The sequence below is a fragment of the Papilio machaon genome, chromosome 24 (assembly GCF_912999745.1).
Source record: "Papilio machaon chromosome 24, ilPapMach1.1, whole genome shotgun sequence".
NCBI lineage: Eukaryota > Metazoa > Arthropoda > Insecta > Lepidoptera > Papilionidae > Papilio > Papilio machaon.
In genome coordinates, this window is record NC_060009.1 from 4,913,917 (window position 1) to 5,048,034 (window position 134,118).

The following is a 134,118-nucleotide window of genomic DNA, read 5'->3' on the forward strand; positions in this document are numbered from 1 at the left end:
AATTAGTTGAGAATCAGTCGCAATAGTTCCCATTGTGTCCGTCATGGGAACTTTAGTCAGGTGAATCACTCCCACATTTAGTATTTTTTATACTGGCTACCTGGCTAGGCTACTTGCGTTTATTAAAGTGACCATATTTTGCTAGAATACCAGAAGTTTTAAAACTAAGTCGAGGAAAATATATAAAAAAATTGTTTTGATATTTAAATTGTGCCTATAATTGATGAATATTGATTGTTTGTGGTTGCTTATTGAAATTGGTTATACAATTGGGAAAGTATGTCTATCGTAAACTGTATTTATACTTTAATAATATTTTTAATATGGCAATTATTCTGGAATTTTAACAAATTAAAAATATCTCAATAAAATATACCATCGATTTTAATTTTACACAAAGACTATCCACCCTAATTCAAAGTTACAGAGTTACGTTAACAATACAAATAGAGTTATTTACCGTGGTCATTACGTTATAATGCTCATTCATGATTTCAAATCGGTAGAAAAAAAATTACAAATGCATTCTCACGAAATGCACCTACTTCAAGTGACTTTTGTGCAATTCGTTTCATGCAGGTCCAAACTACACGCGCTTTTTGACGTTTGACATTGACAGTTTAACTTTTTTATTGTCGTTGTTACGTTGCATGATCGATACGGTTCGATTTTTGTGTTTGTTTAGTCGACCTTTTTGCCATTTGACATGAAGTATGCACCTTGTGCGAACTCCCACGCAGGATGGACAATGACAACAATTAACAAAATAGAATCTAACCAAATTACTGTCACATTTGGATTCTTTAATTCCTTATTATTGATATTATAATCGCTTTAAATAGAGGTCTGTGAGTTATCAAACGTCACAGGTTTGATACTACCTAATAAATATGTTATTTATTTATTGTGAAAGATTACATTTTATTTAAATCAAAAAAGATAAATATAACCTAAATTTGTGCAACCCTTCAAGCACATCCCTAAGGAAAGCCTTGTGGTTGTGGCAGAATGCCCGCTAAACTTCACAAAATGGCGGCCACCCACTGTGCGCGATTTGTCACCAATCTATGCGCTAATGATCCCGCTTTACGATGACGTACAAAATAAATACGCGGATGTGAGAATTGTGGTTTAGGAAATTGCTTTTTCTGTAGTATAAGGAAAAAATATAATTGTTAATGAATTACTTCTTCCGTCCTCAGCTAAATGGCATATCTTATTTATAAATGCGAAAGTTTAGATGGATGGATGTTTTTAGAAGGTATCTCCGGAACATCTCAATGGATCTTAATGATATTTGGCACAGAAGTAGAACCATAGTCTAGAAGAACACCAAGCTACATTTTACTTTTTTTTTAATTCCGGGCGGAGGGAGTCGCGGACGACAGCTATATTAATATTAATATAAAAAGCACCAAAAACGTTATGGTCTAGGGTGCGGACTACTCAAAAATAGTAAAGGATTTAAATCTGATATCTTTCTCAAGGTCTATTAAGGTTCGTGTTTGTTGCTAAAGCAAAAAAAATGCATTAAACTAGCTAAAGTATCAATTATTACACATATAAAAAAAAATATGTTTGTCCCATAATATGTGGATTATGCGGTCCTATAGTTCTGTACAGATTTTGATATGGTAGGATGATGTCAAAAATTACTTTGATTATTTATTTAGTGCCACCTAAAGGAGACCCTAAGTGGACATTTAGTATATGTAAATGATAGTTGATGATCTTTGGGGGAGGCCTATGCCCAGCAGTGGGCGTAACGAGGCTGAATGGATGGATGAAATGATAGTTTAAGTAAATCATTATATTATTGTCTGAGTATGGCAATTAGACCTTCATAGTGTAGTCAAAGTACTATCATTACAAAGAGCCGAGGTTACTACTCCTATAAAAACCTTAATTGCTTCTCGACACTTCACATTCATTGTATAAAAGTTCACCACAGTATAAATTCAATAATGGCAACCCCAGACGTATCATAACAATAAATCAAATAGACAATCGTATCAAATACATATGCGAACAAAACCTTATTGTGTAAAATTCCCTCAACATAACCGCGTATTGCACAATACTTTCACATCCTTGTTAGAGACCACACAAACTAACAACCGTAGATAAATAACATCTATACGTGTAAATTAAGATGTCCTAATTTAATTTGAGATTTAATAAAGTATATATTCTGAGATAATTTTAATTACACAATTGAGTTCCGTTACGAGGTTTGTATAAAATTATTCCTTTTTGTGAAAAAAAAACTATGTTTTAATACAAGTTAGAAGGCAGAGGAAATTCGCTACGAAAATAATATAAATTTGAATCCTATAATTATTTCTTAATTCCAATTATATTTTAAGTAAATAAAAAAAATATTTAATAAAAATCTTTAATATAAAGTTGTGCTACAGCTCGTCTTTAACAACATGTTTCAATTCTTGTACATACTTTTCTAAAACTGCGTAAACATCAGTTTTATTCATTCCGTACTTCTCAAATGTTTTATCATTCGATTTATCGTTAACAAATTGGTACAGTTCATTGAAAACTTCAATCGGTTTAGACTTCCCTTTATAAGTGTTAAGGCAAAAAGGTTTTATCTTTTTAACCAGTTCGAACATTGAAGATATTATCTGTCCAGTTCTTGGTATAAAAGGTAAAGAACTTTCGAATATATTAAGCAATCCATCGCACACGTGTGAAGTCGACATTCTTTCAATTAAACCAATTCTTTGGTACATTACTAAATCCTCAGCGTTTTCTCTAGTCCTAGGTGTTTCTCTAGCTTTTATATGTTCATCTAATATTTTATTAAATAAATCTAATAATGTATGAATAACTGTTATATCTAAATTACTTATTTGATGATAAAATGGATCGAGACCTTTAAGTTTCATGACACGTGCTTGCATTTTAGGATTACCAGGCAACCATGAATGTATGATGTCTAACGCATAAGCTTTTATAGATAAAATGTGATCATTTTCAAATATATCTAAAAGATTATCTAGAATACTAACTGGAATTATTGCCTTTGCTGTTGTAGGAGCTATATCTATCAGTTGTTTTGTTAATATAAGTAATTGTCGACGTAATGGTGTATGTAATATTTTCAAATTAGGTGCAATTACACGATCTAATCCTTTTGCGCGTAAGAATTTGTAAACATTATTAGAATTTATATTTAAATCAATAAAAACTTGTACAATCTCTGACATTTCCTCATAGATATCGATAGTGTTTTCCAAAGCAGTAACATCTTCGTCTGCAGGTTTATTTAATTGACGAGCTGTTTCTTCGAACATTTCAATGTACTTTTCGATGTCATCTTGTGGGAATTCCTCGGTTGGCTTTTCATTAAGAGCGTCATTATTATCTTCACCTGGAAAATAAGTAAAGTAGATGTTATTATACTCAGCTATAGAGCGGACATTCGAAATATTTCTCTTTAAAGATCATTATCGTAACATTTCATTTGCGGGCGTGTCTACTTAGATATAGTACTACTTAGATATAGTATAATAATAACTCCTGTATTCTGCTATGGATTGTAGTTTTTTGTAATGTATTGTCTATTGTCTATTGTCCTAGTTTGAATATTGGTTTCGCAACTTATATTAGATGATCAAATCATACTAAAGGTAAAAATAAAGGTTACGGGAGTAAACTGAACAAGGTCGCCCTCTACCAAGGAACTCCCGCAACCGGAGATACTTGTGAAGCGACTGTATTGAAAATAAAATAAAATTAGAAAATATAGATTACCTTCAGCACTATCATTTGCAGAATAGCCCTTTAAAAATAAAGCAAACACACAAGTGATTATAAAATAGTTATTCATCTTGTATTAAATTTATCTTAGCTTTTCTTCTAATCAACTTCTGACGGATGAAAAAATTATAAACCAGTTAAGATTCATTCAGTTTTCAGCCAGTATAAAATTAAGATAGAAATTGATTATTTTTCATTATGTTAGATTTGGAAGTTTTTTTTCATATTTAGAAAAAGAATTAAGAATTATTAAAATAGGTATCGTAAGTACCAATGTCTTCATAAATGCTATTTTTTACTTAAGTAGGCTTAATTTTTGGTAATATTTTTGATAGTCAATAGCGGAAATAAATTAACATCTTAAATGAAAACGGAATTCGTAAATTTTTGACAAATTAAAAAAAAATGGCAAAGAAAAAAACTCATACTCTTTGAGATAATATACCAGTTGAAATTATTGACAAAAAGACAAGCATGTCACGTAAAAATAAATGATAAATTGTTGTATAATGAATTTAAAGTGTCTTATGGAAACTCTTAGAGATTATTTACACGACCATTTGAATAGGACTCTATCGCCGCGAGCGACGGTCGCTATCATATCTGTTATAAGCTTGGTTTGTACATGTCTAATTACTAAGCTTTCTTAAATTTAATACTTCGGTAAAGAACAAATTAGTTTAGCCCACCATAGTATAAAGGTTGGTCAAAGTACATGTTTTCCAAACTAATAGAAGGGAAAATAGTTGTGTAAATTCTCGAAACAGATAAATGAAATATTTGTAAGACATTGTTGATTTTTGGGAAACTTTATATAATTATAACTTAATATTCAAATGTTTGCGCAACTTACAAAGGAATCTATTTTGTGGCACAATTAAGACCGAACTATTATTAATTGATCTTGTTAACAACATCATATTATCATAATTATATCAAAGGTATTAATCATAAAAGTAGCAGTTCTACGTGGCCTTGAAAAGCTCTGCGTTCTAATGGAAAAAGGGTTGAATAATGCAAGCGAGATTTATATTTTATCTGTATCGCTAGGTGGCAAGTTTCGCGGACTTTGTGACGTGTCAAATGATCCCAAAGGATGCGTGTCCGTCGTGCAGGAGTAACTACGTACTGCGGCTGCGCGCTAACATCTACTGTCTCAGGAGTCTGTTACTCAAGCTGTTCCAAGTTGCCAATTTAATACTGTTGCTTGGTTGTATTATTGTAAGATTTTAACTACTTTACTACCACTACTTTTCTTTTATATTAGTAGGAGGCAAACGAGCATGTGGCCACCTGAATTCGCCGAAATAGAGAAACGACCGCTGCAGATGCGTTACCTACCTTTAACCAACGGAGGAGAGGATAAAACGTACAGAAATAGGATATCCCCTACCTATGCGTCGTTCTTCTCCGCCAAATCCACTTTTCCTTTCCATCGTTTCCTTATAAGAAAAGGGTGGGAAGGGAAAGAGGACTAAAATTAGGCCTCCAGCACGCACACTCATCAAACTGTACCCGGAATTGCTTCCACTTCACGTCTGTCTTTTGTGTGGTCGTGGTATTTCACCGGTCGACCTAACCTAACCTAACAAATATTGTTGTTACGAGATCTACCACTGTTAAATCTGTTTCTTTTTATTATATGTAAGTTTGGAGAACTATAATTTGATAGTTCGTAAATGCAGTACGTTTAACTTTTATGAATATTATAAGGGTTCAATTCGCTACGTTTCCTCTTTGTTCTATAAAAATACGTATAAAGAGTTTAGTTACAATTAAAAATAAATATAATACGCATAGAATATAAGCAGTACTTCTTTAAATAGATGAAATATAACAAGACTACTAGCGCCATCTATCATTCACATTGTAAATACATTCAATTAAACAGGTCGAAGAAATTACCGATAGATAAGTTTATCTTTAATGAACCTTGAAATAAATTTCTATATACAATTATTTATTAACCAACTTATGAGTAAAATATCTGAAATTGAAACGAAAGGTTATTTTATAATAGTCAGTGGCGACCCCACTCCATCACGGATAAATGTGGTCAATCAAAGGAAGTAGCCATTTCAAAAAACTTTGTGTTTGTATAGGAGAATTCAATAATGATGCAGCTGTACATCTGGTATACGCTGTCATTCGTTGTTTTCGGCTTCGTTGTGACGCTCGTGGAATTCCTGAGCCGTATCAAACGCGAACAAATCTGGACTTTCATGGCCCTATTTGCAGACGTCTTGTATTTATTTGGTAAGTAAACAAATAACCTGAAAAGGTTACTACGTACTTTCATTTAGGTCCTATATTTTACAATTCCAATTCAAAGCCTTTGTGTTCGCCATTTTCAAAAACTCATAAATTTCAAAGTAATTCCGGAAAAATACTTTTTTCTTTTTTTATAGCAAAAGGTAGCAATCAAGCAAGCGGCCACTTGGATACGCAAAAATAGCGTGTCTGTTACCCATAGACATTTGTAGATGCGTTGTCTACCTTTAATCGACAGAGAAAGGACGCACAGTAAGAGGTTATTTCCCTTTACTATGCGTCCCCTCCAACTCCCATTCTTTTTTTATAAGAAAATGGTAGGAAGGGAAAGAGAACTAATATTAGACCTCCGGCATGCAGACTCGTCAGAAAAAACGCGGAATTACTTCCACTTGATACGTACTCTATGTGGTCGTGGTATTGCATAGGTCAATCCAACCCATTCATACAAAAGATGTTATTGCTCTACATTTTAGTTTTAATTTTTAAGTATCTTTGATTTATTAAATAACTAGCTGTCGCCCACTTGGAATTAAAAGAAAACTTAATAAGTAGTCTATGTGTTCTTAAAGACTATGTTCTACATCTATGTCAAATTTCATCAAGATCCGTCGAGTCGTTCCTGAGATAAATTCAAAAAAACATCCATACATCTAAACACTCTCATTTATAATATTAGTATGATTTTATTTTGTTTCCAGTTATTTTCTGGTGTCTACCGATAATAGATACTTACAGGAAATCGTTGAAAGGCGATCATCCACTGGTGAGAAATTCCGCTGAAGCTGTTATTTAAAATTGTTTATTTTCATTAAAATGTAGTAATTTGTTATTGTTTTAATATTATTTATTCCAGAAATAGGTAGGTATAATTTACGAGCAAAGGAAGATCGAAGCTAGAAAGAAATAGAATTTTTTTTTTAATTTCCATTTAAACCTTAATTCAATTTTGCACAAATAAAAAGGAACTCAATAAAACAACAAAAATCATTTTACAATTATATTTATTATTTTATTATTATTAAGTGCAGCACATTTACTCCATCGGGGACAAGATTGTATTAAAATTATTGTTTTGAAGATTATTTTATGACTTGTAAGGAATATTGAGATCCATTATATCACAAGACAAAATTAAAGGTTTGGTTACTTCCAGTCCTTGCTTTATTAGATTTTACTTGCTATGAAAAAAAAAAACAGAATTTATAAACCTCCTTTTTGTAGTTTAATATACTATGCCTATAGCAACACGCATATTTCAGAGGAATAGACAATTTAAAAAAAAATAACAATCGGTCTTGCGATTGCTTCTTTTGCATACGTAAAAGTTATAATAACCTTATTAATTCGCACAGCCACAGTCAATGCATGAGGGGCTTTAAAATTTAAAAACAGGCATTCGAAATGCATATGCAAAAAAATTCAAACAATAACCAATAAAAAAAAACAAAAACAACAGTTTCCGTATTTCCGATTCACATCACTTGCAATGACAGCTGTCAAAAAAAGGCGCGTTAATTTGTTAAGTCAAAATTGCAAGACGACTAACCAACAAAACAGAGAATTAAGTTTTAAATGGGATTTTTTTTTCTCAGAATCCCAATGTTAGATGATAGATAAAAAATAGAGAAGACGGCAGTGATCTAATAGATAATTTTGTGAAGGAGAGAAATCTGAATCAAGAACCTTTGTATAAAATTTAAAGTATTTCATGAGAATAGAGAAGAAATCGATAGCTGTTACTTGTTGTTAGTTTCAAAATATCTAATATTTTAAATAAAAATCTTTGGTACAAATAAACCAAACCATCAAAATCGTACAAAATGTAAGTTAAAACTGTTTTGAATAACATTTTATTAATGCATTGACTAAATCCTGTTTGAAATTTCTTTATTTAACGCGAAAATACATCCGTAATTTCATATTCATTTGAACGTTCGTATTCAGTAACTATTTATAAAAAAAATTATTTCTTCATCACAAAAAAAACAGCATTTATCCATTTTATTTAGTCCTGTAAACTAAATTGGTTGTGGAAGTCAATTTCCAAATTTCAAATAATTAAACCTAGTGTAAATTTGTATGAAATCTACACTAAGGGAACCACTTAATGATTGAATGCAATAAGAGTATATCTATATATATAAAAGAAAGTCGTGTTAGTTACACTATTTATAACTCAAGAACGGCTGAATCGATTTGACTGAAAATTGGTGGGCAGGTAGCTTAGAACCAGGAAACGGATATAGGATCATTTTTACCCCGTTTTCTATATTTTTTTCCGCGCGGACGGAGTCGCGGGTAAAAGCTAGTTTATAATAAATTCTTGTCCCCTATTCACTCAACAATCACACACTTAGTTATAATAAATTTCTTATCGCGGCACCTATTTTAAAATACCTATAGGCGATGTAACATTCGTACTTACTGTATCGTTCATACAAAAATATCGCTTATCGTCGATCGTGCAGGGAAGGGAAAGGGAAGGGTACTGGAAGGGTGCCGCGAACCATCTTAAAACTACATGTTCTTTAGAAGAAAAAAAAATTAAACACTGAAGTGAACACTGTCTATTTACAATTTGCCGTTAAAACTTCAAAATAAACGGTAAATACAAAATTTAACCAGATATAGCAAAACCGATCGGAATATCTAGTTCTATTTACATTTTAGTCGATCTGTCGAAAACAATTTTTTCAATTCGCCAATCGGTAGCAAATCTGGTCGCTTACGACTATTTTTTTTTTAGTTTTTTTCCATTTTTTTTTTACTCATCTCATTACAGAAACCTATTATATAGTTAATCGATAATTTTTTAATTATTTTTTATCCAATAATTCGCTTCTAAAAAAACGGTTATGTTTTACTTTCATACGGCAACAAATGCCAAGTCGAAACATTACCTTAATATACTAATTAATAAAGAGTTTTTGTAACACTAGCAAATAAAAAAAAACTAAGTTATTTCAGAGTACATTAACTAAGAGAACGTATTTGTCCATTCGCTTACATAAATTTGACAAGTATTTTATTATATACTCTTTATATACTTATATAAAATATAGCAGTCCATTGACGCACAATTCAGACAAAATTTAAAAAAAAAACTTAACATTGTGTAGGAGTACACAAGAATTAGTTTGTAAATTAAATTTCATTTTATTTTTATTTTTTTAATTAATATAAAATTATTTTATTTTTAGATCGTTAACTTAAAAAGGCCTCTCTGTTAGAAAAAGGTTATACGTCATTTTAGCGTTCGACGCCTTCATATAGCATTACTGCACTAAAAGCCAAAATAAACCAAAAAATAACCATAACTTTTCAAAAAAAACATTTTTTTTTCACAATTAATGAGTATTTAAATTGTATTTAATTCGTTTTATGTATCATATATCCATCAAATCACAATAACTTCCTAAAACTGACTAAACGTTTAGAAAACCTTTGTTATAAATATTAAATGGTCAACCATTTGTTTGCAAGTTCTCATAAACAAAACTTCAATGAATCAAATTATTGGCGATCCATACAAAATAATAATACATACAACAGTCCGAAACCTTACGACCTAATCTTGGCGTAGCTGTCCGAGTTCATCTCTAAAGAGTCACAACTTTATACGATTCATCCGGAGTCACAACTTTCGAGAAAAGCCCAAGAAAGTCGAACTTTCTGGAGTTGAAACCTTAAAAGTCAAACTTTCTGGAGTTGAAACCTTAAAAGTCAAACTTTCTGAAGTTGAAACCTTAAAAGTCAAACTTTCTGAAGCTGAAACCTTAAAAGTCAAACTTTCTGAAGTTGAAACGTTAAAAGTCAACTTTCTGGAGTTGAGTTTTTATGAAAATTATAAATTAATAGTTTATTTTTGGCTTAAATTGGCTAAACGGCGCATGTAACAGCGCCGATGTACAGCAAAGCGGGGCCGGCGACACACAAACACACACACACACAAGTCGGGGCGCACTCGGATGCTATCGCGTTCTCTTTTTCGCCGGACCGCTTGTAGCCGCCGAACGCCTTACTCGTTTTCACTGAAAAAAAAAATAAAAAAAAACAAATTAATTCATTATTTCAACACTTTAGAAAATAATCATTGCGTCTTATTGTATATTTAGTATGAGAAATGTATACTAAGTTGGTAACTATTTTAAATGCGTCAGTTTTTATTAATAAAGACAACCGTTGGCTTCTGAGACCAAAATCTTTGTATAAAACAGTGATTGTCAAACTTATTTCTTTCACCGCCCCCTTTGAAAATCAATTATATTTCAGAGCGCCCATAATTTTTATTCAGCCCTAAAACTTAAAAACCACAATTTCATTACTTTAATTAATTTCAATGCCCCATTTTTTGGGCCCCTTATCGCCCCCTCCTAGGTTTCAAACACCCACCAAGGGGGCGTTATCGCCCACTTTGAGAAACACTGCTATAAAACATATCATCCCTGTAATTTGTTTTAAACAGGGATTTCAATTTCAGAAACCAACGGTTAGTGTAGTTAACGACAAGTTTATCTTAGCCGGTAAATGACGCTGAATTGTGGTTAGTTCTATCAAAAGAAATATGAAAAACTTAAGTAATAGGGAAATCATCATCAGCTCACTGTACGTCCCCACTGAGGGGCTCGGAGCCTACCCTAAGTTAGGTATGACTAGGTCATAGTCAACCACAGCTCAGTGCATGTTGACTTCACACATATCATTGAATTTCTTCTCAGATATGTGCAGCATCACGATGTTTTCCTTCATCGTAAGAACATGGGATAAATGTTCATATGTAAATCAAAAACACATTGGTACATGGCGGGATTCGAACCCAGGACCTGCAGATTGCAAGTCAAGGGCTTAACCCCTGAGCCACCGACGCTCAATGGGTAATCCCTCAATAATAGGGAAATGACATAAAAGAAAGACCAGGCAACTACTGTACAAGAATCTTGTGACAATTTTGACATTGACAGGAAAGTAGTGTGTTACCATTATTTGTTTTATGGCCACCGGGTCAGATAAATATGTCAATCTATAGTATAGATTTCTCATATTAAATATGTTTTAAGGAAATATCTCTGTGACAACATAACTGTATTAGTTAATATACTTTATAAATACATGCTACATAATCTTACTAATATTATAAATGCGAATGTTTGGATGGATGTATGGATGTTTGTTTCAATGTATCTCCAGAACGGCTCAATGGATGTGGATAAAATTAGTCATGGATATAGAACATAGTCTGAAAGAACAACAAAGGCTACAGTTTTTTTAATCCGCGTAGACGGAGTCGCGAGGAACAGCTAATAAAATATAATGAAATTAGATGAATTATTAGAAAATATAATGAAATATATGAATAATGTTTTACTAAAGTTAATTTAATGATATATTAATATACGAAAATACACTAATATCGAAAAGAGGTGACAAAAACTATTTTTTTTAATTTGTAAATACCACCAATAACAAGATGACGTCAAATAGAAAATTAAGAGTTTAATTTTTTTTTTATTTACATGTATTAACTAAATTAACTATTAAATATAATTTAAAAGAGAACATACAATCAATTCCTTAAGATCTTGAAATTGTAAGTTCAAATAAAAAAAAAAACCAACAAAACTTTGAAAAATAATTCATGTTTAATAATTAATATACTATTATTTTAAGCACTCAATGGATTGAGAATTATATAAAAGTTTCTTTTGCTTTAACTTTTTACATTATCAATATATAAAAAAAAAGTAATAAAACAACATTAACCATCGACAAAATTGTTACCGTCAATTCTATATCAACTGGACAAAGACATCTCTGTCATACAATACAATTTAACTACGACATTTATATTCCATATAAAAACTACAAGAAAAAAAACTTTTAAAAGTCCTTATTAAATAGAAAAAAAAATTTTTTTCAAACCAAAAACTCAGCCACAAATCTTAAAATACGAAACATTGTACTAAATAAATAAAAAAATTGCCTAAAAATACTAATAATTTGATATCCTCCTATAATATGATTATTCCGTCAAATTTTGACTTAATATAAATTAGTTATTATTCAAATATTAGAACAAGATGTATGTATGTATATTGTATGTATGGATTTTATATTAGGAGATGGCGGTTAGTTTCTTCTTCATTTGGCTGACAGACTGATGTCCCTTCACTGTCTGTTTGTTAGCTGCGGAGTCTGCGGTCGCATGCGCTGACTTCACCTAAGAAGAAAGCTTTAATTTGACGGAAATCAACAATCTATATATATAAAAGAAAGTCGTGTTAGTTACACTATTTATAACTCAAGAACGGCTGAATCGATTTGACTGAAAATTGGTGGGCAGGTAGCTTAGAACTAGGAGAGGGACATAGGGTAATTTTTACCCCGTTTTCTATTTTTTTTTATTCCGCGCGGACAGAGTTGCGGGAAAAAGCTAGTTATTAATAAAATGGAGGTCACTAAGAGATAAGGAAAACTAACATGAGATTAAATTTAGGCAGGTATTGTTAGGTAGCAGATAGGCAGATGAAGTGATTATAAAGCTAGGTCGATTATGAGTACGTGTAACGACGTATAGGTCTGAGCCTAGGTCTGTTATGAGGCACGATTAGGTAAGAAGAGTGTGAAGTTGGATCATAGTAACACTTGTTCTGTAAAGTCATTTCAAGAGTGCGGTCAGGTAAATTTAAATATGGGGTCTACATCTGTAACAAAATTAGTCCCGTATTGAAAACGACAAATGTAAGGTCAGGCCTCACATTTGCCTGTTTATGGATATTTCAGTTCATCTCAGTTATTAGGCTTCGTCAGTTTATGCGTGGGTCTAGGTCAGTGTGAGGTTAGTTTTGAGGTGTCGGTCTATGTCTGTAGATGACCTCACTCATGTGATGTGAGGTGCTAGTGAGATGTGAGGTTTCTTGATTTCTGAAATGTGAGTTCTGCGAGTTGTGAGATCCTAGAGTTGTAAGGTGCTAGTGAGATGTGAGGTCTCGTAAGTTGTGAAGTGTGATGTCAAGTGTAGTGTGATGTGTGATGTCAAGTGTAGTGTGAAGTGTTATGTCAAGTGTATTATGAAGTGTGATGTCAAGTGTAGTGTGTAGTATGATGTAAAGTGTAGTGTGATGTGTGATGTCAAGTGTAATGTGAAGTGTGAAGTGTTGTGAGATGCAGTACCTCGTTGTTGGGTGGGGGTTGCGGGGGCTGCTGCGCGCGGCGCTGCACGGAGGGCGAGCGGCGGTCTGCTGCGGCGGCGCCCGCCTCCATGGTCTGCTTGCGCTGTCGCAGTATGGTCCAGTCGAATGTGTAGTCATACTGGTAGTTCATCGTACGGAACAAGATGCGGAACAGCTGAAAATAATACATCATATAGTCATTTTACCGTAAATTGCTATTCAGGAGAGATAAACCTTAATAGAAAATTGTAATTATCCCAGTTTTATTCAATCTTTATACTGTTACATTTGTCTACTTCAGCAGTCGTATTTGATTTCACTGCCTTCTTTAGACATCCTCTTTTACACCATCATTCAGTATGCAAAATTTATTGAAAAATCTTACTAACATTATAAATGCGAATGTTTAGATGGATGGATATTTGTTTGAAGGTATCTCTGGAACGACTCAACAGATCTTGATGAAATTTGGCACAGATGTAGAACATAGTCAGAAAGAACATATAGCCTCTTTGTTTTTTTTTTAATTCCGCGCAGACTGAGTCGCGGGCATTATCTATTTATAAATATATAAATATGTTCTTTACAAAATTTCTCAAGCATTTCATTGGTAACAAACAGTTTTTACCTGTCTAAGATACATGTAGTCAGGCGCCTCGTCGAATGTGAGACCGCGGCAGTAATTTAAATACATCGCAAACTCGGCCGGGAAACCCTGATAATACAATAAATACGGTTCAATCTTACTAATATTATAAATGCGAATGTTTAGATGGATGGATGTTTAATACAAGATATCTACGGAAAGGCTCAACGGATCTTGATGAAATTTGCCACAGATGTAGAACATAGTCTAGAACAGCACATATTATACTGGACGGAGTCGCGGTCGAAAACTAGTATTAGATCATTTAAAATACATCAGATCCATCACGTGAAAGCGAAAGACTCCACAAAGTGCAAACAGATTTAGATGAAAATGGTCACAAAAATACAATATACAGTCAAAACCGTTTATGGCGACATCGTTTAGAACAACATACCGGTTAAATTGACCAAAATCAAAGGTCCTGGCTGAATGTTATTACATATCTTTCCTATTAATACCTGTCACCGGTTGTTACAACTATCGGTTTTTACGACTCAATATGAGTAGTCCCTTCGATGTCGTTATAACAGATTTTGACTGTAATTAAAAAAAAAACATTTCATCACACAAAAAATATTACCCACGGAATACATTCAAATTTGGTTCTGAACATAATTACTCTATAATTTTGCAACAACATAAAACATTCGGTTTTTTATTTGCACATGTAAGGCATGTCGCGGACAACAACTAGTATTTTAAATATAATCAATAGTAAGACAATACTTACCTTGCAGAGCACTTCGACGGGCGTCGACATCTTCTTCTCGCTAATTCTTTCATATTTCTGCTTCTTTGTTATAGCTTTCAGTCCCTGCCATGGCAAAGAGCCCCTGAAATGTTACAACATTATACTAAATAATTCGTTTTACGCATTTTAACATACAAACTATAGAAAAAAAGAAATTAAAATGCTTTTTAATACAAAAAACTCGACATGGAAAAGTCTAGATCAGGAACGCCCAAACTATTTTGGACAAGTGACCCCTTTTTCAAAATGAACTGTTGTCTCAGACCCCATTATGGCAAAATTACCTACTTTTAAGATCAATCCCCCTATTCATAATGGTCCGCTAACTTAAAACAGCTGCTACAGAATGTTATTTTTCATTCTGACTTAGATCAATACAAAACAGAGTGAGAATTAGCAATGCTTTAAATTAGCAGACTATTATTAATAGGGGTCGATTTTTAGACCTCGTCGATCCCCAAAATCAATTTTCTTTTATGTCAACCCCAAGGTGTCACTTTGGTAATCCCTGGTCTAGATATTATTATTTACGAGTCAAATATTGTTATTTATAAGTTTTGTCTGTATTTACAGTTATTGCCGTCGTAATATTATGGATTAGGCAATTTCCTTAAGGTTATTGTCATAAACACTACAGCCTGTCTAACTCTTACCATTGGATTCAAAGACCAAAATCTCTGTATAAAACATATAGTCATCCCTGTCATTATCTTTGACAAAACAGAGATAATAATATGTTTTACACGGTTATTTTGGTCTCAGAAACCAACGATTAGTGTAGATGCATTAGTATTATGCAAATAGTCAAATAACAGTTCACCAAAGGATTATATAAACAGATTATGCATAAATCTGTACACAGCCAATTTAGAAAGTCTGTCAGATATAGAATAGATAAGATATTTTTGCGTCGAGCTGTTTTGTTTTTATAATTTTTTGCCAACGTTAGTAATTAACAACTTGTCCCGGCTTTGGAAGTGGAAGAACATCTATATATATAAAAGGAAATCGTGTTAGTTACACTATTTATAACACAAGATCGGTCGAACTGATTTAGCTGAAAATTGATGGGGAGGTAGCTTAGAACTAGGAGACGGACATAGGAACTTTTTTATCTTGTGTGCATTTTTTTTTTATTCCGCGCGGACGACGTCGCGGTCAAAAGCTAGGTTTATAATATTTAAAATCATACTTAATATTATAAATGCGAATATTTAGATGTATGTCTGTTAGAAGGTATCAATGGATCTCGGTTAAATTTGCCACATATTTAGAGAACATAGTCTGGAAGAAGACATTAGCTACTAATAAAGTTCTTTTTAATTCTGCGCGGACGAATTCACGAGCGACGGCTAGTAATTGAATAATTAATTATAGTCAAACTATGTTTTAGAAACATTTTTATTACCTAACAAAAACATCGCTTCCATAAAAAGAAAAAAAAAATAAAGATTATTTTCACCTATACATAAAGTATCGTCTCAAGCAATGTCTAACGGTAACTTTGAACATCTAACTCGAATCGACCTTCAAATCAACATCATGTGAAATTGAACTTTAAAACACAACACATAAAGGTCAAAATTACACAAAACTATCTTCACATTATACAAGTCGGTCAGAAATAACGTATCAAAACGTATTGTGTAAGTGTGTCGGTCGTGTTTTTCGGGTGTAGGTCAAAGAAATCCGTCGCAATTTGCTTAATACGTCATACTTGTCGAAACAAAGCATCCGCGATGTGAGGTAGGACCAATCCTAAACGCTTACTACCGTACTAACTGTAGGTTTCTGAGACCAAAATACCCGTTTAAAATATTTTACTATCTCTGTTTTTTCAAAGATAATGACAGGGATGACGATATTATACAGAGATTTAAGTCTCAGGAACCAATAGTCCCAGTAGGAACCACTCAGAGTACCTAAATCTAAATTTGTATGACAAATTTATATAAGCTATGATCGATGTTCATCATTAATTATTTAATTATCACTTAGAGTTCATTAATCACGTGAGGTTCGTAATTTGGAAGGGGTTCCGGAAAAAATCACATGCATTTATTTTCCAACTAATGATATTGGAAATTTCAATATTACTATGTACAAAAAAATACGAGTGATTTTAAATATAGGGTTACAGTTTTCATCAAACGTGAAAATAATTATCATCTTATTTTATCAGGAAATAAATATTTTTTTACAACAGATTTCCACTACCCACATTTTTTTTAAATTAAAGAGACTATATTGCTTATGTTTTGTTTTTGCAATGGAAGTCCGCGACTGATAATATTTTTTTAGAATGTAATAAATATATTCTAAAGGTAGTTTAAATCAATAAAAAAACATGAGTGTGTCTGTGAGTCACAATTTCCGCGAACGGTCAGTGGCGACGGCGACGTGACGACGCAACAGGTTTTGTTCAATAAAAAAACGTCACTATAGCCAACAGGTCGAGATAAAAGTTTTTTTTCTGTTAATCAAAGGGACTTAAACGCGTGTTATATAAAAAAAATTGCTACGAGCTTGCGTTATAAAGAAGTGTGCTTACGCTTTATTATAATACTAGGTGTTACCCGCGATTCCGACCGCCCGGAATTTAAAAAAAAAACTTAATAAGTAATATGTTCTTCCAGACTATGTTCTACATCTAAACCAAATTTCATCTGAATCCGTTCCGGAGATACCTTCAAACAAACATCCATCCATCCATCCATCTAAACATTTATATCTATATATATAGTCAGAAAGTCGTGTTAGTTACACTATTTATAACTCAAGAACGGCGGAATCGATTTGACTGAAAATTGGTGGCCAGGTAGTTTAGAACCAGGAAACGGACATAGGATAATTTTTACCCTGTTTTCTATTTTTTATTCCGCGCGGACGGAGTCGCGGGTAAAAGCTAGTTTATAATATAAGTAAGATAAGACATATAAATGAATACAAACATACCTATTGAAGTACATAAGTACATATCCGAGCGACTCCATGTCGTCCCGCCGTGACTGCTCAATGCCGAGGTGCGCGTTGATGGAGGCGTAACGCGCTGTGCCTAAACACATCGCACTTCGTACATTTCACTACCATATCATTTGGAATTATCTCTTATTCACACAATTTACCTCTTTATTTAAAACTTATGCCACCTTTGTACACATCATCAATATTATCAAAAAAAAAGAACGACAATTTCTTTTTAACCGAATGACAACAGGATGATGTTTTTTTGTATAAAGTAGGTTAGATATATATGTCAATAATTGTAGCCTAAACAACTGAACCTATTTTGAAGAGTTATCATGAAATTCACCTTCACTAGTGTCTCATATACAGTGTACAGTGTGTTGTTTTTTTTAAATTAATAAATAGTTATACAGTGTGTTGTTTTTTTTAAATTAATAAATAGTTATACAGTGTGTTGTTTTTTTAAAATTAATAAATAGTTATACAGTGTGTTGTTTTTTTAAATTAATAAATAGTTATACAGTGTGTTGTTTTTTTTGAATTAATAAATAGTTATACAGTGTGTTGTTTTTTAAATTAATAAATAGTTTTAAGAGTGTTTAATCAATGTTTACTCACCAGTCAAATTTTTATCCTCGCGATATGATATGTGGGCGCGCGTGCGCAGGTCGCGGAACTTCTTTGCGAGGCCGAAGTCAATCATGTAAAGCTTGTTGCAGTGACGGCCGATGCCCATCAAAAAGTTATCCGGCTTTATATCGCGGTGTATAAAGCACTTGCAGTGGATAAATTCCACGCGACCCAGCATTTGATCTAAAATATTTAACCGCTTAATACGACGTCGGATGACAAAAATCGGTTAAAGTGACAAAAACTGCGCCATTAAACTCTTATGAACGACAAATTATGGGTTATAAACATTATCTACTAATACAACATTGGAAGAAATAATTGTTAGGTCGACCAACATTAAATCCTAACTGAACGCCTTGTAAATTCTTACAAACAATGAAATATGAGTCATTACTAAGTATTGTCGAATCCCTTGATATTTACACTGTTTTTTTTTAAAGTAAAAGCAGAAACTATCGTTTGAAAATCAGTGCAAATGAAGTTTATTAATTACCTTAATAATCCAAATTGTAGCATAAAATACAAACAGAAACAAGGTTATAAAATGTTTTATCAATTAAATAAATTTCCACAATTTTCCAAAAAAAAAAAAAAAAACCAATTACATCAACTATGCTTTATACATAACTAGACTTGCTACCAAAAGTTAACATCTTACAATACAGTTACAATTTAGTTAATATAACCCTGTCCATTGATATATAACTTGTTATATATTTTTGCTAATGCACACATGAAATGTGACTAAGTCATATTTTTCCCAAACGAACTTTTACCGTCCAGAGATAATCAAGAAGGGCGGTATTAGGAGCATCAGAAACTGGTGTGCATGTATGTACAGATGTATGAATGTAGAAGAAACGAGAGAGGTGTAAGGACCTCGCCAAACGGAGGTCCGTGGTCTCTGCCAACCCCTCTGAGTTACGGGCGTGAATTATATTGTTTTAAAGTCACTACTATCTGACAAAAAAGTGATACGGACCGGCTAACATGAGAACAGTCTTGATTGTGAACTGTCGCGAGCAGAAGTTGAAGAGGTCCTCGAGGGAAGGCCCCAGCAGATCCATCACGAGGATGTTGTGGTCCTTCTCGTACCCATACCATCTGCAATAAACATCTTATTAACATTGAGGGCAATGACCTCTATCAAAAATCGTTTTTTAAATATTATAAGGAGGCAAATAAGCAAGTGTCAACTTGTCATTTCTCAGAGCATTCCGGACCCTGTTACCTTGATTGTCTTTTGCTATTTAATATTTTGGTGACACACAGTTAACACTCTCATTTATCTTCAACCTTGACGTTGGCAAAATCATCGAAAAAACGATGGGGTTCACTATTAATTAAAACAAAAAATGTCAACTTGAATAGACATCCGCAATTGTAGATGCTTGGTTTGCAGACCTTTTATTGGTGGAAGAGGACACACAGGAAGAGAACATTTCCCCTTACTTCATGCTACCTTATGCATTCTCCGACATCAAATCCACTTCCTCTTCCCATCCTTTCCTTATACGAAAAGGGCGGGAATAGAAAGAAGATTTTTTTGACATACATATTAAAAAAATCACAAAATCATTACGAATATGTACAACTTGAAATTAAACTTTAGGAAAAACAAAAAGAACCATACATCAGTTAATTAAATTTGACAAACAACTGTAAACTTAAACAAAACTTAACAACACTCACAGACAAATCACACTTCACTCAAACCTAAGACCTTGTGTTATGACCAAGTATTGAGGTCAACAATATATTTGCATAAGAAGGCTGTCATTAATATCTACAACTCATATTCAAGGGTCAGGGTAAGAAATATTGTATGAATTTAGATACATTATTCATATCTTCTAAACACTAAATGAGGAACATCTAAACAAAAACTGTTAAATCAAATTTTGAAATTTTTTTATGATGCCATATTTCTACTTTTTCACAAAAAAAAAAACAATGTAATTTATCAGTTTTTGTTCCGACGCTATTCAAATATAATCTTATATTATAAATGGGAATGTTTAGGTGGGTGGGTGGATGTTTGTTTGAAGGTATCTCAGTAACAGCGGAACACATCTTGATGAAATTTGGTAAAGATGTAGAACATAGACTGGGAGAACACATAGGCTACTTATTAAGTTTTTTTTAATTCATCGCGGACAGAGTCGCGGGCAACAGCTAGTATGTTATATAGAGAATATCTATCTACCCACAAACACTAAATCCATATGAAATTTCTTAAAATATACTATTCCTAACTGACATGTGTTCTAAATTTCTGGAGTTACATGTAAAGAAACTTCCATCCATCCAAACTTTTGCATTTACAATCAAACCTGGATAAGCGGGAGTGCAAGGGACTTTGATATTTTTCTTTCTACAGAAGTTTCTCCCTAACCAAGCTTCTCAATTATAGAAGCCGTCCAATGGGATCAAGAAATAGCTATCGCTTATCCAGGTAAGCATAAGTAAGTAATTCAGGTATTACATATTTACCAAAAGGCAAAAATTAAAGCTGCCTTTAATTAAGCCAAAACTTGAGATTTATAAAACCCTGTTTACCAACCCCACATGAGTGAGATAAGGCCAAGGTGATAATGTTATATACCAAAATTAAGTATGTACCTTATATGTGGTATACCAATGCCCCCTTGGAGCATTTTATATACTCGGCTCTCATAGAGAAGCTGAGGGTGTCGGGCCTTAATGTTTTCTATCTTCACTGCTACCTCCTGTAACAAACAAATAACAAATATGTGAATATTTCCATATATCCATATCTATGCTAATAATTATAAAAAGGAAAGATTTGTTTGTTTATTTGCATTGAATATATTCCTTAACTACTGAATTGATTTGAAAAATTATTTCACTGCTGGAATGCTACACTATCCCCGAGTGACATGTTTTTACTTCTTTTTTTTTTAATTCTGCATGGACAAAGTCACAGGCAATTGCTCATGTATTTAAACAAGCTATCAATGTTACAGTCGACTCTCATTAATTCAAAGTTATCATGTACTCATCATGTACCCTATTTCGAACTAAATCAATACATTTTTATGCACTTAGTAATTCGAACAGAAAAAATAAATGCTATATAACATAATGACGCGTTAATTCGAACTCATAGGCGTTCAACACTCAACAATTCAAAGTTGTAGAGAGAAAGAGGTGGAAAGATTGTAAGTACATTTTGGGACAAGTTCCAACTTGTATCAATATAAAAGAGCCTTTGTTTTTGTTATGATTAGTTTGACTATTTGACACACACTTCTCAACAGCAATATGCTTTGAAGCAAACCAGTATAACAGAGTTCTTTTGAAAGATCAATTGATTCACATTATGAATACATACATATGTACAATGTACCTCTAAACTTTAGACATTGTTATAGAATAGCAGTTAATAAATAATAATTGATCAACACTTAATAATTTGAAGTTTTATTTATTTTCTCTTACAAATTTCCAACCATTTGATATTTCAAACACTTGATAATTTGTAATATTTTAAGTCCCTCAAGTTTCGAATTAAGGAGATTGTGTCCCACTCAAACTTTTTCAAATAGGCATAATAGTCTTGGTAATATTATTAATATTATAAATGGGAATATTTAGATCGTTGGATTATTAGAAGGTATCTCCAGAACACCTCAATGGATCTGGATGAAATTTGATATGGATATAGAATATAGTCTGGAAGAACACATAGGCTACTAATTAAGTTATTTTTAATTCTGCTGACGGAGTTGCGGGAGACAGCTAGTGTTTCAATAATTAGATTAAACATCAATCAGAGTGAAAAGGGACTACATGGTATGGACATAATATAATTTTTAAATTGTGCACATAAAAATTCTAGTTAGAAAGTGATATTTTCATTTCTTAAAAACAGGGCTACAATATTAGTGTTGTAGTAAATTTATGTTCACCTTAGTATATTACTATGTAATATAGCATAATAAAAGACATCTATACACCAAGGGTTTGGGGGCACGCTTCCTCCAAGTGAACCAATAGTTTAGTGTGGACAGTAGGATATCATTGGATGTGGAAAGTGGAGGACCGCATACTGTGAAAGGCTTTAGGGAAGGCTTATGTCCAACAGCAAGCAAAGGATGATAATTTAACATCATTGTGCCTTTCAAACTAAGTCACTATTTACAAATTAAATTATAAATAACCTTTCTTTTGTCTTGATTATAAAATGAATGAAAAACTACTAGAACAGCAAGGTCATATCTTCAGAAGGTTACTGTACAAAAAATTTGGATATAAAATTGATTTTGTTCAATATATTTAGGCCAAACAAACCGACTCAATAATTATTTGAAGTATAAAAGTGAGAAGATATGTAATGACTTTAAAAACAGAAAAGTAACGGTAACTTTGATAAATGTAAAATCTTTGTTGGTAATAAATTTCGAAGTACCACAACACAAAAAATATTGAATCTATTTGTTAAGGTGTTAAAAATAGAAAAAAAGACATGAAAGACATAGAATTTACTAAAATAAGCTATTATAAATGTGTAGTTCTAAAGTCACGTAATAATACACCAAAATAGTGTTTGAAACCACATTCATAACAGAACTAAACACGCGAGTCGCCACAAGGCGCGCAACGATGTCGACTCATAATTAAATTATAAATAAAAGTACCTTTTTTAAATCATTTACAGCTAAATAAATATCGCCGAAACTGCCACAGCCTATTTTTCGGATAACTTTGTATTCTCCGATACCTGTTTCTATAATTGTGTGTTTCTTGATGGTAGCCATTTTCTTTTGTCTTCATTACTCGTTAGTGAATTGAATATTTAACAACCATTTTGATTTTGTGTTTTTAGGCTTCACTTTTTGATTTGTTGTTATTACAATCTATTAGAAATTAAATGTTTTTTTATCAATTGCTATAAAATTGGACACAAACTCATTTCAGCACGTCAGCTCATTTCTGTGACGTCACGACAATAGTGTTGCCATCGCGGAGAGAAGCTATTTACCAAATTAGATTAGTAAAATATTGCACGTTGATGGTAAACACGAATTTGTTTCATATTTTTCAAAATATATTTAATCAACTAATATTTAGTAGTTGATTATGTTTTAATGTTCAATTTCAGTTAAGACCTAAAGACGGCTAACAAAAGCAAGTTGTAGAACATTTAAAATCTACCATAGACAATAAGACAATTGGATTAAAAGCTACCAATTTTTTTAGAAAAATGTCTTCAAAAAGTACAGTGCATTCGTCTTTATATGATGTTCGCATTATTTTTTACAGTATAAATAAGCAGACATGGACGAATTGTGTGAAAAGTAACAAAATCAAGGATGAAATGGAAGCTGAAATATATATGTGAAAGAGAAAGAATACAACAAGGAGATACTGTTATTATTATAATTTTTTAATATCTCCGTTTTTCTTCTATTTTTTGTAAGAAAATAATGTTTTTATGTTTTATCTAGTGGAGTGAAACATAATTTAGCAAAGAAAACATGAACAGATTTACAATATCTATGTAAAATTATAATTATAAATATGTAGAATTTAATGATGTTCAGAACAATTTAGTTACAGTCGACTCTCTTTAATTCAAACCTGTGATAATTCGAACCTATCCATAATTCTAAGTTATCACGAGTTCCCTACAAAATCTCTTTATATTTCGAACTAAATCAATACATTTTTATGCACTTGGTAATTCGAATGAAAAAATCATTGCTATATAACAAAATGACGCGTTTATTCGAACTCGGGCGTCCAACACTCGACAATTCAAAGTTGCAGAGAGAAAGAGACGGAAAGATTGTAAGTACATTTTGAGATAAGTTCAAACTTGTATCAACATAAAAGAGCCTTTGTTTTTGTTATGATTCATTTCACTATTTGACACACACTTCTCACAAATTGGTTTGTTTAGTTATCAATTATCATTCAGTTACTGTTATTCTTTCGTTGGTAGCAGTTATAGAATAGCAGTTAATAAACAATAATTGATCAACACTTAATAATTCGAAGTTTTATTTATTTATTTTCTCTCACAAATTTCGAACCATTTGTTATTTCAAAAACTCGATAATTCGTAATATTTCGAATTAACGAGAGTCGACTGTATTTTTAAGTACACAAAACTAGATGTTTTTAAGCATCTTTTGATGCATTTACCTATAATATTACAAATAAATAAGAAAAGTACAGTTATACACATACAGACATCCAACAGATAAATAAAATTAGTCGGTATTAAATATCAAAATGTTTTTTTTTTGTTATGCACATCTATATATATAAAAGAAAGTCGTGTTAGTTACACTATTTATAACTCAAGAACGGCTGAATCGATTTGACTGAAAATTGGTGGGCAGGTAGCTTAGAACCAGGAAACAGACATAGGATAATTTTTAGTCCGTTATATATTTTTTTTATACTGCGCGGACAGAGTCGCGGGTAAAAGCTAGTTTATAAATATAACCTATTTTTAAAATCATTGTCTGTCTGTCTGTCTGCAAGATCGCATTTGTTCAGAGTAATATCTGGAATGATTGTGACGGGACTTTTGATGGTAACTGATGCACATGGGAGTAACATGGGCCAAGTTGTTACAATGGAGTTGGACTATGTATTGTTTAGTAACAATGGTATTTAATTTCATGCTGGGGAACACAGGCAACAGCTAATATCAAAATATAATAGACATGTATTTAAGATCTAAGTAAAGTTTATGCTTACTGTTCTTAATAATCTTAAAATTGCTTTTAACTGATTGAATAGTCACATGAGTTAGTTCTTAGTACAATAATCTAGTAAAAACTAGAATATAACAAGTGCCTTGTACAAAGTGGATTTTCTATGATCTAGTTTACTGACATTCAAAGATATTACGAAGACAGCAATTTATACTAACACCAGCTTTTGCCTGCAACTTTGTCCGCACGGAACTAAAAACTCAGTAAGTAGCATATATGTTTTTCCAGATTATGTTCTACATGTGTGACAAATATCTAGATCCTTTAAGCTCTTTTGGAGATACCTTTAAACATCTATCCATCTAATCTTTCACATTTATAATATTAGTAAGACAACAAAGAAAATTATAGTGTTTATTCTTGGTTTATAAAATTAAAAAAAATAATGCTTTACAAAGTTAAGATTTTTTTCAGTATAGTTGGCTAGAAGCCTTTTTAAACACAGTGATCCAGAAACAGAAAACAACATCTCCAATATTGGTAAATAAAGACATTAATATATGATAAATTTTTCCTTTTAATTTTGGAACCCAATAATTTTTTTTGTGTGTATTACAGAAAGATTATTTACCTTAAATGCTGAGATAATAGATTAGGTTAATTTATTATATACATTTTATTCTGCAAAAGATTAAATGCAAATTATATAGGAATCATTTAAAACAAATACCGGCTGAATGAAATAGCAAAACTTGATATCAATGAATTAAGTTCACTTTATTACTATGAGTTTCCACTGCTGAAACACTTGTATAAAAACATAGTGACATCCTTCTCATTCAATTTGAAAATAAAAGAGAAGAATTTTTATTGAATTGGTTTACAAACATTAAATGCATTTGGTTAACATAAAGTTTACTTTGGGTAACATATGTTAAAAGATAACATGAAAATTATGTATCTACCTATACCAGCTAGGTTATAAATCTTATTTTTTTTTTACTTTGAAATATTGTTACAAATATATTCACATTGCTCACTAAATACAGGTTATGCCTTTGTTGCAATTATCATTTCACGCATGCAGTAAGGTCATGAGAAAACAGTTAAAATATCTTATAATAACGTAAAATACATTGCACGAATGTTTTCATTCAAAACAGGTCATTGAAGTTTCACAATCTTTACACAAACTTCCGAGTAACATTACATCAAAATAAAAAGGATATGGCCTAGACACGTTTCAGTTTAAGTAGGAAGCATAGTGTGAGAATTTGTAGAGATCACTTCAGTCAAAGAAATGCAAATAGCTGCATTACATTCACGAATAAGGTGCGTCATTGAATGGAAACCATTATGGTTTGGCGTTACATACGGGAAGCATATGATTGGGGTCACGTCACATCTGTACATAGCTTTAAAAATGTTTATGTATTTGTTAATTTTACCTCTCCGCTGGATATATTGATCGCCAAATGAATGTCTCCAAAAGATCCACCACCTATTCTTCTAACCATCTTGTATTTCCCCGCGATTAACACTTCCCGTCGGGACGTAAACATTGTGATTTCTTAAATATATATATTCACTAACAAATACGGAAAGTAAATAGTTAAAAGTACACTATGTACACTTCACAAAACTAAACACTATTCAATAAAAACACGAGTAAGATCTTGGCTACATTTTCTACAACTAAACAGATAAGAAATGTTTGGTCAATGTTGCCAGATAAAAAATAAAAATTCTACAAAACATTTTAATCAAAACTTAACAGGTTTTTTGCACGTAAAATTGCAAATGTTACCATGTATAATTTAATTGTTTTAACATCATTTTCTGCTTTTTTAGTCGCAAATTACTTAATCCGAAAAAACTTCACGTTTTCTTGATATAAGAAATTATTTAAATGAAATCGAAAAGTGGTAAACGGATTTAAGTTTCGGTGTTGTCACACCCGTATTACATGTAATAAAATCACAAATTAAAACCTTTTTTTCATTTGAAAAAATCTCAGACGTTAAATAGAGACGTGTGTGATTTTATCAAATTATTATATTAAAGAACGAAAGAGACATTTGAGACTTTTTTCCTAGACAATAATTGCCAATACAGATTACATTGTGACTTCTGATCTTAAAACAGTGTCTTTTGCTTTTTGTTTTTGTCCTGTAATGACTAAAATTCTGAAGGCCAGAAAATTTTCATATCTATTAATTTTTTCTGCATTAAATTGCCATGTCAATGTAAAAAAAGCTTTTTTATTATTATTAGAAGTGGCAAACAATCAAGCAGCTTTCTGAATTCGCCGAAATATTGAAGCTACTGCTGCCCATGGGCAACTGCAATTGAAGATGCATTGCCCACCCAAAACCATTCTACTTCTCCATCCCATCATAAGGTTGGGAAGGGAATGTGGATTAAAATTAGGCATTTACACTCGTGTGGTCGTGGTATTTCACCAGTCAAGCTGGCCAGTTGATACACCCAAAAAATATTGTTGTAGTCTCTGCCACTTTTACTAAGCTATGCTAGATGGCACAGTTGTCCAAGATGGTATTTAATTTTTTTTGACATAGATGGCGCTGGTAGTTTCCAATTTTTTTTTCAATGGAATAAAAAAAAGATACCAACATTAAATATTCATCATCAGGCCACTATATGTCCCCACTGAGGGCCTCAGAGCTTACCCTAAATTATGGGTGACTAGGCAATAGTCAACCACCCAGTAGCCCAGTGCAGGTTGGTAAATTTTCAAAAGAAGTTTAAACTAATAACACTAATTTTGAAAGACTGCTTGTATTTGGAACAAATATTATTATTAAATGAGATGTTTTATTATATTTTAATTATTTATGTAAAATTATAAAATAAATATAGTTCTATATTTATTAACAAAGCTAAGTACTTAACAATATAAGGAAAATAACATAAAGGAAAGCAAAAATAATGCAACTACAATAACAAGAGCAGTTCAATGATTGGAATGTATAAATAACCAAAGACTAATGACTTACTATCAACCTGATATAAATCTGATCATTAACTAGATGACTTATCGTTGGTTTCTAAGACCAAAATCTCCGTTTAAAACATATTGTTATCTTTGTTTTGTCAAAGATGATAGGGATGATATGTTTTATACAGAGGGTATCAGAAACCAGCAGTTAGTGAAACAAAATAGTGGTAGAAACCAATCTAACCTGGTAGGTACCAGTGAAACTAAATAACAATGGCTCAACAGTCCCTTATCAATGTTGAAAAAGTACCACAAGATCTTTGTCGGTTTGTAGCTGTCTTGTCACATCTTGTGTAGTTTTCTATGCTTTCAAATATTTTCTCACACTGCTATGATAACATTGCACTTGGAAATATAAATTTGTGGGAAAACAATTGATTCATTTTTATTGTTTTAATATATGCAATGACAGGATGGAGACATTGGGTATGTTAACATCCATATTTTCACAGTTTGACTTTAATTAAAGCCTTATTATAAACTGTTGGTAAATTGTGAATAATAAATCTATTTTTCCTTTTGTTAAAATCCTATCTTTATGGAATACAACTTTAAAAACTGAACCCATGTTTTATATACTCACTTAAATCACATAAAATGCAAGCCGAATCAAATTTAAAATTTTAATCTTAATAATCATTGAAGATTGTTATACTGAAGGAAAACATTGTGATGCAACCTGCATATATCTGAGAAGTCAATGATGAAGTCTGATGAAGTCAACCAACCCGCACTGGGTCAGTATGGTTGACTATGGCCTAGTCACCCTTAACTTAGGGTATGCTCAGAGCCCTACAATAGGGACATATAGTGAGCTGAAGATGAATCATTGAAGAAATCAAATTCATTTAAATCAGAATTTATTGTCAATTTATAATATGGTCAGTGACAATAATAAAAGATGATACGTTATGTGATTTAACACTAACCATTAATTTTCAAGTCCATAATCGCCATTTAAACCCCTGTTTTTGTCTTTGACCAAACCAAAATAACAGTATGTTTTAAATAGGGAAGAAGTCTCGGAAAACAACTGTATGTCTTTTACATTCAATGTTTTTTGTATATTTTTACAAGACAAATAATGTGAGGTTTTATATGCAGCAATGATATTTGAATAAGTAGAGTTGACTTTGAGACCTCAATAACATGTTATAATAGAATAAAAGTGTGTCAACTCAAATTAACATAAACATCATAACAAAAAAACAATTTTTCAGTAGGTTTTACCTGTTTATGACCTGCTAAAAACCTGTTATTCAACTTATTCTCTATGGAAAATTAAGGATTACAATATGTTTTTGTAAATATGTATTAACAGTAAGGGAACAATGTAATAGTTGAAAGACTACGAGACATGACAAAGATTTGTTGTTATAAACAATTTCTTAAAGTAATAAATCCATATTTGATCATATTATCACACTTTTCTAAACCAAAAACTCTGTTTATGATAGGATATAGTAACATTATAATTTTTGTGCACATTTAAGAAATATTCCTTACAGTTTAAATATTTAAGAAAGCAATAAGTGCAAACCAAGTCTAATTTATTGATTTCAAAGTAAATTTTACCAAAGATAATAATGCTAGGTTCATTCTGTTTGGTTTTTATTTGGTATAGTAGGTTCATTAAGTCGATATATTTAATTTGGCGCAAAACATTGTGAAATTACGGTCATGATGATAAAATAGTGTCATACGACAAATAATCACAGTTTGATTTTTCTCCATTTACATCGTAGTGCGTAATAATCGATACAAAGATCGACATTTAGTCCTTGAGCCTTCGTCAAACCTAACACGGACGTATGTACGCAATTTCACAACCCCTTGACGACCTCTTTTCAAAGTTGAAATAACACGTCAATCGTATATAAAATTAGTATAATAATGAAACAATCACTTACCTCGCCATTAGCGGTGTTTATGCCCAGATAAATATCACCGAAAGAACCACCACCGATTCTTCTAATAATCCTATATTTCCCTGCAATAAGAACCTCCCTTTTAATTGCCAGCATACCCTGAAAGTTCGACATGGTGACTGATTGTTCTCTAATTTGGGTAGATTACACGAATTTTGTTATAAAACCACACAAAGATCTTGAAACACTACAACAACAAGTTTTGACGCGCTATCATTTCTATTTCGTGATGTCGTGAACAATATTAGCAAAACGGAAAGAAAGATGTAAAACGAAAGATAGTAACTGGCTGGTATGGGCACGTTCCGATACAGGATTTACTTTTACGGTAAGGTCAATGTTGCCATACAACAATGTAATGTTTTAATCAATTTTAATTTTCGTAATTTTATTTTAATTAATAATTTATTTCATTGCTTGTTGTTAAAACAATCTACATTGTAAAATAAATTAAACTCGAGAGAATTTTAAGTGTCACATATTGGGCTTTCTCATAATAAAATGTATGGTGACTTTTGTACGGTCACCACAGGTTTTTTTTAGTTATGTTACATCAAAAACTACCAATATTGACTTTTGCCACAGATAAAATTATTGTAATTTAAGAAAACTCTACCTCCTCAAGAAAATAGTTGAGTCAACATGAATTGAACTTTAATCAAATTAATTTGGATGAAGGAGTTGTTTAATCCGACGTTCGTACGGTGAAGGAAAACATCTTAATGTAACCCGCATATAATGAATTCCTGGGAGAAAAAGATAACGACGAAGCTCGCCCCCCGTCACGTTCCGTCTGCCGAAATGGCGAAAAGTGGATTGCGGAGCTTCGTTTGGCCAAATTAAGGTCCGTGATCTCTGCCTACCCCTCTGGGTTACAGGCGTGAGTTAATTCTGCTTCTACTAATAAAATAAATGAAAAACCTTTTTTCAATATTTTTTATTTATATTGTTTACACGTTCACAAAATATATCAAAGTATAAATAAAACATGTAGTTAATTTATTTGATTAAAAAAAAGATTACAAATAAACACATTTCATGATATGCAAACTATGAACAGCAATGAAAAAAAAAATCAAAAAAATATTATTTCAAACATTTTGTGATAAACATGAAGACAAACTATAATATTTTAAATTCGATTAAACTTAAAAATAAATTTTTACTTAAATCTAGTGCGAAAACATGAAAATAAATTCATTAAAGAAAATGCACTTTTTCATAAAACATTGTGTTATATGTTACGTCATAATTATGTATATAACAATGGCAGTCAATTTAAATCATATGTAAAATAACGGTTTGTTGTAGAAATTTCACCGTCACATAATAACCTTCTATAAATTTAAATTTTATCAAAAAAAAAAAAAACAATCATCTATTTATTACTAACATTCGTTGAGTTTTGATTACTCTATAACCTGATATATTTATCCCTTTCAGAACCAAATCAAAGGCTATTCGTACGTTTAACAACGCATTTAATTTGTTAATATCCTTGAAATATATTGGTTGGTTTAGTCTAAAAATTGACTACTAAACTATCAATGTTTTGGTACATTTCATCCAAACATAAAAATAAAACATGCATTTCACTGTGTCCGTTTTCCTAAATACGAAAGAAAATTATAATAATTGCTCTTTTGTCGATTCAAGCGTAGTTCCCAACAACTTACTTATTTTTCTGGTCTGAAAAGGATTTTAGTAGGATTTAAGTAGAATCTACTAAATTGTAGTATATTTCTACGCTGGCAACATTAGTCTATGGTTTTTAAGGCGCGGGCATGCACTTAAGGCGCTCAAAAGCGGCCTTTTCGAGAGCCTCGCGGTGATCGGGGTGCGCGATCTTGATCAATTCGTACGCTCGTTGACGTAACGTTTTACCGAATAAATAAGCTATGCCTTGTTCGGTTACCACGTAGTGGACATGCGCTCTAGTTGTTACCACACCGGCACCTGGATTGAACAAAAACAAGGTTAATAATTCTTTTAATTCGCCATTAAAATGGTTTATTAATTGTTAATGCAAATCAAATAATCTCAAGATTTCTTTATTATAAAAAAAATCTTTTAAAAATAAAAAAATCAACAAAATTAATTTCCTTGATTTGTAATGAAAAGCAATAAGAAAGATAATTATCTCGTTCCGTTTACAAATTGACACTAAAATTTTACATAATTCTGTCGTCTCACTCAGAGACGTTTTATGGTCATATAAACAGTATTTAGCGTAAATTTCTCACAATAAATCTACAATAATAGACTCCTTTAGTGACAACTCTGTGATAGTTTTTGTACCACACACTTTGTTACAATATAAGGTGACAAAAAAGCGAAACGACTACCACTTAGATGCATTGCTTACTTTAAATCGAAAGATGGACGTACAGAAAGAGTATATTCCCTTTCCCTATACTTCCATTCCATCAGCTAAACCACAATTTTTCTTATAAGAAAATATCCCTAATTTTCGCAACGCATTTTAATAAACTCAAAATCTACTAGTCTTCTAGTTATTTTAAAAAATAATGAAAAAATGGGACCCATCTGCAAACACTACCTTTCGATTAAAATATATTTAAACAAAATCCCAGGGGCAGAGTTTCGCGGTAACACATATAAAAAAACAGTCAAATTGATAACCTCCTTTTTGAAGTCAACTAAAAAGGGAAAGGGACTAAAATGAGACCTTTGGCAAGCATTCATCAGACTGTAGTTGGAAAACACTTAAGACGTATGTTCTGTGTGCTTGTGATATTGCTCAGAAAGAGTCGGTTATTGCTTTATTAATGTTTTTTTTTATACTGACCAACTTTAAGTGTGGGTACTATTTTGGTCTCATTCTTCTTGGTGGTGGAGACGAGCGCGATGATGGGTTTCCCGCGCCCGTCTACTGACTCCGCAGCTCCGCGGATGAAGTCCACTTGCCCGCCGAAGCCAGAGTACATGCGGGTACCTGAACAATGTTAACTCTTACAACAGACCTCTTTTTTTAATTTACTTAATTAAAATACATGACATGATACTGTATGAGATCGCCTTTGGCGATTTAAAAAAAAGAACTGTCAAAGTTATGTCAAAAGTAGTGGAAAATCTAACCTAAAATACGATTTTATTTATTCAATAACTATAAATTTGCGAGGTTCCGCAACTTTTAATTTTGGCTAGTAACTCCTTAGATATAACACTATTCGCCATAAAAGTTGCAGCCGCCGACTTGACGGTACGTAATCTAAAGTTTAACCGAAATAACAGTTTTTTCTACGTGACAGTTATTTCTAACTATATTTTAGCAACTATAACCAAACTTTGTTAAAAAGAAAGAGTCACAAGGTGGGTATTAGGACCCCCACTTTCAACCCCTTACAACCCTTTTTTTCGCGTTAAAAAATGTCGTTCCTCAGCTGTCGCTGTCGTCAGCTCTAGAGTATTTGTGTACCAAATTTTATTTAAAACGGTTCAGTAGTTTTGGTGTGAAAGCGAGACAGACAGACAGACAGACAAACAGAGTTACTTTCGCAATTATAATATTAGTATGGATTAATGTCTTTCCACACCACCGCTACCATCAGCGCCAAAACGGCGAAAACCGAATAGGCACAAAATACTACGTCTTATAGCCTGTCCATTGTCTGTTACAAATAAATTAAAATTGTGCGACGCCTATAAACCTCGTGAGTGCTCTATCGGTAAAAATCCTTAAATCTTATATAAAATTAAAGAAAAATACAAAATTAACTGCTGTTAAGTTTGCCATTTTTATTTAAATTGAATTTCAATTATAATGCACAAACACCTGTATAAATGGACAGGCTATGAGCCAATATATTTTGTGCCTAATTGATTTTCACCATTTTGATTTTGACAGTTGGAGTTTAAATTCTTTTCCCATGAATTTCCATTGTTTAAATACCTGTAAAGAAACATGTTTTTTGTTTATAATGTTTTATATAACAAACTAACCTATAGAGTCTGCGCAGACTTGTCCAGTGAGGTCCACCTCAATGCAGGAGTTGATAGCTGTCATTGTTGGCTGCAGAGACACCACATGAGTATTATTCACGTAGTCAATCTCCAACATCTCTGAAATATATCATCTAAATTAATATACAGGATTATTTTATATAAGAGAAGGGGGCAAACGAACAGCGGGAACACCAAGGTGTTCATCAACTTCCATGGACATCTGCAATACCAGAGGAATCACAGATGCGTTGCCGGCCATATGAGTTATTTTATAAGGTTTAGAACAGTGGTAGACAGCAACAACATAAGTTGCACGAATTGTCCTCGCTCAGTGAAATACCACGACCTCACAGAAGACAGGTGGAAAGTGGAAGTAATTCTAACTACAGTCTGATGAATGTGGTGCTGGAGGACTAATTTTACTCCTGTTTCCCTTCCCACCCTTCTCTTATAAGGAAAGGATGAGAAGGGGAGGTGGATTCGGCGGAAGAGGAGACGTATAAGGAGGGGAAACATCTTTCTGTGCTTTACTCCGTTGATTAAAGGTAGGCTACGCATTGTGGATGTATATAGGATGTAAACGGTCGCTTCGCCATTTTGGCGAATTCATGTGGCCCCTTGCTCGTTTGCTACCTTGTAATATAAAAAAGTCATATGAATTCGCTAAAATGGCAAAGCCATCGATATATTAGATCCGCAATTAACTATGCATTGCCTACTTTTAATCGACGGATATGCACAAAAAAAGAAATATCCCTTACCTATGCGTCTCCTTCTCCATTTATTTCACTTACTCTTGACATCATTTCCTTGTAATGGTGGCAAGGGAAAGACTAACAGACACACAAACAATGTACTCGTAATCAAATATGTATTACCTATGAAAGGATTGTTATCCACAAAGTCGTAGAGCTCTCGATTGCCAACAAGAAAACTGCCCACAATACGGCCTTTGTGAGTCTTCTTCCTGTTTAAAGTTAAATTAAATTCACTTGAGAAATACACAGAATAAATCTTTTATATATAAAAGAAAGTCGTGTTAGTTACACTATTTATAACTCAAGAACGGCTGAATCGATTTGACTGAAAATTGGTGGGCAGGTAGCTTAGAACCAGGAAACGGACATAGGATAATTTTTACCCCGTTTTCTATTTTTTTTATTCCGCGCGGACGGAGTTGCGGGTAAAAACTAGTTTCAAATAAAATGCAATCCAATAAAAATCCATGTTAATGTAACGATAAGTTGATAAAATTGATTTAAAAAAATTCATAATGACGGTTTCCCATTGGGTCGATCGGTTTACCGATCAAACCAATGGTTATTTTTACCGTATTATGAATACGAATGTTTAGATGGATGGATGAATGGATGTTTGTTTAAACGTATCTCCAGAAGGTCTCAACGGATCTTGACGAAATTTGGTACAGATGTAGAACATAGTCTGGAAGAACACATGACTTACTAATTAAGTTTCTTTTTAATTCCGCGCAGGCGGAGTTGCGGGTCATAGCTAGTAATAAATATAGATCAAATTGTCTTGTGAAAACAGATAAAAATGTGAACATTACTTGTTATTGGTGACACATCCTCTACGCACGAGGTCTATTACACCAACGCTGAACATCTCCGAATGGATGCCGAGGTCCTTGTGGTTCTTCAGCGCGGAGAGCACCGCGTCAGGGATGCTGCCGATACCTTACAATAACAAATACAAACATCAAAAAATATTACAAATAAAGATTCAAGTAGCCATTACGGTTTTTAAGAGCAAACACCTGATTCGCTGAAATAGTGACTGTTGCCCATAGACATCTGCATTTGCAGATAAATTGCCTACCTTTAATAGACAGAGGATGGGAAACACAGAAAGAGAATATTTATTTACTATACGTCCCCTCCTCCGACAAATTTCCATCCTATCTTTTATAAGAAAAGGATGGGAAGGGAAAGAGGACTAAAATGAGTCCTCCGGTACCACACTCATCAGACTGTAGTTGGAATTACTTCTTGAAGCCTGACTTCTGTGAGGTCGTGGTATTTCACTGAGCGAGGACAATTTGTGCAACGGATGTGGTTGCTGACCACTGATAAAAGCTTTAAAGGTTAAGCTACGACAGAAGATGGCACATAAAGAGTAAAACATTTCAAAGGATTCATAAAAAAAAAAATAATGAAAATAGGACGACCAGAAGCGAAGTTAAAATGTAAAAAAACATAGAAAAAATGAGAACCTTATCCTTTTTAAAATCGGTTAAAAAGTACAATAGACCGGCTATAAGAGGTAGTATTTTGTGCCAATTTGATATTCGCTGTTGTATAATTACGAAAGAGAGAGTCCTGTCCTTTATGTAACCTACTTATTTACAACTAACTCGCAGTTCTTAGCACTTACCCATCTGTAAAGTAGCTCCATCTTCAACCAGATTATCACCGATGAGTTGACCAATCTTCATCTCTTCAGGACTGGCTGGTCCTTTACTACCGTGTTCGGGCAATGGAGTATTATCTTCAACAGCATAATCAATATGAGATACATGTATGATAGCATCACCGAAAGTACGCGGCATATTTACGTTGATTTGAGCTGAAAAAAAAAAATTAAAAATCAATAAAAAATAAGATTTTAGTCTTATTTAATTTTATTATCCTTGAGAGTCATTTTCTGGTTCGATAGATGACTTCTAGAAGTGAGGAACTTAGGTAAGAGAGATAACTATAAGCCAGATAAACGTCTTGTTTGGACTCTCGCTTATAAAGTTTCCACTTAACTGTATTGTCATCGATCCTTGTTCAAATTTCATATCCTGAACATATTATTGGTCTAGATTAGGAAAAAAGGTTACATTATAGCTTTAAGTGAAGAGAGGGAAGGGTTTAGAACGTATTTTAGAGGGAGAGGCCCTCTAAAATTTCTATAAATTAAATCGTAGTAAAGACTACTAGAAAAATACTACTAATTCCTTAAAAACAATTTTAATTGGTAAGTATAAATATTGATCTAAATAACAACAGGTATTTATGTAAGAAGATTATTCATATAACCAGCAATTGCAAGGTCCTTCTATTTGCATGTGGTCACGATGCATTTTAATTGTTTCGTATTATCTCTAACTATAGGCGCCAAGCACTGACCTCTATAAAATGGACTGGCTATAAGGCGTGGTATTTTGTGTCTATTTGATTTTTGCCATTTTCGCGCTGATAGCGGTTTGTAGTTATCGTGTGGATGAAAACTAAGAAAACTAAATAATATAGACAGAATTAACTGTCACGTAACATCAACAGGCGCGTTTAAATCACATATCCATTTATTGAGATCGGAACACCGGTATAAAAACATATTTGTAATCTCCGTTCAATTTATAATATATGTGATCAAAATTTTCAGATGAAATCTGAAATAATTAATTTTTCTTTTAAAAATTAATTGATCTTACCTATAATAATCTTAGAATTAACGAGTGCTGACCTCACACAGTCCACCGATGTTCCCAAACTGCAGTAGCCATGCTGATCGGGGGGCGATACCTATAAAGTTACAATTTTGAAGTTAAGTACATCTAAAAATTAATTAAATATGAGAAATCTACACTAAGGGACCACTTAGTGTCTGTGACAAATCAAAGAATAAGGCAAACAATGTATAAAAACTGAAATAACAATACCAAATCTAAATTGACTATAATTTCTAGTATTTAAGAACGAAATCGTAATATGAGATATTCTAGTTTATTATTACCAAGTTCAGAGAATAATTGTATAGGATTTACAAACTAAAATCGACCGTTTTCTGTTGTATATAAGACTTCAATTGCAACTAGAGAAATTGATCGTCAATAGGTCAAGAGATGTTAAAGGACAATTGAGAGGACGTCCATTGTTGGCAATTAGATTCAAACAGTAAATTGACATTTGTTAAACATACAAACAAGCTATGACCCCATAATTTATTGCTTTTTCAATATAAATGTTTGTCGATTTTTCTATTTTAATGCATATAAATCCGGAAAACTTATGTCCAACGGAAGACCACAGATATTTTCGACACAGATAATGTAACAATTTAAAGCAAATGACTTTTTTATTAATGCACTGATTACGATGAAACAAACATTACATGTTAAGCAAAGCTAACCACAACTCGTTTAAGAAAACCGCTTTCCAATCGGTTAATTAGTTTTTGAGATTAGCGAACACAATGGTCCGGGAGCCAGGTGCATTTTCGGTCAATTATTTCCTCTCGAGCGAAACTTCGTAAAATGCATAAGGGACTTATACTATGAATACTCGCGACCGTCAGCTGCGACTACGTGGGTGGGGTGGGCAGTGGCAGCCTCCCAAACATGGAGAAAAAAAAATTTTTATCAGTCATTTCCTCTCATTTGAAAATTTATCAGAGTATAGTTTATGTAGTATTTTGAAAGAAAAACATCCTTACTAATATTTACTAATCCTTACTAATATTATAAATGCGAAAGTAACTCTGTCTGTCTGTCTGTCTGTCTGTCTGTCTCGCTTTCACGCAAAAACTACTGAACCGATTTAAATGAAATTTTGTACACAGATAGTCTAGAGCCTGAGGATGGACATAGGCTACATTTTAACGCGAAAAAGGGGATGTAAGGGGTTGAAAGTGGGGGTGAAAATTTGTATGGAATTTTCGTCATTTTTACAGGTAGAAGGTTGAAACTTATTTTCAAGGCTAATTTGATAAAGATAAATATGAAATTAAATTTTTGGAAAAATTTTACCCCCAAGGGTGCTAAATAACAATAGGGGATGAAATTTTGTTTGGCAATATATTCGGTTTTGGTGAATGTTTTGTTTAACATGTTTTGCTATTACCCTTACCAATATTTAGTCTAGAGCCTGAGGATGGACATAGGCTACATTTTAACGCGAAAAAGGGGTTGAAAGTGGGGGTGCAAGTTTGTATGGAATTATCGTCATTTTTACAGGTAGAAGGTTGAAACTTATTTTCAAGGCTAATTTGATAAAGATAAATATGAAATTAAATTTTTGGAAAAATTTTACCCCTAAGGGTGCTAAATAACAATAGGGGATGAAATTTTGATTGGCAATATGCTTGGTTTTGGTGAATGTTTTGTTTCATATGTTTTGCTGTTATCCTTGCCAATATTAAGTCTAGAGCCTGAGGAAGGACATAGGGCACATTTTAACGCGAAAAAGGGTTTGCAAGGGGTTGAACGTGGGGGTGAAAGTTTGTATGGAATTATCTTCATTTTAACAGTTGGAAGCTTGAAACTTATTTTGAGGTTGCTAATTCTATATAAATAAATATGAAATTAAATTCTTGTAAAAAATTTACCCCCAAGGGTGCTAAATAACAATAGGGGATGAAATTTTGATTGGCAATATGCTCGGTTTTGGTGAATGTTTTGTTTCATATGTTTTGCTGTTATCCTTACCAATATTTAGTCTAGAGCCTGAGGAAGGACAAAGGCTACTTTTTAACACGAAAAAAGGGTTATAAGAGGCTGAAAGTAAGGGTTGAAATTTGTATGGAAGTATCGTCATTTTTACAGTTAGAAGCTTTAAACTTATTTTTTAGGCTGCTGATTTGATATAAATAAATATGACATTTGAAATTTGTAAAAGTTTTACATTCAAGGTTGCAATGTAACAGAACGGAATAGGGGATGAAAGTTTGTATGGGAAGATGTTTCTGTGAATATTTTATAAGTTTAATATTTTTTGGCATTTTTATAAGTTTAAGTAAAAACCACAACAACAACATAATTCACGACCCGTAACCCAGAGGGGTAAGCAGAGACCCAGGACCTACATTTGGCGCGGTCCGGGCACACCTCTTTCTATGTTCTTCTACATACATCAAAGCATAGCACGTTGGTTAAATAAAATAATTAGCCCAAAAAAAATGCTACCCAAAATAGTATTTCACGCGGACGAAGTCGCGGGCACAGCTAGTATTATAAATGCGAAAGTAACTCTGTCTGTCTGTCTCGCTTTCACGCCAAAACTACTGAACCGATTTAAATGAAATTTGGTACACAGATAGTCTAGACCCCGAGAAAGGACATAGGCTATATTTTAACGCGAAAAAGGGGTTGTAAGGGGTTGAAAGTGGGGGTGAAAGTTTGTAAGGAATGATCGTCATTTTTGCAGTTAGAAGCTTGAAACTTATTTTTAAGGCAGCTAATTTGATATAAATATATATGAAATAATTTTTTGTAAAAATTCTACCCCCAAGGGTGCTAAATAACAATAGGGGATGAAATTTTGTTTGGCAATATGTGAGGTTTTGGTGAATGTTTTGTTTGATATGTTTTGCTGTTACCCTCACCAATATTTAGTCTAGAGCCTGAGGAAGGATAAAGGCTACATTTTAACGCGTAAAAGGGGTTGTAAGGGGTTGAAAGTTTGTATGGAATTATCGTCATTTTTACAGTTACAAGCTTGAAATTTATTTTAAAACTGCTAATTTGATATAAATATATATGAAATAATTTTTTTGTAAAAATTGTACCCCCAAGGGTGCTAAATAACAATAGGGGATGAAATTTTGTTTAGCGATATATGAGGTTTTGGTGAATGTTTTGTTTAATATGTTTTGCTGTTACCCTTACCAATATTTAGTCTAGAGCCCGAGGCAGGACATAAGGCACATTTTAAAGCGAAAAAGGGATAGTAAGGGGTGGAAAGTGGGGGTGAAAGTTTGTATCGAATTATCGTCATTTTTACAGTTAGAAGCTTGAAACTTATTTTTAAGGCTGCTAATTTGATATAAATAATTATGAAATTGTTTTTTTGTAAAAATTTTACCCCCAAGGGTGCTAAATAACAATAGGGGATGAAATTTTGTTTGGCAATATGTGAGGTTTCGGTGAATGTTTTGTTTGATATGTTTTGCTGTTACCCTCACCAATATTTAGTCTAGAGCCTGAGGAAGGATAAAGGCTACATTTTAACGCGTAAAAGGGGTTGTAAGGGGTTGAAAGTGGGGGTGAAAGTTTGTATGGAATTATTGTCATTTTTACAGTTACAAGCTTGAAACTTATTTTAAGACTGCTAATTTGATATAAATATATATGAAATTATTTTTTTGTAAAAATTTTACCCCCAAGGGTGCTAAATAACAATAGGGGATGAAATTTTGTTTGGCAACATGTGAGGTTTTGGTGAATGTTTTGTTTAATATCTTTTGCTATTACCCTTACCAATATTTAGTCTAGAGCCTGAGGAAGGACATAGGGCACATTTTAACGCGAAAAAGGGTTTGTAAGGGGTTGAAAGTGGGGGTGAAAATTTGTATGGAAGTATCGTTTTTACAGTTACAAGTTTAAAACTTATTTTTGTGGCTGCTAAGTTGATATAAATAAATATGAAAATCAACGTTTGAAAAAATGTTACCCTCAAGTGTGCTAAATAAAAATAGGGAATGAAATTTTGTTTGGGAATATTTTAGGCATTTGGCACGGTCCTGGCACACCTCTCTCTATGTTCTTCTTCATCCATACATCAAATCATAGCACGTCGGTTAAGTAAAATAATTAGCCTAAAAAAAATTCTATCCGAAGACAGAATTTCACGCGGACGAAGTCGCGGGCACAGCTAGTAGTCATATAAGTACTTTATGCATTTTACGAATTTTCGATTGGGAGGGGATTGGTCATGAAAATCTGTCGCTGGCTCCCGGACCACAAACACACAGACAAAAATTGTAATATGTACTCAAATTTATTCTGATAAATAATTTTAAACCTTTCTCCATTGTAATAAAATTCATTATAACCCGACCTGTATGAGAGCGATGTCGGGCTGTATGATCTTCCTGTGGAACAGCTTGGGGATGTCCTGCAGGAAGATGGGGATTGCGTCTGACCTGCCCTCCGCCACTGACTTCCGAACGTTTGCAGCCATGAATAGAGATACTGATCTGTGAATTAAGAAAGTATTGAATAAACTCTCAAGACTTTAATAGTACGGATATATAAAGTTATCAGAATTATAGTGTTATATGTGGATTTAGCTGGACAGGGGAAGGTTAGAAAAAATTACTATCCTATTTCTTTGCATTTTTCTGTTCCTTCCAAACGGTAAGCAAAGCAACTGAACCCTTTAAATTTATTCCAAAATAGCCTTTGTCCGAGACTCCGTGCGCACGGAATTAAAAAACCTAATAAGTAGCCTATGTTCTTCCAGACTGTATTCTACATTTGTGCCAAATTTCATCAATATAAGTTGAGCCGTTCCTGAGATACCTTCAAACAAACATCCATCCATCTAAACTTTCGCTTTTATAATATTAGTAAGATGTCTTGGGCAACGGTCATTGTACGTAAGATCTTTGCTATTTAAAAGATCAGAACATCAGGTGATTTTTCCACAAAAACCAACATAACATCTCATGAAATATCTATCTTTAATATCAGGATTTAAGCACCGGATAAGAACTTCGTACGTTTCAAACATTTTATCAGGTATTTGTAAGCATCGTATTGTAGATAAGATAGTTATGTAACAAGAAACATTTACTGTATTCTCTCTTATGTTTGACAAATCCGATAACAGTATGTTTTGTTGCAAATGTACCGAAAGAAGAAATTCGGGATTAGACTCATCTGCAGGTTGACCTTGTACAATCAACTACGGTCGCGATGTTCCACATATAACTTTATAACAAGGAAACTTTACTGCTTCAATAAGGTGCTACTGATGTTTTGATTAAATAAACACATAGATATATGAATATTGTATAGTGTAGAATACGCTAATGTTACAACACTTATTAACCTTTAACTAAACATAAGTTTCAATATATAAGGTTTCGGTTGAACCCAATAATTGTCATCGAACTATTTTTAAATTAAATAAAGTATCTCTATATATAAAAATTAATTGCTGTTCGTAAGTCTCACTAAAACTCGAAAACGGCTGAACGGATTTATCTTATCTTAGTCTTGAAATGTTCGTGGAGGTCTAGGGAAGGTTTAAAAGGCGAGAAAAAATTCATACCGCTATTAAGTTTTTTTTAACTGCCCGCAACTCCGTCCGCGTAAAAAAAAATTGGTATATTTCTCATTACGAATTGATTTTAAGTTCAATTATTATTAGAGTTGTAATACCGCCAGCAAACCCCACTGTACCTAAACACAGAACAACGATCGTATCCGAGTAGTCACTGGTGCAATTGTTTAGACATATTTTAAATAGACTGCAATGTCTTGGTACCTGAATATATCTTTGCATTCAGGTGCGACATACGCCGCCTCCTTCTCCGTATGCATATGGACCACCTTAATGTCGCGCAGGTTGCCCGACTTTCCGACGTCTGTCATCGCGTTGAGTAGTGGCACTGGGGTAGCAGCCGCCCCCTGCGCGTACACCGTCTGACCTGAGACAAGACAATTTATTATACTTTACATATCGTCAAAGCATAAAACATTCCTTTAATTTGTAAAAAAAAGAAGTACCACTTTTTAATACTAGCAGTCGCTTGCGACTTCGTCTGGGCAGAATAAAAAAAAACCTGTAATATGCCCGTGTATATTTAAAATAGGTATAGCAAATTCAGTGATCAGTGATTTAAAAAATTGCTTTTTCATTATTACCATCCCAAATACACCTAGTGTACGAAACAGAGACCCCATTATATGAGTAGATTATTGTCATTGAAGGTCTGTGATCACTGCCTACCTCTCAAGTTTACAGGCGTGAGTTATGTTGTTGTATTATTTCATGTTGGGTGTGTGTACACTTAACTCTAACTGCGTTTAATAACTTATCTTTAACTAGGTCTTTGGACTTTGGTTCATAAACGACTTGGTTATTTATGATAATAGATGTCTGTCGCCCGCGACTCTGTCCGCGTGGAATTAAAAATAAAACTTTATTATATTAGCCTACTCGTATGTGTTCTTCCAGACTATTACAAAGATTCTACATATATAGCAAATTTCGTCAAGATCCGTTGAGCCGTTTAGGAGATACCTACAAACAAACATCCATCCAAACATATATAATATTAGTAAGATACTATTGAATACAAAACAAGTATAAACAAATGAGTGTTGTAATCAGTATAAGTATTTACGTAAACATGACTTTGATTTACGTAAAAATATTTTAAGAGATTACACTAGAAATCGCTTAATAAGACATCGGTTAAAACAACCAAACGAACACAACAATTACTACGACTGAAAACTGTTGATCCTTTCCATGTCACTCTGATTTTAACTGTATGTATATTACTGCGGTAGGTTGCACTTTTTTATAAGAGAAGGGGGCAAACGAGCAGCGGGAACACTAAGGTGTTCATCGACACCTATGGACATCTGCCTTTGAGATGGTGATACACTCGCTTCTTGTAGGACCCTAAGTCGTAGCGGTTTGAAAATACCGCCGAGGACAGACCATTCCACAACACGGCAGTATGCGGTAGAAAGCTACGAGAAAACCGCACGGTTGTGAATTGTCAGCCATCTTAAACTGTTGCACTGTTGAAAAACCTGTACACAAACACATATGTCATATGTTTTTTCAGTGAAAACTGGTTAGAAACATTTACAACAAGTCTTGATATAAGATAAACAATTGAGCAGCAACGAGGTCAAAGATCATTCAAATCGATGCGGGGAGTATCGACCGAGCTCCCCTCTTTGACCTTATTCAAACCATTTGTACCTTTTGCTCATTATTAAAATGTTACTTTCAAAGACGTCCTTTAAAATTATCACAGGTAGATTTTGTATATGCGAAGAAATATCTTTGTGCTGGACAGGGATGTGATTTTTTGCCTTTTATGTTGTACATGAATTTTAACGTGTGTCCATTCAGTTGCCTTCCGTTGCCTAACCCCTCATTTGCACGGTCGCTTTTTTATCGCGCGTTAAAAAACCGTAGAAATCGATGGATCCTATGTAAGACGTTTTTTTTTGTGTTAAAAGCTACCTCTTAGTTTAATTAACAACATTCACTAAACAAAATACACATTTATAGGTGTAAATGTTATTTTTTGCTGAAGTAAAAATGGTTGAAACTTTAAGAGCCTCTCCTGAAAAGTTGTCAATTTGCATTTTAGCCTTTATTCGTAGAAGCCATCGAAATAAAACAAAAACATTTCCTTGTATTTATTCATACGGTCGCGCTTTTAAAACGCGACGACTTTTCTATCGCGCAGTGTTACATTTTGAGCGCTGCGCCGGGAGAACGGAACAAGAGTAATTTTAAAGCGTTTGTCGCCAGCAAAAAGCGCTCGTGAGAATAAGGGCTGAACGACTGATCGTGGGTTTTTGAGACCAAAATCCCCGTTTAATAACGATATGGTTTATACAGAGATTTTGGTCTTACAAAACAATGACGAATCGTTGTTGACTAGTGAAGTGTTTTTAGCCGACTTCAAAAAGAAGGAGGTTATCAATTCGACTGTATTTTTTTTTTATGTGTGTTACCGCGAAACTCGGCCCCTGGTGGTCCGATTTTGATAAAAATTATTTTAATCGAAAGGAAGTGCTTGCAGGTGGGTCCCATTTTTTTGTTTTTTTTTTAAATAACTAGAAGACTAGTAGATTTTTAGATCGTTATTCTTTTCCGGTGTGTCTCAGTAAGTCAATGACATTTTAATTCGGCCCGTTGATTATTTAATTACTGATTACTATCTAGTATTTTTACTATTAATCCGTTTAGTTTCTTGTTATGCTATGTAAATATAAAGTTAGTGGGTCACGGTAACTGCGTGTATCGTGTTGCTACAAGGTTAGAGGAAAACTGTACTGAAAATGAGAAACTCGTACAGGTAAACAATTTTTAAAGACAAAAGCCTTCTAGGTTACTCGGCCATATCGTAGAAAGTTGTAACCGTGGAAATCCACTGGCAAAATATATTTTTGTTTCTTAAAATCGATTGATATATTTACAATTATCGCTCGCCAGCAACTTTGTCAGCTCAGGAAAAATGAATGATGAAAACAATGATAAAAATTTGCATATAAACACATACTGTAGGAATATTTAAATATATAACTAGCTGTTGGTCACGACTTCGTCCGCGAGGAATTAAAAAGAAACTTAACATGCTACCTATGAGTACTTCCAAACTATGTTCTACATCTGTGCCAAATTTCATCAAGATTCGTTAAATCCGATAAATTCAAACATTTGCAATAGAGATATTGCGTTACTATTTTTGTTGTTGACCTTAATAATAATATAGATGACGTCATTGCTAAAAGATTTCAAAGTCCTAAAAACCCACAATAACAATCCGTCTCTCGAAAAACTTCTACAAAAAAAACATATAGCTTTCCTTCTCAGTCTCTCTGAAAAAAATAACGACAACAATATGTTTTAAACAATGGAAACGTACAGTTAGAGATCACGAATGTTTATAAATATTAACCATACTGTTTGCAATAAGCTGAGATAAAATGAACTGTATACATGTGCGTAAGATGTCATTAACCTAGTTATATCAGAAAATGATTTTATTACAGCATTAAACTGTACGAATCTTAAATGCCTAAAGTATTAAACAAGTCATTGAGCGTACTTAGATCGTAACACAAAAACTTCGTCACAAATACTTACGTTAAAAATATTGTTGTCAATCAAACAAAAATCATGTGATTCCGACAACAATGGACTTTATAGTGTTAAATAAACACGTTTTTTAAGGTCAAAAATATTATTTTTAAAATCTTTTCTATTTTTAAAAGAAACTTGAGTCTTCACTACTATTGTTAAGGGCATCGGTGGCTCAAGGGTTAAGCACTTGTGAAGTCAACTAACTTACACTGGGCCAGTGTGATTGACTACGCTACTCTCCCCTGACTTAGGGTAGACTCAGTGGTGACGTATAATGGACTGATGATGATGATGGGGGGGTACTTATCATAAAAATAGTAATATAAGAGGCGTTCAGTGGATAATTTTAGCTCAGAGCTGAATCGTTGCTACAGTGTTGTTGGATAAGATGACGTCATAGTTTATTTATGTACATAAAGTGCGGTCGATTGTATGAAATTACAGATATATACGATATAAAGAGCTCAAAACATGATAGTCCATCGACCTTGTCAAGGTGGTTACTGTGCTGACTGGCTCAGTGTGTCTTGTCAAGGTGCTTACTGGCTCAGGCTAACAAGCGAGTGGTGGTAACTAACCGCGCTCAATAATCAATCTCAGATTGACGAAAATTTAGTTATTTCGTTGTGACCTCTTGAGCTGTCATTCAATTATATTTCCCCCCCTCAGTGCAAGTCCTTCGCTAGCCGATGACCTAGTCTGGATCTTGAGGTGGAAGGGGGTGGTTCAGGTAGGAAAAATCTAATGTTTATTACCTAGGGAATGGAAGAAACTGACACATAGTTTTTCAATTATCCTATGTGGCTCTATTGGAATTGTAAATGTCTTTCCTCCCCTCTTCCTGGTGACGCTGGCGACTTGTTTATTTAAGTGAGTATTTTTATCTATTAACTTCGAATTTAACAAATCTTATGATGGCAAAGTAATGATAATCTTACTATTTATAAATGCAAATGTTTAGATGGATGGATGTTTGTTTGAAGGTATTACTAAAACGGCTTAACGGATCTCGATAAAATTTGGCACAGATGTAGAACATATTGTGGAAGAACACATACTAGTTTATAATCTATCTATATATATAAAAGAAAGTCGTGTTAGTTACACTATTTATAACTCATGAACGGCTGAATCGATTTGACTGAAAATTGGTGAGCAGGTAACTTAGAACCAGGAATAGGACATAGGATAATTTTTACCCCGTTTTCTATTTTTTATTCCGCGCGGACGGAGTCGCGGGTAAAAGCTAGTAATTTATAAATATAAAGTGCATATAACAAAATAAGTAGAGGAGATATTGAATTTCTGTCTGTAATCAAATTTGGCCAGGGTCGATGTTGAAGCCATTCAGGTCACCCTCTTCAGAATGAGGCCATGCCCTACTTTATTCCAAAAACATTTTGGTTAGATTGCTTAGAACAAAATCTAATAATTTTCAAAATATTAAATTTCCACCATCTTACTATAATATTATAAATGCGAAAGTTTGGATGGATGAATGTTTGTTAGAATGTATCTACAGAACAATTCAACGGATCGCAATTAAATTTGACAAATATCAAAACATACATAACAGAGAAAGAATTTTTCATATCGCTTCAATAGTTTAGAAGCCTGTGCAATGCATCTTTCATTTGTTTTTAACCATTCCGTTCCATTAAATAATCATGACTTTTCAACATATTGTAGAGATAAATATGTATTAAAAGATATTATTGTCATAAAATACAACTTTATGTAACTTTAATTGGAAATAATAAATAATATATAAAACTAGATATATGTTAATGTATCTCATAAATAAATATTAGCAACAGTAAGTGATACTTTGTCATTCATTGAGATAAGAATGCATTTTACATATAATAAAAAAATGTCAGAAAATATGATTGAATCAATTTTTTATGATTTCACTATTAAAGAGTAGAATGTGTAATTTGAAATCAGTCTCAATAAATAAAATAGCTACATTATAAAATTATTTCTGGATAATGTTTCAACAGGTGTTCCCCGTTGATTGATTGGTCAACCAATTGATCAGCTAATGAGAAAAAATCCCATTCAATCTATTTCTAAAATCTATATATATAAAAGAAAGTCGTGTTAGTTACACTATTTATAACTCAAGATCGGTCGAAATGATTTAGCTGAAAATTGATGGAGAGGTAGCTTAGAACTTTTTTTATCTTGTGTGCATTTTTTTTATTTAGCTCGGACGGGGTCACGGGTAAAAGCTAGTTAGTTATAATGACATAGATGGGATATTCAGTGGCAATAATAATACTATATTTTTTATAAGGCAGTTATATATGTTGTTTGGAGGAATCTAAAAATTTGATCAATATAATGGATAAATTTAAAACTGTATCTTAAGCACTTTATATATAGTCAAGGTTTGTTACCAAGAAACGATTTGTGGAGAGAACCATCAGAGGAACATCTGACATCATCAGCACACTATACTTCATCTCCAATGAGCTTTTTTACTACTGTGACAATGCAGGTCAAGGGCAGTTGGTTAACTTCACACAAATTTGAATTTCTTTGCTAATATGTGCAGTTTACATCAAATTGTTTTCCTTCATCAAAAAAATATCACATAAAAGATTATGTCAACATGTACTTAAAAAAATCTAGTTGGTTTATTGAGACTATTTCCTAAACTCTCTGAATCTGTAGAATAAGGGAACAGATAGGGTAAAGGTCACTAACCCCAACAATGATGTTACAGAACAAAACACAGTGAACAAAATTACAAAAATTAAAACTGAATATATTTAGATGTATTTAAGTGTCAACATTTTAATATCTCATTGAATATATGTGTAGGAATAATTCATCAAAAAATGTTTGAAATACATTTTTTTACCTGACTTTAAACATTTTTTAAACGCCTCTTCCGCAGTGACACGTTCGGGTTTCCTGTCCAAAGGTTGCGATAACTCCTGGGTGTATGTAAAGTAGTTGTTTGATTTAACACTTTGCAACGCGGCGCCTATTTTCACGAAACCCCTCCTCGATAAATTTGGAATAACAACTTTACCCATCACTGACATTTTTACTTTTATCTACAGAATATTGTTGTGTTAACGTTTAAATTATTCTGTAATGTGTTTTATTAACAGTGTATTTATTCTTAGAATACCGAACAGAACAATGACAAACACCCGAACGAGCTAGACGGAACCGCCGACAAACCTCGACCAACCGGCTTTAATTTAAGCGATTACGACCAAATCCAAATTACGTCGTTCGTTTACGTTGCTTTGCGCTTGCGTGCAAAATGACAGTTGGTATAAAACTTAGTGAAGTGCGGATTTTATTTATTTTTGTCGATAATATTTGTTTAATTTTTTTCATAAAACTTATGGAAAATTTTAAGATAGTATTATATTTATATACGTAAACTTATATTTATGAATGATGATTTTATTTTAGAATGTGTGATGTAAATTATATAGTAGAGGCATAGTGTGGGTAATAGGTACATGAGAAACGTATAATTTTATTATCTTATACTAGATCCTACTTTAACTAACTTTTTTTTTCATAAAATAGATTACAAGGTTAGACAAACACAAAAACCTGTCGCCCGCGACTCCGTCCGTGCGGGGTTCAAAAACAAACATTAGTAGAAGCATACGGGTTCTTTCAAAATATTTTCTATATTTATGCCAAATTTCATAGAGAGCCGTTTGCCATTATGGAAATACATAGTAACAAACATCCAAAGTTTTGCATTTATAATATTAGTCTGATAACTTAAACCAAAGTTTACATACTCAATATCAGCCTCATAACGTAAATTCAAAATTAATTGAATTTTAAGGTGATTAGATTGCCTTATCGATTGATTTGTAAACATTGAAAATTTTGTTTTCGATAGTTGCACTATACGTCCTTATGGACTGCTGCATTGACAGCCTAATTCAGTGTTGCCTATGCTACGACAATTACCGTGTTACTACAACGTTTCAGGTCAACAAATTATAAAATCTACGGCCTACGACCGCAATCCTAGCTGATTCTACGGCATTTCTTTTATACAAACACGGCTTTTTACACAATGTCGCCAATGTTTTGCTGCTCGTTTGCCCACTCTTCTTATAAAAAAAAAATGAACATGGCCGGGTAAAAATTTTCGTTGGCAACACTGGCCTAATAAAATCTTTTCAAATAGTCTGGTTTCCCTTCAAAAAATCTTTTCAAATATAAAAACCATAAGATTAATTATTTGTTTTATATATCTTTGTTGAATTTGCAATTCATTGTAATTTTTGATTCACAGAACATATGAAAATAAAGATCGTTTTTGAAACATTTTAAACGCTTTTAATCTCTAACTCTAAAGATATAGACATATGCGTATCTATAAAGAGCAAGTGCTTTTAAATAACGTCAGTTTGTTGATTTTTTTTTGCCTTTCCCTTTATGTGCCACAATTTACTTTAAATAATAATTTGCCGATAAATTCTCTAAGGTGAATTTTTAGTAACCCACATGTTTCTTGTGTGCATATGATGATTGTACAGCTTTGTTTGGCATGTATTACATTTTTAGATATTGTTTTTACTTTACTAAGAATTAGCTCCGTGTTTTTGTCACATCACATTAACTCATAGTTTTCAAAAAATAAGTTTAAAATGCCAAATTTCGACATTTAAAGTTCACAGGAAGTACCATGTAGGTTTTGATTCTCTTGCGAATATTAAAAATTTGCGGCATAAACGGATGTATCTTTTGATTGATTGATACCACCACGCGTTACTTAGAAAAAGGGTATTACAGACAGACAAATTAATCGTATAAGGGTTCCGTTTTTTTCTTTCGAGGTACAGAACCCTAAAGACGAAGGGTAAGGGCATTATTGCATAATTTTTTCTTTGACACAAATGCATTGATTCTGGCAAAGTCATAGTCTTACCAACCATTTACAAGTGCATCATAGCATACAATAAATTAATACGATGGCAAGAGACCGGACGGTATGAGTTTAATTCCATGGAAGATGGGTCGGGTGCTGGTATTGGATGCTACCCGTTCAGACACGCTGGCCCCATCCCATCTTTATGGAACCAACAACAGCGCTGGTGCGGCTTGTGAAGCGGCTGAAAAAGCTAAAGCTAACAAATACAGGGGTCTAGGCTCCGAATATGAATTTGTCCCATTCAGTGTCGAGACCATTGGTCCGTGGGGTCCTAGCTCTAGAAGGCTTTTTAAGGAAACAGCAAAAAGGTTAGTCGACATCACAAGAGACCGAAGAACTGGCAGCTACCTCGGACAAAGAATTAGTCTAGCCATTCAAAGGGGCCACTATATTCGGAACCTTGCCTAAAGGGACACCTTTTAATGACATATTTTAGTTTTCATATTATATTTAAATTAAGTGTATAAATTCTTCGTATCAACACCAATTTCAATATAATTTTATGGTTTTTTTATATGAATTCGAAACTTGAGTTATTGCTTGTTTTTTTAGCGTTTTTAAAATGTTATAAAGATTAAATTAAAATATTGTCCATGCGATAATGATAAACATAGGGTTGTTATCAACAAGAGGTTTATTTGCAAAAAGAGGTTTAGTTTAGGTTAGGCTGAGGTCCACAAAATCCGGATGTACGATTTAGATTAAGGGTTCACAAGTTGAAGAAGAATTGTACCAGGAATTCACTGAAATCAATAAAATGTTGAAGGAGGTGTACGAGAAATAAGTTTAGGAATCTCTGAGCTTGTGCTTTGGATTAGATAGATTGGAAAAGTCACAAATGTGAACGTTTATTTGTTGGTAATTGTAATATTTTTAACATTGGTATCCACTGTCTAAACACATGTAGACAAAGTATTGTCATCCCTTTTATTATCACATATGACATATCTCATTAACTTTGGAATAACAGAGACAATTATATGTTTTAATTTGTTACGGCAGTCTTTAAAAAACATCAAACTGTTTGGTGTTTTATAAACATAAAAATATTCAAAAATATAAAGAAAATTTTATACATTCATTATATTATCTTATTTCTACCTTTTATCAACACGTCGATGTGCCAACAGCTATCTATATTTTAACACATTTTGGCTCCATCCACCAAAATGTGGACTCATTTTTTTGTAAAACGGAATTATTATCGGTTTTGGCAGCCCTTATAAAAAAATAATAAATCGCCCACACGTAGATTTAAGTTATTTAGATAACAACAGCAAAACATGTATAAATACGAATCTAAAAACAATAACCTTAAAGAAATTCAGTACTGTTTTAAAAATGAAACATATAAAATTAGGCAATATTTTTATATTATTCTGGTGAGTATACTTATTCGTAACATCGCCATTGTTTTTTTTTTAAATTTTATATGTTGTTAAAAGGTGAAAATTGCTTAAACCTCTAGTCATCTCCGTGACTAAACATTTCTATCCCACTATTATATCCAAACCCTTAAACGTGACAAACTCTATATTAGACTATATAGAAACTGTAAGGCTACGTAAACTGTGTACGTTTCGTGTGACTTTTTGCTATGTTTTTGTACTTAAACCCCTTTTCCATTAATATAATATCCGAGAACGACTAGCACGTGATTTTCCATACGAGACAGTATTACTGCAGGCAGTCACAGCCACGCCAAGTGGAAATAGTAAATAGAGCAATGTCAAATTTCATACATAGCGATACTGTTTCAGTTATTTGGTGAAAACTGTGTACATGAAAAACATGACAAAAAGCAAGTATTATTATAAAACTAGGTTTTACCCGCGACTTCGTCCGCGCGTTATAAAAAAAAATGCTCACAATATAAAAAGTTCCTATGTCCGTCTCCTAGTTCTAAGCTACCTCCCCATCAATTTTCAGCTAAATCAGTTAGACCGAACTTCAGTTATAAACAGTGTAACTAACACGACTTTCTTTTATATATATAAGATAGATAGGCACAGCCTATGTATATGCTTATGTATAATTTGCAATTTTCAAGTTTTGACGTAAAATACAGATTATCCATGGTTAAGGATTGCCAGTGGGCCTAGCACGAATATTTGAGACAATAGCTATCGCATCTTCATCAACAAAATTTGTAATTAAAATTTGTATTTATCGGGCGTAAAGTACATCAAAAATCTCCTCGTAATTTTGACGTAATTGACGATAAGAAAAAGACATTTATTGTGTTTATTTTTAAAGATAATAAATTTTCAGGTTTTTTGGTCTAGCAACTTCTGCTAATGTGAAGACTTTCCCCAGAGATTTTGAATTCGGCGCTGCGACCTCTTCTTATCAAATAGAAGGCGCTTGGAATGTGGATGGTAAGATTCAATAATTGATACTTACTGCGTAAACAATCGTACGGTTGAAACGCAAAAACGAGACATATTTTTAAAATTACGAACGATCAGAAATCATAAAATGTTATTCTATTTTCTTAAATTAATAAAAGCGGAGAAAAAAAACTTCATAAGTAGCCTATGTGTTCTTCCAGACTATGATCTACATCTGTACCAAATTTCATCAAGATCCATTGAGGCGTTGTGAAGATACCTTCAAACAAACCTCCATCCATCCATCATCCATACATCTTATCATTCACATTTATAATATTAGTATGAAGTATGATATAAAATAAACATTGTGCAAATGCCAACATTTATTTATTTATTTACCATCTAAAGGTTAGGTTACCTCCCAAGTTGGGTTGGCGACATGCAGGCGACCGGCCGTAAGAATTAAGCAAAACTTTAAGGTTTGTAAAGCCTTGCCGACCCCACGTGAGTGGAATAAAGCCAGGGAGATAATGACTATAAAATAAATATTTCTTTTTTAACTTAGAAACTTATAAGCAGAAATTTAGGTTTAAGTTTAAAGAATATATTCTCAACAAGACAAAGAAAAAGTCACTTACATAAGAACATTATCGCAGATTATACGTATTATAATATTTAATCATTAATTTTCTTTGATTAAAACAGATTATGTGAATTTAATTTTTTAATGGTTGAAGGTAGCGAGTTATAAAGTTGCGAATTGTAAATTTCATTTCTTTTAATCATTGTTCCCAGGCAAAGGTTGGTCAATGTGGGACCACTTGGTCCGCACAGATCCAGAATTTATATTCGACAACACGACTGGTGATATCGCTGCAAACTCTTACTATTTATACAAACGAGATGTGGAAATGTTAAAAGAACTGGGGGTCGATAACTACCGTTTTTCTATATCTTGGCCGAGGATATTACCTTATGGCCGACCAGATTATGTGAACCCTTATGGTGTTGCGTATTACAACGCTCTGATTGATGAGTTACTAGCTAATGGTATAACTCCATTTGTCACGATATACCACTGGGAACTGCCGCAGAATTTAAACGAACAAGGAGGTTGGTTGAATGAAGAAATAGTGGATTGGTTTGCAGACTACGCTAGGGTGTTGTACGAGAATTTTGGTGATAGGGTAAAGCATTGGATGACTATAAATGAGCCACATATACATTGTTACTTCGGTTATGGTGTAGCACATCATGCACCTAGAATCTTTTCACCAGGGATTGGTTATTACGAATGTGGCAGAAATATTTTACTAGCTAATGCTAAAGCATATCGTCTTTATGACACTGAATTTCGGAGTACCCAGGGTGGTGAAGTTGGTTTCGTGGTCAGCATGGAGTGGGCGATACCGGAATCGAATTCACAAGATGACCTTGAAGCGGTGCAAGACTTTTTTGCCTTTAACGTAAGTAAAGTTGTAAAGATAATATGTGTTATTATTTTTATATTACAATATTTTGACGTTATCGGCAACGTGACATTGAACTACTTTTTTCTTTTTTTTTCTTTATATATAAGAATTATTAGATGAAAGTATTTTTTCCCTAACTGTAATTTTGCTCCAGAGATTTCTCCTGAGTACAGGACTATCTGATAAATGTATTCCAAGAATGTTTGGTAGGAAGTATGGATGAATGTTTCTTAGTATAATTTGGCATAGATATAGAACATAGTTTAAAATAACAAATAGTCTACTTTTTTTAATTCCGCGCGAACCTTCGTTCGCGCTTTCGAAGCCACGTGTAAAAGCTAATTGACAAATATATTTAAAAATTCAAACCATTGTAATTTTACGAAACGTTTAAAAATGAGTTCATTTAAACACATATATAACTTTACAATTAAGACACGTTATATTCTTTTCAGATTGGTCAATACATGGACCCGATATTTTCTGAAAATGGCGACTATCCTCAGCGTATGATAGACAGGGTCCAAGCAGCGAGTCTAAAACAAGGTCTAAATGCTTCACGACTTCGTCCGTTTACAGAAGAGGAGGTAGAATTCATTAGGGGGACTGCAGATTTCCTAGGATTGAATCACTATACAAGTAGAATTGTGTATAGAAACGAATCGATTATAGGAAAATATCACGTGCCTTCTAGTCATGATGATGCTTATTATGGTGAATTCACCGATCCATCGTGGCCTGTGGACACTGGGTTTGTTTACGTAAGTCATTTTTTGCCTTTTTATTAAAGTGCAATGTTCTATAGGTATCGCTGGATAGGTTTTTTTTTGGAAATGAAAGGAAAGCTTTTGTGTCGTTTCGACTTAAAGTTGCCTTCGGATAATATTTTTTTGCTTTATTATAAGATGATATTAAAAGATGATCTTTTCCTATATGGTTGAAACTTTGAGAGCCTCTCCTGTAAAGTTGTCAATTTGCACATTTGCCCTTATTCGTAGGAGCTATCGAAATATTTTTGTTGCTAAGCTCACATAAGCACACCGTATTCCGTAGGTACATGACGATCGTTAATTGAGTTTTTTTTAGTTATTTAGGGAAAAATGTGAACTAAAATAAAGTTATATTATTAAATAACGGTAGGTTAAATATACAGTTGTGAAAAAAGTGTTACCAGAAGAAATATTTTAGGTTAGGCGTTAAATGTATTTTATCTGTGGTTTAGCGTTTCATTACTGCTGTTGCAGGAATACGCTCCCGGTTTCTACAACTTAATGGTCTATATTAAAGATACATACAACAATCCGAAGATTTATATAACAGAAAATGGTTGTTCAACTTCAACGGGACGTAATGATAACCAAAGAGTACAATATTATAGGAACTATCTAAATGCATTGCTTGACGCTTTAGCCGAAGGAGTTAATGTTAAAGGATACTTTGCTTGGAGTTTAATGGACAATTTCGAATGGAGCTTCGGTTATACGTAAGTACAAAATAATTTAATTCCCTTCCAACTTAGGATATATTACTAGCTAGAATTTAGCATGTATTTACATTTTTTTAAGACTAATTTTACGTTTCCTGGTAGTTAGAAAACTCAAAAGGAAATTATCTTTATTAAATTAGATTTAAATTAAATTTGATACACAAATCGTCTAGAGCTAGAGCCTGAGAAGGACATAGGATACTTTTTAATGCGAAAAAAGGATTGTCAGTAATTTAATGAGAGGATGGCAGTTATATGAAAGTATTGTCATTTTTAATCGTCATCGAAAATTAATTTTTATGCTATTAATTTGATATAAATAAATATAACACTCAAAGTGGAGCTTAAGGGAATAGGAGATGAAAGTTTGTATGGGTATATATTTATGTGAGTGTTGTGTAAGTTTAATATGTTTTGTTGTAGTTTTTATAAGTTTAAGGAAAATAATTAACCTTAATAATTGAATTGTAAAAACAAACAGACAAGCGAAGACAGTATATTACGCGAACGTATTCGCAAGCACAGCTAGTTGTACATATTTTTTTCTTTACAGGTTAAGATTTGGTATTTATGAAGTTGATATGGAAGATCCAGAAAGGACGAGATATCCTAAGAAATCAGCACTAGTTTATAAAGAAATAATTAGTAGCAGAATTATAGATTATAATTATAATCCGGATCCTTATACATTATCAAGTGCTTTTAGAAGAGATGCATCGGTATTTGTAATTTTACTACTGGCAATATTAAAATGTATTGTTTCATAAAATATGTAAATAAGTTAATTTTATGAAAAAGTTTTAAATAATATTAAGAATAATTGTTATTTATTTTGTAAGGTATATTAAAAAGTTTAAAAAATATCTCTTTTATTGAACGCTATTTAAAACTTTCCAAGTTCTAATTGCCAGTTACGACTGCTGTGACCACTAATCTCGATTAAACGGACAGGCTATATGACGTGGTATTTTGTGCCTATTTGATTTACGTACATGGTTGCGGTTGGTAGCGATGTAAGGATTCGAACTAATACTTATCGAAACTTTATCGATTCCGATATCAATATAGATTAATTCAACGTGATAACTGTAAAACACTAACACCCGGTTTCTTAAAGATTGGTCAAAATGTTTTTCATCTTGTCATGCCTGTCAGACAAACGTATTCAAAATTCAGATTTTGTTACAAGTTTGTACGAGATTATTTTGATATGACATACAGACATTCCTATTGCATTTATCTGTATTAAAGAATAGTATAATTTATTGGGTTATTAAAAATAACTACCATAATGTCGTTTGTTTTCCTTGATTCTTGATATTGTTGCATACGTAACAATTACATCACATTTCATCATCATTATACACCATCAGCCTACCATGTTCCTCACAGAAGGTCGATACAGTATGTACTACTCTTCCATACATCTCTATCAGTTGTCGTAATCTAAATTCATTCCCTTCTTACGCATTTCAATTTTTGATCCTACAGTCAAATTATATTAAATAATTTTGTGGGACATAGTTTTATTTTAGGTTAACATTGTTTTATAAATAAATAAATAAATAATAATTCATTCAGCTATAATGTATGACGGCGTATCCGCCAAAGTCAAATGACTGGTTGACTTTTTCAGTCAAGCGAAGCGTCACTGTCGATGGTTGTGAGGGCGGCCATTGAACAGTGTTGTTCGAGACGGCGCCCGCGCACCACGCTTGCGACGAATCGCTTAGCATCTAATTAACAATTAAAATCTAGCGCTTAATTAAGTTGGTGTTGCATTGGTTAGACACTACAGTGTTCATTCCACTGTGTATTTTTGGTTACCTAACCCTTATTAAACAACTGCGATTGCAACAAGGACTCGTCATCTGTTCACACCCACCTGCCGACATACCCGCTTTTATACTCGCACAATATGATTTCTGATGAAGGCCCTCCTGCCCCTTCATGTAAAATAACTAATATGGAGGATATAAATTAATTAATTGCTAATAGTAAAGTAATTAGTTAGAGGCAAAATATAAAAACAAGGAAATTAAATTAACCAGGAGTTCTAGTGGTATATTAACAGTGGAAAAGACCGTAATAACATCTTTGACATGAATGGGCTGGCTCAACTGGTACCACGACCATAGAAGACAGGCGTCAACTAAATGTCATTCCGCGTACAATCTGATGGGTATGCGTGCATGATTTAAGTCCTCTTCCGCTTCCCTCCCTTTTCTTTTAAGGATAAGAAGTGAAGTGGAAGTGCATTTGGCAGAGAAGAGGAAGCATTGGAAGGGGATATCCTCTTTCTGTGTGTTCCTCACCTCTGCCAATTTAATTTCTGATTGGTATTTAATTTAAAAATTATTAAAATATTTTATGTTATAATAGTGTGATAAAACAGATAAACAACTTAATTATCAATACGACGAAAAACTGATTTTAATTATTAGATAGCGATGTTAAGGGTTGTCATCTAAATAATTGAAAAAAAAGGAATTATTATGAAAGAATTTTATCATAAATAAATGTTTTGAATTATTGGACTTGGTATGGAAAGGGATGACAAGATGAGGAAATATCGAGCTTTCACTACAAGTACACATCCTCTCCTCTGTTCATTTAAATTAGACAACGCATCAACAACAACTTGTTATAAATATCTTTGAACAGCGGTCGCTTCATTTTTTTTAACAAAATCGGGTGGCTGTACAAGTACTGAAACTGATTAGAAAAGCCGACCCTACCACTATGTGGGATACGAGATAAAGTCCAATCGCGGAGGACGAAGAATTTCGTACATTGAACTGTCAATACCTGTCTCTGTCAGTCCCGCGTAAATACAATAATTTTCGCTCATAGGCTACTAATTAAGTTTTTTTTAATTTTGCATTGACGGAGTCGCGGGCGACAGCTAGTACATAATAAATATGTAAATATAGAAACATAGTCAATTAATTGTAGGAAAAAAATCTAATTGTAGGAATTGAATAAAAAAATACGAGTGTCATCCCTAATTCTAAATTGATTACGAATTACGAATATATAATTATTGGAAGTTTATTCTGATAAAATAGTTAGGATATAAAAGGCCTTTGTGCAAAAAAAATGGACTAAACGGTTTCTTAAACATAGTAAAAATGGAACGCCCTCTATCTGTTATAATTTTCTTTTCTTTGTAAGTTTAAACCAAAATTATATTTGCTTTTTAACAATTGGATAAGGTTTAAAATAAACGGATTTAAGTCAACCTTTACATTTATTAAAAGTGAAAGCTGCCATATTAATTTATAATTAACATTAAATTGATTTTCATCCAAACAACGCCGGACACAAATTAGTTGTTAATTTGAAAGAAAATAAACGTTATTTTTGAATCTGTGGTTTAACTTTAAATATTTATTCTTGTTCCATAGGTTATTAGGTCTAACAAGATGTGCAGGAAACCTAAAAACTTTTCCACCAGACTTTGAATTTGGAGCAGCAACATCATCGTATCAAATAGAAGGAGCTTGGAATGTTGATGGTAAGTTTATTACTATTTATACTTACTCCGCTGTCACAACGACACAAAATGAGACATTACATCCAGCACAAGAAATCGCCAGCGCTATCTCAGATACAGAGAGAAACCGTGGAGCTGAACTTTCGTGAATAACAAGTGATTAAATGGTAGGAGATCGTGTACCATGAAAAAAAAAATTATATGACTTGAAAATGCAACTTATGTAAAATGTGATGGCACAACTATGGATGGATCGATAAACTTCTATAAATCCATATTGTCAATTCTAAAATTTCTTTGAAAAAAGAGAAACAGCAATATTTTTATATCATAAGTTCGTAAACTGTCACTGTAAATGATTGTTGATATTCTCTTGTAATACTCTGTCATATTTACAGGTAAAGGATGGTCAATGTGGGATCATCTCGTGCGTACTACACCACAGCGTATCGAGGACATGACAAACGGCGACACAGCAGCGAAATCTTACTACTTATATAAAAGAGATGTTGAAATGCTAAAAGAACTGGGGGTTAAGAACTACCGGTTCTCTATATCTTGGCCGAGGATATTACCTTATGGCCGACCAGATTATGTGAACCCTTATGGTGTTGCGTATTACAACGCTCTGATTGATGAGTTACTAGCTAATGGTATAACTCCATTTGTCACGATGTACCACTGGGAACTGCCTCAGAATCTGAACGAACAAGGAGGTTGGTTGAACGATGAAGTGGTTAACTGGTTCGGTGATTATTCGAGAGTTTTGTTTCAAAATTTCGGCGATAGAGTGAAGCACTGGATGACCATAAATGAGGCTCACGTTCATTGCTTTTTGGGTTACGAGGTGGCATTGCATGCGCCTCAAATATCTTTACCGGGCGTAGCATACTATGAGTGTAGTAGGAATATACTTCTGGCTCATGCAAGGGCTTACCGTATATATGAAGCAGAATTTAAAAGCAGCCAGGGAGGGGAAATCGGTTTTGTCACTAGTATGGAGTGGGGCGAAGCTGAAAGCAATTCCACTACTGATAGACAGGCTTTAGAAGATTTCCTGTCTCTCAATGTAAGTATAGTATATTAATATTTTATGAAAATTTAAGCGTCAAGCGTCAAAGTGAGTTTCCCGTAAATCGAGTATTTTTTGGTAGAATGCCTACAAAAGTTGAGGAAGACCGAAGAGAGAGTGGATGCAATTTTTAAGGTTTCAGGTCGGTCAACATATGAACCCGATATTCTCAGACAGCGGTAACTTCCCTCAGAGATTGATCGATCTTGTTAATTCAGCGAGTATCAAACAAGGTTTGAATGAATCACGGTTGCGTCCGTTCTCTGAGGAACAGATCCAATCGATCAGAGGATCGGCAGATTTCTTAGGATTGAATCATTATACGAGTAGAATTGTTTACAGAAATGAATCTCTGAATGGTACTTTCCCTGTCCCTTCAATCAACGATGACATATTTTTCGGAGAGTATCCACATCCTTCCTGGTTTCATCATGGTGGATATGTTTATGTAAGTTTTATTTATTTTACTAACCGGCCATATAGATTAACAATAAGGTAACATTACACAAGGCAACGTAAATCTTCGAAACCCCGTGATTTTAATCGGTAAGCTACTTACGTAATACGATATCATCGCGGTTCGTACACAGCGCACGTCGCCGACATTTCTATCTTTCATCGCCAAAGACAGTCGCTCGCAACCTATTTATCAAAATCGTTATGAGAAAAGTTGCTGCAATTTTAAGATGGCGGAGCAAAAATAAACAGTATTCGCTATGCCTTTACTAATCGAATAGATAATTCACGTAGACCATTCAACGTTGTGTGTATAGAGCAGGCGCAACGAGATCCTCGCGACGCAACCATATAATATTAGTTTCGACGTTTTACTTTGCCTTGTGTACGTAGAGCCTTAGTGTGGCAGTAAACCTGGTTTTCATTATGCTATTACTGCAACAGCTGTATTGTGGTTGGTCACGCTGTTGGTTTAACACTTTACAATTTATTTAATAGCTATTTTATTCAATATTCCTTAACCGGAAAAATTGCGGCTAATATTTGATCAATTTTACAAGAGAATTGTTGTAGTTGATAAAAAAAAATATGTTAGAAAAGACATTTGGTTTTTATCTTCCATCAAACCGTGATAATACAACCGGGGATACAAATTGAGACTTTTTTTCTAAGATAAGTAATGATATAAAATATCAAAGTTGTTTTATCTGTCTGGTCAAAATTTTATCATCTATGACGTAGTTTTTAGTTGAAAATAATTAAATATGTTGATAATACGAGATAAAGAAATATTATAGGAATATCAAAAAGATTGCCTTATTGAGGAAAAATATTGGAAATAAATTCTTAGCGCATATGAGAAATTGATGAAGTAAGTAGACTGAGTAATAAAGAGTTTTAATTTTATACTTGGTTAGGCTAAATGCATGTGGATATGGGATACAAATAATGTTGTTACTTTCAAAATAATATTACAGTTTAATTTTGACTATTTTAAATGATAATAAAATAATATTTATTTCTTTTTAATCTATAATCTTAATAATTATGTTTTTTTATTTTCTACCTTCATTTGCGTAATAAATAATCAATTTTTAGGAATACCCTCGTGGATTCTACGACTTATTAATTTACTTGAAAGAAAACTACAATATTCCTAAGATCTACATCACAGAGAATGGTTGTCCGTCTGTCAGAGGTCTCAATGACACAGACAGAGTACGCTATTACAGGGAATATCTGAGTGCCGCGATTGATGCCATTGACCAAGGTGTCAATGTCAGAGGTCACTTCGCTTGGAGTCTAATGGATAATTTTGAATGGACGTCAGGATACACGTAAGTACCTACTGAATAAAATCATTCGATTATTTTATAAAACGTAACAAAATGAGTACAATAATTTATTTATACATATCTAAACAATAAAAGACTGGGCCAGCGTTGTTGTCTATGGCCTAGTCATCTCTAACTTAGGGGAGGCTCCGAGTCCCTCATTGGGGAGGTATAGTGCACTCATTGTATTAATAATGTTTAATGAAAATTATCGCGGATAAAAGTGGTTCGAGATCGAATTAATTTCTGCTGTCAATCAATCAAAAACACCGATCATTTTTTTTTTAATCTGTGCTATATGACGCGTATAGTACTACAATTTTCGAAATTGCCTGGCCATTAAACGCCGCTCTTTGTAAAAGCTTATGAAAATCGTATACATATTTTACATTGATTAGTTAAGTGCTTTAGTTAGCGCTCATGCGCTCAAGGATCTAATTTATCCTAAACCATAGATAATCCGGAGCATATAAGTGAAGCAAGCTTAAATGTCTCTGAAGGCTTTTTTGTGGTAAATTACGCAATTTACTTAAACAGTAAATCGAATACAATCTCTCTTCTAATGTTTTTTTAACAACGTATGACTTTAGTCTGGAACTTTTAAGAGTCGGGTATATTTTCGCTCTGTCAAATTAAAATGCACAACAAAAATAAGCCCGCGATTTCATTCGCGCAGGATTAAAACAATTTATTTTTCTCGTAAAAAATAGAGCATAAGTCACTTATAATAATAATGTAGCTTTCTAACAGCAAAAGAATTTTAGAATACAAGTCTCTCTTCTACAATTTTAAGTACAGAGTAAAGGATTATTAGGTACTAGCGACCCGCCCCGGCTTCGCACGGGTGCAATGCAAAATATACCTACTACAGAATGTCCTTATACACAACGTTCACAGCGTTCACATTAGAAACCTTTAAATTTATCAGTGTTTCTCTACTATATTATGCATTTATTATACATACAAACCTTCTTTAAGAATCACTCTATCTATTAAAAAAAACCGCGTCAAAATCCGTTGCGTAGTTTTAAAGATCTTTGAAGCGACTTTGTTTTATACTATGTATTGATGATGATTAGGTATTATAGACAACGGCGACTCAGCGTCACCCGTTTCTCTACTAATTCATGGCTACCATAAATAATTTTGTAAAACTTTTGTTGATAGTATTTTGTTAATTTGTTTTCAGCATAAGGTTCGGCATCTACGATGTTGACATGGACGATCCGGAAAGGAAAAGAACGCCGAAGAAGTCTGCTCTAGTGTACAAAGAAATGGCAAGAAGTAGAGTTATCGATTACGATTATGATGTCGACCCTTACGCGCCTTCTAGCGCTTCCGGTATAAATGTGTCGATATTTATAACTTTACTACTGGCAACACTGAGAGTTTTAGTATAAATTTTATTCAATAGTTGGTTGTGTATAAACTTGATTAGTATAGTAAGGTGTTATCATGGGTAACTAAACGAAATGGGTCGCAAAACAACAAAAATTGCGTCATAAAACTCACAGTTCACATGTGTGAATCGGATCAGCGAACAGGTTCGCTGCTCAGCTCAATATGTACCTGCATAGAGTTATGCGAGCGGCGATTCATTAGTCAATATGAGATGTAACTCTGCTGGCTCAGAGCTGTTTACATCTGTCTAGTAAAGTTCATTCCAATTTTAAACCTAAATTTTACAAAACATATCTTCGCCGAACTAAGTAAATTCAATAATTTTATGCCATTTTGACGCACTATGTTTGTACAATACGTACAATACTTGTACTATAATACTTATACTATACTTGTCTACAATACTTGTTAAGAAAAATAACTATTGTAAATAAGTTTTGTTTATATTTCAGGGAGTGCTCTTATTAGTACAGTTATTTTGATTAGTTAATTATTTATTCATAATAGAACTTACGATATACATGCCTAAGAATAATAAATCTTATTAATTTGTAAGCTTTTTTCATTTGCTCTTTCATTTACTTTTTCAAAATTTATGACTCGGTTACTTATTTTAGAGGTAATCCGTTGCATAAAATTTGTCAAAGAAGCTTTTCTAATCTACGTTTGCCATATTTCTTATTCATTATTTAAACGTCCAATAGTAATTTAGGAGCGTTGGAAAAAAGGCGGTGGAAGACATCATAATTTTTAAACTAAATAAAATAAAAATATAGTATCACGGAGCTGTGAATGTGAAAACTTTGTCGCAGGACAAAATACCGACTGAGAATACGTACAAGCGTGAATTCACGCGAACCCCGAATTCATGTTCACACCTATTGAACGAGCTTCAAGGTTTCAAATGCAATGTTTACTTTTAATCGATTGATAAGGACAACCTATGTTCCAATCTTCTTCCCCATTCCCATAAGATAAATAGCTTTCTAAGAAAATAGTGGAAAATGAAAGAGATCTAAAAAGTTGTCCTCCAACACACAATTTTCATGTACTTCATTAATATATTCTGTGATAAAAGTCACATAAATCAGTGATTAGTACTTTGTTAAATAAATTGTCGTTATCATGTAATTATTGTTGGGAAATTCCAAATAAAACTATCAATTATACCATTGTCAAATATAAATTAGATATACAATCTTCGTATCAATATTTATAAATTATGTCGTCACTAAATCGGTACGTTATCTGCATTTGTATGATCTTATACATATCACCGCGACTCCGTCCGCGCGCAGTTAAAAAAAACTAAATGGGGGGGGGGGTATGAAAAATAGATGTTGGCCGATTCTCAGACCTACCCAATATGCACACACAATTTCATGAGAATCGGTCAAGCCGTTTCGGAGGAGTTTAACCACAATCACCGCGACACGAGATTTTTTTTTATATATTAAATTTACCATACACTAATCATTGGTGTTCTTTATAATAAACTAGCTTTTACCCGCGACTCCGTCCGCGCGGAATAAAAAAGTAGAAAACGGGGTAAAATTTATCCTATGTCCTTTTCCTGGTTCTAAGCTACCTACCCACCAATTTTCAGCTAAATCGATTCAGCCGTTCTTGAGTTATAAATGGTGTAACTAACACAACTTTCTTTTATATATATACTAGCTTTTACCCGCGACTCCGTCCGCGCGGAATAAAAAAAAAAAAAAGAAAACGGGGTAAAAATTATCCTATGTCCTATTCCTGGTTCTAAGCTACCTGCCCACCAATTTTCAGTCAAATCGATTCAGCCGTTCTTGAGTTATAAATGGTGTAACTAACACAACTTTCTTTTATATATATAGATATAGATTCCAATATCACGTGACGAATTGATGCTACATTTAATACCTTCATTATTAAATCATATCAAAAATCAGAGACAAGCAGTGTAAATTGATAATTACGCATCATAATGATCGATTACTTCCTCGTTTATGTTATCGACAAATCAAACGTAATGATATTAATATACTTTCTATTTAATAAAAAAAGTATGAATGTTAAGTTTATGTGAAGGAACACAAGGCAGAAAGAGATGTATAAAAAAAAGTACATAATGCATCGACCCTCTCGACAGTTTAAAAATGTATCTGTGCCGAACAAAAGGTTATATTATGTTGAAATGAGAAAAAAACTATTACATATCTTGCTTCGAATCGAAGCTCATTAAAAGCAAGTTAAACTGTTAAGGCTTAAGACGGTTTCTTTAATTAGAGAGAAGAGAGATACCTTCTCGGGAGATACCTTCAAACAAACATCCATCCATCCATCTAAACATTTGTATTTATAATATTAGATAAGATAAGATAAACATCGTCAGTTTTTTCGCCTGTAAAAAACGGTACAGCAATTTTACGCAACTGTTTGACTTAAATTTGGTATGCACAATTTTGTAAGTTGAAATTCGAATATAAATATTAAAAACTCACTTATTAAATTCTGATATAATAGTGGTAACTATAATTGACAATGAGGGGTTTCTTTTAATGTTAACTTTTGAGTAATAGTAAAATTAATAAACGAAAAAATACTATTAACGTTTTTTTTACAAAACTTTGCTTTCAATCCAAAATTTTTTTATTTTATTTTAATATTTAATTAAGCACAAACATGGTTCAATATAATATTTCGCTAGGTCTTATGTATAGGGTTAAAGTAACAAATTGATTATTTTTACTTCTTTTGTGTTAAAACCTACCTTTTAGTTCATTTAAGAACATGAACTAAACAAAATACACATTTATAGGCTGTGTAAATGTTATTTTTTTGCTGAAGTAAAAGGAACCATGCAGTCTATTTTCCTATATGGATGAAGTACTTTGAGAGCCTTTCCTGTAAAGTTGTTAATTTGCACATTGGCCATGGCAACTTATTCCAATCCAAGTCATCTATTGTTGTCACGGATAATATTATATTCTTAGTCTATGTCATCGACAATAATGCTTTTATAATTATTATTTTATTATCTGTTACCCAACCATAGTAGCCCAGCGCTGGGTATTTTTATTAATACTGAAAAATCTATTGTTGAGGACAATAGATTTCTTATATAAATAAGTTCTAATTGCTTTGGTTTCTAATAATTTTTCTGTGTCATCATATAATTTTTTTCTTTGTTCCAAAAAAAAAAATAGACTTAAAATAATAGCAATGCTATGCCGTGGTTTTTCCTAGGACAGGTCAGAATACAAAATGAAGTTAAGAAAAAAAAGAAAATGTTTCTCAACAGAAATCAAATAATATTTTTCTAACAAAGTACAAAACTAAAAAAAGACCACTTTTTAAATTCTACCTTTTGGTAATAATATTTTTTGTAGCATATTGCAACTTTTGCCTTGTGATGGGTCACGTGACGGCACGTGAAAGGCCATAGACAATACATCCATTCGTCAGTTTTCGGGCGAGAAGGCAGCGCAGTTTGGTGTTTCACTGAGCGGACTGCCAAAAGAAAACTGAAACATGGCAAAAACCATCTCCGTTAACCAGGCTGCCAAGGAGCATGCCCTTGCAGTATCCCGGGACTTCATATCGCAGCCCCGTCTCAGTAAGTATTCCGATTTAGGGAATCCATTTTCGTGTCCATTAGCTCGATACAACTGGGTTGTCAAATTATTGATTTTGCTCAAAAGACTAATGACTTCGTTTCGGTTTTCTTCTATTATTAGCCTTAAAAACGTAGATTTCCAGCATAGTGCTTAAATTTAATTTAAATAGTATGAAAATAATGTTTTTCAGCATTTTTTAGTGAAAATTATGTAGCCTTGATTGGCTTATCATTAGTTGTACTTTACAACATTTTTAGGACTAAAATCAACGTTTAGAAACCGAATTTAACGCGTCTTATAATATTTTTCTACTTTTTGTTACAAAATTATATTTCTTCAAAATTCTGATTCTAATTTGATAATTGGGGTGTCTACTCCATTGAAACTGTACATGGGTGAATTGGTTGTTCATAAAAGAAATTTAAACCTAAAGGAAAAGCATAGAATGCAATCCGATACACTTATTAATTCTGAAATGTTAAGTAATACAATGGGAATAGGTATGCCCATTAAAATTTTCACATTTTGATCAGCTGACTGATTCATTAAACTGTCTATGGTTTGGTTATCCTTTTTTATTTTGTATGTGAAAAAGGTTTTAATTAGGAATGATAAAATGACAGTGGAAATAAGAAATTATTTTTAAACCTTGAACAAATATATCATGTGATCTATATTTTATGATTTTTAAGTCTTGGTTTTAAATTTAATGTTGATTTTGTTTATTTTTACAGCTATAAGTTAAAATAATTAAGATAAACAGTTTAAAAATATACAAAAACTAAATTTATTAAGTTTCTATTCAAAACAGATAAATAGGTTTTTTATCACTTAAATCTTTTTATTGTATTAAGCTATTTTAAAAGCCTACTCCATGAAGTCCCCGTGTCTCTTCTATATAACAGGGACAGAGAAAGAAGGAAGAGGATGGAGAAGGGTTTTACCCAATAAGGGGCCACATAACAAAACACACAAACTAGTTTATATAATCTGTTTTATATTTATTGCATTGTTAAGTGGAAAATAAAGCTTAAATAAATAAAAAAGCTATTTTAAAATATAAGAATTTCCAATAAGAAGTATGAATAAAACTAGCAATTCTGTTTTGAAGAGATGAACATTTCATATGAAAAAAATATTGAAGATGATAAGATAGTAGTTAGATAAATATAACAAAGTATTTTATACATTTTAAAAAAAATATAAAAACTACAAAACATAAGATAAAAAATAAAATAAAAGTTATTTTGATTTGCGTACAGGAAATTTCAAAATTCATTTACCTGTATATAATTGTTAAACAGTTTTATTCAAGTTGATCTGTTTATTTGGCTCAAATAAAGCAATAGAAACAAGACCCACATCCCATTGGTAGATTTAAATTGAGACATATATGTTGCTTGATAAATTTTTTTTCAACATATTTATTTTTGAAATGATATTTCTAATATGCCAATAATGCAACACAATTTAAATAATATCATAACTTCAATTATAACAATGTAATATTTGTTGTAATCCAGCTTACAAGACGGTATCTGGTGTAAACGGCCCTCTGGTCATCCTCGATGAAGTCAAGTTCCCCAAGTTCTCAGAGATTGTCCAGCTTAAGCTTGCAGATGGAACACTCCGATCTGGACAGGTATGTTAACTTATAGATGTACTTTATAACTGTAACACTCATTTGAAAAAATCTTAATTTTTTTTTATATAATGTTAAAATTCCTAACTTACAGTTATTCAATTATTTAAAATCAATTATAATTTTTTCAATAATGTTACATATTGAGGGGTGAAAGGCTATTTGTTTTAAGCAACATTGACTTATATATATATTCAGAATCAGGGAATTTTTCTGATTCTGAATATATAATATATATATATAAGTCAATATCGCAAAAAATGTCGCTTAAAACAAATAGCCTTTCATCCCTCTATATCTTAAATATCACTTTGTTATTTTGGCTAATTTCAATGGTTTTTGCTATAAAAATATTATACCAGAAGTAATTACACAAATAGACCTTAATCACCATCATCAGCACTATACGTCCCCACCGAGGAGCTCTGAGCCTACCCAAGTTAGAGCTAACTAGGCCATAGTCAACCATGCTGACCCAGTGCTGGTTGACTTCACACATATCTTTGAATTTCTTCACAGATATGTACAGGTTACTACACTACACCTTAATACAGTTTTTATGTAACCATGAAATTTTGTTGACTAGATTTAAATGTCATCTCAGTGTTTTTAAAGAGCTTGAATGGTAGTAATATTAATATATGTATTCTTAGGTACTTGAGGTCAGCGGCTCGAAAGCCGTGGTGCAAGTGTTTGAGGGCACATCAGGTATTGACGCCAAGAACACTCTCTGCGAGTTCACAGGCGACATTCTACGTACGCCCGTCTCTGAAGACATGTTGGGTATGTTACATTATATTTTGTAAATTAATATGTCAATTGAAATATTTGTGTTGTATACAGTTTGTATACATTATACATATCTTTTCATATTATCTTTTTTGTTTAACAAATTGTTTATACAAAACACTTGTAAATATAAATTATTTCACCAGGTCGTGTGTTCAACGGCTCTGGTAAGCCAATTGACAAAGGTCCCCCAATCCTGGCGGAGGACTTCCTCGACATCCAGGGCCAGCCCATCAACCCCTGGTCACGTATCTATCCCGAGGAGATGATCCAGACAGGTTTGTTAGACATAGAATATAATTATTTAAAGATATTCCTTTAGTTAACAAGAATTTCAAATTAAAATTGACATCAATATAATACAGACAAAACTATCATAAATTAGGCAATTTTTGGTCAATTATTTGAATATTTAGAAAAAATTGGTCTATAAATCAAAACAGTCGATTGGCAATTTGAAAACGTCTATTTAAGGTTATATAAAATAGTTTAAAAAAATCTAGTCATCAATATAGCCTATGTCACCCACGGATAGTGTAGCTTCACAACAGTGAAAGAATTTTTCAAATTTATTGGTTAGTTTCGGAGCATATTCAATACAAACAAATCTTTTCTCTTTATATCTATATATATAAAAGAAAGTCGTGTTAGTTACACTATTTATAACTCAAGAACGGCTGAATCTATTTGACTGAAAATTGGTGGGCAGGTAGCTTAGAACCAGGAAATGGACATAGGATAATTTTTACCCCGTTTTCTATTTGTTATTCCGCGCGGACGGAGTTGCGGGAAAAAGCTAGTATTATTATAGTGAAATATACTTTTTACTATATGTAATATTAATTTATTAACAGTTCTGTTTTCGAGTATTTCTTGTTATTGTAACTAACAAAATTACATAATTTCGATAACATGGCAGGTATCTCCGCTATCGATGTGATGAACTCCATCGCCAGAGGTCAGAAGATCCCCATTTTCTCTGCTGCCGGTCTACCTCATAATGAGATCGCCGCCCAGATCTGTCGACAGGCCGGTCTGGTCAAGGTAAAGACATCTATATATATAGTCAGAAAGTCGTGTTAGTTACACTATTTATAACTCAAGATCGGTCGAACTGATTTAGCAGAAAATTGATGGGGAGGTAGCTTAGAACTAGGAGACGAACATAGGTACTTTTTTATCTTGTGTGCATTTTTTTCTGCACGGACGGAGTCGCGGGTAAAAGCTAGTTTTGAGTATAAAATCATATTTTTTTTTAATTTCGTCATGTTTTTTGACTGTTTATTTTGTCGTAAAAGTTATAGTGAATTTGGATTATAGATATTGTGCTTTGAGTTTTGTTTACGTTCTATGTATTAAATATATATTTTCCTTAGGTTCCGGGCAAATCAGTGTTGGATGACCACGAGGATAACTTTGCCATTGTGTTTGCTGCCATGGGTGTCAACATGGAGACGGCCAGATTCTTCAAGCAGGACTTTGAAGAGAATGGCTCTATGGAGAACGTCTGCTTGTTCTTGAACTTAGCCAATGATCCTACTATTGAGAGAATTATTACTCCACGTCTGGCGTTGACCGCTGCTGAATTCTTGGCTTACCAATGTGAGGTGAGTTATACATTTTTGACTGTGATTTTTTTTTACAGTTTTGTAATAGAACATATGTGGCTTTTACTATACATTTTTAATCTGATGCATACAAATTGTGTTGGATATTTCATTGTATAAAGAATACATTTTATATGTATATTTGTACAAATATTTGTAATTGTTTGTGGTAGAAACACGTGTTGGTAATCTTAACCGACATGTCTTCGTATGCTGAAGCTCTGCGTGAGGTGTCTGCTGCCCGTGAGGAGGTGCCTGGACGACGTGGTTTCCCAGGTCCTTATTTATTACATATTATACAAAAATTATACAATTTTCACAAAAATGTATACAATTCAGAAACACATAGATCATAAGTCAACCGCACGAAAATTTCTCTATGGTATAGATATAACTTCCAAGCAATAAATTATACAATCCCCGTTTAAATTGTCTGAAAAACATAAAGCTATTAGTATATTTATTAAGTCTAGGATTACCTTTATCATTGTATATTAAATGTTTAAAAGAAATACTATTTTCTATATTTATTTATGCATATTTTTCAATCGTTGACAGTTTTTTTTTTACTTCGGAAAATATACTTGTTTGATCTACACTGTATACTTGTATCTATAATGTATACTTTTGTATTTACAATGTACACAAGTAAATACATTTTAAATATATTTGTATCTACAGTGTATACTTTACATCTATATTGTATACTAGTGTATCTACATTGTATACAATTTGCATTGTCTCCAGGTTACATGTACACCGATCTGGCGACGATCTACGAGCGCGCTGGTCGTGTTGAAGGACGCAATGGTTCCATCACTCAGATCCCAATTCTGACGATGCCAAACGATGACATCACTCATCCAATTCCTGATTTGACTGGTTATATTACTGAAGGACAGGTTAGTTTTTTTTTTTTTTGTCTCTACCTCTGACATGGAAAATCAGAGCCTATGTTTGCTATTCACTTTCATATCAGTTCTCGCAGTTATTCCTCTCGTACTTTTAAGGACAAGTTAGTTATATAATAGAAGTTAAGATTTTAAATTTAGACAGGTTTTTTTATTCTTCTTACTATGTATAAAAATCAGGAGACGGACATCTCTCTGGTTTTATCTCACTTACGTGAGGTTAGCGTACAAGGTTTTTTAAACCTTAATTTCTTAGAATATAGCAATGTCTCAAAGTGGGTGATAATGCCCCCTTGGGGGCGTTTGAAACCTAGGAGGGGGCGATAAGGGTCCCAAAAATGGGGGGCATTGAAATTAATTAAAGTAATGAAATTGTGGTCTTTAAGTTTTAGAGCTGAATAAAAATTAGGGGTGCTCAGAAATATAATTGATTCTCAAAGGGGGCGGTGAAAGAAATAAGTTTGACAATCACTGGGATATAGGATACTTTTTATTTTTTATTTTTTTTATTTTTATTTAACTGGAAAACTATGTTTTTATAGTCTTCGCAAATAGACAGTAAAAAATGATAGTATCAAAATCGCGAAGAGAATAAAAACAATTGATAAAGAATAGCGAAGTATAAAATAATTAAAAAACAAAGTTGAACAAATTAAAAGTAAACAGGAAAAGTAAAAAAAAAAAATTATCATGTTTCCTTTTTTTTTATTCTTTCCGGATGGAGTCGAGGGCATAAGATAGTAATATATAATTTTATTTTAGATCTACGTGGACCGTCAGCTTCACAACAGACAGATTTATCCCCCGGTGAATGTTCTGCCATCTCTGTCTCGTCTTATGAAGTCAGCCATTGGTGAGGGCATGACCAGGAAAGATCACTCCGATGTCTCCAACCAGCTGGTGAGTTAACATTGTCCCCGGGTTCAAAGCAAAAGAATTCTGCCATGAAATTAATAATTTATCTTACTAATATTATAAATGTTTGGATGGAAAGATACTAAACTAGACTAGATTTTTTGATGTGAAACATCAATAGGATCACTTGTAAACCGAATTGTTGGCGTGGCGACGCTTGCCGTGGCGACGGGTCGCCACGCTATACTAAGGTATACATATGTATACATATATATATATTATTATTATTATTAATGTTATTATCATTTTCATCATTATTATTCCACATATTTATTTCTTGTTTAATTTTATATATTTTTCTTAATATAAACTAAAACAATATTATAAAAATATAAAAAATCTGAATACGTCGGCAGCGGAGCCTTGGGCCCAAGCTACCGGCGGTTAGGCCTCCAGAGACAGAAACCTCCTCACAATGCGTGCCGTGCTCAGGAGTACCGCCTTCTGTGCCTGGCCCTTCACCCACTTTATTTATTTAATTATAATATTTAATATTTAATGCATATTACTTGTACACACACGATGTTTCACATCTGCCAGGCGTCCCATGACGGCTCACAAGTTTTTTTTTATATTACAAAATGGCAAACTAGCAAGAGGCAATTCGCCGAAATGGCGAAGTGACCTCATTTACTATGTAACAGTTTTCTGTTTTTCTGTTTTTTTTTTCATGTTATAATTATGTTAGCCTTTAAGTGTAACATTTTTTATTAGATGGTCCTCTTTCATGTAATATGTTGGTTTCCTAATATCTATATATATAGTCAGAAAGTCGTGTTAGTTACACTATTTATAACTCAAGAACGGCTGAATCGATTTCACTGAAAATTGGTGGGCAGGTAGCTTAGAACAAGGAAACGGATATAGGATAATTTTTTACCCCGTTTTCTTTTTTTTTCCGTGCGGATGGAGTTGCGAGTAAAAGCTAGTAAATAGATATTTGGAAGAAGTTATCTCAGGAACGGCTCAACGGATCTTGATGAATTTAGACACAAATGTAGAATATAGTCTGGAAGAACACATAGACTACTTATGTGTACATAACAGTATTTAAATAAAATTTGTCTTAAAACTTGTATTTGTCGGCAGTACGCTTGCTACGCCATTGGTAAGGATGTGCAGGCGATGAAGGCTGTGGTGGGTGAGGAGGCTCTGACTCCTGATGACCTGCTCTACCTCGAGTTCCTCACCAAGTTCGAGAAGAACTTCATCACACAGGTAATATTGTGACTACTGCTTATATCTATAAGATAACTGTCGCCCTCGGGCAGTAAAAAAAAAACTAAATATAAATAAAGGGTTATGAAAAATAGATGTTGTTGGATTCTCAGACCTACTGAATATGCTCACAAAATTTCATGAGAATCGGTCAAGACGTTTCGGAGGAGTACGGGAACGAAAACTGTGAAACGAGAATTTTATATATGAGATTTATGGTCTAACATTCTAGACAATATCCAGCTAAAAAAATAAATAGTACATATAAATGAAAGCTATCTAGACTTATATATTCAAGAAAAATGTTACTACTATTGTGATAAATAGGAAAATAAGATTCTTTGTAACTAAATCTTGTACTCTAAAATCTTACTAATATTATAAATGCGAATGTTTAGATGGATGGATGGATAAATGTTTGTTTGAAGGTATGCCCGGAACAGCTTAACGGATCTTTCTGAAATTTATCACAGTTGTAGAACATAGTCTGAAAGAAAACATAGGCTACTTGTTAAGTTTTTTTTTCATTCCGCGCAGACGGAATCGCGGGTGACAGCTAGTGATAAAATAAACCTTATGTTTGGCAGAGAATAATTTCTCAATTACGAAAATAAAATAGCTTTATTTATTTATTATATAAACTAAGTATTTAAAATTTGTCTATATATTTTGAATGATTAATTGACGATGTCTATCTCAGGGCAATTACGAGAACCGCACAGTGTTCGAGTCGCTGGACATCGGCTGGCAGCTGCTGCGTATCTTCCCCAAGGAGATGTTGAAGCGTATCCCAGCATCCACTCTCGCTGAGTTCTACCCCCGTGACTCCCGCCACTAGGCACCCCAACACACTTAGCGCGATCCCACTTCACATCTCTATGGTTAATTAATCTATGGTCAGCATTATATGTCTATTTATTCTATGACCGAGATTGACATGTGTCAAAATTTTTAGTCTTTGGTCATCTGTCAAATTGTTCGCTCCTCCCGCGGTTTTTCGTTGGGTGATTTAAATCTGATTGTAATGTTGGATCGCGTAAATCTTGTAAGATAAAATAAACTGTTTTATTAAATAGTAAGTTGTTAATAGATTTATTGTAATGTATTATCTTATATTATGATCAAGTTGCAAAATTATAACAAATAGTGTTGCTATGTTGATTTATAGTTGTCTATGGCTAGACGCAGCCAGTGTGTGTTGTTACAGTTTAAAATATTTCCGTCTCTGTATATATATTTTTCATAATATTATGAGATGAATTAATAAAAAAATATATATAAAGTGACATTATTTTTTTTCTCTGGTGCTTCAGACATGTATACTCTGTGCACAAAACTGTTGAAATTAAAAGTCGATGTTGCCATTTACGTCCGCATGTGATATTTAACTTCTAAAAGTTATTTATGTATATATAATTCAGTTTCATCGCCGGGTAACACTTATGTTACATTCCAAAATTATTTTCCAGCTGCAACGACTCAGTGACTCTTGTTGTATTAAGTTACTGATGTATTTGAATGGAAATAAAGTGTATAGAAGTTGAAAATAGACTTATTTACTTACATCCCTTCACACATACATCAAATCCTGAAGAAACATAGTTACTACTTGTAATTATAGTCCGCTACGACTTAGGGTCCTTCTAGAAGCAAGCGTATCATCTTCTCAAAGGCCGGCAACGCATCTGCGATTCCTCTGGTATTGCAGATGTCCATGGGCGTCGATGAACACCTTGGTGTTCTCGCTACTCGTTTGCCCCCTTCTCTTATAAAAATAACAACAGCTATTGTATAGAAGTCAGTGTCAAATAAGGGTATTTGATCCGGTAAGTTACTGCTATCGAGGTAGGTTCTCTCTGAATAATAAATTCATAGTAAAAATTTATAGTAAAAATTTATTTGTTTTTTAAGACTTGATTCGATGTTCAAATAGCTATTTAATATAATTTTTTTTAATTAATATTTTCTGGCCTGGATACGAGTAATTTTGGCCGATCATAATTTAGTTTGACTAGTGTTGCCAGTATACGCTGCAAAACTACTTAATACTGTAAATGAAAATATCAATTTTATAATAAAATACAATTTGTTGTTTATCATTTATTATAATAAATTTGTTTCAATTTCACATGGAGTGCAGATTAAATGCCATCTATAATGAACTTAAAACATAATCGTGACAAAATAATTACATAATCTGTAATTTATAAATCAACTACAGATAATGTAAGAAATAGAATAATCAGCCGAATACACTGGAATGAAATCCCCACAACAGAAATCTTTTGTACAGTTTGACTAATTAGATTTTTATATAAATGTTTCAGAGATTAAATATTAACTAGAAAGTTGAGTGATAAAATCTAGCCAGCGATTCCAGCAATCGCCTCAGATGCGAAGTATTTCACGTCTACATCTGGATCTACGTTCAGCTTCTCCAAAACAGGCTTCACTTGAGGTTGAATGACAGCTGGATCCAAATAAGGCGCCATTTTCTGCAATGTCTTGGCAACATTGAATCTTACATTGGCAACATTGTCATCGGCCATAGACAAGACGGTCGGCAAAAGCACTCTGGTGGTGATATCTTTGCCACAAACTTCAGACAACACGTTAATACAGAATAAATAAGTCATTCGGTGAAGATAATTCTGTTCTCTGGACATGGCCATTACTTTTGGTATGACATTTGTCTCAGCCCAGGTCGCTCCATATTGTTCAACTAACTTCTTCAAGTTGAGTGTTGCCGCTTCACGGATCGCATACACATGGTCAATGAGCCAAGACATGCAGAGTCCTGTCAATTTCTCATCAAAGAACTCCTGGCCTAATTGACCGGCTAATAACGGCATGTGTTCTATAATAGCGAGACGGACTCTCCATTTTGTATCTTCAGCGAGTTCTACGATAGCTGGGAGTAAAGATTGCACTAATTGTTGGATTCCGATCACTTCGTTGACACATTCCAAGTTTGAGATGATGTTCAGTCGGACTTCGGGGCATTCATCTTTGAGTTGTGTGAGGAATAGAGGCAGGAGGTATTCAATAGTATTGTGTCTGCCGACGATAGGACTGAGGCCCATGATGACTGAAGCCAGAGCAGACTTGACGTGCTGGTTTGGATCACAAACTAGATCTTTGATTTGAGGCAAGATCATTGTCATTATAATGTGCTCCTGGTGAGCCTTGTCTAAGTTCATACAGAAATCTTTAACCTGAAATTAATAAAAAAAATATTTAAAGGAAAGAAATAAACAGCATGTTTTATGAATACACCAAACACATTATGGATTCATCATCAGCTCATTATATGTCCCGATTGAGGTGCTCGGAGCCTACCCCAAGTTAGAGGTGACTAAATTGGCTCAGTGCGGGTTGACTTCAAATATTTACTGTTACTATCTGTTAATATCATTGAATTTCTTCTCAGATATGTGCAGCATCACAATGTATTCCTTCATTGTAAGAATGTCGGATATATGTACATATGTAAATCGTAAAACACATTGGTACATGGCGGGATTCGAACCCAGAACCTATAGATTGCTAGTCAAGTGCTTAAACCCTGAGCCATCAACAGTAAATGAAATTTCATGCTACAATGTCAGCCATTAGTGACTTATGTCCAAATGTGTCACTGACTAGTATTAGTCTGGTATCTGTCAGACATTATTGACTGGTCTGTACATTTCTTGGATTATCAAATATATTTTACAGTATTATGTATACTGACTTTGCCAGCAGCTGCAGCCCTCACTTCAGCTTCTGTGTCTTTCAGCAGACCTTGGAATATCTGTGCGAGGTCGGAGCGAGCCAGCTCGGGACCTACTGCTTGTTGCAGCTCCACAAACCTGAGAAACAAACATTTGATTTATTCTTTATCATGTTCTGGATGGAACTTAAACTTAGTTTTATACTAACTTGTCAGCCACCATGTACCGCACCCTCCAGGAGGTGTCTCCTGCACGAGCTCGCACAGTGGGCATCACCAGCTGCTCCATGTCTTCTGGGGGAAGAAGTGCGGCTACAGTAGCGCAAGCTTCTGCCGCCAGCAGACGCACTGAGTCTTGTTCATCCTGGGAGTATTGAAAGTGTATTTATATTATATCTTTAGTTTTTTACTGAATATAAGATGCAAATCAATGTAATTACTAAAGCATTAGACATAAATTTCTTCATAGGTTTTCAAAAGAAAAATGTCAAAAATTACAACAATTTAGACTAAAAACATTAAATAATTCCAGTCTTGCACTAACACTTGCACAAAACAAAGCTAAGAAACCAATACATAACATCACAAAGCAATAATCCTCACCTGTGCCAAATAAACAAACATAGGGATGAGATCACTCTTCACGTACTCCACTTCCACAACTCGTGCAAACTCTCCCAGCTTGTATGCAGCAGCGCGGCGCACCATGGGTGTGTCATCCTGGCACAGCGAGCGGAAATGCTGGCGGAGTTCTGCCTTCACAGGTGCGGAGACGCGGGTATAACACACACTGTGGTAACAAAACATATATTAAATAAACTACAATACAAGCTGTCATCTACTCACTTTACATCCCATTGAAGAGCTCGGAGCCTACCATAATTTACAAATGACTAGGCCATAGACAATCATGCTGGCCTAACTTCACACATATCTTTGAATTCCTTGTTAGATATGTGCAGCAACACGATGTTTTCCTTCACCGTAAGAATGTTGGATAAATGTACATATGTAAATCGAAAAACACAATGGTACATGTCGGGATTCAAACCCACAGATTACAAGTAAGTGCCTAACCCGTGAGCCATTGTCACTCTATAATTAATCATCATCATCAGCTCACTATACGTCCCCACTGAGAGGCTTGGAGCCTACCCTAAGTTAGGGGTGTCGAGGCCAGTCAACCATCCAAATTACAACATTTCTGATGAAAATATGAAAGCTTTCTTGTATTTGTTTTTTTTAAAGGAACAATAACAATGTGGTTAGAACTTGAAATGCTGAGTTAGAAAAACAATTTATTATTGTTATAAATTAACATAAATTTATTTACAAATAATGCATCTGCTTCAGATAATATGCTTATTTATGTTGTCTAATAAACAATAGTTATAGGATCACTGAATTTAAAACTTTAATAAGATAAATGAAAAGAAATTCAAGGAAAAGGTACAAAATTTCCAATTGCAACTAGTACTTTTGTATCAAAAATAAATTCTAAAACAGAAATTTATAAATCAGATATAAAAGGGTTTTTTTCCACAAACATATCGATGCTGGAAAGCGGAAATGCTGTAACCCCGAAAGTGTGAACTTTACAGGAGAGCCAAAAAAATGATAACTCGTGAGCTGATACGCCTACAAGCATGCGGTATTTAGCAATGTTGTGTAGTTTGTGCTAACCTATAATAAAATCATTATCATTTGATAATGGTTGAAATTATTAACGTGTGAAAAACATATTCGCGATTTCAAGGGTTACAGCGTTTATATCTACATTTTTTAAATAGCATAATAACAATGAAAATTTATTCATTCATCTTTGCTATTTCACTATGTACATTACATCAACATACCTGAACAGTCCACATGCAGAGGCTCTGGAAGTAAACCAGTCCCCACCAGCTAAGCGTTGCACTAATGGTACAAAATGCTGCTCCAAAGCCTGAGGAGTGTGATGAGCTGCAACAGCACGCAGTGAGGCTACCGCCTTATCTCTAACCACGGTCTCTTCTACTGTAGCTAGAGACTCCAGCGGTGGCAGTAGGCAGTGGGCAAATTCACCTCCTCCCACAAGGTTGATGAAGTTACCTATATATTGAAGAAGTTGAGTAAGTTTTTACTAATGTTATAATATTCTATTATGAAGTTACATACCTTTATGCAACCAAAATAAACATTAAATAATGTTGCATTGAAGTAATATTAAGCTTGGTTTACATTATATCAGTACAGTAGGAGAGTAGTGCTTAAAATTAGTGCTGGCTTACAACTGGCATAATGTAAGCACTCACATCTGTGAGCCATAAACAGTTGATGCCAGGCCAGCTATACTGTCTTACTGGCATAATGTAAACCAGGCATTACTAATAAACTGGAAATTAATTTAAATAGACATAAAATTGATTTGTAGTAGTGCATTTAGCTTCTATTTGCAATTTGGTGGTTTATTAAAAATTTGCGAATTTGAATGTACAAATTGTTTAAGCAATTAGTGACTAATATAGACGAGCAAAAATACAAAAGGAAAATTGTTAGAATTAAGGGATAACACTTAAAATTCTTTAGAGTAGGAATTCAAAGCTTATTTATTCTCTTCAAATTATTTCTACGGTATTATTATGAATGTTAAGAGTTTCTGGTACGATATGAAATTATTATTGATGCGACTTACCGAGTTGTTCGGCCAAAGCCAAAAGCACTTCATCTTCGTCATAAATGGTATCGGTAAGAAAAGGTATCAGTTCAGAACGAGTGCGTTCAACTCCGAGAGCCAAAGCAATGGTCGACAATTTCTTGATGGAGTTCAATCGTAGTTGTACGTCCTCGTTTTTGAGTTCGTCTATCAACACCGCAATGGGGTACAATGACTCATCCGTCCCGGAATCGCTTGCTGCCATTTTCTCTGCAGTCTATCACTTGTTTCAATAAACTTCGACTGCAGCACTAGTAATAAGCCTGCACACCTTGATTTACGACGTTATTTTTATAAAAATCTTTCGCGTTTGAAAGCAAAATGGCAGCAGCTTGTCTATGACAGACAAGCGAAAACTTATTGATAAACCATAGATTATATTATGATTTTATTTTTTTTTAATCGATAATAATCGCTTTCGTTTATTATATAAAAAGTGAAATTCTACAATACAAGTAAATTTAATTTAGTTGTTAAAAAAAGACGAAAGTTATTATCTGAATTGTTTAATAACTTCACTAACCCAATGAAAAATATTTAGATTTTTCACACGTTATACTATTCAAAAATCTTGACTTTCATTCTTAAAAGTTCAAAATTCTAAAAATATTCCATGTGAAACAAACTTGACGTCTGTAAAAGTTTGAGTAATTTTATGAAATTAAGACACTACAGCACTACAGTTAAAACTTTTCCGATCATCAATTTCCTTAGTATAATTTTCTTTTTTTTTTGACAAATGACACATGTCCATTAGGTTAATTATTATTAATATAAAATAATGATGAACATTTAGATTTACTTTATATTTTTAACTTATTATGGGCCAAGAAGATGACGTCCACTCTGCGATTGCCCACGTCGTGCTATCCTGCGTCGCTGCAAGGGGAACCACTTATCGATACAACAGTTACACACATCCGGGAATGCACGTTAATCTCTTTGTGCACGGTGTGGTAGGATTCCTACATTATCAAAGTTAGTATCCATTTGACCCAATAAAACTAACTAACTAGGGTGACGCAGTGACCCAAAGTGGGCCTTGGCCTCCGACAACAAAAGTTTCCACTTTCTCCGATCCCGCGCCGTCCCGACCCAATAAAATTACATGATAATTAAAAACATGGCTGTTAACTGTGGCGTTAGTGTCGTAACTTTCAAATAGTAAAGACGTTCTTGTTAAACTTACCTATTTGCGAATAAGTTGATTTACTAAATTATAGAGGAAAATTAAAATTCCTTACGTAACAGATGTGACTTTTTCTAAAATTTTCGGATTATACCAGAGAGCATGTAAAAGGCAAAATATGTATAATGGACAATACTGTGTTTTAAACGAAATACTTGTCACATTAATAAACGACTTTGATTCAGAAGTAAGATTTTTCATTTACAGGTGGCAAGTTCAACAATGATTTCGGTCCAGCATATCTTTTGAGCTACAAAGCCTCCAAATATCTTCCCCTGCCGTGTCTAATGGCAGATTTGTACCGAGGGAATAGTGCGATGTGCTCTTTGCATTTGGCTTCGGGACTTTTGCCGTTCACGTTGGCAATCACGCAACAGGATAACCCTGAATTGGGGAATTTATTAATTGCTTGCAACATTGTGTCACTATGTTACTATTCTTTCGAACATGGTTATGTTTGGGGTTGGTATACAGCGGGTGCTGCGATTTTCGCTTATTTTTTGGCGCCGCAAATGGTTCAACCTCATAAAGTCATATATCCGTTAGGACTAGCGTTAATGGAGTACTGTGCATACAGGATGTTCAGCGTTCGTATTGACAATCCTCCTCGATAGATTTGTACGTGAATGCTCTTTGAAATAAATTATTGTTTTTAAATTTATTTATCTTTACCTCTCCCTAGATGGCGCTGTATTTAAAACTGTGTTCCCGTGAAACGTTTTTTCATTATTTTTTTCTAATATTTGTCAAATCGAGATGAAATAATAAATTACTTAATAAACAACGGGTAAATATCATAACTCATTGATATAATGAATTAAAAATTTGTTTAAATAAAAATAGGTAGAATAATTGGGATATTTAAATATAAACACAGTTGATACTTTAGTCTTTTGTCGTATAAAAATGTAGATTACATTATAGGGTCCATTAATCACTTCCAAAACGCGAACACATTATATTTTATTTTTTTCGTACAAGGAAGGTTATACGAACATACCATTAGTGAGGAAATCGGGTTAACTTGGATATTTGAGAATCCTTGCGTCGCGCAGATGATGGATGGTGTTCACAGTTTAAGGAACTGGGGAAATTGTAACATAATATGGGTGTTATGTGAAATCTACTTATTAATATAAGAAAAATGAAGAGTTCAGAACTCATTAGTACTAATATATTCTTGTACAACGTTTGGAAATTATTTCTGTTTGTGAACTTTTTGCTGTTGCATTTCTTCTTGAATTTATGAACTGTCAATATTTCCCGCCATCGACTTGCCTCACCGTGTCGTTCATAGACACACTTGGACCAGTTTATGACGTTTGAATAAAAAAAAAAAAATTTGTCTCTTAAAAAAAAACAAGAATGAGAGAGATGGTAATGCATTTGGGGTTCTTTAGTTAACTAGTTTTCAGCGTTGGATGGAATCGAGATATAAATACGATAGTGAAAAGTGTATGATAAATTATTACCTACGAATCTCCGTTAATAGTCCGCCATATTTCTGATAAATGATATTATAATTCAAAGGAGTCCCTGCTATTCGGGCTCATTGCCGGAGCCCCAAGCAAGATATCATACTGAGTTAATTGCTTTTACGAAAAAGGTTATATGCGAAAGCATAACAATTTTTCTTCAAGAATGCATAGCTCTTAATTTTATTATAATAAGAACAAGCGGTAGCCAGCAATTTCGTCAGCACGTAATTAAAAAAGTAGCCTATGTTACCCGAGCACTCATCCGTTCCGAAGGACCCATAAACACAGACAGACAGACATACTTTCTGACAGAACTAACCGCGATAGTAGCGCCTCCCTTAGATAAGCTAATTATGGTTGACGTAGAAGAAAATTATTTCTTTTGTTGTACCGAAACTTTCGCAGACCTGATAAGTAAAGATAATTTGTTATATACGTCTGCTAAATTATAGATATTAGAAAAGTTTTCCTGAATTACTTTCCATCTTGTTGCCTAAACTTTCCAATTGTTTGCCTTAAAAACTCTGATTACTTCGATAACTTAATATTTAGTACAACTTTAAGTTTATTTTCGGTCTGTCTAATGAAATGATCTGTGGAGAATTCGAAAATTGAAATAATTAATAACACCTAAAGTATACTAGAACTAGAATAGGAAAACAAGAAAGAGACAGAACGATTTCGTTTTGAGCGTGTTTTGTTTTTTATTCCGTTCAACGAATGTTTAACAGAATATAAAAGCCCATCTAAATTGTAAAAGATTTAAAGCATGCAAAATTAAATGTAAAGCAAAAAACGCTCTTACTTTCCTTCAATTATAATATTACTTAATCTAATAAACGAACAAACAATTAACAATTCAAAGTTTGTTATAAACAAAGTTGTCTTGGATTGAGTACGAAAGGTTGGTTAACCCGGAGCGTGGAACACGTGAAATGTTTTAACGTGAATTTATTCAAATAATTGCTATTCCTATTCCTAAATACCATTGGTTTCTGAGACAAAATCTCTGTATAAAACTTACCGTCAACCCTGATTACATAATTTTGACAGAACAGAAGTAACAATATATGGAGATTTCGGTCTCAGAAGCCCACGGATAGTGACGTTTTTAGGTTAGTTTTGTTAGACACTAATTGAAAACTAACCGTTTTGGTGTAGAAATAGCAATGATTTAGTTATAAAAACTTTTGAATAAGAAAAGATATAAACAAAATTTTTATAATGCTTAAAATACTATATTTTAACGTTTTTGTTTAGTGAACGCAAACGCAATGTATATTTTATTCAAAACAAACACGTTGCTTTATCGTCACGTAGAGCAAATATTTCTCCGCGGCTCAGTGCTGACAACTTGATAAACAAAGCAATTGTTACCTGTTACATTATTAAATTTTCACTATATTATTTCTGTACCTATAGGGATATTTTAGAGTTTCATAGAAAAGGATTGAGTTAATATTTTTAATAGCAATAATATCGTATCAGTCTCTTTTAACAGTGGTAGATCCCGTAACAACAATATTTGTTGGGTGCATGAATTGGCCGGGTCGACCGGTGAAATACCACGACCACACAGAAGACAGGCGTCAAGTGGACGCAATTCCGCGTTTCGTCTGATGAGTGTGGTACCGGAGACCTAATTTTAGTCCTCTTTCGTGGATTTGGCGGAAGAGGGGACGCATAGGAAAGAGAAATATCGTCTTTCTTTGCGTCCCCTTCTCTGTTGATTAAAGGTAGGCAACGCATCCGCATTTACGGATGTCTATGGGCAACGGTCGTCTCGCTGTTGCGGCGAATCCAGGTGACCGTTTGCTCGTTTGCCACGTTATAATATAAAAAAATCAAAGTATTCGCGGAAGATCAGCGCTGAGTGTTCCAGAGAGGAGCACCCAGCATACAAAGCTGAGGGAGGACCCTATCCGGTCAGCATTGCAACGTTAATTATAAATGTTTCTTTATGCTAGTGTAATTTTAATTTTATTCTGTTTTATGTATTTATAATTATTTTGTAATATGTTAGTTTTTTATTGCGTTGTAATGGTGGGAAGGATTAAATGTTATTTTATTTTATTTTATTTTTTTTATTTAAAACAAAAACCAGCTTTCTATTCTAACCTTTGTTTTAATGTATATTTACAACGATTAAAAGTACATATGTATCTAGAAATATGTACTCTACGACTTAACTTTTCAAAGTAATTTGCAAAAAAACTTTACCCTCATGTAAGTTGGGAACAAATTTCAAATATATAAGAACGTGTTTTTATTTAGTTGTATGTACTTAATTTAGTAAGTAACGAATAGACTTTGTGTGAGACATATTGAGATATGAGGGGCGTAAATCTGTCGTTTAGGCCTCCTTAAATTGACTGCGAAATAACGTTCACCCAGAGTGTAGTAATAAATCAATGTCTACTTGAAACAAAAACCTTTGTTCCAATTATACGTAGTATGTGGGATAGATAATGAAAAATATTATTTCATAATTAACTAAACGAACAAAAATAATAACAATTGATGTTTAGTACAATACAAGTATAATACTAATATTATAAACTAGCTTTTACCCGCGACTCTGTCCGCGCGGAATAAAAAAAATGCACACAAAATAAAAAAGTTGCTATGTCCGTCTCCTAGTTCTAAGCTCCTCCTTCTAACCTCCCCATCAATTTTCAGCTAAATCAGTTCTACTGATCTTAAGTTATAAATAGTGTAATTAACACGAGTTTCTTTTATTTCGATAGATGAATGTTTGTTTTAAGATATCTCCAAAACGGCTCAATGGATCTTGATGAAATTTGGCACACACATAATATATAGGCTACTAATTAAGCTTTTTTTAACCCGCACGGACGTTGTCGTGGAGGACAGCTAGTATATTTATATAATTTATTTAAGGCAAAAACTTATCTGGTGTGTTCGGATTATTCTACTGTTTCTTCAAAATATGTCTTTGCTTAGGTTTGTTTGAATGTTAGCAGATATAAAGAGCATTTTTTAATACCCTGTTATTTGTAAAGGAGTATTAAAAATTAATGTTTTTTAATTTATCCAGAAAATCAAACAAGTTTTCAACAAATTATCTTTACAAAATTACGTATATAAATTAACTTTTCAACTTTCTACGAATAGTTCCTCTGAATACAGTTCAAATATGCTTCCTCTTAATTAATTAAATTCGTAACTTATTACATTTCTCTGTTAAAATAACCGTCGAATCTGAAATACTTTAAACTTCAATTTGCAGATCGAATATAATATTTGAAGGGTAAGGAATTTAAATAGAACGGTTTTAATATTATTAAATTTAAATTATTCCATTTAAGTAATGTGTTTTAAAACAATTAATTTTGTATGATGTTCTTGTTTAGTGCTTGAATTTATTTTTTATTAAATAAAATAAAATAAAAAAAACAGTAATGTATCCCTTTGACGTTCAGTTATAGAATAAGACACGAATGACACTCATCAAAATCGTCTGCTCACGCTACATATCAGAATGAAAGTGACATACAAAACAAACACAAAAAACGTATCGTATCATCATTATCAACTTGACGGCGTATCCGCCAAAGTCAAATGACTGGTTGACTTTTTCAGCCAAGCGAAGCGTCACTGTCGATGGTTGTGAGGGCGGCCATTGAACAGTGTTGTTCGAGACGGCGCCCGCGCACCACGCTTGCGACGAATCGCTTAGCATCTAATTAACAATTAAAATCTAGCGCTTAATTAAGTTGGTGTCGCATTGGTTAGACACTACAGTGTTCATTCCACTGTGTATTTTTGGTTACCTAACCCTTATTAAACAACTGCGATTGCAACAAGGACTTGTGATCTGTTCACACCCACCTGCCGACATACCCGCTTTTATACTCGCACAATATGATTTCTGATGAAGGCTCTCCTGCCCCTTCAAGCTCATTATACATCTCCACTGAGAGGCTCGGAGCCTACTCTAAGTTAGGTATGACTAGGTCATAGTCAACCACAGCTCAGTGCGGGTTGACTTCATACATATCATTGAATTTCTTCTCAAATATGTGCAGCATCACGATGTTTTCCTTCAACGTAAGAACGTCGGGTAAATGTACATATGTAAATCGAATCTCGAAAAACATTGGTACATGGCGGGATTCGAACCCAGGACCTGTAGATTCCAAGTAGAGCGCTTAACCCCTGAGCCACCGACGCTCCAAAAACATACATACATATGCGCGAAAACAACATTACCCTCTTGTCATTCGGGTTAAAATAATCACATTCTTATTAACTTTTTATCCCCTTTAAATGCCGTGTAGGCCATTTGTAATTTTTGTATGTGCATTGTTTGTTCAAAATTCATTTCCACGTGCATCCTATTGTTTGGAACATTCGTGAAAATTCCTAAAATCATTCTATTGTACGCCCACTCTGAATGTAAGCTGGGTTTTTAAAATTCTTTTCACCGATTTAAACCTATTGATTTAAACATCGAATACCACAATTAGAGTACTTACATAGTAGTGTACTCAGAATCGTTAAGAACTTTCCTTTAGTGAAGATTTAGTAAGAAAAAATCTTCTTAGCTTAAGAGTAAGTTAGTAACAAATTACGTACTTTCACCGTTGGTTTCCGACTCTAAAATCTCTGTATAAAACATATCGTCATCCCTATCATTATAATATTTGACAAAACATAGATAACAATATGTTTTAAATGGCGATTTTGATCTCAGAAACCTACGGTAAATTAGAAGTCATTTTGTACTTTAACATAAGAAGACTGGGAGAAATTACCACAGCAAAAAGCCTCCAGAGATTTTAGCTTGATGTAATTCGGAACACAAATTGTGTGTTCCTTGTTACCACAACCTTGTTGAACCAATCTACGAGTATATCTATCTTCTATATATATAAAAGAAAGTCGTGTTAGTTACACTATTTATAACTCAAGATCGATCGAACTGATTTAGCTGAAAATTGATGGGGAGGTAGCTTAGAACTAGGAGACGGACATAGGAACTTTTTTATTTTGTGTGCATTTTTTTTATTCCGCGCGGACGGAGTCGCGGATAAAAGCTAGCTATATATTTTTGTATATTTATGTCGAAAGTAACAGTATAAAGTGTTATACAATTACTTAGAGTTTAATACGAAATTTATGGTCTATACAATAGAAAAATACGAAGCATTGTTGACTTTAATCCGGCAAAGGAAGCTGAGAACACGGAGTGTTATTATTTCAAAGAAAATTATACGAGTTATTAAATGAGAAATTATTGTTTCTTTAAGCAGAAAAATATTAGTAAACATTCACATATTTATTTAACTAAAAACGACCATATAAATAAAATACAGAAATGTTTTAAATCACTCGCACTCAGGTTAAATGTACTTCCTTGTTCTTTGTCCCAAACATAAGGCATGCGAATGAAAAATTACTGCGTTGCTAGAAAACTCGCTGAAATAGGCTGTTACGCTAACAAACGATTGTACAACTTAACCCTTATAAGTTAGATAACTTATTCGGATAATTTTATTCCAACATTTACGATGTCACATGCCAAAGGAGGTTTTGTTGTTTGCAACTCGGAGGTTATTTTTATTATTTTGTTTTATTCCTTTGTTTTGATTTTGTTTTTTAAGGAACAAGTATTGTTGTTTTATATTCCTTGGTGATAATTTTGAACTGCACTAAATATTTTTTTGTGCAGCTAAATTATACTCTCATTTATCCGACTCCAAGGACTAGAAAATTTGAATCATGAAGTGAATTATAATTGAGATTCCTTTGGTTTGGCTAACAACGCCATATAGAGGCATTGTTTTCACAACATAAAAAGAATACCGTAATGTCTACAACCATTTCGAGAGTAATTAATCTTTCGTAAGAGGGTTCCAATTAAGTTCGAAATAGGCATTGTGTTAACATTTTCACTATATATATTCCTATTAAGTCTGTAATAAAACAAATCGGATGGTACGTGTCTTGAAACATAGATGAGAATTTGGTATGTTATAAATTTGTATGAACAATGTAGTCAACAATTCGCGTAAACCTGTTTATTAAACGGTTTGTTTTGAACTTGCACTGTTTATTACCGTCAAATGTAGTTATTTAAATTGCAACCACTTCCTGTTGCCTTCCAGACTATGTTCCGAATCTGTGTCTAATTTCATCAAGATGTGTTGAGCCGTTCCGGAGATACCTTCAAATAAACATCCATTCATGTAAACTTTCGCATTTATAATATTAATAAGAGTTAGTAGATGTTTGGTTTTTATGTTTATCGGCTTAATTCATTTCTCTCCATTCTACTTATATATTTTAATTTATCATAGTTTGTACATAAAAACATTTCAGTACTTACATGAGATGAAAATTTGCATGTCATGATGTTTATTTAGGTTCGTATATCGCGCAGAATGTCATCCCTTACTGAGTTGGGTACACTGTTAAAAGATAAATTGTGTCGAATAAAACGTAGAGTTAATTTTTGATAAATCGAGTTATTTTCGACTTAATGTAAGATTGTTTGTTTGTTACATTAATGTAATAATTAAATAGATTAAAAAAAACGAGCAAAATCACTTGTAAAATTCCGTATATCTCTGTATTACAAGTTTCAAAAATATGTGTGTACTCGGTTTGAATGGAAATAAGTAATAATTTTGACATATGTCACTATCTGCTAATGTAATTTATTCACAGAAAGTTTATGCCATTAAATTGATAAAAAAAAAACATGTTTGTTATTAGTAAGTCTTTGATTAAAATCTTATAAAAGTGAAATTGTTTAGGTATGTTTAGATATAAAGAGACGTTGATTCAAATAATACCAACAATATGAAATCCGCGCCTTGGTACACTGATACATAGGTACAAACTACACACACAAACTAAAAAACACACAAACAAACACACTCACCCACACACACAGACGCCCGAACATATCGACGCTGGAAAGCATAAACGCTGTAACCCTTGAAATCGCGAATATGTTTTTCACACGTTAATAATTTCAACCATTATTAAACGATAATGATTTTATTATAGGTTAGCACAAACTACACAACATTGCTAAATACCGCATGCTTGTAGGCGTATCTTATCATTTTTTTGGCTCTCCTGTAAAGTTCATACTTTCGGGGTTACAGCGTTTACGCTTTCCAGCGTCGATATGAATTCACATATACACTCAACGCACGCACTCTCGCACGCATTACTTATTTCATTATATTTTGTTTTTGTATAATTCATAGATTGTACAGGTTAAGTTACCATCATAATGTAGTTACATGGAAGAGCGGGACTTCCTATCACAAGTACCTACCGGATACTTAAATGGAATTCCCAACACTAGTTTAACTTTGTACAATGTAATGTTAAGTCATTAAATTATTTTTATTTTCATTTTTGTGTTGGTTATATAATTTCGAACTATCATTGAATTGAATTATTTCGGCGGCGGAATTCCACAGAGCAATATACTAAAAACAAAAGAAAAGCTAAGTTAAGATCTCATCACTACATATGGTTAGTTTGTAATTTAGTTTTCACTTAAATCCCAAGCTTAGTAGAAATACATGAGCGATATGTGACAGACAAAATAAATAAAAGATAAATTGACCGTAGCAAGAAATCCTCGCATCAGACGGCATTAGATTGATGTTAGAATGCAATACTTTAGATATACGTCTTGTAACTTTCACTGTTTGTGTGTTCTATTCACTATGATACTGTAACGATTTTTTTTATTTCATAGGTTGGCAAACGAGCGAGCGGCCATTTTAATTTGCTGAAATAGAGAAGCGACTACTGCCCAATAGACATCTGCAATTTCAGATGTTTTGTCTACCTTTAATCGACACACACACAGGGACACACAGAAAGAGAATGTTTCTCCTTACTATGCATTCCTTCTTCCGTTAAATCCACTTCCCCTTCCCATCCTCTAATTATAAAAAAAGAGTTGAAAGGGTATGAGGACTAAAATTAGGCGTCTGTCACCACGCTCATCAGACTGTAAGTGGAATTACTTCCACTTCACGCCTGTCTTTTGTGTGGTTGTGGTTCACCGGGCGAGCTGACCAGTTCGTGCAACAGATGTTAGTTGCTGGAGTCCACTGTTAAAAGCAGCAGATTAAATACGAGCAACTTTAAAAATTTGAGTATGGCAAGTTTAAAAGTTAATGACGTCATTTGTAATTGTCACGTTTAAAAGGCGAGGAAAACTGTAACGTTAGTCAATTTTTTTAAGATCAGGTCAATAAATAAACGTTCCAAATTTGAACATGAATGTTAAAGAAAGCCATATACTATCAGTTAATTTGTTAAACGCATCAATTATAAGATTGAAATGTGCTTCTATTAATATATCTTTGTCATTGTACTTTGAAGTCAATTTAGAATTATCCCAAATCAATTCTTAACAAATACCATATAAGAAGTAATATCATGGTATTTAATTTGTGAAGAGGAAAATCCTTTAGAAAAATGTTTGCGGGTGGTTGTTTGTCTGGGCGCAGATATGTCGCGATGTATGGACCAACCGACATCACTGGCCGCCGGGGATAATGCTTACTTTGTACAAGGATTTAGTAATAGTGGATATGGTATTTCTTTCTCCGTTGGCAAAGAAACCATAGCGTTTATGACAAGAGAGCTAACGCAGTCACTTTCATTCATTTACAACTAGATTTTACCCGCGACTCCGTCCGCGCGGAACCAAAAATAGAAAAAGGGGTTAAAAATTATCCTATGTCCGTTTCCTGGTTCTAAGCTACCTGCCCACCAATTTTCAGTCAAATCGATTCAGCCGTTCTTGAGTCATAAATGGTGTAACTAACACGACTTTCTTTTATATATATAAGATTAGTGATAGACGCCAGCATAATATCTGTTGCACGAATTTGTCGGCTCGCTCGGTGCTATATACAACAATAAAGAAAACAGGCGTGAAGTGGAAGCAGTTTCACGTTTCATCTGATGAGTGTGGTGCCGGAGACTTTAGTCTTCTTTCCCTTCCAACTCTTTTCTTGTAAGGATAAATGGGAAGGGGAACTAGATTTGAGGGAGGAGATGACCCATAGGAAGGGGAAATATTCTCTTTATCTGCGTCCCATCCTCTGTCTATTAAAGGTAGACATCTGCAATTGAGGATGTCTATGGGCACCGGTTGTTTTCCTATTTCGGTGAATTCAGGTGGCCGGTAGGTTGTTTACCACCTAATAAAATAAAAAATAATATCTGGCTTGCTTTCTATAAGAGAGAGAGAGAGACAGACAGAGAAACATGCGACGCCGCACAGCTTACAATAGCTTGCTATAGCAAAAAGTGTCGTGACAACTTTTCGTAAGAATTTTTTCCGTCTAGCCCCCTTTCACAACGCGCGATAAGGAACTTCGTTCCAAAAATAGTCACTAGGATTCATGAATTTGTTCGGTTCTTTTTGTTTACCTCAAATAAAATGTTAACGCTGTGACATTGACAATATATACAGTTTATGATGACTGTTGATAAATTAATTTAGTACGCATATTCATCAAAGTGAAAGGTATTTTAAAATATTTGATACTCGTATGTTACACAGCAGCACATCCGTGTTAAGTTTTCCTTTCACGTCACAACACTTCGATGCCCCCTCTGACGAAACTGACGTAAGTAACGCAACGGGTTGCGAGGAAAGTTATTGGATTATTTTTTCCCCGCCAGTACTCAATTCTATCAAGATTTGTGCTTATTGTACTGCTTGCTATTATTAAAAGAATGTTGCCATCGTTGACGATATAAGACCATAGATAATTTACGTCACTATTTCGTAAAACTCTATTTAACGAAGTCCGAAATACTTTCTTAGTAAGTATGACAGAGTAACCGCAAAATCATTACCAAAATTATGTTTGAAAAAAAAAAACAGTTATATAAATTTTTCAGTAGTGGCAACTCAGAGTTGTACAGTGATTTTTTTATTTAAATAATCTTACTATGTTTAGATGGATGGATGGATGTTTGTTTGAAGATATCTCCAGAACGTCTCAACGGATCGCGATGATATTTGGCACAGATGTAGAACATAGTCTGAAAGAACACAACTTTTTATGTTTTTTTTTTTAATTTCGCGCGAACAGAGTCACGGGCAACAGCTAGTTGTCTAATAAACTTCTAACCTATTTGTTAAACTTCCTGAAAGTTTAAAAAATCTCACTTAATACAAATTGATTTTGTCAATATTTTTTTCTCTAGCTTTTAATGGCAACTGCATTACCGTCGGCTGTGGTTCCTTCGTGTCCCCGCTGCGTGCATTAGGGTTGCCACTTGTCACAGTGTTCCACGTCATGCTTCGTTGACAAACACCCTGTGGTTTTGTAATAGAATTTATTTAATACCATTTGGGTATTATTTGGACATAATTTTACTAGCTTCAAATTTTTTTTAAGAAGCAGAGTACAAAAATTCTTATGTGCTTTATTTGGCACTTTATCACAAACTATTTAAAAAAAAAAAAAAACAGAATTAAGAAACTTGACTGACTGTACTATGAAATTCAAAAGAAGAAAACCAATCGAATCACCTCACTCTTTAAAATCTCTTCAGTCTTTTGGTTCCAAACCTTCATCATGCCTTAGACAGTTAGGTAAAAATATTTTTTTGAATTTCGAAGAGAACAAATATGACTTTGTCTTTTCTTATAAAAGTACGTATTATGTATGTATGAATAGTACAGTCGCGTACAAAACAGTGTACGTTGATATCGTTTCGATTAGGCACTTGCTAGCTGCCAGCCGTCACTAAGTGGAAACCGATACTTCTCTACTCGCCAGTACTTTATACAAGCTTTTTGCTACACTTCTTGTACAGTCGGAGACAAAAGTGTATTTGAGACAAACGTAATGGCTCCATGTCGACGGACCAATTGTTTGTGAAATGATATACGATATTAAAGAAATGTGATTTAGTTTGGTTGTATTTGTTTTTGAGAGAGAAGGAATTCCTTTGTCTTACTTCTAATATATAAAATTCTCGTGTCACAGTTTTCGTTCCCGTACTCCTCCGAAACGACTTGACCGATTCTCATGAAATTTTGTGAGCATATTCAGTAGGTCTGAGAATCGGCCAACATCTATTTTTCATAACCCCCCCCCCCATTTTTTAACTGCGCGCGGACGGAGTCGCGGGCGACAGCTAGTAATATTATAAATGCTGGAACGGCTCAACGGATCTTGATTTTTTTTAATCTCTCGCGACGGAGTTGCGTGCAACAGTTTATTTATAAAATGATATCTTAATGAGAGATAACTTAATTTTACTCAATTGACTCTGAAGGGTAATGTTTTTAGCAAGTACGGAAGTTTTTATTTTATGACCTTTTGTATTCTCAACGCCTTACCCGATTTTAACTAGTGAGATGTTATTTGATATTATTATTTTCGTATTCTTCCCCTTATTGGTCATAGGGATACTAGTTAGCCATTTTCTAATTTTTTTTATTAGCATAAAGTGTCATTTCTATTTGTTGTTATCTTTCTTTGAAAAAGTTAAATTTACTTTATGTCGAGTTTACTTTCCGCTGTCATTTAGTTATAATTGATGTGGTTAAATACATTTAAAGATATGTTTTAAATTCATCCATTAAAAGTTTTGCAGTCATTGATCATTCGCTAACAGTTTAAATGGCAGATCAAGTGAACTGTTCGATAAAGCTTTTGTTTGTTTTATAAATGCATTGGATAAATTTTGTTAGACGAAAAGAATATAAAACCTCTATGAAGTTTTCGAATTTCAAAATTCGAATTAAAATTGCATTATCTATATTTAAAAAAAATGAATATTGAGTATTCTAACATGATTGAAAGTGATTGAATATTGAGTATTCTAATATGACTGTAGTCACTAGTAGTATCGTTCGTACATTTATTTTCTCATTCAATTGTTTTTTTTTTTAATTTTATATTCCAGTAGTAAATTCTTGCCAAGAATGATTATAAATGTAAAATATTACAATTACAATGTAAATGTTCAAAAAGTACATGTAAAAGTAAATGTACAAAAAGTACTCGTTTGAATTTTTTTTCATACTATTTATATGATAGTGGTCATGAAATTGGGATACGAAAACCCGATGTTAGGAGTTAATAGGTTTTTTTTAAAGAGGGGAATGCCTTACTCCTACCATGTGGTAAGGTAAGGAACAGAGAGTCTACCCATTAAACCCCTCTGGTACTCAGCTTCATTATGCACCGGGAGGAAGGCATACATAATTCTTCAACAATTCCTGGTAGTGATTGGCTCAGCCTTCACTTACTGTCAGTCTCCGCACGCGCGATATAAATTATAAAATAAAAAATTAACCATCATCTAACTTGAATATAGACTTAAATTCGGCCTTGATCTTGTGATATAGAGTTCCTTAACTTTTAATGAAGAAATGTTATACTTAAGCAAGCTTTTAGTATTTACGTACATCTCAAACTTTGTAATTACGCTTACATTACGAATTCAAAACATTTACAACTTGAACGAAGGTTATATACCTAAGGGCTAAACGTGGGTTTTTGACACAATTATATCATCATACCTTTTATTATCTTTAACAAAAATGAAATAACAATATGTTTTATTTGGGGATTTTGGTCCCGGAAATCCACGAATTCAAAAACAATAAAAATACTTTTTGGTACACTGATCTTTATAAATGGACAGGCTACAAACAGTAGTATTTTGTGCCTATCTGATTTTCGCCATTTTGACGCTGACGTAGCAGTTGGTAGTGGTTGTGAGAATTCCAACTAATAATAGAGATAGATTTAACTGTCAGTAACATCAACAGGCGCATTTCGGAACAAAGACAATGTTGTAATTTTCAAGCAATGACCTATATTATAGATATTTGTGTTTTGGTACCTTGTTATTTATCCGTTCCAGAAAGCTTCGTCATCGGATGACCCGACAGACCGCCAGGTACTTACTATACAATTAATCTGGCTGGCATTCCACAACAGTGCGGTTCTCGCGAAAATTTTTGCAGCGCATGGCCGCGTTGTGGAATGGTCTGTCCTCGGCGGTATTTCCAAACCAGTACGTCTTAGGGTCCTTTAAGAAGCGAGCATTCTTAAAGGCCGGCAACGCATCTGCAGTTCCTCTAGTGTTGCGGATGTCCATGGGCGTCGATGAACACCTTGGTGTTTCCGCCGCTCGTTTGCCCCCTTCTCTTATAAAAAAAAACATCGTAAGAGAGCAATGACTTCTAATTATTACTACTCAAGATTTCCTAACGTACTGTTGACATAAACATTGTAAAGTAAATCCCCAATGTATGAAAATTTCCATTAAAACATTAACCTTGTTGTCAGCCGTTTTACGACACCAACCCTTCAGCGAGCAATTTCGGATGTTAGTTTTAGGGCTCTGTTTACGATGTTAAAGTTTGTGTAGCGTGATAGTTTGGGAATTGTCTATGACGTGTTTGAATATCTACAGTAGCAATGATTCTAGGTAATTAAACATCTCGTATTGTCTATGTTTTCAATTCACAAATTTAAATATGAATTGCTTCTTTCAGTCATTAGGTGGCTATTGATAGAGTCACTTAGTGGAGTTTTAGTATAGGAAATCAACTTTATCTTTAAGTACCACAAGCACTAAGTATTTGTATGGCAATTCAGTTTTAAAACTAAGTGTAGGATTTAGAATACATATCCACGAAAAATAAGTCTGATAAAAAATATTTTCGTCTTACTTGTAACACGTTATAGTTTCTATCAGATCGTATCACCTTCTCAAAGGCCGGCAACGCATCTGCGATTCCTCTAGTATTGTAGATGTCAATGGGCGTCGCTGAACACCTTGGTGTTCCCGCTGCTCGTTTGCCCCCTTCTCTTATAAAAAAAAATAAGGATGAAAATTTGTTATTTGATAGTATAATAGTAAGTAGTAAGTAGAAGTATGATACAAGTATTTGGACAGTGGAAACTAACATTCACAACCCTTCAGTAAATTTTCAACTGTAAGAACATTTGACCCTTTCCAAGGTCACAGTTAGGTAATTTGTTTGACGTGTGTTCGTTCGCTACAAAATAACTAATGCGTTGTCTTAATTTAACTGTACAAAGTTTTAATTAGTCTTTTCTGTGAAACTTACAAATTCTAAGTTTTAAGCCAATTAAAGTCTAGAAATTCGTCAGTAGTCTGATTGGAGTCAGTTTCAGACAGATTCATCGTAATCTACACTAATATTATAGACAAAAAAAAATTGTTATTAAATTATTCAAATTTACGTGAGACATTATCATTAACTAATATAGAAAACGGCTAAAACACTCACGTACATTTCTCCGGTGTCGGCACCGTCACCCTGATGAAGGACTCGAAACTAGTCGGTGCCGACACCGGAGAATTGTACGTGAGTGTTTTAGCCGTTTTCTATATTAGTTAAGAAAGATTTGTATTCTGATTTTTCCTCTATTTTTTATTTGGTACTTAATTAACTTTAGAAGATAGAATAAATAACTTAGGAGCTTTTACCTGAGACTTGTAATATTGTGAACTGTTTATTTAGGTTTATAATCAAGTGAATAACTTGCTGGGACCCGCGCGGTAATGCAAGTGATGTATGAACGCTTAACTTGGGATAATGAGTACAAATTTAGGTGAAAATTAGAAAATGTCACACATGTTATGTACCAAGTCTAAAGCGCCCGGTGAACTGTCAATGTTTTGTCAAACTTTACATGTTTGTCAAATTATTTGATAGCTTGCGCCTTTTGTTTAACGCTTTGCGTATCGTTAACGCTCTGTGGATTTCGACTAACGTAACGTGACGATTATATTGATACATAGTTGTCTTTGTATTTTTAAAGACAATGTAAGAGCTGGCAATATTTATTAGTACTGTCAGTAATTTAATAAACAGCTTCAACAGACAAATTTGACAAAAAGTGTGATAGTTTAAAGGATAGTTCTAAGTAAGTAATAATGTTAAATCGAGTACCAGTAACATTTCTACTGTTTACAAACTCATATACAAATATATTGCCATCCCTCATATTCTCTTTGAAATAGTTGAAAAGCAATATGTTTTAACACGTGTATCACAACAGTCGAATTTCAAAATAAGAAACAATTTCTGTAATTTTTAGCCGACTTCAAAAAGAAGGAGGTTATCAATTCGACTGTATTTTTTTATGTTTGTTACCGCGAATCTCCTCCCCTGGTGGTTCGATTTTGATAAAAAATATTTTAATCGAAAGGAAGTGCTTGCAGATGGGTCCCATTTTTTTTTTTTTAATAACTAGAAGACTATTAGATTTTAATACTGTGTATTGCTTTATCCTTTTAGTTTTAATTATATACAAGATATGGGATGTTTATTTATAAATTAAAATTATAATAGAAGTTTTTACCAGAGGCTTTTATAAGCAGGTAAAATTAATCAATGGGAAGGCAACAAAACTGAGTATAGAGTATACTATATACACATAACGCAACGCTAGAGTATCGTAAATCTGTCATGGCGTCCGTTTAGGCCTGAAAAATGTATTTTTGTGGCAATTTTAACGTTAAAAAATTTAGTACGAAGTACTCTTGATACTATTTTAATGGTCGGACCAATTTAGTTACGATGCCTGCATTATATTTATGATATTTTTTTGACAAAAGAAATAATCTTAAAAAACATCGCAAACAAATGTTAAAGTAACATGTATTAGCAAATTTATATTTTGTAAACAGATAAGTAATTAAAACGCTCTGCAAACATTTAAAACGTACTATTAAATAATTTGACAAACACGCATTTCATCAGGCGCTTTAAAGTTTAAAAATAATATTTAAATGACTTGTCACATTCAAATTAGGTACGGTGACAAGTCATTACCTTTGAGGTATTGCAGTAGTGTGTGCATAAGAATAATTAATATTGTGTCATAGACAATAAATAGTCCGCTACGAGATGAAAGCGTTCTCCAACTGCTGCCACGCTACGTTGCTTTGTTCTTGACCAACGTTGCGTGGATGTGCATTTGTGTTGCATTTGTCATCACGCTAGGTATAACATTAAAAAATTTAAAGACAAACATTGGTCGTTTTCGACCTGACACAACTAAAAAAAAAGGAAACAAAATATTAAAAAAAATACACTAAACGGTGAATAATTTCGTTAAAAAGAAAGATAGAGAACTATCTTCTTTCTTGTATTCTGTCTATATTGTACATTTTTTTTTAAATTAATAATTAAATAATTTTATCACAATATTGTGTTCTAAATTAAATGAAATAAATAAATGTACTAAGTGATTTTGAATTCCATTTAAATTTCGTATACAATCTTGTGGTATCGTGAACCGTTAATTTGATTCTATAACTGTTGGTTTCTGAGACCAAAATCTTCGTGTAAAACATATTGTTATCTCTGTTTCGTCATAGATAAAGACAGGGATGATGATATGTTTTATATAGATATTTAGGCATCAGAAACCAACGGTTAGTAATTTAATCGTATGTATTTGTTCTGTAAACATTTAGTAAACAGTTACACATATGTAAATGGAAATTCCATTAACTCGATATTTCGTAGGATTGAAAAAAATATTTTGCGTTTTTTTTACAAAGGAATCGATTTAAGATAAGTACACTCAAGAACAGAAAGATTTTAAGAATTTCGTTACACAATGGCTGATGAAACTGTATTACTGTCAATCAGAAAATCGTTTATTCTAACACTAGCTTTTGCGCGCGACTTCGTCAGCGTAGTATTTATTTATTTACCAATAATTGTATTGGCATCCTTACAGAATACATCCATGTTGACACGATACTTAGTTTATAAAATAACATATATTAGTATATAATAACATTTTGCAAAACAATAATTTGTGTGTGTTTTTTTATTTAATTAATTCTAAATCATGTCTTGACTATGGCCTAGTCACCCCTAACTTGGGGTAGGCTCCGAGCCCCTCGGTGGGGACGTATAGTGAGCTGATGATGATGATGATGAAATCATGTCTTGTAGTTTTTCCGTAACAAAGTTTTCCTTTTTTTAACGCCCGTGACTCCGTCCAGGCGGAATTAAAAAAAAACTTATAAAGTAGCCTAATTGTTCTTCTAGTCTATTTTCTACATTTGTGTCAAATTTCATCAAGATCCGTTCAGCCGTTTTGGAGATACCTTCAAACAAACATCCATCTATCCATCTAAATTTTTGCAAGCAATATTGGATTATCAATAAACTGTCGATAAGTGATGTAATTTTGCTCGTATGTATACTGCTATGAAAATTTTCGACCTAATTGCATTACGCGATGAGTAGGGAATAAACTACCTCGACTGTAAATGCGCATAAATGTTTAAAGTTTGAAGAGTTTTGAAGTCTAAATTAAGATTAAGATGTTAACATTTATTACAATTCTAGACCTAATCGTGAAGTAATGTGACAAAGCAAGCCATTACAGAGGTTCTCTAGAACTTACAGCCTCATAAATATGTCTTGCGTACAATGAAATTGTAAACAGGCGGCTTTTCAGTTCTTTATATGAACACTGTGAGCGTGTAGGCCTACGTAATGTCTGCTATATTGAATTAAAGAACCGTGCCAAGTCTTACCTTTATCTCTACATAAAAAAATTACAATTTAGTCATGAAATATTCAAATACTAGCTGTTGCCCGCGATTCGTGCACGAATTGACCTCGCCCAGTGAAATACCACGACCACACAGAAGACAGGCGTGAAGTGGAAGCAATTCCGTGTTTCGTCTGATGAGTATGGTCCCGGAGGCCTAATTTTAGTCCTCTTTCCTTGAAAAGGGTGAGCCTTTTCTTATTAGGAAAGGATGAGAAGGGGAAGTGAATTTGGCGGAAGAGGAGACGCATAGGAAGGAGAAATATCCTCTTTCTGTGGGTCCCCTTCTCCGTTGATTAAAGGTAGGCATCGCATCTGCATTTGCGTATGTCTATGGGCAACGGTCGCCTCGCTATTTCGGCGAATTCAGGTGGCCGTTTGCTCGTTTGCCACCTTTTGATATAAAAAAAAACTTGTTTTAAAGTAAGATTAGAACACAAATTCCGACAATAATGTCTGTTCCTTTACACGTGTACGGATTTTTACACAACGACTGACACGACACTGATTATGTGCAATTTTTGCAATCAGACACTCGTGTTCATACAGAGACATTCGAAGTATAGATTGTGTATACAGTGTATTGCTTGCTAACAATAATCTGTTATTATTTAGTACGCTATTAATTGAGAGAACTAGACTGACTGAGTGACTGGTGAGAGTTACTAACAACATTGAAGGAATGTATTCGGTACTCGATTTTCGTGAAATTTATGTAATATAATTAGGTACTTAATATTTTTCCAAATATCCCTATAAAATAAATGAAGTGTGGTTATAATATAACTAACACTGATTAAGTTAATTTTGGCACGCGCGGTCGTCGTCGGCGCGCGCGCCTTCACAAAGTAACACCGCCACACCATTTCACGCGTAGTGTGACCATGCGCTGCGTAATTAATTATTAAATCTTACTAGTATTATATATGCGAAAGTTTAGATGGATGGATGTTTGTTTGAAGATATCTCCGGAAAGGCTCAACGGGTCTTGATGAAATTTGGCACAGATGTAGAACATAGTCTGGAAGAACACATTGGCTACTTACTAAGTTTTTTTTATATGACTAGATAATATATTTTTTCAATGTTAATTTTTTTCTTCTTACATGATGGCCAAATAGCCCATACTCAAGTATCATTATTGTCTAACCAGTCATCCTGTATTTTTAAAACAGTTGTTTCGTTTGTTACCAGTAGAAATAAACGGTTACAGTTGATGATATTATATGTCTATAAATTCAATGCGTCCTTCTAATTTCAATTACTAATGCGTCAACTGATGTTAACTGCATAATGGTCGACTAACATAATTTATTGCATCGTTAAACTGAAGTGTTAAATTGTGATCTCTATTTAACAGATAAATTGGTTGCAAGAGATATATTACTTTTAATTAATAATGTTATATAATTTAGGATTAAAGCTTGTTAAATATCAGACGAAATTATTTTTCTGAAATTTATTTGAATAAAATAACTGATTTGTTTTTTTTTTTATAAGAGAAGGGGGCAAACGAGCGGGGGTAACACCAAAGTGATCATCGACGCCCATGGACATTCGCAACACTAGAAGAACTGCAGATGTGTTGCCGGCCTTTAAGAATGCTCGATTCTTGAAGGATCCTAACTCGTACTGGTTTGGAAATACTGCCGAGGACAGACCATTCCATAACGCGGCCATGCGCGGCAAAAAAAATCGTGAGAACCGCACTGTTGTGGAATGCCAGCCATCCAGATGGTATGGGTGGTCGTCCGATGACGAAACTCGGCGGCAGGAATCGTTCCAAACAGTTCTTCGGAACACTCCCCGTGTTATATACGATAAAAAATGCAGAGGGAACTGACGTCCCTCCGCAAGACCAGAGTATTAAGATATTAATTTTAAGAAAATATTACAGAAATAAATAGTATATTAATTTACGTTTATAAATTACACAGCGTAGATATGAGATAAACGTGTACCTACTAATATGAAAAGAAAAAAAAATCAGAAACGTACAAATTCAAGGACTGACTATACCCAGTTTTTTATTTATCTTTAAATTTAAGCAAATCAAAATAGTACTGTTAATTGAGTGACTGTTACTAAGTTTACTGAATAGTTACTTATCCATTTATTATTATAAATTATTGTTTTTATTAAATAAATATATTGTTTTCACTAAGAACGATGTTCACATAAGGGAAGTCCTTTGCTGCATAAATACAGTTTTCACTAGTTAAGGAACCAAGGCAACATTGAATATTGTAAACTTAGTATGCAGTAATAAAGATTTTCATTTTCATTTTAAAACACGGAAATAGCGTTTATAACTACTTTTATAATGGTTCTCCAGCAAAATAGCAATTTTATTCTTAGGACTATTTACGTAGGAGCCATCGAAAGACAGTGGAAAAACAAAAGACGGTGTGTTTGTGTTAAATTTAGATCGACTTTGAAGTGCACTGATTCATTCTTCAAACATATAATTAGTTGTTGAAACACTGACAGAACAAATGTGAACTATGCTGAGATATAAATAAGTGTCCGGTGGAATTCTTGTGTTGCCAGATCTGATGGTTATTTATAACTGAGTATATATTAACATTAATCTAGCGTATATGGATTACGGACGCTAATATAGACTTTAGAATAAGGGACTTTTAAAGTCCACAATTTCTTAAAGTCAAAAATTTTAATTGTACCTTATTTCAAATGAAAATATTAATGTATTAGTAAACTAGCTGTAGTGTATCTGTGCCAAAATTTAATAAGGTGTGTTGAACCTTGCGGAGTTATCGAGTAAATTTATAAATCAAACGTATACCACAGGAACCGTATGAAAAATAGATGTTGGCCGATTTTCAGACCTACTCAATATGCTCACAAAATTTCATGAGAATCGGTCAAGCCGTTTTGGAGGAGTACGGGAACGAAAACTGTGACACGAGAATTTTATATATTAGACTAGCTGTCGCCCGCGACTCCGTCCGCGCGCAGTTAAAAAATGGGGGGGGGGGTATGAAAAATAGATGTTGACCGATTCTCAGACCTACTGAATATGCTCACAAAATTTCATGAGAATCGGTCAAGCCGTTTCGGAGGAGTACGGGAACGAAAACTGTGACACGAGAATTTTATATATTAGATGGAATGGCCCCGCTGTATATGGAATTTGACGTTTGTTAGTTTAAACAATTTAGGCTTTCAATAGAATAGAAAAGGATAGTGATGTGTTCCATTTTTTTTAAATAACTAGAAGACTAGTAGATTTTTACCAATAGTATTAATTGTGTAGCGATGGCAAAACTACTAAATAAAGTTATCTTAAATACTTTATATAGTTTATAATCAAGATGAAATCTAGAGGAAAGTTCTTATGACGATATTGATTGGCCTCAATATGCCGGATGTTAACATACAAAAATAGTCTTACCTAAATGCAAACATGTAAACATGAAACGAAAGAAAAAAAATTGTTTAAGTAGATAAATCATATTTTATACTAAGCCCTAGATTTCATGTCTGTCTATATTTTGACGTAGAAAAAAACATTGATCATACGTATACTGAAATAAAAAAATGTTGTTTTTCTGCCTTAAATTAATACGATCGTAACCCAACTTTCGTGTAGTGTAAACTAGCTTTTACCCGCGACTCCGTCCGCGCGGAATAAAAGAAAATGCACATAAGTTTCTAATTCTAATTTTCAGCTAAATCAGTTCGACCGATCCTGAGTTATAAATAGTGTAACTAACACGACTTTCTGACTATATATAGTTTTTATTCAAGCTAAATAGTCAGTCATTTATTAAAAACAGAGATTATTTAATCAAAAAAACAGTAACAAATTCATTTGGCAAAGTAACACCGTTTTGTAAACCTTTTTTCTCCGCAATGAATTTCAGATTGCTAACGAGAGAAATGTTTGAGGCAGCCGGTTGATTTATATCGCATTTAGACACTGTTTTGTTTGCAAAATAACATTTTAAAATATAATAAATTTTGCATTTTACGTAACGAAACAAATAAAACAAAAAATATGAAAGTGTAAAAATTGTTTAACATCATTGAATTTTGTAAGTTAACAAAAGTTGAAACAAAACTAATTTGATACCCATATTGTGGGAATCATAGCCATCTTAGATAAATTCATAATGAACTGTACAAGTTCAAGGGTAAAGCTAACCTTGTAAACCAAATAAAACAAAACATTATTTTTGTGTATAAAATATTGTTTTGTACAGTTATTTTATTAACCTTTTACGATTTTTACGAAATATAAACGTCTAGTTCACAATGTCTAAGTTGGTTGATGTTTCCAAATAAATCAAATACATTTAGCATATCATTATAACTGAGTTTCTCGTTAATGTATTACTTTGATATGTTCAATAATATTTTCAATATGTTTGTGATATGTAAATATTGTTTATTTACTGTTTTCAATGCTTTGATCAATCTTGTTTATGAATACGTATAACTGTATTAAAGTTTTATAATATAAAGAAAGAATTGCCTTGTACACCAGGTATAAGACTTATACGTAAAATATGATAAAATATGACTTGGATAATTAATTTTCATCATCATTAGCTCACTATACGTCTCCACTGAGGGGCTCAGAGCCTACCCTAAGTTAGTGGCGACTAGGTCATAGTCAACCACAGCCCAGTGCGGGTTCACTTCACACATATAATTGAATTTCTTCTCAGATATGTGCAGCATCACGATGTTTTCCTTCACCATAAGAACGTCGGATAAATGTACATATGTAAATCGAATAACACATTGGTACATGGCGGGATTCGAACCCAGGACCTGCAGATTGCAAGTCAAGTGATTAATCCCTGAGCCATCGACGCTCCGAATTGATTAGATAGTTCAATTTAATTAAATATCCAACTTAAATTTCAATTTACATAGATATTAGATATTTACATGTTTGGATTAAAATGTGATTAATTAATGAATCAAAGAAAGTTATCTTAAAATAATATGTTTTTCATATATTAAGTGTATCTCCTATAGTGACAGAGCACACCTGTTATCCTTGTCTGGTATAGTTGGCTCATTCAGTATATCTATTTCTGTACTCAGTCAATACGCGTGTTTACATTCGTCATACTAAAGAAAGGAGATACTAAGATTACACATAACAGACTAGTATATGTATATATGTATTATACAAGTTAGCGTGGGTTTCCATTGCTGAAAGATTATTACGTAGTACACGTAATAAGAGCGAGACGAACGATCGAAGTGTAGAGAGAAAGAAAACGTCATATTATTTTTTCCTTAATACTGACTCATTAATTGATATATAGGAAGATGTAAACTTTATTTGTAATCCTAAATTCTTCCAAGTAATTTGAGTGTTGAACTTCGTTCATATGAAAAAGACCTTGTTCCAATTTCACTGGAAGTCAGCGGGCTTTTAAACCAACTAAAGAACAAGGAAAGAATCCACATTTATAATGATTGTCCTCATACCTAATAATTATAAGAACAGTCCACTCAATGGGTTTTTGTTTCTGAATTTACAGTACTCAAAAGTGACGTAAGATTGTATATCTTCAAATACAGAACAAAACAATATATCGACACATTCGGTGAAAAGAGTTATAAATTAAGCGAGATGTAACCCTTTTCGTCGGATGTGTTGTAACACCGATCATAGTAAATTTATGCCTTAGTTAGCTGCCGCTCGCGAAATCGTCTACAAAATTAAAAAAAAAAAAATAGTAGCCTATGTATTCTTGCTGACTTAGTTTTGTATCCATGACAAATTTTATCAAGATCCGTTGTGTCATTTTGGATATAATTTTTAACAAACATCCATTCATCCATCCAAACATTTGGATTTATAATATTAGTAAGATAGTAATAAATTCATCATAAACCAAAAGCATACATTGAGAAAACACAGATTCTAAACATAACAGTAATGCTATCACAATTATTTCAAAGACAACAGAAGCCAGGTACCATCCATACCATCTGGACGGCTGGCATTCCACAACAGTGCGGTTCTCGCGAAATTTCTTGCCGCGCACGGCCGCGTTGTGGAATGGTCTGTCCTCGGCGGTATTTCCAAACCACTACGACTTAGGATCCTTCAAGAAGCGAGCGTATCACCATCTCAAAGGCCGGCAACGCATCTGCTATTCCTCTGGTATTGCAGATGTCCATGGGCGTCGATGAACACCTTGGTGTTCCCGCTGCTCGTTTGCCCCCTTCTCATATAAAAAAAAGGATGGCAATATTTTAAACGAGTATTTCCGCAGGATAAATTACTATTTCAACAACTAATACAAATTATATATGGTTTATAAATACATAACAGTTACATATTCACGAATATGTTTCTAAGAACATCTCGCGACAATGTTGGCTGGCGTTATTGTGCCGGTGACCTAAATAACAAATCACATCAAATTCCCAGAGGTGTACTATTTTATTTATCATTTACTGACTTATTGAATTTTGTGAATACTTCTTTCATCATTATTGACAGATACACTCAGAGTAATTAATTATTCATAAAAGAAAACACTTTAGTATTTATTCTTACTAATAAATGCGAATGTTTAGATGGATGGATTTTTGTTTGAAGGTATCTCCACAACGACTCAACGGATCTCTATAAAGGCATAGATGTAGATCATAGTCTGGAAGAACATATAGGCTACTTATTATGTTTTTTTTTAATTCCGCGCGGAAGGAGTCGCCGGCGACAGCTAGTTTCATATACAAAGTCTACAGAGAGACAAAGATTCTTCAGTTAGATATTTGAATGAATCCAAAAAAGGGTTGCTTTAGTCGCTAACAACAAATTATCTGCGTTGGGCGATTATTTAATAATTGACATTAGCTATACACGGAACGTTTTTCAGTCACTGAAAATAATAACGGTCGTGCGCTTGAAACAGTTAGTATACAGCGGGATTTAAATCCGGGTACAAAATTAATTATAATACAAAATATCTACTAATTAATACTTTATTAATACACGTTTTTGTCTGTTTTTATTTCGAATAGAATGAGAGAGATGAAAATGTGATTGCTTGCAAATGTTTCGACAGTTGAAACTCACATTAACAATTATAAATTGTAAATTAAATTTAGTTCATGGAACGTATGAATATCGTGGGAACAAGGACCACTTCCTGACTGCAGTGATAATGGTCGTAGTTCGATATATCATCACAATAACAACTAACAAATGATTGTAAATACTACTTTATCATGAAGGGCTTACAGTCCGATAAACTTATTTGACCCGTAAGTGTGTTAACCCGTGTTCGTAAGAAACGGGATTACACGATTAGGCTGTTTGAGCTCCCGATATTTCGGCACAGTTGCATGCGCCATGTTCACGGGCTGACTGGTGTTGTGCGGTAGTGTAAAAAATGTTAAAGATAGCCGTATCGGTCTACCTTCTTTCTGATTCGGCGACCACTACCACTGTCCGCGTTCTCACTGCACATTAAGTCCGCACTCGATGTTATTTTTGTTTGTCGACAAACTACACTCACTGTGTCCACATTTGTGCGCGTACTCGAAGTCGGTTGCTGTCCAGTCTTGTTGTAATACTGGATCACTGGATTCCAGGCTCAAACAGCCTAATCGTGGTAAGAATCCCGTTTCTTACGAACATTATATTAGTAAAAACCACGAAAGTTTAAAGTTATTTATTTGATCCGGTGGCTATGCGACACTTAATTACCATAGCTCATTATCTATCTCTTGCCAATGTCAAAAAAGTCACAAGATTCTTCTCGGGCTGTAGCTTTCTTGTCGAACTTTGTCTTGTATGTGACTGTCTAACCGCGATAAATGCTTCTCTAACGGGACCAAATAAGTTTGTTGCACTACAGTATTTTTCCGTATGTTTTGATACAAAATGTATATCTCGCGTAATAAAATTAGATATTAGATTGTACGTTTTCACGGAATTGACTATAAAACAAGACTCATATATCCATTAAACGTGAAAATTATTTCCGTTACAATTTTTATCATAACTATTTATATTTAATTCTGACCGCAAAACATTTTACTTCATTTTTCTAAGAAAAAAAAGGATAAGGTCTTATATTAAATAATCATCATCTCCTTGACCTTGTCTTACTTACGTAGGGTCGGTGCACCAGGTTTCCGTCCTCCAAATCAATCCGTCTGCCGTCATCTCCATCGTCACCTCTTTCTTGACAATGTCATCTTTCACGCAATCCATTCATCTCTTCCTAGGTTATAAAAGATTTTCAGTGTCAAAAAAGTAGTAATTTATTTTTTTTTGTTTTTCAAATAAGCATCTAAAAGTTAAAGCACAAGCACTTTTACACACGGGGACAAACAAATTTGTCTCACTATAAAGTACCTATTTTGTTGTCTTGTGTTCTGTGAGTTGTTTTCTTTCTAACCGTGGGTTTATGACACCAAAATCTTTGTATAAAACATCCCTGTCATTATCATTGGCAAAACAGAAATAACAATTTTGGTCTCAGAAACCTTAAAGATAACTTTTCGGAACTATAAGTAGTGATAAGTACTCGTAGTTATGAAGTCATTGCCCGACTAAGAAAGTACTTAAAAATAGTTTATTTTACTAGAAAAAATACAATCGAACTTAGATAAGAGAAAGGACTGCGATTCTTTTCTCGCTTACAGAAGTTTCTCTCTAACCCAAGATTCTCGCTTATGGAGGTCGTTGGGATCATACAATGACTCTCGCCTACAAAGGTTTCTCGCTTATTCGACTGTAAATAATTGAGTAAGATTATTAAATACGTTCTAACGATAAGTGAGTTTCTTAGCTTTTAAAGAAAAAGAAATTAATATGTTAAAGAAATATCAATTTTATTTGGTCAAAGTAAATATAGGCATAAAAATGATTTACACCATTGCTCGTTATACTTATAATTTTATGATGTGTTTTTCTTGCCGGCCATGTATTTTATTTGGGGACATTGGTCTAATGTGGATATATCTATGTCTGAAATGATAACTGAAATTAGACTTTATGTTTATTGCAATAGGGTTACTTTTAAATATGATATTTGAAATTATCGTTGGTCATTTGATTTTGTATTAAGGTTTAACGTACTATAGAATTTGATGATTTGGGTTTTGGGTAATTTAACGTGGAACGTCTAAAACTTTGGTAAAGATGTGTTGAGTTCGATAACGTTATAAGGTTAAAAACGTCCATAAAATACGTAAAAACATTTACTTCAAGTCAATCCTTAGATAATAATTGAAATTCAGTGCCAAAGAGAAATGAAAAAATTTCATAGAATTTTTGACGCATTTGTTTCAAGCAATAAACATAATGGATTAAATTGACATAATGAAATAACGAAACACCAAAATATATTGGTTTTATTTAATTGAAAATTACAGTGTGAATGACAACGTAATAATGTCAAAATATAAAAAACTAAAAGATGTAAAGAGTTTGAAATAACACCACATTCACCCTTCCGTTAGGTTTCGTAATCTCTCAACCAAACTGGAGGTCTCCTTTCTCTTGAGGATCGCCGAAGAGAAGTAGCTTCATCGGTTCTCACAACTTCATTACCTCCTGCAGGTTCTGAATGATTCCGAGATTCAAATGGGTCATTTTCTGGTGTTGGCAGAGGCGCGAGTTGCCTATTCGATATAGTAGCTTCGCGCCCATCTGATAGTCTTACGTGAGAGTAAGAAGGGTTAGCTTCTATAAGCTCTACTTCTTCCACCTCCGGGTCGTATTTTGACTGTCTGTGATTGTTTCGCATTAACACTGGACCAGGCTCCAGGAGCCATGTTGGCAATGATTCTCCATCTATTGTTCTACGAGGATGTTTAAAGAATCTTTCATGCGGAGTAGCATTAATAGTGGTGCATAATAATGATCTGATGGAGTGAAGAGCGGCTGGTAAAACATCCTGCCAATGATCTACGTCAAGATTCTTCGTCTTCAAATGTAATTTTATTGTCTTCCATAAAGTGCCATTAAGGCGTTCAACTTGGCCATTTCCCTGTGGGTTATACGGCGTAGTACGACTACAAGCAATACCATTCAACACCAAGTAAGACCGTAATTCTTCAGACATAAAAGCCGACCCACGATCCGAATGAATATATTGTGGACTACCAAAAGTAAGAAATAAATCTTTTAAGCATTTCATGACAGTGGCTGCTGATAAGTCTTTACATGGGTAGGCAAATGGGAATCTGGAATATTCGTCAATTATTGTTAAAATGTAGCGAGTGCTTGTAGTAGAAGGTAGAGGCCCTTTAAAATCAATATTTAATCGCTCGAATGGTGCAGTGGCTTTGATAAGAGTCCCTTGCTTTTTCACAAATCTAGGTTTGACTTCGGCACATATACGACAGCCCGATGTTATTCGTTTTATGTCATCTACCGAGTACGGCAAATTTTTCGAGCGCACCCAATGTGTCATCCGTACTATACCAGGGTGTCCTAAAAGAGTATGTAATTCGTTCAAACTTCTTATCGTTGAGCTGGCACAGATACGTGACAAAGTGTCAGCTGTAACATTTTGTTTACCTGGACGGTATATTATATCATACTTATAATTGGATAGCTCAAGACGCCATCTTTCTATCTTTTCGTTTTTGATCTTACTGCTATGCGACTGGTTAAACATGAAAGAAACTGATCGTTGGTCTGTTATCAAACGAAAGTGTCTCCCGATTAGATAGTGTCGCCATTTTCTCAAAGCTTCAACCACAGCGGTCGCTTCCTTCTCAATCGAGGAATGGCGACGCTCAGAGTCGTTTAAAGAACGAGAGAAGAAAGCCACTGGACGACCGTTTTGTGAAAGTGAAGCTGCAATTGAGTGTTCAGAGGCATCAGTTTCCACGGTAAAGGTTTCATGCGGATCAATGACAGTTAAAGCAGATTTCGCTATATCCGACTTTAATTTCTGAAAACAATTAATAGCAGTTTCGTTCAAAGGGAACTCGGTGATTGCTGTCAAAGGGTTAATCTTTTCCGAGAAATTTTTGATCCATTTAGAGTAATGTGCAAACATGCCCAGAGCTCGTTTTAAAGATTGAGAATCGTTTGGAATCGGTAAGTTTATTAAAGGACGCAGACGTTCTTCGTCTGGTCTAATCGAGTTATTTATGATTTCATAACCGAGCAGTTTGACTGATTCTTGCCCGTATATACACTTTTCTTCATTCAATGAGAGATTATATTTTTCCGCAACCTTTTTGAATTGCTTTAGGTTGTGATCATGTTCTTCTTTCGTTTTACCACAGATTGTGACATCATCGAGGTAAGCGAAAGTACCCGTCAGTTTTTCCTTAGAAATGATATATTGTAATGTTCTTTGGAAAGCAGCGACTCCGTTGGTAACACCAAATGGTATTCGAGTAAACTGGTATAAATTCCCACATGCTTCAAAGGCTGTATATTTCTTTTCACTCGGCAAAATCGGTATTTGGTGGTAAGCGCTTTTTAGATCAATTTGACTAAAAAAATTGTGTTTCGCTACTTCCGAAACTATTGACTCTATATTAGGCAACGGGTATGCATCTAGCTCAGTGTATTTGTTGATAGTTAATGAATAGTCAATAACGAGACGTTTCCGATGTGTCGTTCCTCCGGTAACTAAGACTTGAGCTCTCCAAGGCGAGTTGCTTGGTTCAATAACGTGATCCTTTAGAAGTTTACCAATTTCGTCTTTTATAAATTGATTGTCAGCCTCTGAATATTTTCTTGACTTTATAGCAACAGGTTTTATGTTTGATGAAAGATTCGAAAATAGTGAAACTGGAGGCACTGCGGCCGCCATAACGTTACAAATTTTTAAAGCCTTAGCTGGACCACCAAACTCTATCTCTACGGACGAATGGTCCTGTAATATATCGTGTCCGATTATTACATCAGCGCATAGATCTTCTAAGATATACAAAGACTTTTGTTTGTATGTGTGTTCACATAATTTTATCGTAGCAGTGCAATATCCATCTACATGAGAACAATTTTTCTTTGAAGCTAAAGTTACTGTTTCTTTCCAGGGATGGCGTTTTAGACGTAATAATTCAGCAAAGTTCTTGTTAATAAAACTCGTTGAACTTCCGCTGTCTATCAAAGCATCAGCTTTACAGTCGTTAATAGTAATAGGTACAGTACATTTCCGAAGACTAGCTGGCGATGCTGCTAAAATTGCCGATAGCCTTTCATCATTTGAATCTACTATGGCGTTATTAACCAGTTTATTTGACACATAGCCGCTTCTGCAAACTTTCGCAAAATGTCCTTTCTTTTCACAGATTTGGCAAGTAGCACGAAAAGCGGGACATTTAATTCTTTGGTGTACGTTGCCACCACAAAAAAAACAACGTTTACGTGATGACGTTGCAGCTAGATTAGGGCTGTTGGATCGTAAATTGATATTCTCTACCTGGTTCAGGTCCATAGCAGAATTTGAAGTGTTAATTTTGAAATCGTTTGAATTCTTTTCTGCCATTTCAAGAGATGTCGCCTGATTATAAGCCTCTTCCAAAGAAATCTCAAGATTTTCCAGCAATCGTTGTCTAATTTTTTGAGAATGTATACCGGCTATAAAAGCATCGCGCACATAGTCGTTCCTGTATTCTTCGGCAGTGACAGATTTAAAATTGCAATTGAAAGATAATTGCTGTAAATTTCGTAAAAAATCTCCTACGGTCTCTTCAGGTTTCTGCTTTGTGGAAGTCAATATGAATCTAGCATGAATCTCATTTTTAGGCTTCAGGTAAATCTCATCTAACGTTCTTATTGCTTTAGTGTAGTCTTTAATATTCCGTAAAAATGAGTATATATTGGAAGATACGTTGTTAAGCAATATTTTTAGTTTAGTACTATCGGATACCTTAACATCTTCAATTTCTACAGCGAGATAGTTCTCGAACGTTTCTTTCCAATGAAGGTATTTCAAGTCCGCAGCGGGTGTACCTGGATCCGCTTCAAACTTCTCAGGCCGAAGTAATCGCGTTATAGTAGCCATTTATATTACTGTGTTTTTATCAATTAAATAAATTATATCAATCTTATGTCAATGTCATGTCAAATAAAATCAAAATTCTAAAATCTTTAAAAATTACAAAAAAACAGCTTAAAATGGATTTGAACGTGTAAATAATTGGAAACAGGCACAACTAATATGGATTAGTATTTCTTTGTATTGACTTTCCTTTTGGTGTTACAAATGCTACTTCCTTCCGCAACGATCCCAACTAACGATTGGTCATTTACCGTGAAGAGCAGACTTAAACTTATTTTCGGCGAACAATAAGGATAAGTGTGAAAAATTGATAATTGTTGTTGTGACACGGAAAAGATTTATATTTTGGGCGGATTTCTCTTCTTGTTCGTCGTGTCAGGCGGCGCCGTCAGAAGTTTGATATCTTACACCTTAGACAGCAAAGCTTCTCAAATTAACGGAATACTCAATGTCTAGGATATGGCATTTAAATGGAATGAAAAAATAAATGTCTCACACTTGATAATGTTAATATACTGCCACTTTGAATCACCAGATCGACCTCATCTATAGGGGTGAATAATGTTTTGAAAGACACACCGGACGATTATCAAGACAAGTTGTGTTCTATTTACAAGTTTTTATTACTAATTTTTAATTTTGGTGTATTTTTAGAATTAATTTGTATATTATTTAGCTATTATGTTATATTTAATTTTAAAAAATTCCTCCCAAGTAGGGTTGGCGACAGGCAGGCGGCCGGCCGTAAAAACTTAAGCCAAAACTTTAAGGTTCATAAAACCTTGTGTGCCGACCCTACGTAAGTGGGATAAGGCCAGGGAGATGATGATGATGATGAATAAACATACAAATAAATTCCTTTAAATTTTTTCCTTTCTATTGCTAAATGTGATTCTGGCATGTTTGAAATTTACAAAGGTTATGATAACATACGAAAATGTTTTAATAATATTATTTTATTCAACGCTATGATAATTCCCTTCTAAGTTACAGTTATATTAAAACACACGTACAAATTGTACCATAAATTAATGTTACCGCACTAGATAAAAATATAAATGAGCTGGCAACATTTTTAACCGTCGGAACAGTTGTGATAAAATATTCATTAACTTGTGGGAAAAATAAAAACATGTACGTTTAACAGTAAACTCGGCTTTGCATATTTTGAATTAGGTCTATGTATCATTTTGTTAGGGTCCATGAAAAACAATTGTTAAATAAAAAAAAATACAATTAAATTTCTTCACAATTTCCTTTTTTTTTTTTTGGTTGGAATTGAAGTGGCTTATACTGCTCTTCGCTTCAAACTTATTAGAATAAAAAAATATGATTTCGAATTTTAGAAATGTCCCTAACTATAGATATAGTATGGATTTTCTACAGTAACTGCATAAGTAGGTACTACTTGACTTATTAAGAAACGTATATAGATAAGCGGAATATTAATATAATTATTAACAGTTAAACGCTATAAAAAGAATAAAGATTTATGTATGTCGTTGAACCCTTTTTGATTAAGTATTCGTCTTTGAGAAGATACCGACATAGACAAAGTGCGTACAACATTCATAATTCGAACGCGGCTTTCCCGCCCTCTGACGCGTGATCAAAATAATGAAAACTCTTTGGTGAAAAAACTTCTCGCCTGCCAGTTGTCGCGCAGCACGCGCCGAGTACGGATGCTTGTTAAGTCTGTGTCGCTCGCTTGGAAAGTTTCCCGCGTTAAAGTTTTCGATATTAAAACTGTAATATAAAGTGAAGTAAAATTAACAATAAGTATTTTAATTTGGTGTTTTTAATGTGGTGAGGTGCCCTCTGTTCATAAAAATCAAAGCTGATTAATTAAACAATGTAAGTTAACAAATTTTCAAATTTTCCTTTTGAATTATTTTTCAGCTATAGTTTCATATAACTTATTTAGAACAAGCCGTTATTTATATTAATTAGAAAATAACTTCAAATAAGAAACTTTGACTGTTTATGTACTTTTGTACATTGAAAATTCTACTATTTACTCCGCTACCAATGTACTCGTAAATACAAGCTCTTTTTTCAAGCGAGTTGTAATACTGTTATTGCTCGTAGCTAGCGTTGCCTGGCGTCCGGATAAAGCCGGACATAGGTAGGCTTTTTGATTGCGTGTCCGGCCAAAATAAACGGTTTTTCGGCTTTTGTTAGGCTTTTTACATTTCCCAAACGAGAGTGTACCTATTAATACTGAGACAAAATCCTAAATAATATAGGGTGTCCGACCTTTCTACCCAAATGTCCGGCCAAACTAGCTTGTCTGTCCGGCTAGTGGATTTGGTGACCTGGCAACCCTACTCCTAGCAAACTTGTAGGTTAAAAACTAGAAAACAATTTTAACGACCTTTTTCCTTGTATAATGTAATTGGAGAAGTAAACTATAATATAAAATCGATAAATAAAATGTTTTTAATTTATATTTAAATCTGTTAGCTATGAGTTGTCGACATTTTGTTAACGCCTTTAGTGAATCAGAACAAAAATCCTAAAAAAGAACGTATTAAGACTTGTTCATCATCATCTCCTTAGGTAGGGTCGGTGCACCAGGTTTCCGTCCTCCAAATCAATCTGTCTGCCGTCATCTCCATTGTCATCCCCTTCTTAATCATGTCACCTTTCACCGGTCTACCCCTCCACACTCATACTTAACGTTCTCTTTGCCACATGCGATTCTTCCCTCTTCATAACATGCCAATACTACGCTAACTTACTTCTCAATTTTTCTACTACCGGTGCTACTTCAGACTTCCTAGAACATCATTAAGACTTCTTATCATTAGTACTTTAAATGATATTAGCGTGAGTTTCCCCTGCTATATTTTTAAAATAAATGAGAGGGATTACCATGTGTTTTTGTACGACTGCTTCATCATCACCTCACTATACGTTCCCACCGAGGGGCTCGGAGCCTCCCCAAGTTAGAGGTGACTAGGCCATAGTCAACCACGCTGGCCCAGTGCGGGTTGGTTTAACTTCACACATGTCTTTGAATTTCTTCTTAGATATGTGCAGGTTGCATCACGATGTTTACCTTCACCGTAAGAACGTCGGATAAATCGAAAAACACATTGGTACATGGCTGGATTTGAACCCAGGACCTGCAGATTGCAAGTCAACTGCTTAACCCCTGAGCCACTGACGCTCTGTATGACTATTAGAACAGTGGAAACTATGGACTCATGTACCTATTAAGTTTATTTTATTCACTTTATTATAGGAAATTTACAAAAAGATTAAATAATTTCATGCATATTATCAAATTTTAAAAAGTAGTAAGAAGAAAATTCAGATCAAACGAAACTATGCTAATAAATTACATCGGTATATAATTTTTTTTTATCATTTCCACTTTAAGAAAATTTGAATTAATGCCAGAAAATAAATCATAAAACTGAGAGCAGGTTCTTATCATTGTAAATGATATGTCTTTTGATGTTACCATAGATAATGTCTTAAGAATAAATTTTACAACGATTATGAACATAAAGTCTGAAAGAACATACTTGAAAAATCTATGGCGTAACATAGTAAATAAAATGATGTACGTTATTTAAATTACTGAACCGATATGATAAATTCATTGTTGGGAAGCTATTATTGCTTTCAAGATACTTATTATTTTCTTCAAGTCAACCTAAGGGCCTGCATGGTTGACTGTGGCCTAGTCACTCCTAAATTAGGGTAGGCTCTGAGCCCCTCGAGACGAAAGCGCGACCCCGTGGTCTCGCCACCATACGTAGGAGAAACAGAGATCTTTAGTGGGTACGGTTCCCATCCGGAAGAGAATCCCACACAAATTTTGTGTGTCCCCCGGATGAGGAGTATGCATAAAAGATTCCCCTCTGAAAAAAAAAAGCTTCGAGCACCTTATTGGAGACATGAGCTGATGACGACTAAGCGCACTTAATACAGTTGAGCATTGATTCAACAATAATATGTTGATCATAAATTCAATTATGTAATTACTAGCTGTCACCCGTGACTCCGTCTGCACGGAATATTTAAAAAAACTACTTTATTAGTAGTCTATGCGTTCTTCCAGACCATGCTCTATTTACGCCAAATTTCAGCAAGATCCGTTAAGCCGTTTCGGAGTTACTTTCTAACAAACATCCATCAATTCAAACATTCGCATTTATAATATTAGTAAGTTAACTAGCACTTCATAAAAAAATCATTGCATAAATTTATTTATTAAAAGCATAATTCGTAGTTTGGTATCTGTAATAATAAACGATACAACTAGAAAATAATCAGTAAATCTCTCGATTGAAATATTTTCAAATAAATGTCCGCGTGGAATCAATTAGCACTCAATAAACAATCCGGTACATCTTACCTGTCTACTCTGTGGCTATCTTTTGTCAGATTTACGTAGAATAGAAACATTAAAGTCATTCCACGGACTATAAAACTGGGACCCCTCGTGCATCTAGAATTATTTTAAGACAAACGCCTCCTAATTCTGTGTGTACGGTGACTATGATTTTTTTTATATATATAAATGCAGGACTCAAATACGTTAATTTACCACTAAGTGCAGAATTTTTAAATCTACACTAAGGGTGACCGCTTAACTATGTTTATTAGAAATTAATTAGATTTTATGGATTCGAAAAAAATATGTTCAAAAGAAATCAAAGTAAACAAAATTAATTTTATAAAAATAAAATAAAAAAAAAACAATACGCAAATTCACAAAAAATTGTGAGGTTAACAAAGTTCTAGATAGAATTCTTTAACAAAATAAAATTTACATATTTTGCCGACTTTATTCAAATAAATTAATTCGCGAAACATAAATAATTTATTACGTTATATTTATAGTTATAATATTCAAATATTTAACGGTTATTTGACATTAAAATATATGGCATTACTCGATTTTAAGGATTCATATGGGCCTTGAGTTTATGTTTACTTTAGTTAAAAAAATACAATCACTAACCAGAAGAAATAATTTCGCGTTATTAAGAATCGATTTCTTAACATCGATTAAACTTTAATCGATCGTTAACCTACTTTTTAAAATAATCGGTAGTTATCTGTTACTGAGATGACTCTGTTCTTTATTAAGGATTGAGGAATGTTAATATTAGCGATTTTTTTGTTAATTGGTTGTTGATGTAAGTAACTAATTGCTAAGTGGACTTTTAGTAAGATTAAACTACGCTAAGGCATTGTTTACTTGAAACTAAAATCTGTATAAAATATATCGTCATCTCTGTCATCACCTTTGACAAACCAGAGATAATATTAAATTATTAAAACTTTCGTGAGACATTATCATTAACTTATATAGGAACGGCTAAAACATTCACGTACTTATATCCGGTGTCGGCACCGACTAGTTTAGTGAGCGACGGGCCGCGTTCGCGAAATAATACCAGTCCCACTCACCCTGATGAAGAGCCCCCGATGGGCTCGAAACTAGTCGGTATAAATCAGAGAATTATCTATGTTATTAATAAAATAATATAATGAATATTAATTTATGTTTTAAACGGAGATTTTGGTCTTAAAAACCCATGTTAAGTGACGCATAATTCGACGGTAAATTATCAAATTATAAATGTACACACATAAATTTTCAAGTTATGTTTTATTGTAAGCAAAACATATTTTTTTTTTTGGGCAACAAACATTTTTCTCTCTGGCGCACTTAGATATGGCAGTCGCTTCAGTGGAAACATATTAATTCTGTAAAAATAATAGACTTTCGGTTAATTTATAGAAAATGTATCGTCGCACATTAGTTGAAATTCGACTATATTGCATAAGCAAAGATTTTATAAATTAAATTAGCTTCTTTACAAAGATTCTTGTCTTATTAGGAAAGGATGGGATGGGGAAGTGGATTTGGTGAAAAAGGAATCGCATAGGAAGGGGAAATATCCTCTTTGTGTGCGTCCCCTTCTCCGTTTATTAAAGGTAGGCAACGCATCTTCATTTGCGGATGTCTATGAGCAACGGTAGCCTCGCTATTTCCGCGAATCTAGGTGACCGTTTGCTCGTTTGCCACCGTTTGAGATAAAAAAAATGTACGTGCATAAAAATGTACCAAAATGAGTACAAATAGTTAGCTTCACATATTAATATACTGATTTATAACATTTTATATTTCATACAACGATATAAGAAAAGTCAGACTTCATTAGTAACATGTTCTCTATTTTAGACGAAACAAACTTATCTCACACTAGATAAATAGTAAAGTCTTGACAGATTCCTATCCCAATATTTCTGGCAGCGAAAATTGAGTTTGGCGTAGTTTTGCCAACGAATGTAATAGAATATTTCGCCTTCTATTTTGTACTGATGCGGTACATACGTGCTTTAGCGTAGAATTTCACTGCCGTGACACTGGTATTGTGCATATTGTAGTCCCTGTTTTGTAAAAGAGAAAGAAAAGGATGAAAAAAATGTGTTGACAAGTGTGCAGTGGAATTGTACGGTTATATTTGTCTGAATAGACAGCATTGTCGTGTTTGCGCCGAGGTATTTTTGTTTTTTAATATTATATTGAGAATAATGCAAGAAATGTAATTTGGAAAATTCTTTATTCTTCATGCAAGGTATGCATTTCTAGTGATACTTATGCATACATTTATGAACCTTCGTCTGGAAGATGAAAGTAGACAAATTTATAATTTAATTTATAGATTTAGCGGATTATCTGATGTCAAAAAGTAAACATATCACAGAGAATAAGAGATATTTTTTTATAAGTTACACTAGCTCTCGCCCGCGACTCCGTCCGCGCGCAGTTAAAAAAAAATGAAAAATAGATGTTGGCCGATTCTCAGACCTACTGAATATGCTCACAAAATTTCATGAGAATCGGTCAAGCCGTTTCAGAGGAGTACGGTGACGAAAACTGTGACACGAGAATTTTATATATTAGATTAATATGGCATGGGCATAAAATACCAGAATCATCATCATCAGTTCACTATAAGTCCCCACCCACCGAGTGACTCGGAGCTTGCTCTAAGTACCCCTGACTAGGCCATAGTCAACCACGCTGGCCAAATGCGGGTTGGTTGACTTCACACATATCTTTAAACTTCTTCTCAGATATGTGCAGGTTGCATCACAATGTTTTCCTTCACCGTATAAACGTCGAATAAATGTACATATGTAAATCGAAACTCGAAAAACACATTGGTAAATGGCGGGATTCGAACACAGGGCCTGCAGATTGCAAGTCAAGTGCTTAACCCCTGAGCCACCGACGCTCCAAGAATAATACGCAGATATTACAATAGTAACATTTGATGGTCACTACGCGGATGATTGAGCAATCACTGACAGTGCACTGCATCAATAAATCACTACAATTGAATTATATTAGATACTTGTTACATGAGAGAATACATTCGTCTAGAAATTTATTTGCAGTTAAATAAATTTATATTTTAATAGTGAGTTAAATCCGGTCTATGCATCTGTTGAAACGGTAGCTAATATTCTGGAAAAGTTGCTCTTTGTGTACTGTTTACGTAGATATTAAAATTAACTCGTTTTAGATAGATAAGTCTATATGAACAAGACTTTTGTGATTACTTGATTTGTAGTCATTGAAACTTTTTGTTATCAAAATTGTTGGTAACTGGCTGTCGCCAAGACTCCGTCCGCAAGGAATTAAAAAAAACTTAATTATTTTCCAATGTGTTTATCCTGACTATATTCTATATTTATGCCAAATTCCAACGAGATTCGTTTAACTGTTTAGGAGAGACTTAAGAGCAAACATTTATCCATCCATCCGTCCATCCGTCTACAGCTATAATATAATCACGCCCGTAATCCAGAAGGGTAGACAAAGACAACGGACTTCCATCCATTTAGACATTCGCATTTATGTCATTATATCCGTACAATAGTAAAATTGTAAAAAATTAGTACATTAATTACATTAATTAGTAGTAATTAATAGATGGCAAACAAACAAGCGGCCACCTGGATCAGACGAAATGGCGAAGCGACCACTGCATAGACATCCGCTATTGCAGATGCTTTGCCTACCTTTAACTGACCGAGGAGGTGTCGCACAAACAGAGAATATTTCCCCTTCTTACGCGTAACCTACTTCGTCAAACTCGCATCCTTTCCTTATAAGATAAGAGTGGGAAGGGGAAGAAGACTAAAATTAGGCCTCTGGAGCGCAAACTCTTTCCACTATACGCAGAATTGCTTCCACTTGACGCCTGCCTTCTGGGTAGTCGTTGTATTGCATCAGGCGAGCCGGCCAATTCGTGCAACAGATGTTGTGTTGGCGTCTACCACTGTTAAACTTGTTTTACTTTTGTATTTTAATTTAAAATTACTTGCTACGAATGAATTTATATTTTATACAGTTACTGTAGAGCGAAGAAATATCTTTTAAAGTAAAGAAACATATCATTTCTTTTATCTTTTAAAAATAGATGAAGATTGATATCGCGAATAAATGACAATGATATGTAAATTTTCTAGAATAAAAGGAGGCGATAAAATGATATGAGGACTTATTTTAATACGACTAGTATGTAGACCTCATGTTAAGAAAATTATTGACCACCGTTTGTTTACTGTTACTTTACACATATTGTTTAACATTGTCCTCCCTTTCATTCCTTTGAAAAATACAGAGATAACAATAATTTTCATACGCAACACGGTAAAACGAGCAAAATGACACCACATACACACATTATTAGGACGACGGAAAGTTTAAAACTTTTTAATTTGTACATTAATATATGTACTGTCAGGGAATCTAGTGGTACTCTACCTTAAAAGTGATAGTCGCTTGAACCTTCGTAAGCTCTGAGACGACGATGCGGAAATAATTACCAATAGGACACATCTTTTAAATATGTCTGTCCGAAAAAAGGTCGGTTAGTGGTTTACGACTAATTGCTTTTTACTATTATAATATCGTTTGCGCTACTCACTGCTACCTAATTGGTTATTTTGTAAGAAGTGGCGGAATTTATCTCTTTGCTATGGACAAAGCAATTTTTCTGTAAATGGAACACCGCGAAGGGTCCTTACTGTACTTTTATCTAGTTAACACCCAATCTAATTTATCTGAGAAAAACTTTCTTTAAAACGACATCATTACACAACAAGTATGTATGCTCGAATGATTTGAATATAAAAGGGTTTTATTTTTTTTTCATTGTCTAATATAGACTATGCTATTGCTAATATTTTCTATCTAGTATTTTGAGTGCATACATTTATTCATATTATTTGTTTTTTTTATATGTAGAAAATGTTCTTTAGACAAAAATAGTTGAACCCGTATTTATTTTTCTCGCTTTTAGAGGTTTCTTTCTAACCTGAATTTCTTTCATAGTGGTCGTCCGTCTGGACCAGACAATTAATATCGCTTAAAGAGGTTTCTCGCACATCCAGTTCTCGCTTATACAAGTTCGACTGTATTAGTGAAAAGAATCCATGTTATTGAATCTTAGGGTATACAGAAAATATAAATTATTATACAATTAGATATTATAGTATTTTTGAAGTCTAATAAAAAAAATGTATTGATGATTGTTGTTTTTTTATAAAGTGCTATTTATCTTACTAATATTATAAATGCGAATGTTTAGATGGATGGATGTTTGTTTGTTTGAAGGTATCTCTAGAACGGCTCAACGGATCTTGATGAAATTTGGCATAGATGTAGATCATAGTCTGGAAGAACACATAGGCTATTTTTTTTTTATTCCGCGCGGACTTAGTCGCGGGCGTCAGCTAGTTTTGTAATAAATTATATTTATTTAACTAAATGTACCTTTGTTTAAAAATTTCACATATTTTATATATCGACAAGTTATAATTCAATCTAAAAGTTTAACAAACAAACTTCGTAACTAAAGACTTTAATAATTCAAATAGCAACAAATCAAACGATGGCACCTTGATGTATCAAAATATTACATAAATATGAAATACGTACTCATTGTTCTGATTAAAAACGCTTACTCATATGTCTGATTCATTTGTATTCCACATAAAATACACATGTTCAATTCATTCAAGCAAAAGAGTTATAACTCTCAAGAGATCTATTAAAACATGTTACTCTTTTCTTTTCTTAATAGGATATCATTCGGACATTACTGCAGTGTCCATTAAGTGATTGTTAAAGTAAAAAAGTTACAAAAGTTACCGTTAGTATCCACCACCTATTTATACTGCTTGTACACAAATATTGTCGTGACTGTTTTTTTTTTCAAAGAGACAAATTGACTTAAAGAAAATAAGTAATTCATTATTACAAGCTAAACTTAACCAGATAAGAAAAGATTAAAATTTTATCATTGGAAATGATATCAAGTGTGTAAGATTTAATTAAAAATCAATAATTTTTGTTGTTTCCTTTTAATATTTATTCTGACATATCAGGAAGTAACTATAATACCTTTCAACTCTATCTTTATATTTTTAAGCTATCACAATGAGTCAGTACGTGGGAGGTAAATTACTTTTAAATATATCTACATATATACACTACAATTTCTATAGAAGGAGTTGTATGTGGGTGTACAATGAAGACTTAAGTTAATAAGCACTTTTGTACTTAAAACATGCTCGTAAAATATATTATTACTCCGAATTTACTACTATTTTATTTAATAAAAACTTGATACACAACACATTGGTCACAAAAACAATTGAATTTTAAACATTGCATCGTTAATATTATGTCAAAAAAATATGTTTTTTCACCTTTTTTTATGTAGTTTTTAAGTATACCCGAGTATAGTTTTAAAATCCCCAAAACATTTTTTTTTGTTTCAAAGGCAAAGGAATTCTTTGATGATTTTTTCATAGACTATTAAATGAAACACAATCTAGGCTACAAACCACATCACTAGTCTATGCCCCCAATAAAATTTTTGCTATTTAACACTTTCTTAACAAGTCTATAAAAGATAATAAAGTTGAGAAGACTTGAGGGAAAAGTATTGGCTCCGGAGTGATTAGATTGTGCGTAACCGCGACAAACAACTCGATTGGTACTCGTAAAACTGTATTTAACCTCGTGAAAAGCCATTAAACGTTCAAGATGGATAAAGTGCTCACTAAATTACAATGAACCGTGTACATTTGACATCCGTGAAATTATTACTATTGAATTAATTGAACGTATTTTTTTAATACGAGTTAACTAGCGCAATTGCCTTTGACTATAATAATTCTGTTTTTCATTGCGATATTTTCAATAAAGTAATTTTGATTTTAGTTCTAAATACGCAATTGGAATTCAGTTAAGATCTTTCTGTACTAGTTTTATAGATTATTTGTTGGTAAACAAGCAAGCAGCGACCTGGATTCACCGTAATAGAGAAGTGACCGCTGCCTGCAAGTCCCTTAATCGATGGAACAGTATCCCCTCCTTCGTCAAATCACTTCCCTTTCCTATCTTTTCGTAATAAGAAAATGGTGGCAAGGGACGGAGGAATAAAATAGATATTTTTTTCATTTGTTTTGCTTAAATTCATAAATTAATCACATGACTCTGAAAGTTGATTGAAAGCATTTTGTCAACAAGTAGTTTAACTCATGATATCATTTATTTTTTAGCAATAAAACCTGCACCATATAAAAACATGATTTCCTCTGTATATATGTAATCTCTACCGTTCATTCAGCAGATTGAAGAATGAACTGAATCCAGGCTAGCGCTAAACTACCTCCATAATTTTTAATGTACTCTAATCCCCGATTCCTCGCAGTGCAATTTGAATAATTCTGCACTTGCTTGCAATTAATTTAAACGGGGTCAATGACATGGCGATGAGACAGATGCATTGAGATGACGTTATTGCAATAGTTGTAAAAGCTCATATTTCTTTTTTTTTTTTTATAAGATAAGGGGACAAACGAGCGGCGCGAACACCGAAGTGATCATCGACGCCCATGGACATCTGCAACACTAGAAGAATTGCAGATGCGTTGCCGGCCTTTAAGAACGATATACGCTCGCTTCTTGAAGGACCCTAAGTCGTACTGTTTGATGTACTAAGGTATTATTATCGTTAATTCAGGCTTGCTTTAGGAAATTAAATCAAATGGAAAGTCTGTAGATATAACTTGTATGGTAACGATTACGAAAAATAACAGAATATTAAGAGCTAACTAATTGAACTAGTAACTAATTGAAGGTGGAAGATGCAGAAGAGGTGTGTCAGGACTGTGACAAATGGAGATTTGTGGTCTCTGTGTAGCTTGTTGTTGTTGTAGGAAAAATAATAATTCAAGGTTGGTACTTCATTTCTATAGTTACTCGTACTATTTAAAAAAAAACAGATGTAAAAAAGTGTCTGTACGGTTCTTTTGGAAGCTCAAACTCGTAACAACTCACAAAAAAAATTGTTTTCTATCTGAGTTCCTTTTAATTTCGTTCAATATCGAGATGACATCTTCAAATTAAAATCGATTACGTAACCACGTTTATTATAAAAATCGGTTAACTTTTTGAGTAGATTGCGCAAGGAGCGAAATGAAGGTTAGATATAGAATGGCGTAAGCCGAGAAATAACCGTGAGACAATTTTCTGATCAAATTTGCGAATATTTCGACGGCTCCTACGCATATAGTCGTAACTAAGAAAATAAGATTTTTGGAACGAAGTTCCTTATCGCGCATTGTGAAAGGGGGCTAGACGGAAAAAATTCTTACGAAAAGTTGTCACGACACTTTTTGCTATAGACGAATGAGCGCTACTTCACCATGGCAACGACGTGACAATATATAACGAAAATTCTTAGAAATAAAATGTACTTCTTGTGAAGATATAAGTTTTTTATTCATAGAATAAACATTGGTTCCTTCACTAATTAATTGAAAGGAACTTCGTTCCATCCGGGTGTCCCTTAACACCTCTCAAGTTTTTTATTTTATTTTAAGAGAAAGGGCAAAGGGGCAGTAGGAACAACTAGACGATCATCGTCGCATAGAAATATTAAAATTTTGATTTAAGCAAAATAAAGATCTTGTTAAGTAGAGTTTGAAAGGCATGAAATTATTTTGCTCAAAAACCAAGTTATACCTTATGCGTAGCAGTCGATTTATATAAAAAGGTTACTAAAACGAAGAAGGCAGAAGCTGTTGTTGTTTTTTTTTTAAATGACCACAATTTATATTCAAGGTCGGTGTTAAAAGTTCGATGCGTTGTTGTTTTTACGCAAAATGATCTAGTTTTTTTTTTCAACTAAGTTATCATATAAGGATATAAATGTTAGGTAGAAGTAAAAAAAGACATTTATATTTTATAATTAAAGATAACTTGATAGCCTAGATAGCCTAGTGGCTAAGATCTTAAGCTATAGTTAAAAGATGCGAGATTTTTTTATTACAACTACAACGAAAAAAGTTACTGACGGAAATACAGCAAATTGAAGTTTGATATTTTCCTATTTAAAACGGACATCAGGACTATTGATAGAGAACCTAATTGTTAAAGTGTCATATAATCGCCTTTATACTTAGTCTATGTCAACTTCCTCCTCTCTGCTATCTATGTTCCTCAAAAGAAGTGTTGTCCGGTGCCTCTCTATAAATTCCTTAACAATTGTGCATACAATAAAGTATAATTATCCACCACTGCCATTTTATTGCAACACTGATATTAACAAAGTTTGTGTGTCTTGACTTTACGCTATATTGGAAAAAGTAAAAAAAAAACAATATTGTCTTGAACTGTGACATTTGTCCGCATTCCTTTAAGCGAAGTTGACTTTAAAAACAAAATTAAAAAAGTATCTAGTGTTCTTTTTTTAAATTTCATTGAATAGTTCAACGAGGGAGTGACGTGGGTGTAGCAGTAATAGGGAAGGATCTTACTTCGTTTCATTAAAACTTTATGTATTTTACATTACATTGAACTCGTTACCATTTTACTTTGCTTCTCGTTTAGAATTAAATTAGAATGTACAATGTTTTCATTTATCTATTCTGCTTGTCATAATTTTTAGTCTTTGACATTGTAGTCTATGGTTGATTTTATTAGATTTTTTTGTATTCTATTTTTAATGTCATCAAGTTTGCAACTAGTAGTTTGAATAATATTGCTAGCTTATTTTTTAAATAGCTTAATTTATCTGTGAAATGCGTGATCCGATTCAGTCACGACGTTAAACTATTTAGATAAAAATAATTATATTTAATTGCTCACGAATTTTTGATATAACTAACGAAAACTATCCACGAATATGACGTAGATTATCTATATCAAAATAATGCGGTTTGTGAACTAGTTATTAATTTAAAAAAAAACTAAGAACCCCGACATCACTCTATTCTAGGGAAATATGCTGCCCACACGTTCCGATATCGGTCAAGCTGTTTATACTAGGAACGGACATATTTACCGATCAATATACTTCTAGTGAAAAGCACTTATCGAAATCTTTCTATAAAATGTCAGAGTAAAACAATACGAACATTTTACGACAATCCTGTGAACAGTTATTGGCACTAAACTTTGTAAAACTACGACGCTCCAGTGATTTCGCACGAAATCCGATCGGCACTTACGTGAAATTAAATTAAAACTTTAGATTGCCTTCTAATTTATTATTGCGTTTAGAAATTTTTAATTTCATTAGGTTATAGTTCCACATAAAGCCAAGAATTTGTGTTGTCCATTGCAAAAATTTTACAATTTTGATGATTAGTGCAAATAATTAATTAAATTAAATTAGAAGTTATAAGAGTGGATTACTTATTTTTTCTCTTACTTAAAAATTTTCCTTCTTAAAAAATGTCTTCCTACGTTCAATTTCTCTTATTGATGTTGTTTTTAGTTGTTTTGGGGAAACGGTGAACATCAAATGAGTCTGTTTTGTACGCCTCCTCATTTTTAAACAAAGAAATTTTCATAATAGCCACTTGCAGTTAAACGATGAGATATTTTATACCAACAATAATGCTAGCGACCGAGCCGCGTGCAACAGTTTTATTACGACCTGTGCGCGATAAAAGACCTAAGTTGCCTGAAAACACGAATACCTTTGCCTTTTGAACGTTCATCGTGTTTTTAAAATTAGAATTCGGTATTTGTTCATTTCTGGTTTTCGACATTTCATTATTTTTAAATTATTCAAATTTTAACTTTTACTATCACAGCATTTATTTGTTTGGTTTTAGGAATAACTTTATTTCTTTTGCCAATATAACTTTAACAATTTTTTTTGGAACGAAGTTCCTTATCGCGCGTTGTGAAAGGGGGCTAGACGGAAAAAATTCTTACGAAAAGTTGTCACGACACTTTTTGCTATAGTAAGTATGTTAACGACGAATGAGCGCTACTTCACCATGGCAACGACGTGACAATATATGACGAAAATTCATAGAAATAAAATGTACTTCTTGTGAAGACTTAAGTTTTTTATTCATAGAATAAACATTGGTTCCTTCACTAATTAATAGAAAGGAACTTCGTTCCATCCGGGTGTCCCAACACACCTCTCAAGTTTTTTTTTAATTTTATGTTTAATAATTTAATCTATACTTAGTCCCTTACGTGAACCTAAAACATTTATTGTAAAGAAAAGCACGAAAACAATTACCTCTTATCAAGTGTTTTAAACTTGTAACGACAATTATCCGGACCTAACAGGTAAAACCTGTTCATATACCTAACTCAATACACAGCCTTTATTTCCGAAACATTAAGACTCATTATCCCTTGACAAATATATCCTTCTATTGAGTTACTAAAATTGACATTGCTGAATGAAAATAGACTGACCCTCATACACGATAAGGTGCATTTTTAAACGATAGTGCTGGAAAATACCCCGAAAGAAATGTCAAACGAAGAAAGGGAAATGCATAAATGCAACGATAACAAAGGAAGTCGTTATGTGTAATTTTTTTTCTTCAATACACGCTATTGAGGCATTTAACCCGATTACGTAGCTTAACGGATATATGATTATAATGTTTAAGTAACGGAACAGTACATTTTTCCATACTATATACATTTCCACAGATAATAAAGAAACAAAGAACAGCAATATACTGGCATAAAATAGTTTTTTTATATATATCATAAGGTGGCAAGACAAATGAGGAAGCCTGAAGTCAACATCCGCAATTGTAGATGCGTTTCCTACGTATAATCGACGGAGGAGGGGACGCACAGAAGGATAGTATTTCCCCTTACTATGCGTTCCCTTCTCTATCAAATCCACTTAGCCTTCCCATTCTTTCCTTATAAGAAAAGGGTCGGAAGGGAAAGAAGATAAAAATTAATCCTTCGCTACTGAAAATCATCAGACTGTACGCGGAATTGCTTCCACTTGACGCCTGTCTTCCGTGTGGTTGTGGTATTACAGCGGGCGAGGCCAATTCGTGCAACAGATGTTGTTGCTAGCGTCTAACACTATTACGTTTAAAGTATAATTTGTACTAATAGTTTTTTTTTTTTAAAAAAAGAAAGAATAGTTTATTTGGTATATATCTTACAAATTTTCAACGTAAATGTGAGATATAAAAGCATGTTCAGTTATATTGAGTAATATAAACCAATTTTATAAAGTAAAAGCAAGTAATAACATCTCTAGTAAAACACGTTGAACTCTTTTGTTGAAACAAATCCTTTTTAAGAATGTTTCCCTAACAATGTTTGTCAATTCAATAAAATCCTTGGAAACATCTTCCTTACCCAGACATAAAAACAATATCATACTGTCCACTTTAAGAATACTCGAGAAATCTATGTAAGTTATTTTATCGTATCGTTCGTAAAAGGACAAAATCGGAAGGATGAGATCGAGTTGTAAGAAAACATCTTTGACTTTTAATGACAGGACCTGTCCACAGTAGCATTCCTTATGTCAATTAAAAACGAATAATAGGTACACTGTGCTAGTGTGGCCATTTTGTGTGTGTAAACTGCGCCAGTTTGTGCAGTGTTCATAAAGCTGAAATGTCAGCAAGATACACACATCCATCGCGGAAAGTTGCAGAATTTATTTATTACAGCGTCAGCTCTTTGCCTAGTCCTTTTCACCATAATCAAAGAGAAATAACCATTTCTTATTCAGATCAGGTTCCTTTTTTAAAAGGGTTGTCTTTCTAGGTGAGAACAATAGAAAGGTCAGTAAACTTGCACCCCTTTGACGTCACAAAGGCTAGATAAAGTTATGCGACTTTATGTTTTGCAGAGTATGCATTATTAATAATAATCAAGGGACATTGTAACACAAGAATCGCATTATAGTTATGTACGAACAATTTGTTTTTTTTTTTTTTTTATAAGAGAAAAGGGCAAACGAGCGGCGGAACACCAAAGTGATCATCATTAAGTAGTCATAGATAATTTGTAATTTTTTTTTTAAGATTTTTCCTGCCTTGCTTCCTAAAATCTACTTTATCAAGAACTAAAGTTATAACATTATATTTAAGTTGAAAACTTAATAGTTAAGTTAATATTATTGTAACTAAATAAAAGTTAATTACAACAATTTAAAATAATATTTCTAAAAATAAATACGAGAAATACAATATCAAAATCTAATACAGCTTACAAAATGAAACGAATTCTTCGATTATAGTGCAGATTTGCAGTGATACGCTATTAAATGGAGCTTAGTGACTTGATGGCACGGAGCGAGCACGAGGCGGTGACCCAACAATGTCAAGTGTATTGTGTACTGCACTTGTGACTAAAGCACGAAACACAACTGGCTGGTTTATTGGATTTATTTTTTAATATGACTGTGGAGTACATTTATTTTAATACTAGCTGTCGCCAGCGATTCCGTCCGCGCGACATTAAAAAAAAACGTAATAAGTAGTAGCCTATGTGTTCTAGACTATGGACTACATCTGTGCCAAATATCATCAAGATCCGTTTAGCCGTTTCAGAGATACCTTCAACAAACATCTATCCATCCATCCATCTAAACATTCGCGTTTATAATATTAGTAAAATTAATGTCAACTAGTTTATATTCTCGATGGTAACCCAAAGGCGTAGGCAGAGACCACGGACCTCCATTTGGCACAGTCCTGACACACCTCTCTCGCTTCTTCTACATTCATACATCTACGCATACATGCACGTCAGTTTCTTGAGTATTTCATCAATATGGACGGAATAATTACGTCTGCGACGGCACCGACCGACGCTGACTCACTTTCGCGCCATAAATTTCCTTTGTTCATCTAGTTTCATTCATCTTTACAACGTGTCCAACCCATCTAAGCACATCTAATTTTAATAAATAATACAATGACAACTACTTCGCCTGTGTGATATCTCCTTACGTAATTAAAACTGTGATATTTCAGTTGCGCTCCTCTCTGTGTATCTCGTACCTTACGCTCGAGTGCTCGCGATTTTCTTGTTCGTGGAAGCTTTATAGCGATACTGGAGATAGAATCGCTTGAGCACGCGATGTGAACGACTAACGTATTCTTCAAAAGTTGCACGATTCTGTATTGCATGAATACGTTTACGTAATTGTGGGTTTCGACTGGCGACACAATGTTTTAATACAATTGTCACTGCTGTCGGAAATTTCAGTAATACCTGGTTTACATTATGAGAGAACAGTAAGAAAAAATCTGCGCTGGCATAGTAACATAATGCAACATTAACAGGCGCCAGTGAGCCAGCGCTACTATCGTACTGTACTGGTATAGTGTAAACAAGGCATATTTATGAATATTTCACAGTCATGTGAAAGAGTCTTATTGCTTGCACTGTTTTAGTTGCAAAGTTATGTTCGCGGTTCATGTGTTTCCCAAAATGAAATACAATCAAGTAGCGAATCTTTTCTAGATTGATCTATGAATATAGTTATGAAATATTTACCAGAAAGTTCGATAGTTTTTTAAATGTAAACAAATAAGCTGTATACGAATAAGTAGTGATGTATAATTTTTAAGTACATCTGCCCATTATGTCCTTTAACGGTTTTTTTTAGTCACCATTGCGAATAAATTTTAATACAATCGATCGAATACAAGACGGTAAGAGTTGAATGTGTGTGTTTCGAGATTCCATTGCCGATACACTCGTACAAAAACATACTGCTATCTCAATTTTTTCAAGGATATTAACAGAGAAGGTTGCATGTCTTATCACGAGTGTATCTGCAGTGAAAACTTGCGTTAAAGTACAATTGTCAATTGCGTTCGAAACATCTGATCGTATCATCGCCACCACGTCCAGGTTGGGAATAACTTATAGAGATAGTTATCGTGAAAGTGGTTTATTTGTGGGCGGTAATGTTAAAGGGACCACACTTCTTGCTTAAAGGAAAAAAGCAAATTAAAATCGGTGATGACCAAATCGGGTAACTTAATGTGAAGGAAAGGACACAATAGAAATATTTTATTGATTCAAGATATTATCGAATTTT

The 134,118-nt window shown here is 33.5% G+C and overlaps 10 protein-coding genes across 13 annotated transcripts; 5 read left to right on the forward strand and 5 right to left on the reverse strand.

Annotated features, from left to right (window-relative positions):
- Positions 1-2,411: 2,411 nt before the first annotated feature.
- LOC106717348 lies at positions 2,412-3,861 on the reverse strand. Its single transcript, XM_014511204.2, has 2 exons — positions 3,772-3,861; positions 2,412-3,388 (listed from the first exon to the last, which is right to left on the reverse strand). Exons 1-2 carry the CDS (start codon positions 3,845-3,847, stop codon positions 2,412-2,414), a joined length of 1,053 nt encoding a protein of 350 aa, XP_014366690.2. The 5' UTR covers positions 3,848-3,861.
- Positions 3,862-4,286: 425 nt separating this feature from the next.
- Positions 4,287-6,941, forward strand: LOC106717369. Its single transcript, XM_045683913.1, has 5 exons — positions 4,287-4,394; positions 4,828-4,998; positions 5,880-6,033; positions 6,750-6,814; positions 6,905-6,941. Exons 1-5 carry the CDS (start codon positions 4,287-4,289, stop codon positions 6,908-6,910), a joined length of 504 nt encoding a protein of 167 aa, XP_045539869.1. The 3' UTR covers positions 6,911-6,941.
- Positions 6,942-10,040: 3,099 nt separating this feature from the next.
- LOC106717347 (casein kinase I) lies at positions 10,041-30,181 on the reverse strand. 4 transcript variants are annotated; one of them, XM_045683964.1, is made up of 9 exons: positions 29,842-30,181; positions 20,843-20,949; positions 19,203-19,324; positions 18,206-18,400; positions 17,576-17,675; positions 14,600-14,702; positions 13,849-13,935; positions 13,222-13,395; positions 10,041-10,082 (listed from the first exon to the last, which is right to left on the reverse strand). In XM_045683964.1, exons 1-9 carry the CDS (start codon positions 29,971-29,973, stop codon positions 10,080-10,082), a joined length of 1,023 nt encoding a protein of 340 aa, XP_045539920.1. In that variant the 5' UTR covers positions 29,974-30,181; the 3' UTR covers positions 10,041-10,079. The 4 variants fall into 4 exon arrangements, with proteins under 4 accessions (XP_045539920.1, XP_045539922.1, XP_045539921.1 ...); XM_045683966.1 differs by lacking the exon at positions 29,842-30,181 and adding an exon at positions 26,361-26,614; XM_045683965.1 differs by lacking the exon at positions 29,842-30,181 and adding an exon at positions 22,882-23,195.
- A 1,048-nt stretch (positions 30,182-31,229) lies between these two features.
- Positions 31,230-49,647, reverse strand: LOC106717346 (4-hydroxybutyrate coenzyme A transferase). The gene is made up of 10 exons (XM_045683960.1): positions 49,264-49,647; positions 43,041-43,203; positions 41,607-41,745; positions 37,265-37,355; positions 36,220-36,411; positions 35,396-35,522; positions 34,704-34,792; positions 33,823-33,942; positions 32,669-32,815; positions 31,230-31,815 (listed from the first exon to the last, which is right to left on the reverse strand). Exons 1-10 carry the CDS (start codon positions 49,448-49,450, stop codon positions 31,631-31,633), a joined length of 1,440 nt encoding a protein of 479 aa, XP_045539916.1. The 5' UTR covers positions 49,451-49,647; the 3' UTR covers positions 31,230-31,630.
- A 1,755-nt stretch (positions 49,648-51,402) lies between these two features.
- On the forward strand, positions 51,403-57,538 carry LOC106717365 (myrosinase 1-like). Its single transcript, XM_045683914.1, has 7 exons — positions 51,403-51,629; positions 53,593-53,699; positions 54,450-55,120; positions 55,582-55,887; positions 56,371-56,609; positions 57,166-57,352; positions 57,524-57,538. The coding sequence occupies exons 1-7, from the start codon at positions 51,403-51,405 to the stop codon at positions 57,536-57,538; spliced, it is 1,752 nt and encodes a 583-aa protein (XP_045539870.1).
- Positions 57,539-59,743: 2,205 nt separating this feature from the next.
- On the forward strand, positions 59,744-64,678 carry LOC106717362 (myrosinase 1-like). The gene is made up of 6 exons (XM_014511220.2): positions 59,744-59,781; positions 60,020-60,129; positions 60,507-61,177; positions 61,323-61,628; positions 62,735-62,973; positions 64,160-64,678. Exons 1-6 carry the CDS (start codon positions 59,744-59,746, stop codon positions 64,368-64,370), a joined length of 1,575 nt encoding a protein of 524 aa, XP_014366706.2. The 3' UTR covers positions 64,371-64,678.
- A 3,116-nt stretch (positions 64,679-67,794) lies between these two features.
- LOC106717345 (V-type proton ATPase subunit B) lies at positions 67,795-76,599 on the forward strand. The gene is made up of 11 exons (XM_045684064.1): positions 67,795-67,969; positions 69,494-69,612; positions 70,266-70,395; positions 70,548-70,679; positions 71,321-71,445; positions 71,778-72,008; positions 72,182-72,284; positions 72,756-72,910; positions 73,682-73,819; positions 74,924-75,052; positions 75,753-76,599. The coding sequence occupies exons 1-11, from the start codon at positions 67,885-67,887 to the stop codon at positions 75,888-75,890; spliced, it is 1,485 nt and encodes a 494-aa protein (XP_045540020.1). The 5' UTR covers positions 67,795-67,884; the 3' UTR covers positions 75,891-76,599.
- Positions 76,600-77,185: 586 nt separating this feature from the next.
- On the reverse strand, positions 77,186-81,815 carry LOC106717356 (serine/threonine-protein phosphatase PP2A 65 kDa regulatory subunit). The gene is made up of 6 exons (XM_014511211.2): positions 81,439-81,815; positions 80,621-80,855; positions 79,368-79,554; positions 78,974-79,128; positions 78,786-78,903; positions 77,186-78,267 (listed from the first exon to the last, which is right to left on the reverse strand). Exons 1-6 carry the CDS (start codon positions 81,662-81,664, stop codon positions 77,416-77,418), a joined length of 1,773 nt encoding a protein of 590 aa, XP_014366697.1. The 5' UTR covers positions 81,665-81,815; the 3' UTR covers positions 77,186-77,415.
- A 435-nt stretch (positions 81,816-82,250) lies between these two features.
- Positions 82,251-83,272, forward strand: LOC106717368. Its single transcript, XM_014511229.2, has 2 exons — positions 82,251-82,437; positions 82,856-83,272. The coding sequence occupies exons 1-2, from the start codon at positions 82,281-82,283 to the stop codon at positions 83,260-83,262; spliced, it is 564 nt and encodes a 187-aa protein (XP_014366715.1). The 5' UTR covers positions 82,251-82,280; the 3' UTR covers positions 83,263-83,272.
- A 27,921-nt stretch (positions 83,273-111,193) lies between these two features.
- Positions 111,194-114,712, reverse strand: LOC123722366. Its single transcript, XM_045683915.1, has one exon. The coding sequence runs from the start codon at positions 114,710-114,712 to the stop codon at positions 111,194-111,196; it is 3,519 nt and encodes a 1,172-aa protein (XP_045539871.1).
- Between the last annotated feature and the right edge of the window lie 19,406 nt (positions 114,713-134,118).

Coding starts and splice junctions, on each gene's coding strand:
- LOC106717368 (XM_014511229.2), top strand. CDS start 82,281: ATGGGCCAAGAAGATGACGTCCACTCTGCGATTGCCCACGTCGTGCTA. Junction 82,438..82,855: donor AGGATTCCTACATTATCAAA/GTTAGTATCCAT, acceptor TTTCATTTACAG/GTGGCAAGTTCAACAATGAT.
- LOC106717345 (XM_045684064.1), top strand. CDS start 67,885: ATGGCAAAAACCATCTCCGTTAACCAGGCTGCCAAGGAGCATGCCCTT. Junction 69,613..70,265: donor GAACACTCCGATCTGGACAG/GTATGTTAACTT, acceptor ATGTATTCTTAG/GTACTTGAGGTCAGCGGCTC. Junction 71,446..71,777: donor GACAGGCCGGTCTGGTCAAG/GTAAAGACATCT, acceptor TATTTTCCTTAG/GTTCCGGGCAAATCAGTGTT.
- LOC106717356 (XM_014511211.2), bottom strand. CDS start 81,664: ATGGCAGCAAGCGATTCCGGGACGGATGAGTCATTGTACCCCATTGCG. Junction 79,129..79,367: donor TGTTTGTTTATTTGGCACAG/GTGAGGATTATT, acceptor CAATACTCCCAG/GATGAACAAGACTCAGTGCG. Junction 78,904..78,973: donor CGGTACATGGTGGCTGACAA/GTTAGTATAAAA, acceptor TTTGTTTCTCAG/GTTTGTGGAGCTGCAACAAG.
- LOC106717365 (XM_045683914.1), top strand. CDS start 51,403: ATGGGTCGGGTGCTGGTATTGGATGCTACCCGTTCAGACACGCTGGCC. Junction 53,700..54,449: donor AGGCGCTTGGAATGTGGATG/GTAAGATTCAAT, acceptor CATTGTTCCCAG/GCAAAGGTTGGTCAATGTGG. Junction 55,888..56,370: donor TGGACACTGGGTTTGTTTAC/GTAAGTCATTTT, acceptor CTGCTGTTGCAG/GAATACGCTCCCGGTTTCTA.
- LOC106717369 (XM_045683913.1), top strand. CDS start 4,287: ATGAATTTAAAGTGTCTTATGGAAACTCTTAGAGATTATTTACACGAC. Junction 4,395..4,827: donor TCATATCTGTTATAAGCTTG/GTTTGTACATGT, acceptor CTGTATCGCTAG/GTGGCAAGTTTCGCGGACTT. Junction 6,034..6,749: donor AGACGTCTTGTATTTATTTG/GTAAGTAAACAA, acceptor TTTTGTTTCCAG/TTATTTTCTGGTGTCTACCG.
- LOC123722366 (XM_045683915.1), bottom strand. CDS start 114,712: ATGGCTACTATAACGCGATTACTTCGGCCTGAGAAGTTTGAAGCGGAT.
- LOC106717347 (XM_045683967.1), bottom strand. CDS start 29,973: ATGTCGAACTTTCAGGGTATGCTGGCAATTAAAAGGGAGGTTCTTATT. Junction 13,936..14,599: donor CCGTCGAAGTGCTCTGCAAG/GTAAGTATTGTC, acceptor TTGTATTATCAG/GGTTTCCCGGCCGAGTTTGC. Junction 12,269..13,221: donor AACCCCCACCCAACAACGAG/GTACTGCATCTC, acceptor CTTTCTTCTTAG/GTGAAGTCAGCGCATGCGAC.
- LOC106717362 (XM_014511220.2), top strand. CDS start 59,744: ATGGAACGCCCTCTATCTGTTATAATTTTCTTTTCTTT. Junction 61,629..62,734: donor ATCATGGTGGATATGTTTAT/GTAAGTTTTATT, acceptor ATCAATTTTTAG/GAATACCCTCGTGGATTCTA. Junction 62,974..64,159: donor GAATGGACGTCAGGATACAC/GTAAGTACCTAC, acceptor ATTTGTTTTCAG/CATAAGGTTCGGCATCTACG.
- LOC106717348 (XM_014511204.2), bottom strand. CDS start 3,847: ATGAATAACTATTTTATAATCACTTGTGTGTTTGCTTTATTTTTAAAG. Junction 3,389..3,771: donor TGCAAATGATAGTGCTGAAG/GTAATCTATATT, acceptor CTTATTTTCCAG/GTGAAGATAATAATGACGCT.
- LOC106717346 (XM_045683960.1), bottom strand. CDS start 49,450: ATGTCAGTGATGGGTAAAGTTGTTATTCCAAATTTATCGAGGAGGGGT. Junction 33,943..34,703: donor GGATAACAATCCTTTCATAG/GTAATACATATT, acceptor GATATATTTCAG/AGATGTTGGAGATTGACTAC. Junction 31,816..32,668: donor AGTACCCACACTTAAAGTTG/GTCAGTATAAAA, acceptor TGTTCAATCCAG/GTGCCGGTGTGGTAACAACT.